General features: G+C 38.6%; 4 protein-coding genes across 6 annotated transcripts; 2 read left to right on the top strand and 2 right to left on the bottom strand.

The window, feature by feature from the left end:
- The first annotated feature begins 8,067 nt into the window (after window positions 1–8,067).
- Window positions 8,068–14,533, top strand: pofut1 (protein O-fucosyltransferase 1). The gene is made up of 7 exons (XM_084099740.1): window positions 8,068–8,230; window positions 8,350–8,471; window positions 8,836–9,018; window positions 10,763–10,875; window positions 10,978–11,170; window positions 13,355–13,597; window positions 13,681–14,533. The coding sequence occupies exons 1-7, from the start codon at window positions 8,092–8,094 to the stop codon at window positions 13,873–13,875; spliced, it is 1,188 nt and encodes a 395-aa protein (XP_083955866.1). The 5' UTR covers window positions 8,068–8,091; the 3' UTR covers window positions 13,876–14,533.
- Window positions 14,534–23,165: 8,632 nt separating this feature from the next.
- On the top strand, window positions 23,166–33,541 carry kif3b (kinesin family member 3B). The gene is made up of 9 exons (XM_084099355.1): window positions 23,166–23,330; window positions 24,773–26,291; window positions 26,922–27,023; window positions 27,439–27,561; window positions 28,941–29,059; window positions 30,241–30,357; window positions 30,469–30,574; window positions 30,732–30,949; window positions 31,820–33,541. The coding sequence occupies exons 2-9, from the start codon at window positions 24,867–24,869 to the stop codon at window positions 31,926–31,928; spliced, it is 2,319 nt and encodes a 772-aa protein (XP_083955481.1). The 5' UTR covers window positions 23,166–23,330; window positions 24,773–24,866; the 3' UTR covers window positions 31,929–33,541.
- Window positions 33,542–36,011: 2,470 nt separating this feature from the next.
- Window positions 36,012–44,356, bottom strand: pcmtd2b (protein-L-isoaspartate (D-aspartate) O-methyltransferase domain containing 2b). 2 transcript variants are annotated; one of them, XM_084099358.1, is made up of 6 exons: window positions 44,174–44,356; window positions 41,845–42,203; window positions 41,146–41,248; window positions 40,889–41,060; window positions 38,357–38,480; window positions 36,012–37,907 (listed from the first exon to the last, which is right to left on the bottom strand). In XM_084099358.1, the coding sequence occupies exons 2-6, from the start codon at window positions 42,149–42,151 to the stop codon at window positions 37,420–37,422; spliced, it is 1,194 nt and encodes a 397-aa protein (XP_083955484.1). In that variant the 5' UTR covers window positions 42,152–42,203; window positions 44,174–44,356; the 3' UTR covers window positions 36,012–37,419. The 2 variants fall into 2 exon arrangements, with proteins under 2 accessions (XP_083955484.1, XP_083955483.1); XM_084099357.1 differs by having other exon boundaries at window positions 44,181–44,356.
- Window positions 44,357–45,642: 1,286 nt separating this feature from the next.
- myt1b (myelin transcription factor 1b) lies at window positions 45,643–141,663 on the bottom strand. Of its 2 annotated transcripts, XM_084099130.1 has the most exons (23): window positions 141,563–141,663; window positions 77,922–78,022; window positions 72,152–72,206; window positions 70,936–70,966; window positions 69,354–69,416; window positions 68,386–68,675; window positions 66,643–67,572; window positions 63,746–63,880; window positions 63,422–63,512; window positions 62,600–62,719; window positions 60,724–60,938; window positions 59,635–59,825; window positions 56,742–57,005; window positions 56,496–56,650; window positions 56,340–56,402; window positions 56,052–56,120; window positions 55,160–55,222; window positions 54,355–54,438; window positions 53,237–53,458; window positions 51,853–51,944; window positions 51,657–51,760; window positions 50,668–50,811; window positions 45,643–50,557 (listed from the first exon to the last, which is right to left on the bottom strand). In XM_084099130.1, the coding sequence occupies exons 1-23, from the start codon at window positions 141,588–141,590 to the stop codon at window positions 50,414–50,416; spliced, it is 3,654 nt and encodes a 1,217-aa protein (XP_083955256.1). In that variant the 5' UTR covers window positions 141,591–141,663; the 3' UTR covers window positions 45,643–50,413. The 2 variants fall into 2 exon arrangements, with proteins under 2 accessions (XP_083955256.1, XP_083955257.1); XM_084099131.1 differs by lacking the exon at window positions 54,355–54,438.
- Window positions 141,664–144,179: the final 2,516 nt, after the last annotated feature.

Here is a 144,179-nt window from a genome sequence, read left to right as displayed (position 1 = left end):
GTGAAACCCCCCTTTTGGAACCTTTATTTTTAAAGTGTTGCTACTAGAAATTTTTAAAACTACACATTTTCCGAACACAGTTTATGTGTTCCATCTGTACTGTTGTGTTCCTTTCATCTTCAGTGAAATGTATCACTGTGTAATTTTTAGGAAATAAAACATAAATGTAAATGTTAAGGCATGACGTGTTACTTATCGATGATATTCATTGAATGATGAATGATATGAATCATATGAATGATATTCATTGCTTGCAGTAATTGTTATGGTTCTTGGTTCTACCAAAATATCCACATTTCAGTGAGATACACTGTGTTTTCAGGCACCAGTCGAGTATATCTGAACCTTCACTGCACTCAGTCCAGCGGTCAGAGGCGACAGAAGGATGTGAAGAGAAGGTCAGGTAAACTTCACACGCCGTAAAGTCAAGGTGAGAGGCTGCTGTTGAGTGAGCGAGCTGAGAGCGGCTGTACTTTATCCAAACTAAAGACTTCAAATCATCAGTTCATGAAGGAATAAATAAATAGAAAGTTAACTTTATTAACAGCAGGCTAGAAAAACCAAACAAATACATGAATAACCTTTATTTACAACATATTATAGAGATGTATCATGAACCTGTCATACAGTAGTAACAATGCATTATTAAACCTAACAAAATTGAAACATTAAAGCCGTGAGCCTCAGAATTGAGCAACAGAGAAAGTCCTGATTGCTTTGTATTATTCAGGGAGACTGAGGAAAGAACATGCAAACACATTCACATTTACAAGTGTACAAAGCTGCGATATTAAAATGACAAAGATATTCCAATATCTTTATATTGGATATATATCTAATATATGGAATGATATGCAGTGAGGAATATATCCTTACAGGTTATGGAGAGATGATTCAGAAACACTTTACATAAGGTTCATTTGTTAACATTAGTTAATGTATTAACTAACATGAACTAACAATGAGCAATTAATTTGTTACTGTATTTATTAATCTTTGTTAACGTTACTTAATACAAATACAGCTATTCATTGTTTGTTCATGTTAGTTCACAGTGCATTAACTACTGTTAACAAGATTTTAATAAAGTATTAGTAAATGTTGAAATTAACATTAACAAAGATTAATAAAAGCTGTACATGTGCAGTTCATTATTAGTTCATGCTAACTAATGTATTCAACTTATGTTAATGAACCTTATTGTAAAGTGTTACCGATTCAGAGTGTTTATCCAAGGACATATTCATATTCACCTCGGTACAGGGATTGATATTACCAGGAAATGAATAGTTGAGATATTAGTTTAGGAAATTATCTGATCATATTTTGCTGCATGGGAAAAAAAGAAACGTACCTAAGCTTTAATTGGAATACAATGTACGTTTCCTAAAATGTGGTGTGGTGAATGATTCAAAAGTGCAGCATATTTACAATGATGTGACCAAATATTTAGGTGAAACTGAAGCTTGCCTACCACTTTGAAAACACTAAATAAATATGCTGAAGCCAAATGTAGAACATGACCAGCTTGATTGAGTCCAGAAGGATGTCGTTCAGAAATCAAAGAGTTCGTTTAATTTGGGAAGTTGCTTTCTCTCTCTCTTTCTCTCTCTCTCTCTTTCACACACAAACAAGCCTACACACACAGCTTCTGTTAGACATCAGCATCCGCACACATTTTGGTCACAATGATCTTTGTCTTTTAGTTCTTAACCCAAACCCGTTTAAAAAGGAGAGCCAGCTGAGGACTCATGAAATGCTTGTATGTTTATTTATTTATGTTAGTTTTTTTCTGGACTTCAGGTTGATTACAGTGGAGTGGTGGTCTGTCATTTAGACGCTCCAGATCGATTTTAAAGTGCTCTGTGAAACGCCACACACCACACTGCCGGCCCAGTAAAACCTCTCCTCTCTCTCCACCTCAAAAGTGCTTGTAAAAAAACCCTATTATGAGGAACAAGGGGAGAGTGAGTTTCAAAGCAAAGTCAACCCTCCATTCCTGCAAGACCAGCTCCTAATTGCTCTCTGATTAACCATGGGACTCACAAAGCCAATATTTGGCTCTTTATACGAATGCCATGATGACAGGAAACAGAACGGGGGGAAACACGCACATGCACACTAAAAAAAAAAGCCTGAGAAGTGTTTGAAGGGTATTGGGAACATCTGTGGCTGTTTATGAGTAACTAGCCGGTAGTCAAACCTCTAACAGGTTTAGGTGTCATCCTAATTCCTCCCGTTTTCCTTCTGTTGATTTTTGCCTCTCGACACTACGCTTCTGTTAGTTGGTTTTATACAAAATCCAACACATTTACCCAGAGGATCCTTCCACCTTCGACACAAGTTATGCCAAAGCCCTGCACAAAACATCTATGACAACAATGGCAATTAAGTAAGGGGTGATTTGTACACATCTGGAGTGGATTTCCTCACCAGAACGGTCCCTGGCGCACAAAATCAGCTCTTTGGCTGCCTTCTCTCCCTCTATACTGTTGAATTGGGGACTGTAGCATGTTTTTTATGTGTTTGGTTAAAAGCAGATGGTTGGTTTATGTTAGCTCAGGAAGGCGATGCACAGCTTCGACGCACTGTCAAACCACCGATCACGGAAGCCTGCGCTTTGCGTTCAGAGACTGGGTTTGGGTGATGACAATGTTCCACACTTTAAATCAGACAATGTGACAAAAGGTGCATCTGAAATCACATGTCTGAGTCGATATACTACATGTGATGAGGAACAGACTTTGTGACCATTAAAAAAAGTTTGTTTTATGCCTATATGAATCTGTATGGTGTGAGAATATAATGTGTCTCTGTGCTGCCATGCAGTCACAATTTCTCTTCTGTGGCCTCACGGGATAGTAACGTGTCCATCAGATGCACACATTTCACCTACTTTTTTAGGAATACTATGAATTCGGACATACTATTTTAATTGTTTTTCACCTTCCAGGGAATTAGGCATGTTCAGATGTATAGGGAAATCTGTGTTTAATGCTTTTCTAAGGAAAAGGAATGTGAAAAATACTGTAAAGACATTGTCTGGTAAATCTACAATATGTTCTTCATGTGGTAATATCTAAATTAACTGGTTTTATTGAAGTAATAACAGTCTTTAATATGAACAAAAAAATGGTCGGTTTCAAACTAATTTCTCAAAAACTAACCAAATTAACACTGTTTTTTGAGACAATTGCTGTTGATGCCTCAACAAGAGTTAGTTTTTTTTTTTTTTTTTTTTTTTTTTGAGGTAAATCATTTTAGAAAGAGGTTACTTTGAGCTCTTTTTATATATTAAGATAAAAAAAAAAAAATTTTACATAAAAAAGATTACGTAGGTACTTCACCTTACATTGTAAATAAAGTTGCTGCCTTAAATTTTTAAATACAATTAACTTGGATGTTTAAGTCATTTCAACTTAAATTATGTTAAACTGACTTAAAATGAGATTAACTTACAAAAAAGTTGAAAATTGCTTAAAAGATTTTGATGAGTTTAAAGCAATGTAAAAACATATGTTGTCATAACTTATTGATCATATAATTTTTTTTGCAGTGTAGAAATAACAACTGCACATTTTCTTTTAAAGGGAAAGTTTGCCTATTAATGAAAATTCTGACGTAATATTTTTATATATTATTTATAGCCGAACTTTCATTTACTCATCATGTTGTTCCATATAGACTTTCTTCTGTAATAAGATATTTGATGAATGTTTTACCTGTTTTTGGACCCTATTTATTGTATGGATAAAATATAGAAATGCCTTCTTTTGTGTTGAGCAGAAGAAAGAAAATCATACAAATCTGGAATGACTTGAGGGTGAGTAAATGATAGATGCATTTTCACTTTGGGCTGCTGAATAAAAAAATTAAAAATTAAAAATTAAATAAATCAAGCTGACTACATTAGGTTGCACCAAAAAAAGTCATTTCAGGGTCAGATGAGACATGATACATGTTGAAATTTTTTTTAAATTAATCAATCTTTTGCTGTTCCCTTGTTGTGTCAGCATTTGCTGAGGGAGTTTTGTTTTTAATGGCTCTCAAATAAAGACCAGAAAGCCAGAGGGAAGTGTGTGGGAAAGTAGTTCAGACTAAACCCTAAGGTAACAGCAACAACCTGCAGTATCAGCCGTCAGCCAGTCACTGCACTGACTCTGTTCAGCACTGATAAGAGACTCGGGTGGACCCAGCAGATGCACACGCACATGCACACATAACCCATCACACACTCCTTCTTATTAATCTTTAGAAGGTGATCCTGATCCAGCATTTGATGTGCCATATGATTTATCCCTTGCGGTTTCAAAGCCATAAAGTCGTCACTAGCACGTCTTTGAGTGTGAAATGATGTACAGGAAGGGATGAGCGCTTGCATTCTCATAGAGGAAACATTTGTTCTCTCTGAGTTGCTGTTCCCCTCTCTCATCATAAGAACTAAGTGCAGGCTGTGCTCGAGCACACAATGAGAATGAGAAGCGATTGTTTTAACCTCTATCTCGTGGCCTTTGAAGATGTGATTCGCTTCCTCACCTGAAAGAAGTTTCAGAACTCTGCACAGTTAGTGAGCGAGAGCAACCCAGGCCTGCTCCGCTTTGTTATCATCACAGTCATCTCTAACAATGAAAAACAGTGTCTGCTGTGTGCACATGTGAACATTTCAATGGAGAGGGGGATGGGCCAGGTCATTAGAGAGCAGGAATAAAGAGAGGGCAGTAGACACAGGAAACAGAGAAACATGTTGACAGAGTGCAGGAGGAAATGTTGAGAGATATGACAAGAGAATGGAGGTATATATGGGCATACCTGTGGTCTTAACGGCTTGCCTACCAAACCCCTACTGGTCATTCAGTGATAGCGATCTACTGACCAGACCCTGTTCGGTTGGACATTATCATATTTCCTGCAGAAGTCGCTCCTGATATGCTTGACCATGTTGCATCAATGATAACCTGATTGGCAGTTCTAACTCAGTTAAGTTGTAGGTATCAGGTAGGGCCTACATCAAACAACAATGAACATTGTAAAAATGTTCAGGTGCTTCATGTGGTAATATCTTAATGAACTGGTTTTATTCAAGTTAAAATATTCTTTAATATGAAAAATAATGACTGATTTCAAACTTGTTTCTCAAAAACTCTGTAATTGGTTGGCCAAACTGATGGACCCACCCCTAAATTAACACTGTTGTTGGGCAGGTTGAGATGTTCAAACAATCAAGAGACAGTTAGTGCCACAGAGCAACAGATTTCACATTTTTCAGGTAATTCAAAAGGGTTTACTTTTAGTTCTTTTTACATACTAAGATAAAAAAGAAGAAAGTATCTTAACATAAAAAAGCGTACTAAAGTTAGAAATAACGACTGCGCATTTTCTTTTAAAGGGAAAGTTCACCTAAAAATGAAAAGTCTGTCATCATTTACTCACCCTCATGCAGAGGTGTACCTGAAAACCCTTGAGTAAAAGTACAGATATAGGTTACAGCGAAACAGACTGATTCTACGACTTGAGTAAAAGTGTTCGAGTATCTGATTTTAGCAGTACTTAAAAGGATAGTTCACCTAAAAAGTTTAATTTTGTCATCATTTACTCACCTTTATGTTGTTCCAAACCTGTATGAGTTTCTTTCTTCTGTTGAACACAAATGAAGATATTTTGAAAAATGTTGGTAACCAGACAGTTGACAGGCCTCATTGACTTCCATAGTATTTTTTTCCTACTATGGAAAACAATGGGTGGCGTCAACTGTCTGGTTACCAGCATTACCAACATACCAACAAACACCTGGGATTACACACAACTATACCTGCTCATGCACTCGAATTTGTGTAAAGTAGCCTTGTTGACAAGTCTGGGTGAACAAGGACAAACGCACAAGTTCTAGTACCTTTCATGCCCTGTAGATAGAGATATCACTTCTTTTGTAGCAGAAATAAACGGCTGTAGAAAAAATTAGGTGCCCTGCAAAATATTGGAGTAAAGAGAACATATACTTATTCTAAAATTTTGTTTAATAGAAAGTAAAAGTTGCTAAAGTCAAACTACAAAGTAGCCAAAAAGATACTTAAGTACAGTAACTAATTAGGCTACATTTACTCAAATACTTTACACCACTGCCTTCATGTCGTTCCAAACCTGTTTGATTTTCTTTCTTCTGTTTTTGTCTGACAGCATTTGACCCCGTTTATTGTATGAACAAAAACACTGAGACATATTTCAAAACTCTAATGGGGGTTATGTTTCCCATTAGCATTGTGAGCTAAGTTGATTGAACATTGGTGGCAATGGTCTCTTCATGATCAACTTGGGCTCAAATGCTTTTGGGAAATGCAGCCCTGGTCATTCAGCGATAGCCATCTACTAACCAGACCCAGTTCGGTTGGACATTATCATATTTCCTGCAGAAGTCGCTTCTGATATGCTTGACCATGTTGCATCAATGATAACCTGATTGGTAGCTTATAGGTACGAAATGCATCACTTTACTGTTATTTGACATGCACATTAGTGTGAGTGTCAGATTTACATGTTTTATATTGATCTGATGGGAGTACCACATGTACATACCCACTCAAATGAATCAGTACATGCCAGGGCCATTTTTAGCCATGTGGAGTGCGTGTGTGAATTCCCATGGAGGGGGGGATGGATTTTGACCATGTTGCACACACATGTTGCTTTTAATGACGGGTTTTGATAAAAGAGCTTTGGATTAGGCATAAACTCTTTTTCATTTATGTAATATCACATTATGATCATTGAAATCACAGCACTCACCAGCTGAGCTTCACTGGAAATATGCCTAGTTGTGTTTTCAGAGGAGATTGTTCAGAAAATCAAAGAGATAAATGAAGTCGCAGTTTAGTACATTTCAAATATACAAACTTTAAATGTAATATCAAATAACACACCACAGTTAAAATTATTATCAACTCATGCATGTGCTTTATATGTTGGTCAACACATCAAAAGAAGTATGTATTTAAAGCATGGCAAAGGATTATTAAAAAAATATGATTTAGAATGTACTTTAAAGTAAAACTGTTTTTGACATTATTAAAAAAGTGAACTTTTTAAAATTATACTTAAGTGTGTTATAAAGCATAGCCATGAAAGTGTATTCTATAGCCTTTTATTTCATTTGAAAACTTTTAAGATTTGAAGTACAAGTGTACATACAACATAATTAAGTATAGCCTACTTATTTTAAGTACATAAACATTACTAACATGTGCAAATTACAAAAATACTCTTTAAAAGTGATATTCGTACTCCAGAATGAGAAGATGAACTGAAAGGCCAACGTCTTTTGACATTATGTATATGTTACATGTGAAACTGTCCGTGGGAGAGACGTGTACACTTATTCTTTTATATTTGTTAGTTTATTCACTTTAAAGTTATATGTATTGAGATGCATAGTAGTAGAAAAGGCTTTTTAATTCAGACTACAACCCTCAGCATGTGACATCCATTTAGTGCAATCAATGGCTTACATATGAGTCACTTTTGAGTAAATAACAAATTCTTCTGACAGAAATTAATCAGTTTCTTCTGCAAAGCTAATAAGAGTTCAGTGCTCATCTAAGCTTTGAAAACAACAACAACAACAATACACATCGGACAAAGCAAAAGAAAAGAAGGGAGACAGACCAAATGATTGTCTTTTTCAAGAATTGTTTTTCTAGTTAAAAACCAGAAGAAGTGCAATAAAGAAAATGCTCACCATTCAACAAAACATAAGTGATATTGAAAAAAAGTTGGTCGTATTAAGTCAGGTCACACAAAGCATTTGTGTTATTAAACATGATCTATCTGACTCTTAAATATACTCTTTTTTTTAACACACAAATTATTTGAAAATTACATTTTATTTTATGCTTACATTGCATTTAAATGTCGCTAAATCTGTAATAGTGCCTTTAAAGTTCCCCAAATGTGTCATTTATACCACAATTCCATTCCAATAAACTAAATGTTTTTTGTTGTTGTTTTTTTTTACGTTTGGACTCTTGTGTCAAAACTCTCCGGGATGTGAAGAGTTAACCTTACCTTCGCAGTGCATTGTGGGATAGCAAACGATCAGCGATGGCGGCGAGACGAAAGCACTTGCAACTTTTCATTGTAACTTATTTGCATGTTACATTCCTTTCCCTGAACTGCTTTATCGACGCTGCAGACGTGGCGTGGGATGAAAACGGATACATTCTGTACTGCCCGTGCATGGGTAACGAGAGCATGATACATCTGAGACATTGAGAATCACACATACAGATATAAAGCGCCTGAATCCGTCTGTGTTGTGTTGGAATAATAAACACATTTCTGTGGTGTGTTCCTCTTTAGGTCGGTTTGGAAACCAAGTGGATCATTTTCTTGGATCACTGGCTTTCGCTAAAATGCTTAACAGAACACTCGCGGTTCCGCCGTGGATTGTTTACCGTCATCACTCTCCCCCTTTTAAAAACGTAAACACAACACCCGTCACTACTTTGACTGCACATTTCTTCTGTCCCTGTACTGTTTTGAGAAGTCTAGCTTCAGCTGGTAGGGTTTTGGGACACAGTTGCTGGTTTATAGCTGCTGCAAGTTGGTCATTATCTGGTTCAACCCAATGTTACCATTGTAGAATTTATTAATGCTTATTTGTTTCATTCACGAGTTGTTCCAAACTGTAGACCATCTTGGATAATCACTAACTAGTATACCAGCTGGTTTAGGGACATAGAGGATGATGAGCCACGTAATGACCAGCTGTCACACTAATAGTGTAGTACATGGGGAAAGTACAGTTCATTGATAATGTATGGTATGCTCCTGTGTCTCAAACAGGTGCACGTCCCTTACAGTGAGTATTTCCAGTTGGAGCCAGTGAAGCAGTACCACCGTGTGGTGAGTCTGGAGGACTTCATGGAGCACTTGGCTCCTAAGCACTGGCCCCGTGGTCAGAGAGTCGCCTACTGCTTCGAGTCCGCATCTCACAGGAGCCTGGACAAAAAGAGCTGTCCGATGAAGGTAATATGGATGTTCATTCTTCAAGGTGCTTGAAGTGCAATTGTTGGCGATTACAATGCAAAATACTGTAAGCTTATGCTCTGCTTTAGACTGCAGACATGTAACTGATGTGGAACTGTTGGATTTGTTGCTCTAGCTTTTACACTTCCTTAATTTCTATATTTTTGCTGGACTTTCACTATGAGAAAATATATAAAAGGGATGTTCACCCAAAAATGAAAATTCTGTCATTAATTACTTTATTATCATTATTATCATGTCGTTCCAAACTCTTAAGAGTTTTGTTCATCTTCGTAACACAAATGAAGATCTTTTTGATGAAATCTGAGAGCTATCTGTTCCTCCATTGACAGATATGTAACTACCTCTTTGACTATTCAAAAAGTTCATAAAGAGATTGTAAAACTAATCCATATGAATTGAGTGGTTTGGTCCAAATTTTCTGAAGGGACTTGATCGCTTTATATGATAAACAGATTGAATTTAGGCTTTTACTCACAAATAAACATTGATCAGCGAACATAAACAGAACAGCTCGACCGTGCTGCATAAAACATGAGAATGAACCTCACTGGTTCTTGCTGAAGCTCAAACTTGCTGCGTAACATGAGAATGAACCTCATTGGTTCTCACATGTCAAGCGAACATACTTGAGCTGTCATTTACCACAACTGATGTGTGAGTTGATGAATGTTTATATGTGATTAAAAGCCTAAATTCAATCTATTCATCATATAAAGCGATCATGTCTCTTCAGAGAATTTTGGACTAAACCGCTCAATTCATATGGATTATGAACTTTTTAAAGGTGACATATTATGCCACTTTTCACAAATGTATTATAAATCTATGGTGTCCCCAGAATGTGTCTGTGAAATTTCAGCTCAAAATACTCCCCAGATCATTTATTCTAGCTTGTCAAAGTTGCCCCTTTTTGGGTGTGACCAAAATCGCTCTGTTTTTGTGTGTGTCCCTTTAAATGCAAATGAGCTGCTGCTCCCCGCGTCTGTTCAGAAGAGACCCAATCCTTTACATGAGCTTCGGATACTCCAGCAATAACAAACGCAAATTTCAGTCAAATCTCCGAAAAAACCCGTAGCCTCACAGCCTGTGCAGCCTCACAGACTCAGGAAGAGGTTCAACTTTTCGACTGCACCTGGACGTTTCTGAATGGTTAGTGGATTCACGGATGTAGTTGTTGTGGAGTTACATTGATTACATTAATCTCATCGATTTTGCATGTACTGTCATGTTTAACTTTTACACAAAAGTTGACAATTCCCATGAGGTCTTTATAAGACAGCTGTGACATTTTTTGGTCAAATAGTGTTCTGTGCTCGTATGTGCAGCCAACGACAGAACAGTTTGCATGCTTTGCTCCAACTTTTGCCATTGCGTTAGAACTGGTTACACTGTTGTCGCTTGCGAAACCAAAGGGCGGTGCCGTGGGTGGAAACGTGCAGTTTATGGGGCGGTCTATGGAGGGACAGAAATCACTCAGATTTCATCAAAAAGATCTTAATTTGTGTTCTGAAGATGAACGAAAGTTTTACGGGGTTGGAACGAAATGAGGGTGAGTAATCACTGACAATTTTCATTTTTGGGGTGAACATCCCTTTCAATGATGGCACATACCATGGAAACACTGCCCTCTGTTGGATTTTTAGCAGATATGCATGTTGTTTCATACCATAAAAATGTCATGACAATGTACTTGTAATGCAGCCTGTTGATTCTGATGCAGGATGGAAATCCTTTTGGACCGTTCTGGGACCATATTGGAGTCGACTTTGACCGTTCCATTCTTTTCGGAGGTCTGTCATTTAGCTCCTACTACCAGCCGCACTGGATAAAGAGGTAAGATTAAGCTGAAACACTCACATTAATCAAAATGATTGCACTCAGGCTCCCTTCGCCTTATTTTTCTCACTCTCAAACTCTGTTTTTCTTTTTCTTCAGGTTTCCCCCAGCGGAGCATCCAGTTCTCGCTCTTCCAGGAGCCCCAGCGCAGTTCCCTGTACTGGAGGAGCACATTGGACTGCAGCAGTATGTGGTGTGGTCTGACAAACTGGTACAGGAAGGAGAAGGCCATATCAACACCCTGCTAAACAGACCCTATGTGGGCATCCATCTGAGGATTGGCTCTGATTGGGTAAGCTCTGTGTCTGTATGCGAGTAGAGCTTTTTCAGAAGTTCAGATCCAACTGGGAGCTTCTAGAATTTTTATCTCAAGTGCATCTTACATTAACAATGCCCAGATCAAATATGATCTGGGGGGTATTTTGATTTATAATACATCTTGTGAAAAGGGGCATAATATGTCACCTTTAAAAAGTTCATAATCCATATGAATTGAGCGGTTTAGTCCAAAATTCTCTGAAGAGACACGATCGCTTTATATGATGAACAGATTTTAGAATTTAGATTTTAGAACAGAATTTAGGCTTTTAATCACATATAAACATTCATCAACTCACACATCAGTTCATTGTCATCTTGAAAGAAATGAATACTTTTATACAGCAAGGATGCATTAAATTGATTCATTCATTGATTCAATTAAGTTCATGCTTTAAAGATATTTATAATATTACAAATGATTTCCTTTTCAAATAAATGCAGTTCTTTTGAACTTTCTATTTACCAAAGAATCCTGAAAAAATGTATCACAGTTTCCACAAAAATATGAAGCAGCACATTTGTTTTCTACATCAATAATAAGAAATGTTTCTTCAGCAGCAAATCAGCATATTATATTGATTTCTGAAGGATCATGTGACACTGAAGACTGGAGTAATGATGCTGACAATTCAGCTTTACCATCACAGTAATAAATTACATTTTAACATGTATTCAAATAGAAAACAGTTTGAAACAGTTAGAAAATGATTCTTGATAAATTGAGAATCACAATTCTTTGGTATAAATAGAGATCACGATTCTGAATAGACAACTAAACAAAATAACATATAGGCTAATTTACTAGAGGTTCTGTCAAAATGCTGCAGTCTGTTTAACCCTTTCACACTTAAGTTTAAAATATTCTAGCTGACCCCCCAGCATGAGTTTTTTTTAGAACGTATCACATTATTATTATTATTATTATTATAAACCTTTATAATCATCATGTTAGTTGATCTATAATGCATGATAGGCGCCATCATGTTAGTTTGCACCGTAATTTACAACACGTCAATTTATCCACTTCTCCCGAAATACATGAAAGTATGTGGCAGGTGAAGGATAGAGTACATTTTATATGTGTATCTGATATGAATAAAATGCGTCGTCAATTTAGATATACTGTATGACGTACTGAGCGTTCTAATTATACCGGTGTGATCGTACGTGTCAAAGGGTTAATTTTTTTTTTTTTCAATTGGTTTGAATGAATGATTCAATGATTCACTCATAAAGACTTCTTGTTTCATTACTGCATGAATCAGCATTTTTGAACAAATCTCTTGAATGAATGATTCAATGACAAATGCATTTTTTAAACAGTCACTTGTCGCCACCTACTGGTGTAACAATGCAATTGAAACAATCTTTATTTGAAGTATCTTTCAAAAGGTGATTTTCTCCATTTTGATTGCTACTGTAATCATCGGTGTTTATATCCTTCATATCCTTAAAGTTAAAACGATCAACTTTTTCGCACTACCTCTGCGATTATTTGAGTGATTGTAAGACCAAAATAATGATACTGTGTTGTTGAAGCTGTTTCTTATCTACACATGACAACTGCTGTCTCTGGATCAGCAGCAGCACCATCGCAGATTTGAATGTTCGCTGTGATCACGCTTGTCAAAAGTTTAATAAACATCATTGTCATATAGGAATAAGATCACATGGGCGTTAGAATCGAGTTTACGATCTTTTAACGATTAATCATGCAGCTCTAGATTTTACTGTATTTTTGATCAAATAAATGCAGCCTCGGTGAGCATAAGATACTTTCAAAAACATAAAAAATCTAACCAACCACCACAAACATTTGAACGGTGTATATAGTTTTATCTCTCTGTATGTAAAGTTAAATGTTGTTTTTAAAAAAATTTTTTTACTTTTTGTTATTGTCTTAAAAATAGTATTAGATGCTGACATGTCATAAAACAACCAAATATATAAATAAACAGGCTATGATTGATTATAGAAAAATAATGTGAATCTCATCATAACATTTGTGCTCCAACAGTATATCTGAATTAATGTGGCTGGTTTTATGAGATTCTTGAAGCACCAATACCGAGTGCAGAATTTTAGACCTAATGTGGCCTGAATCAGACGGTACACATCATATCCTCTTAACTATTCTTTTTACCGTTCCACACAGCAAAATGCCTGCAAGCTTTTGAAGTCGGATGATACTGGTCCTCACTTCATGGCGTCTCCACAGTGTGTGGGATACGACCGTCAAACTGCCCTGCCGCTGACCATGACCATGTGTTTACCGGACCTGTCCGAGATCCGCCGTGCTGTGAAACTCTGGGTGAAGAACACCAGTGCCCAGTCAGTATACATAGCCACCGACTCTGAATCGCACGCCGCAGAGATTCAGAAACTCTTCAAGGGCAAGGTGAGGTTTTACATTTCAACATTACAAATGTGTGAACATGATTTAGGAAACGGAATATAATAGTGTTGACACATTTTGTGCAGGTGAAGGTCGTGAGCTTGCAGCCGGACACTGCTCAGGTTGACCTGTATGTCCTCGGCCAGGCCGATCACTTCATCGGCAACTGTGTCTCGTCCTTCTCAGCCTTTGTTAAAAGGGAGAGAGATGTTCACGGGAAACCTTCATCCTTCTTTGGCATGGACTACCCAGGAAAAAGGAAAACAAAAGAGGAACTCTAATGAAATTAAGAGGTTACGTTTTTGTAACTGTGAAGACTGGTTGACGGTGTGCATGTTTCAGGTGTCTCATTCGTTTTTGAACAAGAAAATTTGGATTTACGTTAAGTACTTAAATGAAGGGAGAACAATGGAAGTTAGTTCCTTATTGATTTCTCTGGACACACCATATGTCCTGTTTTGCACTACTACCTTAACTGTGAGCAACCAAACCAGAACCAAATGCTCCACTACATCTTGCTCCCTGTTTCTTCTAGAAAGAAATGAGTATTTATCATGACATATCGATTATATGTTTGTACTGATGTTTGTATAGACTGGCTAATTTGAGGATGGAAACTGACCCCTGTTAGGGTCTAGGAATTACGTCCGAGAGCCTAGTCAGAATTAGTCAGGTGTAAGCGGTTAGAAATTGCACTTTTCAGTTGAAGCCTATTTAAGAGCACCAGTGATTTCTGAAAATGTATAAAAAATAACATTGAATGCATGTCATACAGACTTTCTGGTGTCTTACAGTAATGCAAATTATTTTGAAAGTCGGTGTGAAATCAAATGGCAGAAATGTTTTATAAGTGTTTTAAACTGTTTGTAATTGTTAGTCATTTTGTATCGGATGACATTCCTCAAATTAGTTTATCAATAAAAAATAAAACGAGCAGTATTCTGTGTGCATTTATGTCCTTATTATATGTAAATATTTTTACATCTATTTACAAAAATCCAAAAATACATTGATTTGTACAAAAATCAATCAATGCATCAAATACCATTGTTTCCACTCAAATGCAGTGGTGGTTACTATACTACTTTTCAAAAGTTAAAGCTGAATTTTCAGCATCATTATGCCAGTCTTCAGTGTCACATGATCCTTCAGAAATCATTCTAATATGCTGATTTTATGTTTAAGAAAAGTTTGTCAATTTGGATCAAGTTAATGTGTCCTTACCGAGTTTTAAATTAGTATTAATTTCTTTCATAATTTTTTTTTTTTTTAACAATAGTATATTTGTCATTGCAACAAAAAAGTTTTAAATAGGTCTATTTATTTGTCAATTTAAAAACTGTTATTTTTAATAATAAATTGATCATTCATTCCTTCATTTTATTAGCGCTTTATTGTTATTCCATTACTTTAATAACAAAACAAACAAATATACAAATCTATAGTGGACATTTGAAACAGTTTTGAAAATGTGTAACTAAAGGCTGGATATGGCAAGCTGTTTTGACTTTTATTCATTCCCAAGATATTAATTCTTGATATCAACAATTAAATTTTCACTAGTTAAAATTCTAATTCTTGAAATCAGGAATTAGATTTCTACTAGTAACAATAGCAATTTTTTATATCAGGAATTACATTTCCAGTAGTAAAAATGTTAAAATAGCTTGTTTGCACGACATCACTGCTGTGGCGTGAAATGCAGATGGAGGGCAGGAAGCGATTTTCTACATAGGAAGCACTATCACAAACTCAAAATGCCTATGTTTTGCGTCGTTTATGGTTGCTCAAATCTATCAAACCGAGATACCACAGGAGCTTTAATTGGTAACCAAAAGTTGTTGCCTTTAGTCGTATTTTGTGTCTGCTTTTACTGAAATTAATACGGATCCCATATTCACATTCTATATGGTATCGTTTGCAGTGAAGAGAAGCTATTTTATCCCATTGCATGATCATTACTCTTTTCACTGAAGTTTTGTAGAATTGCATTCACAATGTTGATCTGGTTACAGTGATTACAGCTGCTGCTTCAGCCATCATATGGTGGAAATGTCAAATAGAAAAAGTGTTCAACAAGCTGCCAGTAATCGATCCATTGATTTGATCCCAGACAGCCTCTGAAGTCCCATTTAGCCACTTGTTAGCAAACGCCTTTTTCAAGAAGAACAGCTCAAAAAAATCACAAATGGGGTAGACCTTATTTCAGCCAATTAACAAAAAACGATAAAAAAAACACCCACTGACTTCGGGGCGATGGAACCGGAGGTGCTAAAATGCTAACTCGCTTTTGCGTTTTGGTCTACAAAGTGATGTCATACCAGCACCACTCTATAGCTTGTTTGCAGTCACGTGATTCTGATGAAGTGCGGGATTCAGATGGAGGGCAGGAAGTGAAAAGCAGAATGGACGAGATGGAGGAAAGTCCGTTTTGTGCCCATTTGTAATTTTTTTGAGCTGTTATGTGTCTTGAAAAAGGTGGTTGCTAACAAGTTGCTGGTTGCTGTGGCTAAATGGCACAGAGGCTGTCAGGGAGATTAAACGTCATCACGCCAAAGAAGTAAACTCAGTCTGCTTTTACAGCCTCATCATATGCTCATAAACTATTCTTACTCAAACTTTCGGAAGAGTTGTCGAAAACTTAGTGATGGTGACACTGAAGTCCTGGGACCGTGGGGTAGGCTAGTTCATTTATAGCCTATCTTAAAGGATTAGTTCACTTTTAAAAAAACTTTTGCTGATAATTTACTCACCCCCATGTCATCCAAGATGTCCATGTCTTTCTTTCTTCAGTCGAAAAGAAATGAAGGTTTTTGATGAAAACATTTCTCCATATAATGGACTTCAATGGGCCCCAAACGGTTCAAGGTCCAAATGACAGTTTCAGTGCAGCTTCAAAGGGCTTTAAACGATACCAGACGATGAATAAGGGTCTTATCTAGCGAAACGATCGGTCAATCAAAATAAATAAAAAAGTTTAAGTTTTATAAGCACAAATGCTCGCCTTGCTCTGTTCTGTGATGCGCGTTTGTGACGTCATGTAATATAGACTAGACGGATTTCAGAAAAATGGCCTTCTATAAGAAGTGAGGAGCATTTATGGGTACAAGTCGGGAACCGGCCTACCTTACATATTTCAAGGGTGCTGAGTCCGAAATTTTGAGTTTTTTACCTTCTAATTTGCATATCAAAATGGCCGCCAAATTGCCTATCTTGCTCAGTAGTTGGACCATTTTCCCCTAGTTTTTTTGTAATTAGGCAATCAAGATGAGGAAATTAAGTTTCTAGATCGATAGTCAAGGGTCAGAGCAAAGATATAATGGAGGCTCACTGCCTTTTTTATGTATATATATATGCAAAATACCAACTTTTAAGGTGAAATTAAGCATTATTTTTTAAGGCCGACATACATATTCAATCAATATCACTCTTAAATGTTCCCAGTGTATATATGATATGTGATGTATTCCATATTACATAATAACTAAGAAAAACACCATTGCAAGTTGTCTGAGATTTCGTTTTTTTATGCAAATCAAGCATTTGTTCTCTAAATTCTAAGACTGGAAAAACCCAGGTGAATAGGGAAAATATTCAAAAAGAGACCACCATGAAACTTCCCAAGTTGAATATTTAGATCAGGACATAGCATGGTCAGTCCCATCTCTGAGGACCCTTTGCCTGAGGTGAATGTAACAGCAAAGAGGATCATAACAGTTTCACATGCTTTGGTAAATTTCCTGTTTAAAAAAAAAATAATTTAGACAAACAATGTCAATATTCCTTAGTTATTGATTGAACTTGTTACCCTATTTATCCAAAATGATACTTTTTCATAGCCTAGAAATCTAGACGCACCCTAGCGGCAGCAAAATGTATTTTGCAGCCAGGGCAGTCTAGCAATTCTCCATTGACTTTCGAGCTGCAAAAACCTAAATTGGGTCAGGCCAATCACGTCGTGTATAGAGTAGGCGGGGCGGGCTTAACATAATGACGACAGAGTTGCGACGGTTACCTGCCACTTGAAAACAAAGAATGACGGCTGCTGCTGGCGAACATCTTTCGAATCGGCTTTGTCCGCGACTCTGGAGGACTTGGAGTTAGGTTTTTCTTTGAGAAAAGAGCATAGAACAGCACTTAAGTCATTCTTAAAAAAAGGAAGATGTGTTCGTAGTTTTGCCGGCCAGATATGGCAAAAGTTGAATCTATCAACTAGCTCCGCTGTTGGGAAAACGCTCTGGTTGGGTGAAGCACTGTCCTATTGCGTGCAGAGGGAATTTGAAAGACAGCCGTTTATCCCGCCCCTCGGATTGAGCCGTGTCTATGGTGAGTTGCCAGACCCAACATCTTGATGTAGGTCTGGCTTGCCAGGCTAACTTTTTCAACCATAGTGGGTCAAAATTTAGGGCCATATGATTTCTGCGATCACGGAATCGCGGACGGAATTGCCGACGCGGAATCTAGTTTTAACGCGGAATTTCGCAGAATCGTACATATTTGGAATGGAGTACCGGTACTCACTAACGTTTATAGGCTCGGCTGCTTTCAGACGCTTCCGTGTCTCTGAATGGCGCATATGCGCGGCATTCAGTGAGAAAAATTTTCCTTAACTTTTCAGCCAAAAAATTATCCTTAATTTTGTATTTATTGTCAACACAGTGCGGCAGCCAGCAGACCATAGCAGGCTGTATAAGCGTGCTCATTGGCTGCCCTGCGGCAACTGCAGCAGCCTACCAGTGAGCCCTGCGTGACGTCGCGCCCTCCACGCGCCTCAGCCCGCCAGAATGGGTGTGGCTAGCGTGTATAAAAGAGGGGCTCACAGGCTGAAATTCTGGTTTTCATAGACTGAAGCGAATAAGCTTGTGGCGCAACACGGCAGGTTACGCAATACTCGTTCCCTCTTCTAGAGAGAACCGAGGCCACGTTAGGTAACCGAGTATGTTCTCTTACGAGAGGTTCTCTCGTATTGCGTAAGTTGCTTACGCTACGGGAACCCCTTGTCAACGCCGTGCGCACCGAGCATCCACTGCATGAGTCCCAGGGGAGCCCGGGGAACACAACATGCGGGAACAGGCGGCCAGCAACGCGGGCCAGCACATGTCATAAGCACTTCATAGGAATACAGAGCGGCTCTGCCGGTCTATGTATAAGCATGGAGAATGCGGCCAGCAGCGCGGGCCAGCACAGTACATAAGCACATCATAGGGAGAATATAGAGCGGCTTCGCCGGTCTATGTGTAGAGAGTATAACCCCTAGCGCAGCTGAGTGGAGAATAGGCGGCCAGCAACGTGGGCCAGAACCAGTGCACAAGCGCGTGATGGGGAAAATACAGAGCAGCTCCGCCGGCCTGTATATAGAGAATCTCATCCCTTAGTGCAGCTCACCAGAAAAGCTAGTAGTACACGAAAGTAGTCTGCACATGAACGACTGGGCAGAACATACATATCACTTAAACTGATAACAGTTTAGCCTGCAAGGCGGGAACTTCCAGGTTATAAAATCTCACGAATGTAGAGGGGGAGGCCCAGCCTGCCGCCATACAAATGTCGTGAATAGAAATCCCGCTGGACCAAGCCCACGATGAGGCCATGCCTCTAGTGGAATGGGCTCTGATGCCCAAAGGGCACTGCAGGTGTTTGGACGCATAAGCTGCTGCAATAGCGTCCACTATCCATCTGGACAGGCTCTGTTTCGAGGCGGCGAGACCCCTGGTGCGCCCACCAAACGAAACAAAGAGCTGCTCAGAATGCCTAAAGGCGGCGGAGTGTGTGATGTAAACTCTCAGCGCCCTGACGGGGCATAAGAGGTTATCACTGTCCTCACTATCGGATGCTGGCAGAGCCGACAGGGAGATGATCTGCGCCCTAAAGGGAGTGCCAATCGCAAAGTCATTTGGTCCGAACTCGAGACATGCGGGGCTAACAGACAGTGCATGTAGATCCCCCACGCGTTTTACTGACGACAGACCTGTCAGAAAACGGTTTTGAGCGAAAGGTATTTCAGATCCACAGATTCTAGCGGTTCAAAGGGAAACGCTTTCAGGGCCTCTAGGACCAGAGAAAGATCCCAAATAGGAACCGAGGGGGGCCGCGGGGGGTTCATCCTCCTGGCTCCTCTAAGGAAGCGGATGATAAGCTCGCTCCTTCCTATTGCACGGCTGTGCGTCGTCTCCGTGAACGCTGCAATAGCCGCAACGTACACTTTGAGCGTGGAGGGGGACCCGCCCTTGTCCAACAGCTCTTGTAGGAAGGAGAGCACCCGTGAAACCCCACATGTGTGTGGATCCAGACTCTTAGTAGCGCACCATTTAGAGAACACTGACCATTTAGACGCGTAGAGCCTTCTCGTGGAAGGAGCTCTAGACTGCGTGATCGTGTTTACGACCCCTTCTGGCAAATCAACGGGTATCCATTGATTATCCACGCATGCAGAGACAGCGCTCTGGATGGGGATGCCAGATTGATCCACCGGCTTGAGAGAGAAGATCTTTCCTCACCAGGATCGGCCATGGGGCTGAGTGCGACAGCCTCACTAGCTCTGGGTACCAGATTTGGTTCTCCCATCATGGGGCTATGAGGAGCACTGAGTGGCGCGTTTCCCTGATCCTCTTGATTACCTGTGGTAACAGCGAGATCGGAGGGAAAGCATACAGCGGGCGGCTGGGCCAGGTTTGGGCCAGCGCGTCCTCGCTCTTTGAGAAAACGTCGGGCAGTGAGCGTTGTCTTTTGACGCAAAAAGGTCGACTTCCGCCCTGCCGAACAGGCGCCACAGTAGCTGGACTGTCTGGGGGTGCAGAGACCATTCTCCTGGGGGAATGTTGTCTCTGGACAGTCTGTCTGGGCCGACATTCAGGTGGCCCGGCACGTGCGCGGCTCCCAGCGAGCGCAACGAGCGATGAGCCCACACGAGAAGGTGTTCTGTCAGTTTGCAGAGATTCCTGGATCTGACACCGCCCTGTCGGTTCAGGTGGGACACCACGGACATGTTGTCCGAGCGGACTAGCACATGGTGGTCCCGTATATGTGGGAGGAAGCGCTTGAGCGCGTTCTCGACCGCTATCATCTCCAAACAGTTTATGTGGAGGCATTTTTCCTGGTCTGACCACAGGCCAAAGACCGATTTGCCCTCGAAAAGAGCGCCCCAACCTAAGTTGGATGCGTCCGTCGAGATAACTTTTCAGTGCGAGACGGCTCCCATTATCACTCCCCGCTGGTACCAGTCGGCCGCTAACCAGGGTCTCAGTGCTGAAACGCAGCTCTGAGTCACTCTGATTCGTATGCCGCTGGACGCCCAGGCTCGGTGAGGCACTCGAGCGTTCAACCAGCGTTGTAGCGGGCGCATACGCAGCAGACCCAGCTGAAGCACTGCTGCAGCTGATGCCATACAACCCAGCATCCTCTGAAATGTTTTTTTTTCCCAACTGGAAAGACGCGGCCAGGCGTCGGATACGGCGCACGCGCTGTGTCGACAGCCGGGCCGTCATTGCCACAGAGTCCAGTTCCAAACCCAGAAAAGAGGTTGACTGACTGGGCAGTAATGAGCTCTTGGTCCAGTTGACCGTGAGACCCAGGCTTTCCAGGTGGCTGAGAAGCACTGTTCTGTGAGAGATAAGTTCTTCCTCTGACTGTGCTAGAATCAGCCAATCGTCCAAATAGTTCAAAATCCGCATGCCCTGACCTCTCAGGGGAGCGAGAGCCGTGTCCATGCACTTTGTGAATGTACGGGGTGCTAAAGACAGGCGAACGGCAGGACGGTGTACTGATATACCCGACCGTCGAAGGCGAATCTCAAGAATGGCCTGTGACGGGGTATTATCTGGATCTGAAAGTAAGCGTCTTTCAGATCGAGGGGAAATAAACCAGTCCCTCGGGCGAATCTGCGCGAGGATCTGTCTGGTTGTGAGCATTTTGAACGGTCTTTTCATAAGAGCTTTGTTCAAATATCTCACATCAAAAATCGGTCTGAGAGCTCCATCCTTCTTGGGCATGAGGAAGTAACAGCTGTAAAAGCCTGACTCGCTCAGAGAAGGGGGTACCGGTTCTATGGCCCCTTTGCACAGAAGTTTCGCTATTCCTACACGAAGTAGGTGTGCTACTTCCCCATTCACTCTCGTCTCGGTTCGTGCTCGAAAGCGCGGGGGACAGCGAGCGAACTGCAATGAATAGCCCTCTCTTACTGTGCTCAGCACCCATTCTGACGCACCTGGAATAGCTTCCCACAATTTCGCATGTCCGGCTAGGGGCAGAATGGCCTCCGGGCTCCGATTGCCGCATTCCGCGGGCTCGAGAACCTGATTCGGAGGCGCGGGCGCAGTGCGCGCGCTCTCGGTGCTTGAATACGGCGGCTCGCAGACAGCGATGGCTGGCCGTTTTACGCACAATGTCCCGGAGGAAGTTTCATGGTGTTTTTTCCCTATTCACCTGGGTTTTTCCCGTCTTAGAATTTAGAGAACAAATGCTTAATTTGCATAAAAAAATGAAATCTCAGACAACTTGCAATGGTGTTTTTCTTAGTTATTATGTAATATGGAATACATCACATATCATATATACACTGGGAACATTTAAGAGTGATATTGATTGAATATGTATGTCGGCCTTAAAAAATGACACAAATAATGCTTAACTTCACCTTAAAAGTTGGTATTTTGCATATATATACATAAAAAAGGCAGTGAGCCTCCATTATATCTTTGCTCTGACCCTTGACTATCGATCTAGAAACTTAATTTCCTCATCTTGATTGCCTACTTACAAAAAAACTAGGGGGAAATGGTCCAACGACTGAGCAAATTAGAAGGTCAAAAACTCACAATTTCGCTTGGGTACCAGTTTTTTTGGATTCAGCACCCTTGAAATATGTAAAGTAGGCCGGTTCCCGACTTGTACCCATAAATGCTCCTCACTTTCACTTTTTGGGTACATCCCATCTAGACTAATATGCAATTACGTTGAAAAGGTCACGCTTGACATAGGCGGAAGTATCGAGTCAGTGTTTACAAATGTGAGCGCATCACAGAACAGAGCAAGGCGAGCATTTGTGCTGATAAAACTTAAACTTTTTTATTTATTTTTGAAATGACCGATCGTTTCGCTAGATAAGACCCTTATTCATCGTCTGGTATCGTTTAAAGCCTTTTGAAGCTGCACTGAAACTGTCATTTGGACCTTGAACCGTTTGGGGCCCATTGAAGTCCATTATATGGAGAAAAATCCTGGAATGTTTTCATCAAAAACCTTAATTTCTTTTCGACTGAAGAAAGAAAGACATGGACATCTTGGATGACATGGGGGTGAGTAAATTATCAGCAAAAGTTTTTTTTAAAAGTTAACTAATCCTTTAAGCTTTTTACCTCTGGTGACTGCACTGTAAAAAAATTAAAATTGTATTTTCACTAGTTAAAAAAGAAACTGTATTTCTGCTAGTGATGGCGTCGTTGATATCAAGAATTCATATCCTCGGAATGAAAGTTAAACCGGCTTGCCATAGGCTGGATTGATCCAGCAGCAGTAACGTTAGATCCATCCCGGCCTGCAGGGGGATCACCTCTCCCGAGTCCCTTTCTCCCTCCCTCTCTCACACAGTCAGACATGGCTGACGGAGTTCGTGAGAGATACGGGTAATTTTGCATATTAAATCGCTTGGCAGATTTGAGAGGTGTATGCTTCTGACGGATATGAAGACGACGGCGATTTTTGGCGTAATTCACAGGTTAAATAGTTGGGGATGGGAGAGGTGAGTCACATCATGTATGTCTTTATGTGTGCTGCTGTATAAATGACACGGTTTGTTTGCCGTTGCCAGGCCGCTTGTTTTGAGTCACTGAGGAGCGCCGTCCTCAATGACCCGTTTATACACATTGACCGCTAATATTAACGAAATTATATTTTTTAACTATGATTAAAAAACATAATTTCAGTTGAAACAATGATGTTTTCAACAGAACAGACAATTCTTGTCTCTCGTATTTACTCTTTAGTCTGTTTGTCACCGTTATCTCTCGCTATTTCATGACAACCGAGACTGAGATTTAACGTTACAGATTCTAAACCAGATTTAGCTGCTACAGATATTTGAGATGAAATTATATCAGATGGGCTTATGTAAATTAGCACTGATGCTACAGCTAGTTAATGTATTGTGTTTCATCGTATAAATTATAATTGTGGGCAATGTAGGAAAAATGCCAATTTGGGAATAACGTTAATGTACTGAAGACTGCTGTAACGTCACTTGAACAAATGTATTGCGCCGTAATTATTTCTCGAAAGAAAACAAACAGATCGTTTTTATATACTCTTGGTTTGGCTACAGTGAAGTTGCTAAAATTGGCTGCTTTAAATATTGTTATATTAATGTTACTTGTAAATTTTAGTGCAAGTTTGGTAAGGAAAATATCATTAAGGAGTGACAAAAACGACTTTACAAGTCTGTTGAAATGTATGTTAGTATATTCTAGCAACCAATTCATCATGATCGAGCAGGTCACTTTCTAGCCTCAGCTCTATACTTTATTTGGCTAGTTGTGTACTTTATTTGGCTACAAAAACTTACAGCTAATAAACATTGTTATTCTAGGTCAACTTCAACTCAAACTATTCCACTCAACCTTTACAAATAACTATGGCTACAGTTATTGCTATTTTGATATACAGCCAACCATAATACTGAATGATTGTGATATTGAGGTAACGTTACCATGGCATTTATAGTAAGCTACTCAAAAGTTCTTGACCATTCTTAATTGCACAGCATTAATATATATATATATATATATATATATATATATATATATATATATATATATGGTACAAATCGTACATGTCCAAAAAACAACAATAAAACAAACAAAAAACATGAAATTGCAATGTCCTAGTCATTTTGTTTTTTGTTAATTTGAATTTGGAATTAGATATGAAGTCAAAATCATGAGATAAAAAGTCTAAATTGACATAAGACATTGACATGACGTCAGCTTGATTTAAAATTGCTGACTCAATTTTTGTTAGCTTACCAGATATGTTCTTAATCATTCTGCCTTTTTGTGAAAAATGGTTACTACAGATTTGCCTCCTAAGTTAACTAGAAAAATATGTGCTGTGTTTGTTTGCTGTAACCATAACAAGTTTATTTGTACATGTTTCTGTCATTTCACTGAGTTGCATCATGTTTTGCAGGCTCTGATGCTGGCAGCATCATCACTGTGAAATAAACTACAAACTCATTAAGAAAAGCCAGCAGATATACCAAAGCACTCCAGAAGGCAACAAAATGTCCAAAAGCAAGAGCTCTGAATCCGTTAAGGTAGTGGTGCGTTGTCGCCCCATGAATGAGAAAGAGCGAGTCGCCAACTTCGATAGAGTGGTCTCTGTGGATGTGAAGTTAGGGCAAGTAGGCGTGCGCAACCCCCGAGCTGCATCCTCCCATGAGCACCCCAAAGTGTTCACCTTCGATTCCGTTTACGACTGGAATTCAAAGCAGATGGAGCTCTACGATGAGACTTTCCGCCCATTGGTGGACTCTGTACTGTTCGGCTTCAATGGGACCATCTTTGCATACGGCCAGACGGGCACCGGAAAGACTTTCACGATGGAAGGGGTACGAAACGACCCCGAAAGGAGGGGTGTCATTCCGAATTCTTTTGAACACATTTTCACGCACATCTCCCGCTCTCAGAACCAGCAATACTTGGTCAGGGCTTCATACTTGGAGATTTATCAAGAAGAAATCAGGGACCTCTTATCGAAGGACCAGTTGCACCGATTGGAGCTCAAAGAGAGGCCTGATACGGGCGTCTACGTTAAAGACCTCTCTTCGTTCGTCACTAAAAGCGTTCGTGAGATTGAGCATGTGATGAATGTGGGGAACCAGAACCGCTCGGTTGGTGCAACTAACATGAACGAGCACAGCTCTCGCTCTCACGCCATCTTCGTCATCACCGTTGAGTGCAGTGAGTTGGGTCCTGATGGAGAGAACCACATTCGGGTTGGGAAACTCAACCTCGTTGACCTGGCAGGAAGTGAACGACAGACCAAAACTGGAGCGCAGGGTGAGCGTTTGAAAGAAGCCACCAAAATCAACCTCTCCTTGTCAGCTTTGGGCAACGTCATCTCAGCGCTGGTGGACGGGAGAAGCACCCACATCCCGTACCGTGACTCTAAGCTTACGAGACTGCTGCAGGATTCCTTGGGTGGAAATGCCAGAACGGTTATGGTGGCCAACATTGGACCTGCTTCCTACAATGTAGAGGAGACTCTGACCACGCTACGCTATGCAAACCGCGCCAAAAACATCAAGAACAAACCCCGCGTCAATGAAGACCCCAAGGATGCCCTGCTCCGGGAGTTTCAGGAGGAGATCGCCCGCTTGAAAGAACAGTTGGAGAAAAGGTCTGGCAAGAAGAGGAGAAAAAGGAGGAGGAGGAGGGTTGGAGAAGGAGGAGAGGAGTTAGAGGATGGGGAGGATGATGATGAGGAGGATGATGACGATGAAGAGGAAGAAATGGGTGCGGATAAGAACACCTCTGATTATTGGCGCGAGCAACAGGAGAAGCTGGAGAAGGAGAGGAGGGCCATCATGGAGGACCACAGCCTGGTGGCAGAGGACAAACAGCGGCTGCTGAAAGAGAAGGAGAGGAAGATGGACGATCTTCGCAGAGAGAAGGAAGCTTCCGAGATGCTGACGGCCAAAGTTAAGGTTAGACAGTCCAAACCTAAGTTGATCAACTTAATGTGTCCTTACTAAATAAAAAGATTAATTTATTTTTAAAAAATCTTAATGACCCCAAACTTTTGAATGATTATGTATTGTTTTTTAAAACCTTGTGAAATTATTGCAAATTTTCTTTGTGATAAATGTAACATTTGATGACCCCCCCCCCCCCCCCCCCCCCCCAAAAAGAATGTAATGTGTAAAAATATTATAATTATTAATTAATTATTATTATTAATAAAATTATTATAAAAAAAGAAAAAATTATAGGTGTCAAATTTTAAACTTGAAAAATTATACACACGTTTAAATCCATAATCTTAAATGGATTTTTTTTTTTTTTTTTTTCATTGGGGCAATTGAGATGTCATGGAAACGACTGGTCTGGTCAGTCAAACAGAAAAAGATCCTTTATTGAGCCCTTGCATGAGTCTTTTGACGGATTGATTAAAAGAACCAGCTCATAAGAGTCATGTGTTCTTATTACTATTTATTTTGTCTCCTCGCATTCAATTCCGGCTGCAAACTCGCAGCTTTAATGAAATATAGGAAAGATTCAATAGCATTTGTTTTAAATACATCTGGCTTATCTGATAACCAGTTGATTGTTCTCAGGCCATGGAGAGCAAGCTGCTGGTGGGAGGGAAGAACATTGTGGACCACACCAATGAGCAGCAGAGGATTCTGGAGCTGAAGAGACAGGAGATAGCTGAACAGGTACAGTTTCTAATAACACATCGTATAGGGATTGAGGAGGACTGTGTTTCAGTCCTCAAGTTATTTTAGTCTCCTTATCGTGTGTGATGTGGATATTCTGGGAAGGTGAATTTTAAATGGAGAAAAAAAAGCTGATTTAAGCATTAATGAGTTTTTTTCTACCTAACAGTCCTGTCTGTGTTTAGTTGGAACTGCATTTACAAACCTTACTTAGAAATTCTGATGCGATATGTAGCCTGTCGTTGTGTTCAACAACAATTTTCATCTAAAAGGTGATTGGCTAGATAATGTGTATGTGATGTGTATGGTAATTTTCTTGCCGTTGTGATGTTATTAACTTTATATGAGCACTTCTTCTTGGGCATGTGAAATGCAAAGATGTTTAAACATTTATAATGTGTGTGTGTGTGAGCAGAAAAGGCGGGAAAGGGAGATGAAGCAGGAAATAGAGTGTCGTGATGAAGATACACTGGAGTTGAAAGAAACGTACAGCTCACTGCAGCAGGAAGTTGACATCAAGACCAAGAAACTGAAAAAGGTATTGTAGCTTATATATATATCAGCTTTTATGCATTGGATTGGATCCAGTTAATGGATGAGAGAGTATTTTTACTCATAACAATCATTATGTTAATTGAACATTTCTTGTTTATTCTGCTCTGTTTAGCGCTGCTGCTAAAATAGTGGTGCAGGAAACACTATATGGCTTATACAGGAACTGTACAAATGACATGTCAAAGTTACAATAGCATTAGAAAAGCTGCTTCTGCATGTGATCAGATGTATTTTTAGAGTCTAGCTGTATTCTCTGCAGTCATTAGTAGTAGGACAGCTCTCATGGCAGATCTCCATCCTCCTGGTTGAGAATCATCCATACATGACTGAATGTGACCTCCTTTTGCCAGAGTGTTCAGAGCATATGAGTGATTCTATAATTGGAGATACATTTTGCATTTCAAACTGTTCACTAACAGAAATTATTTCCAGTATCTTATTGAAAACATATTCCATTTTAATAATTCAGTGCTTGCCAAACACAGGTTTCTTCCTTTTTGTATTTTTAACGAAAAAACAATTTCTTCATAGTAATGTTTGTCTACTCTGTTACTGTCAATTCTGTTACATACTGTCAACATTGTTACTCTACCATGGTAACCACATTGACAATTTTAAACTTTTTAGCTTGCTAGCATGCATGCTAAGAGCACATAGCACTAATGAAATCATGATTTTTAAACCTACTTTGGATCAGTGATAAATTCTGTTTTCCTTTTGATATTGTGGTTACAATTTTGAGGTTTTACAAAATAACTTTTAGATTTTAGATTAAACTCTTTTCTCAGAGAGAGCACACATACCTTTCAGTGCTTCAGATCTTATCAGTGAGGGAAAGTGACATCATTTCCTGTATCTTACATAGTTGTGGGAGATAATTCCACCAATTTAAAGGTAAAGTATGGTACGGTAACAGAATTGATGCAAGATTTAGACACATTTTTATAAGATAAGTTATTTTTAAACAATTTAATGTTGTAGAATTAGGAAAATTACTATTTAGGGCTTTTATAAATAAAATGAAATATTACCAATTGAAAAGTAGAATAATATATTTTGATCACACAATGATGGAAAAAATACACTAATTCGGACAACAAGAAATCATGATTTTCAGCTATATAAGATGCCTTTTACAGAAAATATTATATTATTATGGCCTGTAACATCTTGATCCATGACAATGAGTAACAAATTATTAAAATATTTAAAAATATAACCAATATAACAAGGAGAAAAATACAATGACTTTGGACACCAAATGTACCTGCACTTACAGAATCATCCATATATGCCTTACCTATACCTATAAAGAGACATTCTTTTTTGAATGTCTTGTCTGTTTCTGTCTCCTTCATGTAGCTCTTTTCCAAGCTCCAATCCGTGAAGGCGGAGATTCAGGACGCCCAGGATGAACACGTCAAATACAGGCAGGAGCTGGAGCAGACTCAGAACGAGCTGACCAGAGAACTCAAACTCAAGTATGTCAACCCAGAAACCCTCATCATCAGCATTACCCGAATTTAGGCATCACAACATTATGATGTACTAAAATATTCATTTTGAGGTTTGTTAAAGATTACATTTAACAGTGTTGATAAATTAAATTATTAGTGTTTTTAAAAAATCTTTTCAGATCTTATCAGAAACCAGAAAATGGTTTTGTTGCTATAGTGTGTAGAGTGTTCTGACCTAATGAAGTTGTTGTGTTGGACTGACTTCTTGGAAATCTGGACTCAGCATGACTACATTACAGATGTCAACAGTTTAATACACACTCTGACTCTAGTGTACGGAGCGATCTCTGAAGTAGAGTATCCATTAAGGGAAGATTTACCTGACAGGCTGCTTTTTGAGTGCAGTTGGCAGAATGAGTTCGGGGTTAATGGCAAATATCTTGAGTGTTCAAGATAAAGAAAAGGAGATAAAAGAAATCTACTCTATTATGGAAGTTCTTGATATGGCTTTGAAAAACCATTTTTAAGAAAAGTTTTAATTTTATGAATTTAAAAATATCATGTGATACTGTATAACCATCAAGTAAAAGTAATAACATTTTCCTTAACTCCACCACATGTGAATGTACACATCTAAATCATTATTTTAAATTTTCAAGGTGTAAAAGTATAATTTAAAAAAATATATAGTCACACAGTCATGAGTGCTTATAGGTGGGGTTTTTTTGTCATAAAACTTACTGTTTATTTTCTCTGCTTGATGGTCATGCACTTTATTTTTCAGTGTTCTTATTTAACATATAGTTACTGTAGTAATAACAGCAAATTATGCATAATTACATGAATTTAACCCTAAATCAATCCCTATTCCTGACCCTATTGTAAGTACATGTTGTTAATGTACATAGGACACCTTACAATTAAGTGTAACCTATACCTTTTGAAATATTAATATTTTAACAAATTCTCTTCACTGTTTTTAATAATATTATGCCAAATACTTCAAGGTTTAATACTTTAAGGTCTTTTTTCTTCATTATGAGGACAGTTGTATCAATCTGAAAAAATAAAATGAATCTCCAAATATATTCACAAATTAAAAGCATGTTGTTATGGAAGAGGTCATTATATAAGGCATTTTGAATAATGAAAAGATCCTTAACATCATGCCATTGACTTGTTAACATTTGTGTTGTACCCACCAGACATCTGATCATAGAGAACTTCATCCCACTGGAGGAGAAGAACAAGATTGTGACTAGAGCCACGTTTGACGAGGAAGATGATCTCTGGAAAATGACCCCCATCACCCGCATTCAAAAGTATGTAGGCTGATTTTGGAAATTTGAAACTTGGAAATGATTTGGAAAGTGTAATTTTATGGCCATCATCATCCCTTGCTTCTTCACTGTAACGTTTCTTGTTTTTCTCAGTGATCAGCAGATGATGAAAAGGCCTGTTTCTGCAGTCGGCTACAGACGGCCTCTGAGTCAGCATGCCCGTATGGCCATGTTGATGCAGCCTGATGTCAGATACAAGGTATGCTGACACTGTTCCCATAATCCTCCACATGGCACTACACAAAGCCTTTAGTTCCAACACTCCCTCGCACAGATGAGCTCAGGAGAATCAAACGCACGTCGTATCCTTGATCTTTTGTCCTCATCTTTTGATATTCTCCCCGCCCGTCTTCCAGGCTGAGAATATCTTGCTGCTGGAGTTGGATTTGCCCACACGGACCACAAAAGACTACGAAGGACCGGTGATAGCACCTAAAGTGGCTGCGGCTCTGGAGGACGCTCTGAGAGAGGAGGACGAGATCCAGGTGGACGCCTCTGGCCTCCGTGCCAGCCTTGGCTCCAGTCCAGGCCTCAGCGCCTCCGCTGCTGGGTTTTCCAAGAAACCAAAGTCAGGGTGAGAAATGATCTCTCCAACTAGGGCTGCACGATATATTGAAGAAAAAAATAAATACGATATCGCAATATGGCTTAGTGCAATTGTCAAATCACGCAGATTGCAGTTTAATTAAATAAATATATGCCACCGGCTCCAGAGTGGCACTGCTCATCCACACGTGTGCACCCATGATAAAGTGCTTCACCCGACAAGTGCAGAGTTTAACTTATTTTACAGTACAACAGTTACAATATATTTATTTTGTTTAATATATCATTTAATAATAACTATTAAAAAAATCACTATTATTATAATAATAATATTATTATTTTATACTGAATTGGTCAAGAACAGTGGGCATATACCTTATGCTTATTTCTTTCTTTCTTTTTATTTTTTAACCTCTGGCCACTTTATGGTTGCTGAAAGAGGTTTGTGTTAGTTCTGGTAAAGAGTAAACCCAAGTGTGAACACTCAAATTTTAACAGAATGAAATCAAATAACGAAATAACTAAATGAAATAAAATAATGAAATGACAAAATAAATTGATGAAAAAACTAAATGAAATAATGGAATAAAATAAAGATAAAATCATTCAGTTTTAAAGGATTAGAATTCTTTTTCTATCTTTTAAAATTATTTTTACTTTGCACTCCCCAACAGAATCACTTCACTCATTCTAGAATGATTACTTCTTACCTAATATAGCCATTTTAGTTGTCTGGTGAGCATTCCTGTATTTCTTCATATAAGTAAAAGTAAATCGCAATGTCAGTTTTTTTCCAATATGGTGCAGCCCTACCTTCAACCTCTTCCCTTTTATTTTTCACCTCTTTGTTTATCCTACCTTAATATACTTTTTGTTTTCCCCCATAATCCTCTCACAGCCGCCCAAAAACTGGCAAGAAGGCAAGCACTCCAACTTCAGCTCACAGCCCTTTGTCTGGCTCAGGGTCTCCTCTTTACCCACAATCTCGAGGCCTTGTGCCTAAGTGACCCTGGCCTTCGCTGCTCCGTATGAACTAGCCAGCTTTGGCATCAATGTTCTTAAATGTCAGGCAAAATCAGTCGCATTAAAGACGGTGGAAAGTCTCATCGAGCTCTTCCTGGTGTGGCATTTAAACCAATCTTTCATACCACCTTGTTTTTAGATGTCCTTTTGACATCATGTTTATAGTTACATTTGGCAACCTTCAAAGTCTTAAAGCTCACCACAAGATGAACTTCCAGATTTAGTTTGCACTCGAACAAAATGTTACATGTGTGTATGTGTGAGGTCATTGAGACAGCAGATGGTCTCGGCATTGTGACCATACGTGTTAGATTCGTCATTGTGGGGATGTTTTTGTGTGCGTGTCTACTTTTTCCAATTGTAGGAATAACAAATTTTCCACAAAAAAGTAGTCGAAGATGATATTTCGGCTGGTTTGGGCCACTGTATGAGGGAGCATAAGGACATTTCGTGATTGGCCGAGACCCAAAACAACCTCTAAGCCTTTCTCGAAGACTCTTTGAGTCTCTTTGGCTGGGGGAAGGGCCGGGCTGTCGTCGCTGTATCCAGTAAGGAAAGGAGTTGGGGAGTTTGAAGTTCATCCCACTAAGATTATCAGGGTTCCAAGGTGCCTTAGATTCTCATTGAGTACAGAAGGAGGTTTCCTGGTGGTCTGAGAGTCCCTTGACCTGAAGAACCTGTAATCCACACAAAAACCCAAGTGGATGTTTCCTGAATGCTTTGATTTACACTATAAGTCTGTTGTGTTGGGCAGGCTTGTATTTAATGGTTAAATGTTACACACGGAGATCTGTAAACATGAGTAAGTCTTATATCTGTCTGTTGAACTGTCAAACCTTGACTACCCCTCCTTGAACTAGTGAAGGTAATACCATTGCCTGCTGCTACTGTAGGGTTCTCATAGCATACGGTTTATGTATATTGAGAGATGTTAGTAAATAAATCTGCATTATCATTGCAGTTGTATTAAAATAATAATAAAAAAATAATAAATGCGTCTTGGAGTGACATTTAAAAGGCTAACTTGTTAGCATACTCGTTGGTTTTATATTCAAGCAATTGTAGATAGTTTTTAACGGTCTTATTTCCTTTGTTTAGATTTGTATGGTTTATTTTTGAATTTTTGTATTATTTAAAGTTCTGTACAAATTTATTTTTGCATATGAGATTTAAGTATAATTTTCATGTGATTCACTAAATTCCTCTGTGTTAAGCAGTTTTTGGATTATCAGAATGTGTACTGCAAATCCTGATGCTGGTATTCTCATTGAAATGTGTGTATTTCTTCATTTAAATATGCATAATCTAGGCTAATTCATATTACTGTCTGCTCCATCCTGGCTGTATTATTGCATACGTCTATATTATTTTTAAGGTTATAGTATGACATAAGAACATCTAAAGCATTATAAACTAAATGAAACTATGTCTGCATTCTAATACTCCACTTTCACCTTCTTCCATGTGATGCATGAGTTCAGTGCTGATAAACAAACACAGAAAAAATATTTTTAATGTTCACATTGTTTAGAATGCTGATGTCCTTAACTTCTTTACCATCTTTTAATTAAATGATGATTAATATGTTTGACTGTGATTTTTGGTGGAATAAGACATTTAAAATTAAATCTGAATAAAAGGGGATCAGCTCCTGCACAGTTTTACTTCCATAAGTAATAAATGATCAGAACTTTTCATTTCGCCCAAACGTCCTCCTGTTGTAGACCTCGTCCTCTTCCAGGTTATGGCATTTACATTTTTTGTTTTTGATCATTCAAGTTCCTTAGGTTGAAAATATATGAAGCATTTTTTTAATGATGAATTTTAGTTTAAAAAGATGGAGAATGTTTCCTTAGAACTCCTGAAATATTTAAATGGGACCTGCTGTGCTGCTTTTTTTCAATTTTTTTCAATTATCTTTAGTGTGAAATGTTGCTGTTTGAGCATGAAAAAGGTCTGCAGAGTTACAAAGCACAGTGTCACTCAAAAGAGAGTTATTCTCTATATCAGTAAGCACTATTTCTGAATTCCCTAAAACACTTAGATTGTAGACCCAAGTTTTCTTCAAGGAACAAACACGTCACAATATTCCTCATTTAAATAATTCCTGGCCAAGGCATACGCAAAATAAAGGGGAGAGGCCTGGTTGAGCTGTATTAATAGGCTGTCCCAACTCAAAGGCTACATCCTTCGAAGGACTCGAAGTTGGACTGAGCGTTGTCAAATGGGATGGTATAGCCTACGGAGGACTGTTCTTGTCGAGGCTGTAATGGCTGCCATTGATGAGTGACAGTACAACTTTTGAAAAAGTCCAGTACAAACATTATTCAACTTGCTAAAAACAAAACAGGGCTCATAGTCTGTCTAAATACGTTCACCTTGGTCCATTTATATACATAAAAGAGTATAAACTATATAAAATTGCATCTTGGTAAGATGTCAAAATTTGAACAGCTTTATTTTTTTACATTGTATTATTATATATTCGAGTAAGTTGAAGGCCAATACTTGCATTTAAAAGTGTAATCCGGCAATTTCTCTCAAAAAAAATCTTGTCGTCATTAGCCTGCAATAAATTCTGGGGTACACAAGGCTGCGAAGGATCCATCTGTTGTATCCTTCATTGCTCAAAAAACGAAGGACGCATTTCGAGGCCGCATTTGAAGGAGCCTTTAAATTGGGACAGCCTTTGTTGCGGCGTGGTGATGCAATCGGCCTTCGAAGGATGCAGCCTCTGAATTGGGACACATCGGTAGCGCTTGTTTATGGAAAGGGGCGTGACATTTCCCAAACACTCTCAAAGTGGTTGACCGATTACAACACACTGGTCCAGCCGACCAATCAGAGCACATTGCGCTTTCTGGGAGGAGGGGCTTCATAGAGACCAGAACTAAACTGGGATGCGTTTCCAGTACAACGATGTAACTGCTTAACTACCATAGTTCGATACATCTTTGAAGAAATCAACTAGCTAGTCACTACTGTTTGCCGAAACCATATTGTCGCAAATTGGTAGTTCAACCACGTTGATTAATGATGTCACGCATGTGGTGGAGTAATGCTACTTTCAATGAATCTGTTTGAGATCGGAATAATGCTAGATGCTTTGCTATAAATTACGGACATGGTATCTGAGGACTATTTTTTTCAGTTATTATGCTTTATTTCCAGATTCAATCATAGGCTTGTTCTTACATACTAGAGCACGTTCGCACATCCGCTCTCTTCAAAAACGGTCCTTTAAATCTCTTGACAAACTAAATGACGTAAATTACATTTGTATGTATTAAAATAAAAGACACAGATTGTAATGAATGTCAGCTTGCTTATTTTGCTCAAGATAATGATTTATTGAGTCCACATTAAAGCAAACAACAAACTAGGCTTCTAACCACAGGTCGAAAGCTGTCGTTCCAACCACACAACTTTGCGATGTTGTTTGCGAATGTTCGTTAGAACGATCATTAACGACTCGTTGAACTATTCTGATAACGACGGAACTTGCGACCATAGTTGGCTAACCATGCTTTCGGGAAACACACCCTGGAGCGTTACTGACAGACTGGGTAGAGAGGTGCTGCAACAATGAAATATGCGAAAAATAATGTTTTTTGAACATTAAAGCATGAAAACGTGTTCTAGTAGACTCCAAAAACAAAATCAAGACTTTGTAAAAGAGCATAATATGACTTCTTTAATTTTTTTTTCTTTTAATATCATTTTTACCCTTGCCCAAATAAACATGAACCTTGAGAGAAAATTCAAAAACAAGTCTTGATTTTTTTTATTGTTTAATATGCGCATACAAGTAATGTGGCATGTTACATCTTTCATGTATTATTAGAGCTGAAGAATAAGGATCACTGAAGGTGAAAGGGTTTGTGATTAGCTTTTTATCTAAACGTCCAAAATCTGGATTCTCAATCTTCAAAAATCTACAACATCTACAATAAACGCGAGTTCAAAATGATGTTATATTTACACTTAATAAAAACACTTAAAAGTTTTGGAATTTCAATTACATACTGCAAGTACAATACACCAATAAAATGAACAGAAATGTGTCATTCCAGTGTGCAAACTCAAACTTTATTGAAGTTTCTGTTTCCTACAAGCACACAATCATCAATGAGAACTAAAGAGAAAAGCTCCTGCGCTGATGAATTGTGTAGAAATCAGAACTGGGACCATAAAATCACCAGATCCAACCATGGTTTCACCACCACTGTGATATACAAAAAGCAAAGATCATTTTCAATACTTTTGGTCAAAAAATATAAAGGTCCTAACATTTTGGTCTTTTTGTTCTTTGAGTTAAAAAATATATCAAATAAAACGTTTTCCTAAGGTATTCCTGAGTAGGGCCAACGATTCTGAGCACTGAAAAATATCCAAATGCTTTATTTACCTGATGAAAACTAAATTTGGTAATTACCAATAAATAGAATTTCACTAAAAAAAAAATTCTCTTCATTTTCACACGATCTTTACAATATAATGGTAAAGCTTGCGGTATGACCCAATGAAAACGTAAATCACTGTGTGTATCATTCTGACGGATGATTATTCCTTGGTAACTGGGTACAGAAACGATGTTACGAGCATGGGTCAAGGTCAAATGTAATGCTTCCAGCGATGGAAATCAAATGCACATAACCACAAACTCCAATACTGACAAAATGTGGGTGCACTACGGCAGTACACATGCAGGCGTTATTCAATATTTTGGAGAACACAGTAAAGGCAAGGAAAAGAGTTCAACAGTGGAGGGCCAACTTGTGTAAAGGTGCGGTCACATTAGCGAAATTTCGCTGGCCAAAAAATGTCCAATGTCAATAGAGTAGAGATGCACAGCCACTTTCAAACCAAGCGGCCTTCTGTTAGTCATCCACGTGACCACCTTGAACACGAGCTAAATCTGCGTGAAGAACTCTTTCATGCTTGCACGAAATTCCCGATCATATGAAGCAGAAGTCACTTTTATACCAAGTAGCTTTCTTTTGGTCAACGCAACGTGACCGACTTGAACAAGCGAAATGACTGGACTTGGCCAAGCAACGGTAAATGTGACCGCACCTTAAAGCTATAGAAAAATATTCAATTCACCTTATCAAACTACACCACATCCCAAAGTGATGCTACTCTAAAAGAGCGCACAGCAACAAGCAATTCCCACAGGGACAATGTGTTGTAGGTCACGTACGTGTTCGATCGTCTCAACCGAGGGGAATACTGAATTAACAAAAGAGCTGCGTGAGCTCAGGCGACATTGATTATTCAGGAAATGAGCTCAGTCCTTCGGTTCCATCTCTGTACATCCCAAATAAAGGAGCTTTTCTTCACACAGGGATATGGATATTGTGATGTCATTAATTGAGGACTTAATTGTCATGCTAATCCAGTTTGAGAGGAGGAGGAAGAAGAAGAGAAAGGCTTTTCTTCACATCTAATCGTCTTAGCGCTACACCGCACGTCTCATTTCTCCCTGTAATACAGCAGATACATCTTCAGGGGTTCAGGTAACGGGAGTCTTAGGATCTTCTCCCTCAGAATATTAACGGGAGGCTCCACACGAGCACAGCCGCCTTTGCTTTTCTCCTCTTCTGTGCCGGAGGATTCCTCCTCGTCCTCCTCGGGTAGGTCTTCTCTCATTCGGCGGCAAGCCCTTTCCTCTTCCTCCTCCACTTCCTCTTCTTCCTCTTCAACTCCTCCGGGGTAGTTGCAGTCGTCCATGGCTGTGGGAATCATGGAGTCGTGGAGAACCATGGAGTTGACGCACTGGCGGTAGAAGCGGCGACAGAAGCGGCGCCTCTCGAAGCGGGGCCCGTAGCGGTGCATGGCTCGGGCCCCTGGGAAAGACACCCGTCTCTTTGTGCGTCCTTCACCCATAGCTATGGGCTGCCGGAGAGTGTGGCGGATAGCAATCCGGCACAGGTCCTGCAATGTCCGCACCTCAAAAATGGCTGGAAATTTGGAAAACATTGGAAGGAAGAGAAATTTTTATTTTTTCCCCCTATCAAATAATACTTTCTTATTTATCTTTTATATCAGTGTACTGCAGTGTATTTGGTTTAATATACTTTCTTATTTATATTTTATATCAGTCTACTGCAGTGTATCTGATATATATATATAAAATCAGAAAAAAAATTTTTTTTGCCAAACATTCTTGATGTGAACAGGCCTCCAGTCTCATCTATTAGTAATTGATTACTTAATTATAAATTTGATGAGTTACTATATATATATATACAGTACTGTGCAAAAGTCTTAGGCATATATATATATATATATATATACACACACACACCGTATACAAATACTTTCAGAGAACGATAAACATACTTATTGGAATCATTTGTGATTAGTGTCCTTGTTTATTTGTATTGGACTGATTCCTCAGTGTACTCACGTAAAGGAACACTCTTAGGTCTGCCATTGACATTCTGTTTGGGCTGGACGAGCGGGGCAAAGGTCACAGCGATGATCTTCTTGGTCTCCCAGGAGCTCTGACCTGTGCGAGTGATCTTGGTCAACTGCAAAAGAGTTTCTTAGATAATAAGCCCTCAAGTCAGTAATTACTACACTAATTACATCATCCCATGTGAATACTAATTACATGTGTGTGTACATCGATTTTGTGGGAGTAAAATGCAAATATATTTACGTAAAAAATGCCATTTTATCAATTTTATTTAGCTTTGCCCTCCCTCTTTAGGACCCCATGAAATTAAAGTATAAGTTTTGTGGCTTTTTAAAGTTTTTTTTTTAAATGTCTTTTAGCATTGAAGTCATGTATATGCCAGTTTTTATAAAATATACACGTAAAATTTACTCACAAGAAAATGGGACGATCCGATTCCAATTCTGGGAGTCACGATCCGATTCCAAAACGATTCTTGAGCTACATTTTTTTCTTATTAATTAGTTTACCGACTTTAAAATCTTACATTTATTTTTACATTCTTTATCTAATTACTTATGTAATTTGAAAGTACTTTTTAAAATAATTCAAATGCATTTACATAATTGTATGTTAAGATTTTTCAACTAACTAAACATGCAAGCAAATAGTAAATAAAGAGAAACAAAGAAACATATTACAAGCAATAAACAAAGAGTGCTTATAGTATCTGAACATTTTCCAGTCAAGATCCGTGAGTGATTTTTCTCTTCATACACAGCAGGAGATCTAATAGGCTGCATTCACACGAATGCACAGATTATTTTGACATATCAGATCAGATGTCCTGTCCAGTCAGTCTAATCCCTTAAGACATAATTGACTATGTTTACATTAATTCTGCATCATCATTAAAGTATTTTGAGATTAAAGTGGATTTAACCGCTTAAACAGCGCAGCACACAGCCGCGTGCGCGAGCACTCTTCACACAACATTTGTGAAAGAAACCGTGTGTCGGTAAGTGTGTTTCGTGTATTGAATATATAGGGCTACTTACTGCATTCCAAACGGCATAAATGATGCCTTAGTAGAGCATTTGGAAAGTAGAACATTGAAATGCCAGCGAGACTGAACGTTGTACGCGAATTCAAGCAAAGAAAGCGCGCGTTTCTCACAACGTCTAATCCTGTGCAATGAAGCCAGAGATTGCCCTGGTAATTTACTTCAACCTTTTCGAACTTTATGGAAGATCATTTTTTGGATGGTTCGAGTGTTTGTATTTTTTTTATGTGTGGAAGCAAACAGAATACGGGGTTTTCCCTAGAATCTAGAGAGCACAGCACACACTGACATCACGCAAAACTGATCCAGAGTCGTTGAAGAAAGAATCGCGATGCATCCGATAATCCATTTGTTTTCTTCCACCCCTTATATTAAACGCTCATCTTACACACATGGTTTTATCTTAATATTTCCCAATAGACCTTATTGAAAGCAGCACCATATATTAGATTTTTAAGGGGAATGAAAGCGACGCTGTGAGGGATAGACAAACATCTCTTCAGGGGCGATTCTAGAATTTCAACATTCATGATTAAAAAAATCATTTAATATATTGTTTGTATACTAGGGTAGGCATGAACAATACAGTAGGTTCTGCACTACCTGTCAAGTGAATCCAATATTGATTTAATGTCTATTTTCTAATCATTTTAAATATTCATTGAAAATTTAGACAAAGATATTTTCCTTCATGGAGATAACATGGAAAATGTGCAAAGCGTTAGTGGAGGATTTCTGTCACCTGGTGGAAAACAAAAACAGTTTTAACAGAAAAATGACATGTAATTACAACTATTTGACACATTTTTAGCAATTTTATTGTATTTTGAAGTATGAAGTATGGCAAGAGTAGAAGTCACAAAGTCTCATGCCATGAAAGGAACATTTAAAATAAATAAATAAGCCCAGATTTTACAGTGGATTGGAAACCATCTTGTAGTTTATTGCTCCTGCATCATATTATGTAAACTGCATTTATGAAAAAGAGCTACACAGATGTAGATGTCATAACAATCTATCAACGAATGCACACACACGTTGTCCTCTGCTTTTGACACTAAATAACCTGCTAAAATACAGGGAGGAGCCGAAGCATTTTTGGGTGGAAATTTAGGGCCTAGTGATGACCCTGGTGGGTTATACTGTTATTTAATGTTTTTGGATTGTTCTGCTCAAATATATCTTTCCAAGAAATTTCAGTAGACAAAAAAACTATAAGTGATCTATGAGCTTTTTAAAGTGGATGCCATTGAAAACACGGTGAGTCTATCTCTCACAGCCTCGCTGTCACGGCGCTGCTCTGAATAAGGTCTATAAAGTTGGAGTAAAGCCATTGTATGTCTTGCCCCTACTTCCTATTGCAACAGGAAGTGTGTCAACAGAAGAAAGAAAACTACACTCAAAGCATTTCTAGATGTTTCAAAGGGCCTTTAAAAACTGCTGTGGAACAAGAACAGCATGAATAAACATGTACTCACCTTCTCCTCCAGGGGGAGCACTAAGATCCCGCCAACCTTTAGCAGGTTCTTCATGTAGTTCTCGTACTCTTTCTGAACTCCTGCACCACAGTACACCCTGTCATACTGCCGACTCTCCGGAGGGATCTCCAGACAGTTCCCCACCACATAGGTCGGCTCACAGAACTCGAACCTGCGGTCATTGAACACAACCAATTCATGGACAATTTGGACAATTAAAAGACCAAGTCAAAGCTGTTACACAGGAAATGACTCACTTGTCAAAGCTGTCGCTGGTTTTGATAAAGTAGTCGAGTTTCTGATACGCATATTCAACCACATCCGCATGCAGTTCCACACCGTGATTCACACCGAACGGACCTGATGACAAGAACGACAGGTATTTGGTGAACTATTCCTTTTTACGTAAATCTAACAAAGTCTAATGCAGGTTTAGGCTAAGATTTCTATTTCAAATAAATGCTGTTCTTTTGAACTTTCTATTCATCAAAGAATCCTGAAAAAAGTGTATCACGGTCTCCACAAAAATATGAAGCTGCACAACTGTTTTCAACATTGATAATTATAAGAAATGTTTCTTGAGCAGCAAATCAGCATATTAATCATGTGACACTGAAGACTGGAGTAATGACGCTAAAAGATCAGCTTTGACATCAGAGGAATAAATTACATTTTGAAATATATTAAAATAAAAACAGTTATTTTAAATTGTAATAATATTACTGTTTTAACTATTTTTGATCAAATAAATGCAGCCTTGGTGAGCATAAGATACTTCTTTTAAAAACATTTAAATTCATACAGACGGTAGTTTATATTCTTATACAATCATTTATAATATGCTACACAATTTTGCTTCTCAACTAAATGCATTTTGTTTAGCATGTTTAGATCTTTTTACTGGAAAACAAGACACAAATCATATTCATGATTTATTTATTTATTTTTTTACTCACCCAGTATAAGGCCCACCATTGTGCTAAGATAACCCGTCCCACTGCCCAGGTTGAGAAAAGACAGGCCAGGCAGCAGGTCCAAGGCCTCCATCACCTCCGAGTAGATACATGGAGCAGACAGATGGAGGTTCCCATGCCTCCAGGCCAGGTCTTTATAAGCACTGTCACGATAGTCCTCCAGGTAATAGTCCGCTCTGTCAATGGCTCTAAAGGCCTTCTCGACCAGATCTGAGCGGATGTAGTGAGCCTCTTTAAGGTTGTCAATCAGCTCGTCGTTGTCCTCACCCGCACTCACAGCTCCACCCATGATGAAAACAGAAGAGCTTCTAAACACAGTCCCGAGGTGTGCCTATCACTGTCTGTAGAGAGAAGCAAAACAGCTCAACTTCTAGAGATTAAAACTAGAATAAAGGCCCGTTCACATCAAGGATTATCTAAACGATAGTTTAGTTGTTCCAAACCTGTATGAATTTGATATGTTGAAGAATGTTGGTAACCAGAGAGTTGACGGCACCCATTGACTCTCATAGTAGGCTATATTTTTTCCTACAATGGAGGTCAATGGGTGCCGTCAACTCTCTGGTTACCAACATTCTTCAACATATCTTCAGTTGTGTTCCAACAGAAGAAAGAAACTCATACAGGTTTGGAACAATTTTCATTTTTGGGTGAAATATCCCTTTAAGTTGAACTAAAATGGCAGAACATTCTTATTGAGCTTTATAATATATATAAACAAACAGATATAGATTGGTATATCAAATAACGAACATCAAGCACTCCTTATCGAACAACATACACATATTATGATATATGATAATGAAACTGTTGTAGTGGTTTTAAGAGCATGATTTATTTAGTCATAAATGACATCTCCAACAGACTACAGTCTAGCAGGTTAGAAGAGAGCAAAGAATTATAATTAAGACAACTAAATCTTTAATGAGCCACAGCATGTCAGATTTCTGAGCTAAGCTGACATGTCAACAAACTTGACAGTAAGACTCGCACTCGCCTTCAACTACTTCTCTTGCACTCTATTTTTAGAGGTCAGACAATGCCAAGTGAAAAGTGGCACAATGTTGTGTCCCGACTCGAACTATTGGCAGCGGCTCCATTTAGAGCAGAGAGTATTGTTTGTTTGTCGTTTTGGCAAGCAGACAAAAAGCACATGGGTAGCTGACACATCACATGTCTTTAAAATCCAGATTTAGTTCCTAATTTATATGAATGCATAAATGAAAGTGGAGCCTATATTTATGGTGTTGTTAGTCATCATTTCTATTACGTTTTGTAAAATTTCAATGGTCTAAAAGTCATTGATTAAATGTACACAGTTGTATGTAAAATCACACACACACACACACACACACACACACACACACACACACACACACACACACACACACGGTTGGGGTAATATTTTTGATAGAAGTCTCTTATGCTTATAAAGGCTGCATACATTGTATTAAATATAGGCTACAGTAGAATCAGTAATATTGTGAAATATTATTACAATTTAAATTAACTTTTCTATTTTAATATGTTTTAAAATACAATTTATTCCTGTGATGTCAAAGCTGAATTTTCAGCATCATTACTCCATTCTCCAGCAATAAAATATATATTTTTAAGAAGATCATGCTATTTGTTTCATTAGGCTACTCAAGGAGTAAAATATATGCTGGTCGTGTATGAGCTCAAAAGGTACTATGCATGCATAATAATTATAAAATAATCAGCACTGTTTTGTTTATGTAGATAGTAGATTTCAACAAGATTATAGTAGAACACGTCAACTACTAGACTTACTAGTACAGGTCAACAAAAGCACCGTAGACTGAGATATAAGGATCGTGAAAATGGTGGGCTGGTCACTTCTATTAACGTTAGGCAAATACATTTAAATGATGCTGTAAAATCGAACTCACAATAAATTGTACATTATGTCAAAGTCCACCATTTAATCTAACAGATGAAGTATTGAGGTCGTGATGGCAGCCGTCAACTATTTATAACTAACAGCCATGTGACACTTCGAACATCATATTAAGCAAAACAGTAACAAACAGATCGCGCTGTTACACGACGCTGGAAAATACATCTATAAAGCACAAAGCAGCGAGAAACTTGTACAAGGATTCGAGCAAAATCTACTGTTATAATTCAGTAACCGTCATATGTAGGTCACGTCTGTATTATGCTTTTTTAATATCAGTTAACTGCAGTCTGTCTGTGCACGATATGCACAAACACCGACATAAACAAAAGAGTCTCCGCGGCCACAACAACTGGCACTCAGTCATTCTCGACGCGCAGTCTAACTTACATCTTACCGTGTGATTACGGACCTCAGCGGTTGTCTCGTACAAACCAACAATGTCCATCGATTACATTAACGCGTTTGTCATATATTTGGATCCGGCCACAATAACGCCTAACTTGACTGCGAAAAAATTGATGCGATGTAAACAGAAACCAGCTGACGCGCTGACGTCACACGCACGACGACGTCATGCATTCGTGGAGATCTCAGTGACTCGAATCTTTTCGCCAAAAACGTTCAGATTAAATATTGTCTTGGGATTTTTTTTTAGTATGATAGAAATCTCTTGTGCCCAAAAGCTTTATTTATTTGATGAAAAAATATACAGTAAAAAGAAGACTCTTTTATTTAAAATAGAAATCTTTCGTAACATTAGAAATGTTTTTACTGTCACGTTTGATCAATAATTCCTTTTTTATAAATCAAAAACGAACCTTAACGTGCTGGAACCAAAAATTGTTAGCTGGTATAATTGACAAATGTTAGCCTATCAAAAGAAGGTTTCACCATTATCTCTATACACTGTTTTCCTGTCGATTGTCGTTTATATGGTCATTTCGTCACATTGACTCACCGCTCCGCTCCGAGTTCAGACTGCAAACAACACAGACATAGACCAGTGAAATGCTCCTTTACAGTAGGCTACTTCACTCTGTACTGAAGGTAGGACACAATAAAAGAAACGCGTTCAATGGATGCTACGAGAACGACTCATTCATCAAAAAGTGCATCGTGCAGTAGAACACGTGCCTTCAAAATCCTCCATCATTTGAAAAAAATATTGTAAGTAGCACTCAAAACACAATTCTCGCGATTTTTTCCTTCTCATTTTGATGAACAAAAATGGGTTTCTTTCATTTTTAGCGCAAATAAAGCGCTTCTAAGCACCTGTAGATTCATTCACGTCTAATGTGGCAAATTATCTTCACCTAAAAGCACTTTCCTTCATATCTGTCAGAGACTATCAATATAATTTCATCCCACTTCTAAAACGAGTGTCGTATTACGGTAGATACCGACGGAGGGTTTCGACTTCTCATTATGCTTAATGCTGAGAAAATATTGTAGTTTTCAGTGTGGTAGTGTCCCATGTCTCCAGCAGAGGTCAGAATGTGGAAAGCTTAGATTTGGAAATGGTAGCACACTTCCGCCTGTCTGTTGTGTTGTCAGTCATCCAGCTTTAAGTCTATAAAAAGACTTATTTATAAGCCTAGACTGTAAAACATCTCTCATCACAGCAGTAGCACTATCATGATGCTAACGAAGAAATATTTGGAATCAAATATGAAAGTCAAAAGTTTGCATAGCCTACACTTTTTTTAAACAATTGTTATTTGTTGCACATTTTAGTCATCAAATCGATGAATTAACAGATGCAATCATGCGGTGATACAAAAACCTTTGTATCAAAACTTTTGTCTTTAACAAGCAAAAAACAAGCACATCATGTAGGAAGTGTATACTCCGATAGATCACATTATTGACACTTTATTTATGTTTTCCATATATAACACTGAAATGAACGATACTTCCACAAAACAGACATTACTGTTCTCTTTTAACACTGATATCAATGAGCACAGATACAAGGATACACAAACACGGTCACAATCCAAAACCAACTACACACTTCATTTCCAAAGTTACCTCAAATCACGCTCAGCCATAGCTTGTCCTGCTCTACTGAAATGAAACCTCAGCAAGGAAACTACCACTGCTACAAATGTGACTAAAACATGTAGTCTATCACTGCGGAAGTGCTTATTATTATTACTATTTTTGGAAGTACCATTTTTTTTTTGTCATTTTCTTAAGGTGTATCATTTTGTGGCTACAAAATCACCAGTAAAAATAGCTGATCTCTATAAAAAGAATGAAAGAGGACAAGCCTTGGCCGTGGGTTAAAATACATGTTTTGTTTTTTTTCGTAGTGTACTTGGAAATATTCTTTAATACAACAACACTGTCCTTTATTACAAATGTACAGAATCCCATTGTTGTCAGAATAATGCCCGTGCGTAAATGCTTCATCTGTGATACGTCCCATGATTATTTCAGACTCGATGAAATGAACCACCACACAGTTTCATACCTGAATCAGAATCACAGTTTTGGGAAGAATAGTGGTACATATTGTGATTTATTTATAAGCTGAATATCAATTTCAATATGATCTGTTCTTTGCGTTCACCACTTTGCTGAATTCCTATTCCCTCCCCCCACCCCCCACCCAAACAAAAAGAAAAAAAAAAGGAGAAAAAGTTGGCGTCCTGAGTGGGATTTGAACCCAGTCCTTAAATGTAAACACACCCTTTTCTGCAGCGAACAGAAGCGAGAAAAGGCACACATGAGAAAACCACAGAGCTGTAAGCTACAGTACCTACAGAATGAGGGCCGTTTTGGTTATATCAGCTTAATGGGACAAACAGTGCCGTTTTAAGCCTTCTGACTTTTTAGCTGTTATCGTTTCTCATGAAATTACATAGGAACCCTTTTTAATTGACCTAGAATTGGCACAAGTCTCGGAAAGGTCGAACTCTCAAGTACAAGGTGCTAAATCAATCCGTCACCCTACAAATACAAACCCTTATTTGGTTCCACGGGGAGGGGTTACATATGCTAACTTGCATTTGCAGATGCTACACTGCTCCAGAGAACATGCTACATTATTAGGCAGATTCAACACACTCGACCTCGCCGCGCAACACTGATAGCTCTGCTCATCATCACCGACAGCAGGCGTTTAAGAAGCATGCACTGAGGAAGAATAATTCACGCATGCTTTAGGCTATCTCACGTCAGTAGTATTAAGCAGATAGAAATGTTTCTCTCATCGTAGTAAGAGGATATGACATCTGTAGTGAGTTTTCCCTCTACGCACTTTAATAGAAGGAGGAACTCTAATGAAAATCTGCCGTTACTGATAGACAAGGTCTTCAGATTCCTCTTAAAGCAAAGGAAAATGCTGCGGTATTGAAATGCAACGCACACATCTTTCCTGCGGAAAGGTTACAGAGAACGAGGCGAATGAGGCCGGCAGAGGATCTGACATTCTGTGGAAATGGACAAAGATTTATGCAACCAGCGTCTCCTTCGCTTTCTCCGTGTGCGAGGGCACGCCAATGACAATCTCCAAGCAAACGCTCATACCAGCACATTTCACATCTCTCTCTTTTTTTCATTTGAACAAAGGGCTTGTTGCTGAGGGCTAACAGATATGACATCGTACAGCCGAATTCGGATGGATAAGGGGCCTTCTTTCGGATTGGTGACTCGGCAAAAACAGAAAAACTTCGGTCAAAGGGCATTTGACATTTCAGACAAGATACAGATTCACATTAAACGACAACAAACAAGTCAAAAGACATTCGCGATATTTTATCTCAATTCTGTTGTTAGCCATCTGATAGCCATTTGTACCTTTTTTTTTCAAAATATAAAATAAAAAAAGAATCCGCTAACACGCTCTAGCGCACAAAGAAAATCCTTTTAGTTGAAAGGTCATTAGTTGGCATTCAAGATTTTTGAAAAGTGCACACATGTTCTGTCCATCACAATATTGCTGCCATAATAGCAAATGAACAACATGACCGCATGTGTACTATTTAACAAAACAACCAGCTGAATAGAGGCACAATGTTCATTTCAGACTCGCCATTATGAGTCATACAGTTGTCATTGCGATGATTGGCATTTTACACACGTATCTAGTGTGGCGTGTCCCACCAGAACTGCACAACACCATACAATACTAAAGACAGATCCACCGAGGAGAACTTTCAGCACACTACAATGCGTCTAAACGATTAAAAGCCTAAGACTAATCTGTTAACCATTGCCCCATTAATGCGGCTGACGTACATACAGAGGCCCAGTGAGTTTGGACCAGAAAATAGGAAACTCTACAAACATCCTCGTATTCTTCGCTTTACAAATGTACGTTTACATATTACAAAAAAAAACAAAAAAACACATCGTATCCTGCAACCACAGTAAACTGGGTCTGTCTTTTTTTATATATATATTATTTAGTCTTCTATGGATAGTAGTACTCACAGCTTTTGGAAAGATATTGTTTCTGTTTAGCTATTATAAGAGAAACAAACGAGTTAACAATTACACTGTAAAAATATATGTATGTTTATATACTATATATAGTTTTTTTTTGTCTTTTTTCTTTTAAATACAGAATGAATATATTGTGTAGGTATGGCCGTCACGGCAAAGGAATAAAGGCATCTGTAACAATCCCCACTTAGGCCACGATCACATGACCCGAGGGTAGTGTGGGTGCTGAATGGGCGGAGTTGGTAACGAAAGCACAGGTCAGTGGCACTTTGTGCATCGAAGAAATAAAAATCTAGTATAAGGCTACACGGGTGTATGCTTGTTTGATACTAGTCGAGTAAGGACATTGTGGTTCAAGAGTTTCTGTCAGGATGGTTGGTATTCGTCTTCTGTGCCCTCGCCACAAAAACGCCCGCCCGCCCGCTTCCCACGGTCCAATAAAGATAAGTTTAGCAAGAAAGCAAAAATAATCCATTTGCAATTCATTAGGATTGTTCAGGGGAAACAGTTTTTGGCCACTACTGAGAGCTTGAGGAGGTATAAAAAAAAAAAAAAAAAAAAAAAAAAGCACAAGAAGATCCAGAAGAACGTCTCCTTCCTGTTGAGACGGACGGGGAAAGAGTCAAAGCTGTAGGTTCCACAGTACTGGAATTGCTTTTTTTTTCTCTCTTTACATTCCTATAGGAAGTAATGCTGGTATAAGGAAAACCCTCGATAATCATCATGTTTTATTCTGTAGTCCAAAACATGTTTTTTGTCTTTATTTTTTATATCGCCAAAGGTTCTTCAAGACTACTAAGACTTCACAAACACACGAGGACGTTACAAAATAAATATACATTACAACCGTATCACAGTTCATAATTTCATCATAAATATTAAATAAATAATAAATAGAGATTTTACTTCTCCTTCAGCTGTGTTAGAAATTCGAAATCAAAATCAAAAAATCAAATGCAAATAGAGACAGCAAGAGATAGAGATAGATATACAGGTAGAGAGAAAGAGAAAAAGAAAATACAAAATTATCAAAACATCGTCGGTTAAAAATATTTGCACTTAAAAAATCTACTCTATGGATAAAACTCTATCATCAAATGAAACGAAGTTATAAAAATTAGTGGTACATTTTTTTTTTCTTCCTCTTCCCAAATATTGATGTGGCAAGTTCCTTGTCACATTTTCATGACCTTTTATAAACAGAAGGGCTGTGAATATTTAAATAGGTGAATTCAAATAAATAATACAGTTACAATTAAATTATAACAAAAATATAAATAAATTACAGTAGAGTCTGGACAAATTTCGTATAATTTATAGATCAGTGACGATCCAACATCTTGTCTGATGTTGAATGGACTGAAATGAAGTGCAACTCATTGTTCATATGTAATAGATATGACTACGCTGGGTAAATATTCCTACAGTGTAAGTACTACAAAGGAGAGCAAGCTAATGTGCCTGTGTGTAGCTCTAAAAACAAAACAACCCAATAAACAATAAAATGGATGCTGAGATAAGAAAGTAGTGTTTCAACAGGTGGGATTTACAGAGTCAACCGCATGCCACTGATAGGGTTGCACACGCATTTCGCTCACTTTGTATGTTAGCGCAACATCCTCTCATTTCCCATAACCCGAAACCACTTTCGTTTTCTTCGGGAAAAGAAGGAAAGATGAGCAAATACTGCATGTGTCTGTTCTGCCGGGGCTCACGTAGGGATCACTTGTATTTGGAGCGTCGCATTTGTTGTTTCGTAGGAGCAGCATCTTCACAAATGAGTAAAAAGACTCTCTTTCACCTAAAGCCTGGGCAGCACATCTTCTGGAGGTTCTACTCCCCTCTTCTTCTTCTTCCAAAACTTCTCACCGTTTCAATGTAAAAGCAAAAACTAAAGAAAACTAGGTTTGTGTCTCCTTTTCTTTGTAAATAAAGAATTTGGTTCCATCTTCGCCTTCCAATCCAGCAGCTTTTGTGGATTTTGGTCCTTATAGTAATATATATTATATACCTCTTTTTGAACTCACAGAATGCTCCCTGGGATGGAGGTTTAGATTGTTGTTCAAAAAAACCTGAATGCCCTTTTTTTGTGTGTCATTTGTACGCTCTTCCCATGGCTCTACGTTTCTATTTCTCTTCCACGCTTCTGTTCCTCATCCTCGTCTTTTGGCCTAGTCAGACCTTGATGCCTTTCACCGCCTTGTTGATGGTCTCCAGAAGGGCCTTGTTCTCTGGGTTCTGGTAGCAGTCCTTATTGGTGTACATGTCAGTTAGGGTGCTCACGTAGCTCTCAAAATTCTGCTCTGTGATTGGCTCCTGCTGCAATGCAAATCGTGAGAAAATTGTGAGTGGCAATTTTAAAATGGCGCATCTAAATCATGTAGGAGAGGAAAGTTATGGGAGCTGCTGTAGGAGTGTGTGTAACTCACCATGTGAGGCAGGCGGATGTTGGCCAGACTGCGTATAAGAGCTTGACTGAGTCCAGACAGTTCCATAAACAGCGCCTCATTCTGTTCTTCAATCACCTTATTCTCCTGCTCGATGTTCTTCAGGTTCTTCTCCATAGATGTGATCTAAGGCACCACAAAAACTGATGATGACAACTTTCCATCCCATAAGTGACATTTCCTTTTACAAATGCATGTTTGTCTCAACTTTCTACAGCTTAAATGTCTTTTCACATTGTAAACATAAAATTGTTTGCTAGTCAGCTAGTTGGATTCCACCAGTTGGAGCGTTTATACATTGCTTTTCAAGACTTTTTAAAAATGTTTTGAAAGAAATCTCCAATGCTCACCAAGGCTGCATTTATTTGATCAGAAACATAGTAAAAAAACAGTAATATTATGAGATATTATTAGAATGTAAAATAACTGTTTTCTATTTAAATATGTAATTTATTCCTGTGATGGTAAAGCTGAATTTTCAGCATCATTACTCCAGTCTTCAGTGTCACATGATCCTTCAGAAATCATTCTAAAATGCTGATTTGCTGCTCAAGAAACATTTATTATTATTATCAATGTTGAAACCAGTTGATTCATATTTTTGTGGAAACTGTGATACATTTTTTCAGGATTCTTTAATGATTAGAAAGTTCAAAAGAACAGCATTTATTTGAAATAGAAATCTTTTGTAACATTATAAATATTTACTGTCTCTTTTGTTCAAATTAATGCATCCTTGATGAGGATCAAATCTTTTTTTTTTTTTTTTTGGTACTGTATATAAATCCTGAAGTCAAATGACTTGCATATTCATAAGCAATGCTATTTGCATGATAATCCAAGGTATATTTCTAAAGAATACCATGGTTTTACTATAGTAATACCATGTTATAAATTATATCACAACGTAATATGTGATCTTTAATGTACAATCTATGTTCTTTTAAATTGTCAAGACTTTTATGGCTAACCTGTGTTTGAAGGTTGACCATATCTGCCTCCATCTCATTGTTGGATTCATTGAGCTCGTTGATTTCTTTATTAAGCTGCTTGATGTCTTCATCATTGTCTAAGACTGTAAAGAGAAAGAAAAAAATGTGTCATCTTGAGTGTCCACAAAATATGACATCAGAAGAGATGATATGGAGAAAATATGGGATGTCTCACCGTCACTTGCTCTGAACTTAGTGCTGAGATACTCTTCTCCAGGGAACTTGGCTTTCTTCTTGTTGAGGGAGGCTCTGGGACAGCCTGAGAGACTGGGGCCAAACACAATCGATTCATCATCAATCATCACAAAACATTTGCTTTATGAGTAATCCCATAATGACTCAGACTTGGCCGATACCCTTAAACCTAAATGTAGAGTGTGTCATGTCTGTGCTATTAAAGGAATAGTTTACCCAAAAATGAGCAGTTTAATCCAAATCGTGTGAAGAGATACAATTTCTTTCTACGATGAACATATTTAATTAATATTTATATATAAACACATAGAGCGCATAACATTTGGCAAATGTTTTTTTGTTGTTGTTGTTGTTGTTGCAGAAGTGCTTTATAGATTAAATGAACTAAATGAATAATTGATGATCTTTACAACTGAACTGAATCAACACTGAACTGACTTCAGTAAAACAACAGTCGAAATGCATCATTTTCTTATCACTGTAAAGCTGCTTTGAAACAATCTGTGTTGTATAAAGTGCTATATAAATAAAGGTGACTTGACTTGTGTGCATCAAGCGCTGAAACAAACCTCATTGGTTCTCTGCATATGTATTTACCATATGTGCTGTGCTCTACGCATGTGTCGATCATTGTTTAATCACTACTTAAATTGAATCTATTCATCATAGAATATGATTGTCTCTTGGCAAGACTTGGATTAAACTGCTTGATTCATGTTGATTCTTTTAACAATCTTTTTATAACCTTTTCGGATCTTCCAAATTTTTGTTACCTGGGCTTTCAATGGACGGACGGTAAAAATATCAAAGATTAACGAAAGTCTTGTGGGTTTGGAATGACATGAGGGTGAGTAAATGATGACAGAATTGAAATTTTTGGGTCAACTATCCCTTTTAAGGTGTGGCCACATTTAGCTTTGTACAAGCAATCAGGAATTTTGCACAAGGGAGGTGAAAATGTTCAAGTTTGTTTAACTTTGAACACAAAAACTCAATCCCCCAGTTTCGAAGACAAGGTTTAAGCCTAGTCCCAGACTAAAATGCATGTTTGAGCTCTTTTAACTATAAAAGCAACTTGCACTGACATATTTTGAAATACGTCAGATCCATTGTTTTGTCTCAAGATTACAGACGTTTAATTGAATTAAGGCCTAATCCTGGTTTAATCTAAGTGATCTCTGAATAAACAGTCTTGCATGCATTGCTGCACTATTGCCAACTTTGTCCATGACAAAGTTTTATTAATATGACAGCACCTTTAGTTTGAATTGCAAATATAATGGCAGGTTTCCCCACCCAAACTCACGCCACTGGTTGACACAAATTTCACGTGGCAGCCAAACCCATATTTTCTCCTTAATTACCTGCGGTGGGTGAGGAAGCTGCCGTTGGCGTGTCCCGATCCGTCACATCCCGGCGTGGGACAGGTGGGGCCTTCTGTCTTAAACGCCTTCCAGGAGAATGGAGACCCGTTCAACAAACCCTCCTTCTGCCGCCTGGCCGCCAGCGGGCATCCATACGCACTGCGGTGAGTGGCATACTTCCCGCTGATGTGACCTAGGCTGTCACAACCTGGCACTGGGCATCTGTGAGAGAAGGAAAAAGAGGGGTAGAGGGGATAAAACATGAGTTTGGTTAGAGCTCGTAAGAGCATTTATCCCATCAGAAATATCACCTTGCTATTGACTTCAGTTCCCATCTGTTTACTCTCTGTCTCACTCGAGTCTCTATTCAGTTTTGTAAAGAGGGCAATATTTAGCTACATACTTTGCCCAACAGTGACTGTGAATATTACAACATTGAAATAAACTAAAAAAAGAGAGATTTTTACACATCGGGGAGCTTGAGTGCCGCCATATGCCGGCTGCTCATTGACTGGAGTGGAATTATGTGGATAAAAAGCTCCTACGCTTGGCAGTCACAAAAAAACAAGAAGACAAAAACCCACACACTGCACTGCAGATGACTTACTAAGAAAAACATAGACCAATATTTTAATACCCGTGAGCCATCTGTGCTGTAATATATTGTTCACAGTTATTATTTCCTCAGCAGTATAACTGGGTGTCTTTGTCTCCTTGCTTTTGGAAGTTACACAATGGAATAAAACACACAAGGCCTTTTCCCAAAGAAATCTACTAGCACTAGCTGGCCATGCGGGGCTCCATGCACTGCCTCATAAGCTCATGTAGAGCGAGTTATTTGGAAGGTTGCCATGGTGATATTTAACAAAGTAGAACAGTATTTTGGGATCACAAGTGGTTCTAGCTGGAAATGCTTGATTAAATCAGATCTGTCTGAATGAAGAAGGGTATTCTAAACTGCTTTACACTGTTGTTAAATGACTGTGTGGTTGGACAAACCTATTATCCAATATCTGATCATTCCCTTGCAATATTCCCGCCTAAAATGTGTCCTTTTTTACCATACAGTAGCATAAAAGAAATGGGGAAAAGCCTTTGGCTTTCTATGCAGTACGAACTTTAAGAGCTCGGAGTCCTCCTTGTCGTCCTTGATGGGAGTTGTTTTTATTCCACCTTTCTTGGCCCGTGGACACCCAGACAAACTGAAAATAGAGAGTATGCAGCTCATGATCAGAGGAGCCAGAAACTCAGAACAACAAGGATCCAGCACTACTGACCCAAAGCAATGTAGAAGAAACCAAACTCAAATACTATTAACAAAGATGCAAGCACACACCAATCCTTACCAGGCGCAATGCAATGAGTTTCCAGCTATTTTATCTCACTGAAAGTGAAATGCTACAAAAATGCGACAAAATCACAGCCAATCTGAAAATATTTGATATCTAATGTGAGATGATTTTAGGTAAACTGGAACATTTTTCGTCATTGAGATGGCGAAAAGTGGCCCAATTTGCCTGAATCTCTCAACAGCTATGTAAAGCAGGACCAGTGCGAATTCAATGTGGGCGGGGCCACTGAGTGCACAACGTGACAAATATAAAGCACATGGCCTACAAAATGTCTTTTTGCACTAATTAACATGGAAGACGTGATTTACTGCTTGATGCCTCGCGCCTGGTTAGGAAACAGTGACCTCAGCAAGCTTTTAGATAAACAGAGAGGCTGCCATTGAGTGCATTAAGAAAACTGCACAAGATCTGGGGTCAGTTTCCTATCTAAAAAAAAATTCAATAATGGGGACGGGTAATAAATGAAGTGTGGCATACACGTGTGTGTCTAATATACAACTGTCACTAAACTTCTCTGTCCTGTGTATGTATTGATATGTATGATATGGAGAGCTTGTTCATCGGGCCATACCTTCTGTGAGAGGCGTAGTTGCCAGTGATGTGACCTGAACCATCACATCCCGCAGTTGGACATCTGGGAAAGTGAAGTCAAACTTAAAATGTGTTGGGGTTATAATACCTCTAATAAACTTGTCTGAAAACAGGTGCAGTGTGAGATTTCAGTGTTATTTCAATTTGATAAAAGTATTACAGGACAGAAGCAAGTCTCTTTTTTCCAATTAATTATTACATTTTTATTTAATCAGTTATTTATTTTTTTATTAATTATTAAGTAAACTAAATATTAATTTGATTGCAGCAATGTTTAAATTAAATTGTGTGTTATGATATATATTGGCTTTACAGCCTGCCAGAAACAACATTGCCCACCTTGCACAAAAGTTTGGGGTCAGTAAGATTTTATTAAGAAATTAATACTTTTATTCTGCAAGGACCTATTAAACTGATCAAAAGTGACATTAAAGACAATTATGACACTGAAGCCTGGAGTAATGATGCTGAAAATCTATGATGCATCACAGGAATAAATTACATTTTAAAATATATTCAAACAGAAAACAGTTATTTAAAATTGTAATAACATTTCATAATATTACTGTTTTTACTGTATTTTTGATCAAATAAATGCAGCCTTGCTGAGCGGAAGAGACTATAAAAAATATTTTTTTTTAAATCATACCGACTCCAAACTTTTGCTTGACTGACATACAAGGAAAGGGGTATTTAGGAAACACTGCACCTTTAATACTGTAATCGTACAGCAACCTTAAGTTAAACTGTACTGAACTGCCTTTTTTTTAAAAAAAGACAATGACAAAGAAAAGAGTAAAAGCAGCATTTAGCTGAGCAGACCCATGTGAACAAGAACAAGGAAAAAAAGAGCAGAAGTAGAGCAGACATACTTGAGTTCAGCTGTGTGTGCTGCCATGAGGGACCGAAGACTCTTATCAGCGAGAGGACACCCAGACAGGCTAAAAACGTTGAAAAGAGACAAGGAGGGAAAAAAGAGAGGGGAGAAGATAAAGCGAAAGAGCCCAGAACGTCCCAAGTCCCAAGTCAGTGTAAAAAGCAAAGAGCAGGCAAGAGTTAAGCGAGAGAAAGATAACATCAATGTGATGTCTTGTTTTATTTGATATTTCCCCTCTGAAGGCAAAAGAAGGACAGAGAGGTGAACCCCGAACACTATGTACCTGCGATGGGATGCATAGTTTCCGGTGATGTGTCCGCTGCCATCACAGCCCGGAGTGGGGCATCTGCAAGGGACAAATACAAAAAAGCCTGACTGAGTGAAACGATTCCAATATCAATATGTGCACAGAAACGCATGCAAACTAAAAGTGACTTACAGCAGGAGCTCTTTCTTGGTGTCCTTGGGCTGGAACCGGACCTTAAAACTGGGGGTTGTGACCTCGCCGGGGTACTTCCTGTCCTCCAGGGCGTCCTGCATCATGTCACAATCCTCAGGGTCGGAAGAAGCAAATGACTGAGCGCTGTGGTCCATCTGTGCAAAAATGCGAATGTATATTACACCAGTTTGCACAACTAATGATAGATCTGCTCTTCCGGCCTAATTTAAATGACAGGAAGTGTACCTCTTCTAGGTCCTCCTCTCTCTGCCGATTGGGTTTGGTGTAGTCCAGAGGCCCCTCCCACTCCTCTTGTTTGTAGGTGTGTAAAGAGTGGGGCGAGATGCTGCTGTTGCCATGGTGAAGAGATGTGGATGATGATGAAGATGATGAAGACAGATCAGGGGAACGCACTTCAGGGCTGGTGCAAGGCATGCCCAATTCTCTCTTTATGGGCTTCTTCATGCTTAAGTCCAAGGTGCCGTTCTCATCCACCTCAATTTCCATACTCTACAACAGAAAGAAATAATGTGTTGCATTTATAATTAATAACTGGGCTTGTGATAATGATGTGATAAAAATTACAGAATTATTTTTTTTTTTTACAAAACAAAAATATGAGTGGTACAAAACTCGCATTCACAATTCTGTTTTTTTAGCATAATACTATGTGCTTGCTAGTTTTTTTTTGGGATGGTTTCCAATGCATTGCTGCACGGTTGCTAGGGTGTTGTGGGTTAAGATGCTATAAAAATCCATGTGATTACAGAAAACTAAAACTTTTCTTACATTTTACAAAAAAGTGTGAGTAGTGCAAAAACTCGCTTTCACAATGCTGGGATGTTGTGGGTGGTTGCCAAGGCGTTGCTGTGGTGTTCTGTATTTTTTATTTTTTTTTCGCATTGTTATGTGGTTGCTAGGGTTTTGTTGATTATTGACATGGCTTTGCTATGGTGTTCTGTATTGTTTTTCTTTTTAGCACATCTCTATGTGGGTTTTGTGAGTGTTTGCCAAGGCGTTGCTATGTGGTTGCCAGGGTTTTGTGGGTGAAGATGTGATAAAAATGCATAATATAAAAAGATTTTTCTGTAATCATATTATGATGAGTATTGGGGAAGTTCAGGTATTGTGGGTGATTGTCATTACGTTGCAGGTACTAGGGTGTTCTGTATTTTTTAGCACTTTGCTATGTGGTTGCTAGGGTGTTTGCAAAAACATTGCTGTGCGGTTGATAAGGTGGTCTATATGTTTTTTTAGCACATTGATATGGCTGTTGCTATGCAGTTGCTAATGTGTTCCATGTGGTTTAGCACATTGCTATGTGGTTGATAGGGTGTTGCTATGCAGCTGCTCATGTGTTCTGTGCTGTTGCTAGGGTGTTGCTATGCAGTTGCTAATGTGTTTTATGTGATTTAGCACATTGCTATGTGGTTGCTAGGGTGTTGCTATGCAGCTGCTAATGCGTTATGTGCGGTTGCTAGGGTGTTGCTATGCAGTTGCTAATGTGTTTTATGTGGTTTAGCACATTGCTATTTGGTTGCTAGAGTGTTGTGGGTACTGCCAAGGCATTGCAATGCAATTTCTTAGAAAAGTAAAATTATGCAATATAATCTGTAGAATTAGTAAAATTAGAGTAAAATGAATAAAAAAGAATTAAGCTTAACAACAAAGTAACACAGCTATTCCATGCATTTCTATTATAACACACAATGTGTGCAGATGTAGATGGATGATGGATGGATTAGTATTAAAATGGGCATGTTTACATATTTGTGTGAGTGCATATGAAGTTGGATATGTGCACACACAGTAGGCACTGATCCCAGAGCAGTCCCAGTCTGATTAGCGTTGAGCCACTGGGCCTTTCTGCCCATTAATCTTCCCCTTTTATCCCCTTCTGCTAAAAACATGTCAGGAAATCGAAAAATGATGAAGTAGTCACTCCCTGGGATGAGGAGAAAGCTTTTTTTAAAAAAAAATCACAATATCGAGGACAGAGCTTCTCCAATTACAGTATAGATCCCAGAGTTCTCTGATGGAGGAGGGGGAGGAAAGAGGCTGATAGCTTATATCTTTGGGTGTGAAAAGGGACAAGGAAAGAAAAAAAGAAAAAAGGGAGAGGAAATTGAGGGAATGAGAGAGAGAGAGATGCCCTCATTAGCATTATCCATGGAAATATTAAATAAAAGAACATGGAGCACCTGGTCCTGCCCTATCTAGGGAGCTCACTATCAACTTAATGCAATAACAACATGAAGAGGAGACAAGGATGAAACGAACGGAGGGACAGATGAAAGGGAGGTGAGATGACGCAATAAGATCTCAACAGCAAGCAAACGCATTCAAGCTAACGCTACATTCATCTGATACAAACTCTGCTGAAGATCAATCACAAATGGAGAAAGACTTTATTCAATTAATAGATGCTTACCATTATAAACTACTCTTATAAACTACTAAACATCTGCACATGGTATGTGTAGTTAGCAATGTTGTGGAAACTAGTTTGAAACCGTAGCTTGCTAAGCTAAGTAGTTATGCTATTTAAAGTAGATCTGCCACAACAGAAACAATAAGGATCTTAATTGGGGTGACAGCATCACATTTGAACAAATACTAAACTAAATGCAGCTAATAAATGAGGAAATACCCTCATTCAAATAAATTAATCAAAAACAGCAGTATAAAACTACATTTTATTTCACTACAAAAATATGTAAAATTCTTTATAGGGACTTCTGAGAAAACGGCTGATCAAAGACTTAGATCAAAGATGAATTTGTGAATTGTTTTTTTGAGTCAGTTCACTGCAACAAAACACCCAAATGAACCAAATTGTTAAAATTAATTCCTAACACTACTTCAGAAAAAATGTCTGATTATTGCCTCAGTTAGCTTGTTTGCAAGGCACATGCGTTTTGTCAAGCTACTCATCACTAGTCAGAAAAATTAGCTTGTTACCTAACAGCTTTATTATCAAAACAGCTACTAAAAATGTTGTTTAGTTAGCATCACTACTTTTAGTTGGTTACTACCCAACTGTCTATATATATTGGCAATGTGCTGGCTAATGTTTGCCAACTGTTTTAGCATTTAAATGATTGGTTAAATGTCTGCGTTATTTGAGATTGTTCTGTACCTTATCTGGGTGTCTGATGCTGAGGTTCTCTGGTCTCTCCCAGCAGCGTGTGGACAGGTTGAGGATCGCAGTGGCAGCCATGTGGGCAGCTTCGGCATCATGGGAATAATCATATCCACTGGAGGAGCTTTTTCCATAACCTACGTGCAAGCTGGGACTTGGGGGGGAGGCCCTGGGGAATGGAGGTTTGGCTGAGGGCAAAAGAGAATATTACACTAGTTAATAGTAAAGAATTGATTCTTCCATTGAATAACACTCTAACTAAACTCACTTACCACGATAACACTTTAAAATAATGGTCCGTCATTAATAAGTACCTATGTAGGAAGTAATGCAGGACACATACTACATTTACACTATATGTACTACTATTAACTAATATGGAAACAAGATTAACTAATCAGTAAGTAATATCAAATTTAGGACTGAGATAGTTCCTTATTAGGTAATTAATGATTACTGAATGAGATTAGCCTTTTATTCTAGCTTCATGCATTTTTTTTTAATCAACACTTGAATGTGGGTACGTTTAATAAAAAAAAGCAACATTTTGAACAAAATGCTGAGAAAATCAAGTTTTTTCCCCCAAAAAAGTACAACGTGCATAAGCAATGCTTTTATCGCCTGTTTCTGTTCCTTTTTTCCTGTGTTTTGATCTGGAGATTCAATATTATTTCAGAAGATGCATAATAGCGCCCCCTGCCATATAACAGTGAAAGCACGAAAAGCTGGAAAATTCTGTCAATGGCAGGAAAAAGTTAATGCAGCTAATCTCATTCAGTAATTATTGATTACCTAATAAGGAACTATCTCAGTCCTAAATTTGATATTCTGATTAATTCATCTTGTTTCCGTATTAGGTAATAATAGTAGCTGAAATGTTAATGTAGTGCTACTCATTTGTCCTGCATTACTTCATGCATAGTTACCTATTAATGACGGACCATTATGTTTGACGACCATTCCTTGACAATAAAGAATCTTGAAGCTTAGCCATACTATTCACAAAGCACACAATTTACACACATCTCTGAACTGCAAGAAATGTATTTTACATAGCGTTCATAAAGCATGACTAATCCTGCTCACATTTGAAGGCTTTGGGTGAAGTTTCGCTGGTGTGCATCTTTGGGGCGAGCATGCGCTTGCCAAACACCTGCACGTCGAAGCTTGCATAATCGAAGGACACCTTGGAGTACTTCTCCAGTTCCTTGGCCAGATTAGCGCGTGGTGTGGCGGGGACGAGGCTGGGCCTGTAGCTGCCGTGCGGAGGAATCTCCAACTGCTTCACAAAACACATGGGCCTGAGTAGCGAGAGAGAGAGAGAGAGAGAGAGAGAGAGAGATTCTGTCATTTTCCTCCTCTACAAAAGAATCAATATCCCTGCAGTGAAGAAAAAAGAAGCATAAAAGGATAAGTGTAAGTGAGCATAAAAGATCAAGAGTGAAAGAGTGGGCTGGAATTAGACAGCAGAAGAGAAGCGGAATTGAAAGACTGACAATGAGCCAGAGATACAGCGAAAAAAGAAAAAGGAAGGAAAAGTTCCACAGATAAATAGCCTGTAAAAGAGTAAATGAGAGAGAGAGAGAGAGAGAGGTTTGAAAGCAGGGTGACTGAAGGAGAAGAGGATTAAATAGTGTCTTATCAGCACTGAGCACATTAGCATATCATATAGCATGGAATTGAAGCCCTAAAACCGACTTCTTTTCCTGAAGAACCATGAGCCCTTGCGGCCCTTTCTCTGTTCTGAAGAAAAACTCTGAAAAGACATGTTCCAGGACCTGGTAGGTTGCCTAGTGAGGCTGAATTTTAAGGCATCATAAATGCTCCAGATTCAAAGGCTATTAAAGGCAACTGCTACCTATGCAGTATATCATGTTTTAGTCAAATGCTAAGGCAGCATCTTATGTGTCCTTTACATTATAAATTATATTCAATATTTGTGCATGTAATATAGTTTGTTTATTAGAATATTCAAGCTATTAGCTAAGCAACATGCTAATGTCAAGTAGGTAGGAATTGGTCTCGCATACACAAATATGGCCGCTGAGCAAACTGACTTTCCTTGAAAAGGACTTTGGTCAAACTCCACTGAAGTCCAATATACAGTGCCGAGTGCTGCTTCCATGATGGTCAGGATGTTGTTTTAAAAGTAGGCAGTAGGCGGCTTGCTAGGTTATGGAAACGAGCAAAAGAATGCTAGCATATGGGTGTGCGTGTCATTGCGGTCTATGACACTGTGTTCTGTAGTTAACATCATTAACGAATTTCAGACACGGTTTGAAGGAAAAACACGCACGCAAACACCAACGCATGTTATGATCTGCGTGACAATGGCATGTAAAGTATATTAGCCTCTGCTTCCTGTCTCTTCATTAGTCAGTGCATCCCATTAGCAGGGGTGGCATGCGGAGCCGTCAGAGGTCTCTCCGGTGACTTTTCATTGTCGACATCTTCCCTTAATGGGCTTTCTCAGTGAACTGACGCTCATTTAAATCAGAATAACACTAATAAGAGAGGACTGCTTATTATTTTCATAATCCGCATTGCTTTGTCTGACCACAGACATGCTTCCTGAAGGAAAGTAATTATTTTTCCAATACTCCATGCCCTGTAAGTCCCATAATTAGCTTATCAGTGGCGTAATTAGACTAGCAGGTTTGAGGCCCGAACCCAGCATGAAATGGCAGGCTGTGCTCTATTAGAAGGGCAAAGGAAAGGGAGAACTGATTTTCCGAAACGCCTGACCAATCGTGCTGCGGTAAGTGAGTTCAGCTCTGCAGTGAATGACAGCTGTGCTAACCAACCACAGCAGGTGTGTTTGACGGACACATTCTGCTGACATAGAAGCTGAAGGACAGGACGAGACCGAACATGGGGTAAGTTTGCTGTTGCTGGGAAAAAATAGGAATAAATGCTGATGTTTCAAGCTCCTGGGTTTGTTTCATTGGGGTTTAGGGCTCACCTGAGTACACGGTCAGAGTTTGGGCTGCCCTTGATGTGCTCGCCCATGGGCTGGGGCAGGTGTTGCTTGTCATGACCCTTCGTGAGCTTTTCGGCAGCAGCGATGGGACATCCAGACAAACTGACAGAAGAGGAGATGTGAAACAGTGAGTGAGGAAAATACACTACAGTCTTAAAAATAAAGGTTCCTTATTGGCATCGATGGTTCCATGACACCCCTTTGGTTCCTCTTTATTTCGATAGTCCACTTTGGACATTCTACTATTTTGCAAATACATGTCAACTAACTCTCATTAGAGTATTAGTAGACTGTAGTAGACTGTCAGTAGACTGTTAGGTTATGGTTATGTGTTTGGGTTCGGGTTAGTAGAATAAGTTGACTTGTAGTTGCCATGTTACTTATAGTCTGTTGGGGGACCAACAAAATAAAGTGTTAGCAGATATTACGCAGAGTCTACTAATACTCTAATGACAGTTAATCAACATGTAGTTGCAAAGTTACTTATAATTAGTAGAATGTCTAATGTGGACTATCGAAATAAAGTGTTACCGAACCTTTAACATCCATGGAACATTTCCATTGTACAAAAGATTCTTTACAATGGGAAAGAGTTCTTCAGATTATTGAAATATGAAGAAAAAAAAGGTTCTTTTTAGAACTGTTGTTTGAAAGGTTCTTTGGGGAATCCAAAATGGTTCCTCTATTCCATTGGAACCTTTATTTTTAAGAGTGTATAAATGTCATTATGTGGATCAAATATAACCATAAAGATAGTAAAAGTACATTTGGGGATCTATGATTTTGAAATAGGAGACTCTGTACCTGCGGTGTGTGTTGCGGTTGCTGTTGACATGACCCTGACCAGTGCATCCCGGTGTTGGGCACTTTAAGACATTCTCATGCATGGCCAAAACTGAGAACAACCAATCAGATTGCAGAAAAATACAATTCAGACAATGAACCAAAAAAAAAAAAAAAAGTTCTACCAGCATCGATTTTGAACTATGAAATAAGTGACAGGTTTAGGAAAGGACATACACAATACTAGACGTCTAAAGTGCAGGTTAAAGTGATGCTTTGTCTCTTTTCCTGCAGCTTATCACACAATCAAAAGATGTTTCAACAGAGAGTTTGATGTTGACTCACTCTCTGGAGGGATCCGATCTTTGTGTGGGCAGCCTGACAAACTGCGGTGGTGGGGATAGAGTCCGGTCACGTGACCCGTTCCATCGCACCCGGGGGTTGGGCATTTGATCTCTCGCTTCTCTGATCTAGAACTCTCTGTGAGCAGCAAAACACCTGTCAGTCAAACCTTATCTGAAGTCATTATCACTTCTGTCAGGACAGAAACATACAAAAGACGTGCATATCACCGCACACATTAGGCACAAACACACTCTCCAGTTTCATGCTCTCTGGAAGTTGTAAAGTTGCCTTTGGGCCCATGAGAGGGCACATTTACAGTGATAATTACAGTCATTATGTGTGCAGGCAGGTGGATGTTTCCATTCAGGATTATTATCTTCGGTGAGGGTGCGCTGGGGTTTATTGGACTCTCTACTGAAAAAACGGAGCTCATTAAACAGACTTTACCATTGGCAAAGCACATCTCCATATTATACAGGAGGAGAGAGTGAGAAAGAGTGTGTGGGGTCCAAGGTAAATGAACGAAGGTGCAAGGACAAAGGCAAAACCGAAAACATGAAAAACAGACGAGGAGAGAGAGAGAGAGAGAGAGAGAGAGAGAGAGAAAAGGAAAGAGAGAAAGTGAGAGACGTCGAGAGAGAAAGAGCTTGCATGTGCGCTCCAGTGGCTCCTTAATTAAATGTTGAAATGTTAACGAGACATGCACCTCCTAATTAAAACTGGTCGGAGCGTGAGGAGGCCAGTTATAGAGGGGGTGTGGAGCCCTACCGAGCGCTCGGCTGAATCCAGCGCCACACGGACCGGGCACGGCGCCAACCGAGAGCAGAACAACACCACAAACAAAACCAATAAACAAATAAACACGTGCCAACCCAATCTAATTACACACACCCTCTCTCCCCTTCAACTCTCTCGCACTCTCTCTCTCTTTCTAAGTGCTTCAGTAATTATAGACTAAGGCTGGAGTTTATCTATGGAAACCAATTCATTTGACCCATTTATACTCTCCAGATTGCTTCCCCCCATTATTAATCTTGCAGTTCTTTGCCTGAGCGAGAGCTTGCCATTTTAATCTTCTTTCTGATTAATCATGTGTGGGTGTTTATTTATGAGAATTTGTTGATATTTGAGCGCTTGTGTAGGGTGTGTTGAAAAATGCATATGTGCAATGTTTAAATAGCACTCTGACTGCACTTCTGAAATAGTTTCTTGCAATAGAGTGTGTATATATATTCATTCCTCAAACACAAGCAGAAAGAATTTCTGTATGTATTTTACGTGAATCCATTTATTTTAGAATGAATTTCTGTGCAAATTGTTCATGGACATCAATTCAAATTCAAAGCACCATTGGTTGTGCAACATCTTGACATAGCTTTTACATAAAATCATTCTTATGTAAATGGTCGCATCACTGCAAAAATGTATGTAAGAATGGTTCTGCAAAGTGTTTACTTTGTTTTTATGAAAAAGCATATTTAAATAAATTTATGCAACAATTTATGTTTTACATAAAGACTGTAAACACTTCATATAACCATACTTTTGTAAATAGTCGCATTGATGCAACAATTTACATGGTTTTTCCATAAAAAACTATGAAGATACAATGTAAAGACTTTGCATAAGTATTATTACATAAATTGCATAAGATTATGTACAATTTACTCAATTCTTCACATAATTCCTATGAATCCATTTATGTACGAAAAATTTATTTCAATGCAGATTGTTTGTAAACTTCAATTCAATTGATGAGCACGTGGTTGTACAATCAATGTCTTTGCATTGTTGTTTTTTTATGTCAAACCATTTTTATATAACTTCATGCAACAATTTATGTAAAAATAGTTGTATGTAAAGATTGTTAAAGGTCCCGTATTATGCCCCTTTTCACAAGATGTAAAATAAGTCTCTGTTGTCCCCAGAGTGTGTATGTGAAGTTGCAGCTCAAAATACCCAACAGATCATTTTTTACAGCATGTTTAAATTGTCATTTTTTGGGGCACAGAAAAACGCGCTGTTTTAGTGTGTGCCCTTTAAATGCAAATAAGCTGCTGCTGGACGACCCAGGGGGCGGAGCTTCATGAGCTCACGCTCAGTCTCTCAGGACAATTTCATCTCACGGAATGATGATAATATAAGAAACTCTCAGTAACAGTGTTCATTTCGAGTCGGACAATAATGCCTACAGAGTCAGAGTGCTGTATAGAGATGAAACAGGTATAGTTTAGTAGTTTAATTACGGTTATTATAACGTATTTGTCATCTGCTTGTATGTATCCATTATTTATTAATAGCCTACAAGTCTGCTGTCTGAATGATGATCAAACATATACTGATGAGTTTAATAAAGTTTATTGTACATCACACAAAAGATGAAGCATCAGTTTTACTTCAGAAAATCACCGTAAGAGCTGAGTAAACACAGTAAGTTATAAGAAGTGCGCAAGTACATAAATGAATTTCGGTAGAGTTGAGGGAGCATTCCTGTGGGCGGAGGTTAGTCAAAAAACGGTTCTACTGACGTCATTAAAGAAGGAAGTAGAGGGATGTAGTCCAAACGGGCCGTTCGATGTAGGCGACTTCTGTTAAATAAAATATCTCGCTTGGCATTGAACTTTGAGCTTTATAATTTTACAGATATTATTTATAGTCTAACAACAACATTACACACTAACTAAAGTTTGAAACATGGGATCACGAAGAACGGGACCTTTAAGACTTCCTTCAACCATGCAAGCGTAAATAGTCGCATTGATCTGACAGTTCATGTAAGAATAGACTATGTAATGACATTATACATACATTATAACAAAAATTGTCGCATAAAATGAATTTACAAATTTAAATATCAATTTTACAGGGGTTGGAAGGTAAAATGATAAAGATCTGACCTTTTCCAAAGCAGCTCTTGCGGATATGTTCCATGTGTTTGCCGGTCCGGTCGTCGAGAGGAAAAAAACGGTGGTGTTCGGGAATGCGGCTGAGCTCCCGATGAGCTTTGACCTGTTGGGCTTTCAAAGCAATGGCCTGCTCCAGCAACCCCAGGTTCCCCCGCATTATGTCGAACATCTCGGACTCGTCCGCCACCGTTGAGCGTTGAGACAAGCTGTCGTCATCCCCATCATCATCATCATCATCATTCCCGTCAATGTCGGCATCCCTCTCCGACTCCTCAGACTGCACTTCGATAACCACAGGAGATGATGTGGCGGCCTTACTGGAGCTGTAACTTTCTGGCAAAGTGAGTTTGTGGGAAACATAGTTTTCCCTTACGTGGGATCCCTGAGTGGCAGTGATAACCGAAGGGGCTTCTCTCTCCCCTTCCTCTTCAGACCTAACATCATTGTACTCCTCCATGTATGCCTCTCCTTTTTGCATCTCAGACCTCAGCCCCTCATCATCATCATCATCATCCTCATCGTCATCATCTTCTTCGTCATCCTTTTGTGTTTGCATCTCCTCAGTAAAATACTGGTGGTCTGACTCTTTCTGGGTCTCAGTGCGCATGTCCTCTTCTTTATCTTCCATCTCACCTGTATTTCCCATCACCCCATCCTCCCTAGTCACAAGAACTCCTACTTCGCTCCTTGTTTCCTCTGTTTCATAATCTTCTTTCTCTTCTTCTTCTGGTTCCCTAAAAGGGCTTTTATCTTGTGTTTCCACTGTGACGGGCTGTTGTTGTTGCGGCGATACGGGACCATTGTTGTGGTTGTTGAGGTGGGTCATTGAGTTGGCCACTATGTGCTGATAGTTGGAGAGATCCTCAGAGGATGAGAGCGTGGGCTTGTCTGTGCTGGATGCCTCAATGATGATACACTCCTCTGTGTGAGACAGAAAGAAGGATTTAATGTTAAAATGTGTTATTTTTAAAGAATGCGTTTACAGTCGAGGTTTGCCTCTCAAATTGTCCAGTAGATACTATAGCAGCAGACGTGGATTGAGTTTAACCAAAAAAATAAGAATTCTGTCATCTTTTACTCACACCTCAAACCTGTATGACTTTATTTCTTTTGTGGAACATAAAATATTTATTGTTTGAGGCCACATAATGAAAGTCAGTGGGGTCCAATGTTGTCTTTCATTGTGTGGACAAAAAACACTGAGGCATTTGTGTTTCACAGAAATAAGAAAGTATTTCTTTGCAAGACTTTGTATTGAATCTTAAAGGATTTGGTTTTTATTCTAAACTGTTTTTGACAGCTCCTGCAGCTTTTTATGCTCTCCGGTAATAAGTAAAATCTCTCAGGGTTCTGTTTTTTTCCTTTTCTTCTAAATTTAACAGGAATACGGTCTCGCTTTCTTACTGCTCAACAGCTTATTTCCTGGCATTTACTGTCACCTTGAGAGAGTTTGGAGCTCCAACATTGACAGCAAAGAATAACCCAGAAAGTATGCGGCGCTTGTCATACATATGTCAATGATGTGACAGTCAACTAGTTGTTAAGTGCAATTCTGTTTAATACGGCACCAATCAATAGAGTTCGCTCTCAAAACACTGGTTGTGACTCATAAAAATGTATCGGAGACACTTCGGGTACAGAGTGCGTTTTTCATTCACTGTGTATGAACATAATTGTTTTTATTGTCCCAAACAAGACTGACAATCATATTCTGATTCAGTTTACATCCCTCACCTTCATCACCACCCTCTTCTTCTGTATTAATGCTCTCTGTGTTGTGTTTCGCTTGCTCCTCTTCTTCTTGCTCCTCTTCCTCACGCTCTTGATCACCAGACTGCGGTGCCTGTTCTTCATCCTCCTCGTCTTCCTCCCTCAACTCCGTCTCTTCTCCGCTCCCCTCACTCTCTGCATTGAAGCCTTCGTCCATTGCCAGCTTCAGCGGGTGGGACTTCCTCTTGGAGGCGGGTTGCTCTGACTCTGCTTCCTGTAGGCGCCTTTTTCTGGCCAACGGGCAGCTCAAAGCACTATGGGAGAAGACGAATTAGTGAGAACAAGTGACGAGAAATACAAGATGAAGGACTTTTACAGTACAAATGGAAAAACAATGAAAGCATGCAAACTACACACACGCAAGCCAAGCATGACATGCTATATGGTCAGAAAACTCAGATGAGGAATGGAAGGATGTTGGAAATTGATCTGTAGGGGGCAGTGTGCTGGATAAAAGCCTTTATAAATCAAAGCCAGCTGGCTGGAACACTTAATTATACTACAATAAAAATAAGAAACAGAGAGAGAGAGAGAGAGAGAGAGAGAGAGAGAGAGAGAGTAAGAGAGAATGGAGGGAGTTATGGAGGCTGGAATTCAATAAAGCCCTCACCTAGAAAACCTCGCTATCAGACGGGCAACGGAGATAGATCTATAAACATGAAGCATCTCAAATGGCTTCCTGAATGTATACATGTGTAAATAAACATAACTGTAATATCTTTCCAATAATCAATACCCTGCCTAAAGACCTCAGTCAGGGAAAGCGAGAGTAAGAGAGAGAGGGAGATTGTCATTATTAGAGGAAGAGATGAAGATCAAGATGATCTAATCTACGGGCTGAACAGTGTTTGTGATCAGGAAAGGCTACGTGGCCGCAGAGGGAGGTGAATCAGGGGCTACAGAGCACCACACGGGTATGTCATCTGTCGTACCTTCTGTGTCGGGCATATTTGCCACTGATATGGCCTGAGCCATTGCATCCTGGAGTGGGGCAGCTGAACAGATAGAGGGGGTCAAATTAGAGATGCTTTATAGCTTTTGTTTTTTCGTTGTGGTTGTGTGCTAAATAGTTCATCAGGAGCCGTATTTCCACGGACAGCAAGAAACAAACACACATAGATTTTCAAATTTAGCAAAACAATTGCTTCGTCAATAAGATGGAGCTGTGATTGATTTCCGTTTCCTGCGGCTACCCTTCTTTCGTTTCATGAAAGCCCTTCTGTCTTTTGCAGGAATCCCTAGTATTTTGTCAATTTGTTTCATTGGCATTTTCATTTATTACCAGCAAAACAGTGCTGAGATTTAAACTTGAATCATTTCTTCACGCTCACATGTGTTGATCAAATATGATCTCTGTCTGTGTGTGTAAAGTTTGGTGATATATGCATCATGACAGATGGCTGCTGTGGCAGTGCATAGGCATCGGAACACCCATCATTCACAAATTTAGCTTTAAGCTACCAGTAAGTGTGTAATATTTCTGTTTACCATCTCATCATGTTTAAAATCCGAAGATTTTTGCAGTTTTTTATGGCAGAAAATGCTAAAAAAAAGAAAGTAGGCAGATTCCATCTGGGTATTAGTAAAGTAGAGACACACAATATAGCTGTGGTCAAATTGGTATCGGCAGATAAATGTGACTTTTTAATATCATTATATATATTTACAACAGTTAGTTCTGGTTCTCGAATCTGATTGGCTGAGAGCCTTTTCCAGCCGTGCAATATTCTGCTCATATACACAGTGTATGAGATATATTTAAGCCAATACATTATATTAACCATTTAAGTTGTACCCGACTCTTGGTGATTCTATGGCATTGGCCATACGCGTGAGACTGGTCATTAAATTTTCTTGCCGATGATTTTTCTGGGGCAGGTCACCAGGTACTATATATATATATATATATATATATATATATAAACCCAGCTAGATACATGGCATATCATGTCTTGAAGCATTTATAATTCTGTTCTACTGCAGTATGAAAGAATCTTTCAGTCATCTTTTGAGCAGAGCTCTATTTAAGATCTGTGACAGAAATGGCCATGAACAGCTTCAGTGACCCTGGTGGCTAGCGAGTGTGTTTGATACCGTTATAAATTCCACTCTTGTAAACTTCATAGTGCACTTGACAGTGAAATGAGCTGAGAATATGAGGCTTTCATATCCCTTCCTCACACACAGATTTGGTATTGTTGGGTCTATAGGTACAAACTAGCAGACACTAGCCATTTGAAACAAATGCTTATCAGGCAAATAGGACCATGCATAAATAACCTTGGGACTCCTCGTGTTTATTAGATTTCTATTGCTGTCAGTCATTTTGTTGATGATAATTATTGTTGAAAATGAGTTTGTTACATTCAAATGGATTTTGTTTTTAAAGCGGCGTGCATTGTGAGTTAAATAATGTCAAAACATGATCAAACATGGATTTAAAAACAAAGAAAAAAATTGCTGCAGAAGAAAAAAAAAAGGCATATTTAACTTTACAGAACTAATCTGTCTTACCTCAGCTCCTGTCCAACAATCTCAGAGGGAACTGCGGAGGGAAAGACAAGGAACAGAAAAATAAGCTGAAAAATCTAAAGCTGCAAATAATTGCATAGAACTGCAATCAATAAATCACAAATATATACAGACCCCAGGAGGCCATATGCAGTAACATTCATGACTACATTACCAAGAAGAAACACACACACACAGTACATATACATATACACAAACACCTGAGTCAGCCAAAACATCGAGCCTTGATGAAGAAAAAAAAAAAAAAGTACAATATGCACGAATCAGCACGAAAATATGATTAATTGTCCCAGTTCAGTTTAGTGGCGAAATCAGAGCAAAACTGCCGACGTGTAAAAAAACACAAAAAAAGCCTCTCTCTAATCAATTTATTTGAAAACAATAAAAACAGTCAAAGTAGAATCATGCAAAGAAGAAATGATTGGAATAATTTTGGCTTTAAAGAAATGTTTGGGGTTTGACGTGTTTAGCATTTCAACTCGTGCCTTTACATGACCATGTGAAGTGGTAACATTCGCATTATTTGCAGCAGGATACAAGAAATGAATGTGACGCCACTATTTCGCAAAGTACAATAGTATGGAACTTTTGCATTTTGTATTGAAACTCCACTAACATAAATGAATAATTCATAACCAGAAGTTCATCTGACGGTCATTCTGCTAAAAGGATGACTTGCAGCTCTGAATTAATTTTCTTTACTGTTGCTGGATGCCTTAACTTGTAGACTTTCATTGCATGCATATTATTAAAGACTTTTTTTATTTAAGCTGAGAGATGAGTCAGAATTACTGATGGTGTTATTTGACAGTATTCACAGATGCTGTCCATAGAGCTGAACTTTTATTGAACCCAAATCATCCTTCTAGAAACAAACAGTCGGGTAATCTGGTCATGCATATGAAACTGTAATATTTCAAAGCATTTTTTTTTACTTTCGACATTCCATTTGGTTGAATGCTCTTTTCACTCACAAAGCTCTATTTAAACTTACTGAATGCTACATAGTAAATAGGATTTTCTTGCAAAAGAACCTCTAGAGACTTCAAGAGCAGGATTATTTGAGAGAAGATAATATTAGATATGCCTAGAGAGAACATATAAGACATGCTCAGCTGACCAGTGAAAGAAATGAGTTTTAGAGGTGAGAGAAAAAGAGAAAGACAGAGCGAGAGCAAGAGAGAGAGGGTTCACTGACCTCTTCCTGCTTTGGACCGTGTGCGAGTGCGCTTGTCGTCAGTATCCAAACTCATCTGTCAGGGAGAAAAGGAGAGAGTTAAGACTACAATGATAGATGGAGGAGAAACAGAGAGAGAGAGAGAGAGAGAGAGAAGCTAACACACACACAACACACACTCAGGGTCACACATACACACCATACATTGAGGTTAATGAAGTCATGAATAATGTATAAAAAACACATTTCCATAGTGTAAATACTCACTGGGAGAACTATTTCTCTTTTATACTGCAAACACTAAGATAGAAAGATAGATCAACAGAGAGATGGATAAACAGACAAAGAACACCAGAATGACAGATGGACAGACAGAAAGAAAAGACAGAAAAAAAATAAGACAGAGTGAGATATAGATAGATTGATAAATAGACAGATAAATAGATGAACGAAGGACAGATAGACAGACAGACAGACAGACAGACAGACAGATAGATAGATAGATAGATAGATAGATAGATAGACAGACAGACAGACAGACAGACAGACAGACAGACAGACACACAAACAGATAGACGGATAGATAGATAGATAGAGATAGATAGATAGATAGATAGATAGATAGATAGATATAGATAAATAGAAAAATGAACGACAGACAGACAGACAGACAGACAGACAGATAGATAGACACACAAACAGATAGACGGATAGATAGATAGATAGATAGATAGATAGATAGATAGATAGATAGATAGATAGATAGATAGATAGATAGATATAGATAAATAGAAAAATGAACGACAGACAGACAGACAGACAGATAAATGAACGACAGAGAGACAGAAACAGACAGACAGACAGACAGACAGATAAATGAACGACGGACAGACAGACAGATAAATGAACGATAAATAGATAGATAGATAGATAGATAGATAGATAGACAGACAGACAGACAGACAGACAGACAGATAAATGAACGATAATAGATAGATAGATAGATAGATAGATAGATAGATAGATAGATAGATAGATAGATAGATAGATAGATAGATAGATAGATAGATAGATACATAGATAGACAGACATACAGACAGACAGACAGATATATACAGTGAGGAAAATAAGTATTTGAACACCCTGCTATTTTGCAAGTTCTCCCACTTCACTTCAAATCATGGAGGGGTCTGAAATTGTCATCGTAGGTGCATGTCCACTGTGAGAGACATAATCTAAAAAAAAAAATCCAGAAATCACAATGTATGATTTTTTAACTATTTATTTGTATGATACAGCTGCAAATAAGTATTTGAACACCTGTGAAAATCAATGTTAATATTTGGTACAGTAGCCTTTGTTTGCAATTACAGAGGTCAAACGTTTCCTGTAGTTTTTCACCAGGTTTGCACACACTGCAGGAGGGATTTTGGCCCACTCCTCCACACAGATCTTCTCTAGATCAGTCAGGTTTCTGGGCTGTCGCTGAGAAACACGGAGTTTGAGCTCCCTCCTAAGATTCTCTATTGGGTTTAGGTCTGGAGACTGGCTAGGCCACACCAGAACCTTGATATGCTTCTTACAGAGCCACTCCTTGGTTATCCTGGCTGTGTGCTTCGGGTCATTGTCATGTTGGAAGACCCAGCCTCGACCCATCTTCAATGCTCTAACTGAGGGAAGGAGGTTGTTCCCCAAAATCTCGCAATACATGGCCCCGGTCATCCTCTCCTTAATACAGTGCAGTCGCCCTGTCCCATGTGCAGAAAAACACCCCCAAAGCATGATGCTACCACCCCCATGCTTCACAGTAGGGATGGTGTTCTTGGGATGGTACTCATCATTCTTCTTCCTCCAAACACGTTTAGTGGAATTATGACCAAAAAGTTCTATTTTGGTCTCATCTGACCACATGACTTTCTCCCATGACTCCTCTGGATCATCCAAATGGTCATTGGCAAACTTAAGACGGGTCTTGACATGTGCTGGTTTAAGCAGGGGAACCTTCCGTGCCATGCGTGATTTCAAACCATGACGTCTTAGTGTATTACCAACAGTAACCTTGGAAACGGTGGTCCCAGCTCTTTTCAGGTCATTGACCAGCTCCTCCCGTGTAGTTCTGGGCTGATTTCTCACCTTTCTTAGGATCATTGAGACCCCACGAGGTGAGATCTTGCATGGAGCCCCAGTCCGAGGGAGATTGACAGTCATGTTTAGCTTCTTCCATTTTCTAATGATTGCTCCAACAGTGGACCTTTTTTCACCAAGCTGCTTGGCAATTTCCCCGTAGCCCTTTCCAGCCTTGTGGAGGTGTACAATTTTGTCTCTAGTGTCTTTGGACAGCTCTTTGGTCTTGGCCATGTTAGTAGTTGGATTCTTACTGATTGTATGGGGTGGACAGGTGTCTTTATGCAGCTAACGACCTCAAACAGGTGCATCTAATTTAGGATAATAAATGGAGTGGAGGTGGACATTTTAAAGGCAGACTAACAGGTCTTTGAGGGTCAGAATTCTAGCTGATAGACAGGTGTTCAAATACTTATTTGCAGCTGTATCATACAAATAAATAGTTAAAAAATCATATATTGTGATATCTGGATTTTTTTTTTTAGATTATGTCTCATTTTAGATTATGTCACAGTGGACATGCACCTACGATGACAATTTCAGACCCCTCCATGATTTCCAAGTGGGAGAACTTGCAAAATAGCAGGGTGTTCAAATACTTATTTTCCTCACTGTATATAAATAGATAGATATATAGAAAAATGAACGACGGACGGACAAACAGATAGATAGACAGACAGACAGACTGAACAACAGACAGATGGATAGACAGAAAAAATGACAGACAGATTAAATAAAAATAACGGTTAAATTGCAGTACATTTTTCAGTTTTCTCCTTCCTAACCTTTATGTACTCATCATATGAGCGTATTAAGGACTGGCCCTGAACAATAAATGTGATTGGACGGACAGAGAGAGACAGCAGTGCATGGCATCTGCCAGAGGAGCGTTCACGGCCCCATGGCAAGCTCGAGTGCTAATTACAATAGCAATATTAACCGCAGCGATAGAAATAACACAAACACAGGCACTCCAAATCACTGTAATTCCTCCCGCACAGAGTCCCCGATCGTTACACTCGCTGCGCTTTCTGGCACAAAAGGAGCAGGTGTCAATCCCTCTCAGTCTCGCTCGCACACACACACACACAGACGCAGGGAAGTCTGCTCACTGTAAAGCCATCGGATCTTTTCTGCCGGCACAATGGCGCCATTAGCTTTGATTACTTTACTGCGATTTAAATGGAACGGAATCCTTGAAAATCCACGAAACTCTCTCCTTTTGACCCTCCGTGAGCGCTGCTCACCCTGCTCCCAGCTGCTGCCTTTAATACAGCGCTGGAGCTGGCAAGGGCACACTGCACTTTCACAGAGGAGTTTCTCTTTCACACGCTCCCTTTCTCTTTCTTTTTCATCCCTGCGCACTCTCTCTGGCAGTGCCACTTCCTGTTGATTGCCGACTTTTCAGCACGGGCGGATAATGAGTGTGTTGTGTTGCATTCGAGGGAGTTTGCGTATGGGGTGATGAAAGTTGGCTGTGTGTGTGTGTGTGTGTGTGTGTGTGTGTGTGTGTGTGTGTGAGAGAGTGTATCCGGGCAGACAGGTGCACAGAGTCTCTCTTCCTCTCTCAGGGGTGTTTTGATCACAAGCACGCATGTGCTTGAGCAACAAGCCGGCTTTTTGTGCGCCGATACTCTGAGCTCGACTTGTCAGCCTGGGAGGAAAGTTTTCTCACATAGACGATCAAGTAGAGACGGCGGACTCAAACACTGAGCGTTGTGTTTGTGCGAGCGTGTATGCGGTTCGCCCATCTGCGAGTCTTCTATGCCCTCTCTGTATCTCTCGAAACAAGCTTTGTAACTTTCTGACCCCAAGCACAAAAGCCAGGGGCAGATGCGTGTCGTTTTATTCTTTACCCACTGTAGCTTCCTCTAGTCTCTCACTGCCGTCTCCTCAGTGTCAACACATGAATCAAACAGGCCGTGAGGGAGCTCGCACGGCTTTCATGTTTGTGTAACCATAGCTACGCATCTCTTTCCAATAGGTGAGCGCATCAGAGTTTACATTCCTTTTTTATTTTTCAAATTCCACCTCATTAAATCTGCATGTTCGTGCAAAGGTGTTTGTGATGAGCTAGACAGTGTCATCTTTCTTTCGTAATATCATTCAAAGGCCTTTTAATGTTTTCAAACCTGTCCTTTGCGTTTTTAATTACGGCTGTTGGCATGAGAAATGAGAGTGATTGTGAGAAGGAGGGAGAACTGGTAAAAAGGAGCATGGGGACGGCGAAATGAGCGAAAGATTTTGGCAGAAAAATGCGAACGCTAAGATAAGCCAACATATTTTTTTACCACTTAGAGTGGGAGAACGTCCACGCATATCCCTTCTGGCCGTGTGCTACATTATTAATTGTGTCCCTCTCTTCTCCATACAAGCGGACGGAGTCGCTCCTTCGTGCTCTTCTGACAGCTCTATGTAAATTGCTGGCTGGGGGCAATGACTTCACAAAGAAGGTCACCCCTCCTCCTCCGGTGCGCATAAATGAGCCTTTTATTCATTTTCGCATTTACAAGAAGAGGACGCAACCAGGCCCGGCGTGGCAACCATCGCAAGAGTGACAGGACTACTGACATCTCCAAAATTACCTGCGGAAAGCATCGGCCAATTAAAGAAGGCCAATGCGGTCGCCAAGGAGATCTGAGCCATCCATCAGGGGAGCGGAGTTAACACGCACTCTCACGGCCTGATTGACAACCGAGAGAGGTTTATGTTTGTGTGTGTGTGTGTGTATAAAATGCACACTTGCATTGCTCGTCTCTCTCTTGTGTGTTTTCTTTTAACAGCTTGTGGTAGCTTGAGAATAAGCTCGGCTCTGATTCCTTTGCACACAGTTGGATGACGCTGATCAGTCGGAGTTTGGTATTATCTAATTGGATGCTCTTAAAAGCGCTGCCTGCAACTGCAACCCTTTAAACATTTCAAATTAGATCGATAAATCAATCGCTTCAGATGAACTCTTTCCATCAGAGTGGAGAAAAAAACACATTTATGGGCCCACGGGAGAGAGCGAAGACTCTCTTACTCTTGTTTTTTTTCGCTTTTTCCCATTAGAAATCTCTTCCAGTGAATTTCCCAATGCAGAAGTGAAAGAGATAGATGGTTGGAAATGTGGTCTGTTCCAAATAAAACGCATGTAGAAGAAAGAGTGAAAGAGGAGGAAAAGAGATGCATCCACTTAAAGCCGAAAACACACACCTAAGCAGAAAAAGGAGAGGGGGGGGCTTGGGGGTGAGAGAGAGAGAGAGAGAGAGAGAGAGAGAGACTTTCTTTTATGTTGATAAAAGATAGCAAACAAAAGCAGCTCAAGGACATCCCCGCTTTCAAACCTCTCCAGTTTTCCTAAATAATGCAAGAAAGCTCTAAAAACGAAATTAGGTTGAGTCGAACAGCCCAATTCTTCATAATTACGGGGCGCGGGACACTTTAAAATCTCAGCTCATTCAAAGGGGGGGGGGTTAGGTTGCTCTGCCAAAACCCATTCTAGGTCAAGCTGGCATGAACTGCGCACGTCGCCGTAATACAACGCTGACTTCCTTTCATAGTGTGCTGACAGACAGAACTTAGGAATGTCATAAATGTATAGCCCTCTTTCGCCTCTAATTGTGCCAACTTGGCAGGAAGCCCACGTTTCCGCGTGCCGATTGGCTGACGGGCTCGAGCAACTCACTTTGATTGGTCGGCTCTGCAGTCTGAGAGAGGGCCGGCAGCGGCTGATCTTGTCTCCTCGCGTCCAGCGCTGGTTCAGGAGTTTCCCCCGGTACTCATTTTCTGTTTGAGAAGAGAGGGAGAGAGAGAAAGAGAAAGCAATAAATGAAGATGAAAAAATGAAAATGAAGGGAAAAGACAGACACGTCAGCATCTGCGCTGGCAGTTGGAAGAGTTTTTGCGGAGCGAGGCCAAAGGAGTGTTCGGTTCGAAACGCTGTAACAGACTGATTCAGCAGTGAAACGGCCAGATCATCTCATCACCTGTCCACCTGCATCTGAAACCAGCAGCCTCAGCGCACGAAACACAACCCCCTCCATCCCAACAGCAAGACACACACTCACAACCATAGACTTCATGCCTCCCCAAAAAAATAAAAAAGAATTTTAATTCAGAAATTAAAAACTGTTATAAATTATACTATAAACAGTTGCCTTGTCACTGATTCACATTTTAGACTATAGAAAAAAAGTGATATTTGTCTTTGGGTGTAAATGCATTAACTAATATGATATATTGACAGCACTATGCATTTATGTGTTGACTGAAAGGTGCTTAATGTCATATGTGTGAAGTGCCAGTTTGACAGGTCCTGACGGGGGCTGGGCCTTTTACACATGTGACCTATGCACTTCTAATTAAAGAGAGGCGAGAACTCAAAAAAACCCCTCACACTCGCACATACGCGCATGCATATGCATGCTAAAGCACCCCAGCTGGAAGCTCTGTCAGTCTGCTATTAGAATCAATCACTTTTGTGCATTTTTATTGAGCTTTTAGCAGGCAGGAGTGTAAGAGAAGGGAGGGGTCGCAAAGACAGAACCGTGCTGGGGGAGGGAATTTGGTCAGTAAATAATGAATCAACCATAAATCAGATTTTTTTCCCCTCCTCCTTTCTTTTTTTTTCATCAGGGTAATAGTCCATCTCTCCATAAACCAGCAACCCAACCCCCCTCTGGCACACACATGATAGACAAGCATGATAAAAAGATAAAAGAATGTCCCAATAAAATCGGATCCCCTTGCTTGTGCTATCAAATGCAGGGCGTATTAAAATAATAATTATATTCATCAATGAGCACGAATCAGCCATTGTTCGTGAAATCTCACTGACACCCCGGTTCATAACTCGCTTTTGTTTAGCTGTCAACAATACCGCAGGCAACAAACTCTTTAAAGTTACGTGAGAAAATCTTCTGTGGATTTCAACGTTCGAAACACATAAAAACATATTCTAACCCTTCAAGCTTTGCCTTTGAGATGATCAGAGGACATCAGAGAACTTTGTGTTGTAGCATAAAGATCTTGAATATCTCTGTCAAGCCTAAAAGTCATATAACATTTTTTGGTGTGTTGAGTAAAAATGATTTATGTGAAAGTTCTTTCATTATATATAAAAAATATCTCTATATATATATATATATCTATCTATCTCTATATATATATACACTTTTTTTTTTATATACATTTAAAAAATTGATCTTTACTTTTTTTTAGTTGATATGGCAATTTGTTTATCAAAATACTTTTTGAAGCTATTGTTCCTTCCATTTGCAGTTTTAAAGAATTTGTGTTCTTTTATCCGAAGAATCATCGTCTCTATAATAACTTTTGTTTTCAGTTTTGGTATATTGTAGTAAGAGGTATGAAACATCTGCCATTCTCCTTTTGCCTCTTTTGCTCTCGCCTGTGTCCTTTCTTTTACTTCCTCTCTTTACCTTTATCTCAATCTGGTGTTTTCTTCCTTTAAAGGAGGCTTCCATCTGTTTCTTATTGGGCACTAAAACTCACCTCGCGCTCTCAGAGAGAGAGAGAGAGAGAGCCAAAGAGCAGGAGAGCGAAAGAGAAAGAGTTTGCTGTCAGTAAAAGAGGAGCCTTTAAACATGCCGAGCTTCTGACTCTGTCTCTCTCGCTTCCCCCTCTAACATCTGCCCTTCTCTCTTAGCAAGCACAAAATAAACAAAGCAGGCAGATCTGATTTGCCTCCTAAAACTCAGCGCAGCAGCAACAACAACCCAGAAAAAGACAGGCAGGATGCCAGTCATCAGAGTTAGAAAGCTGTAGGGCATTGTCAGTAAAAGCATTTCCAATGCCCCTTACACACACACTCCCACGCCGGCACGGAACAAAACGCTTATTTATCAACTTTCAGCCCTCTTCTAAAAAGTGACTACAACAGCACTACTGTGCATCCTTCCCCCCCAACGCTCTCTCGCTTTTTCTCGTTCTACAAATTTCAAGCCAAATAAACAGAACCGCGAGGCGCAAAGGGCTCTTTAAAATCTCACCGTAAACCTTGGCCGTATAGCCGACTCCACACTTTCCGGCCTCCTGAAATGGCACAGCCTCAATAATCCACCCCCTCTATAACCTTGATGGCTCAGGTGCCACTCATTCTAAAGGGAAAGGCAACCTTAATAAAGCGAAACAGTTCGTCATTTACAGATGGGCTAGAGAGACTATTATCTGATTGGCTCCTGTGAATGTTCACTTTAAAGTATTACACTACAAGAGGAACAAGAGATTAATAAATGATCTGTGATAGTTGTGCTACTGCGAGACAGTCAAAGGAGACAGAGATGAGTGTAAACAAATCAAGAAAATCATGTCATGCAGCTGAAATCCATCATAGTGATGCCGAGTCGTCTGAGACAGGGATAAATCCATAGTTTAGATTAAATAGGAATGGATGCCTTCACGGTAATCCACGGGCGACACATCTGCACTCTCTGCTCTAGTTAAGCAGGATTTAACTTCAACTTTGTGATTAGAGAACAAGCAGAAAGCTCTTAGCAAGAGCAAAGGTGAAAGAATAACGCTAGCTTGCAGACACACTCAAACTTAATTATATATATATATATATATATATAAAAAACAATACCACCTAAATACATTTAACATTTGTGGTGCATTCATTGTATTTTTCTTTTCAGAAGATTAAAAAAATCGACTTGTGCCTGAGAGTCAGCAGCAAGTAATAAAATTAGATTCTCCATGTCAAAACGAGTGCCTTTGAGAGCTACGGGCTCTCGTTTTTTTTCTTTATGACACACCACGGAAAACACCATGACAACCAGGAGCAGCAGAAAGAGGCCAACTCAGAGAGTGACTCTGCGTTAAAGGAGCAATGGCAGAATTCGCCTTTGTATGGGCTTCTTAAATACACAGACACCCTCTCAAGGATACGGACAAGTTAAGAGGTTAAATATCAATGTTCTTTAAAGCTTCTGTTTAGGTGTGTGGAAACTCAATAACTTGATTCTAAAATGATTCGTGTTCAGTGCCTCTGTTTGTATAGGGCTGCATCTGAAATCACATACTACACAAACTCATACTATAAAGAACGTACTTTTTCAGTAGTAAATATTTGTTCAAAATAAGTACCTAAGATACCTGTGATTTTGGACACAGCCTAGATATTTGTGCACGTCTTTTGGTGTCCAATGAGTGCGTCACTGAATCATTCACTCAACAGATTATTTAAAAACCCTGGGTCATTCACAATGATATAATAATTATTATTATAATAAAATATATATTACACTCTTATACAATCTGCATTCAAGTCTGCTAAAAGAAAAATCTCCAGAAATAAATGTTTTAACATAATATGCGTGACTTACATGATGAATAAAGTGAATGAACAAGATATCTTAGTTCATTCAGTGTCAGAGATGTCTCGTTCACAGGGACAGTTCACCCAAAAATGAAAATTATGTCATCATTTACTCACCCTCTAGTTGTTCCAAACCTGTATGAGTTTCTTTCTTCTGCTGAACACAAAAGAAGATATTCTGAAGAATGTTGGTAACCAGATCAACGGTAGCCATTGACTTCCATAGTAGGAAAAAAAAAAAAACTATAGAAAGTGAATGGGTGACGTCAACTGTCTGGTTACCAACATTCTTCTAAATATCTTATTTTGTGTTCAGCAGAAGAAAGAAACTCAAACAGGTTTATAACAACAGGAGAGTGCGTAAATGATGACAGAATTTTCATTTTTGGGTGAACTATCCCTTTAAAACTCGACTTGTTCATTCAAACGCGCGTGTTCGTTCAGGAGGTCCAACCAATGATTTTGCTTCTTCACATCCCGGGCTCGAATGACATTTGCTCGTGCCATAGTCAAATTTTAAAGGCAGGAAAGGCTTAAAAAAAAAACAAAAAAAAAAACCTAGATGTAAATAAGGACATGTGGGCGAACGAGAAGGATTCTTAAGAGATTAGCTCTAAACACCGACCTCTAAAAGCAGGAAACCACAGTTACCCAAAACTTAAGTGAATTACATGTAAATCAGCACACGTGAGTGAACGAGAACGATTCGTTCAAAACACCGAACGAAACAATGGCGCGGTTGTCGCGCAAGACTAAAACAGCACAAACATGCATTCTAAATCACCGATCAATTCAGCTGCACGCAATTCAGTGTTTCAAGGCTTAAAGGCTGCTCTAAATGGCACCTTTCTTCACTAATGATAGGGGCGACCCTGACCCTCGGCCCCAGTGGCGTGGCTTTCTGCTGTGCTCTGAATGAGAAGAGCGCAATTTGGCCCAGCTGCTCCATTCCACATGTTTATTACTCTCTCCTCTCCGGCAAATCCGTGGCACCTGCTGCAGCACTGTATGCATCTTTATTTTTCCCCACTTTTATATCACTAGTTTCCTGTCCTACGGACCGAGCGATAAACAAGCGCATATTTCGAGCGTTTAGCGCCTTTGGACAACCAAAATGAGCATTAGGGTTGGTATGTCGCAAACACCCCCTGTTTGAATATGATAGGAATTAATCCGCGGATAAGATTAAACGGCGATCTGTGAAGACAGATTTCATGACGCTTGTGAAAAGAGCGTCTGCGTGCACCAGATGATCCGCTATAGAACTATTTGTATATACGACTGAGCACATTGTTCGTTTATATATTAACTGACAGAAATAATTGAGAAAACTTGCAAGGATTCCCCCCACCGCACAGATAGCAGCATCCTATTTGATTAAACTCTGGAGGTTCCTGACGACTGCGCAATTCTGCGCAATTTCCGCAAACAGACAGATAGGATCTTGTGAAAGTTATTACAAAACCAGTTTCCAGGCGAGCGAGATAAAATAAACGACTCCATGAATCAATGTTGCGCTCAGGTGACCTTTATTGTTCACAGTGCTGAATATCGTGAAGTGGATGACGCTAAAATGCGGCTACCAACACAACATTAGCAGCAATATTTGTCAGTTGATAGGCTAGGCCTACATGTTAGTTGATGCAAATGTTGTAGTCCCTTTTCCCTATATTTCTCAAAGCTTTGATATATTTTCATACAAATTAGTTGAGGAATCTACAACTTATCTCAAATATCAGGGCAATAGGCCACTCTCGGTTTATAATAAACATGTTAATTCACAGTGGGAAACATTTTTATAAAAAAAGAAAAAAAAAGAAAAAGAGTAGCCTTAACAAACAGTGTTAATCACTCTCAAAATGTAGCATTTACATTGTCTCATCTTCTCTTTGCAGGTTCAGTTGAAGTATGATGGAAAGTGTTACAAGCCTCAAAGTTTGCTTTGCATGTTATTTTTATGAGCAGATCTATATCAAATTTATAAAGAGAACCTGTTGATTCAGATGACAGTATCAATCTGAAAGTTTTTTTCATTTAACATCCATTAACACAAATCAAATTATAAAACAGAGATGAAATTTCCCTTATTTTTTGATCCTGTACCTTTATATTGTGACTTACAACTACTATCTTCACCTCATGAGGGCAGTGCTTATGTATATGGTTATTTCACCTTTGTAGCTCATGTTTAATTAGTTAAACTGATGGTGTTACACATCAGCCTGTTGTACAACACTCCCTGTTCTCCTCTACACCACTGATAGTGGAATTACTGGCTGTCATTGAGCCAGAAGCCTCAGACGATGAGAAGTTAGAAACACTTAAAGCTCACTAACTCCAGTTACTTTTCACATAGCATTAGGCTTCTGGCTCTAGGACAGCCATATATAACATGTATAACAAAAACAATAATATTGAAATCCAATAAATTGTATATATAGCCAAAATATTGCGCACACACATTATAGGTTCACTGTTATTACATGATCACATCTGGCTCGCAGATAAAACACATTCACGTTCACTACGTCCACCATCTTGGTTGCAGGTGCTTTGATATTATACTTAATACAATAGTGAAAGACTAACACATCAGCCGGAATACTGAACAATATGAGGCACAGACGCATTAATCACTCATTAGAAATGAACAGGGGCGGGGATGGATGCAGAGAACGGGCGTTATTGCCTCAACTCTCATGACTTTTCTTCTGCGCATCTCACCAGGGGCGGTTGACATTTAAAGAGAGCATCTCTCCACTCTGTTTTCTGCAGCAGAAAATCAAATGGCCACCCCTCCTTCTTCTTCTTCTTCTTCCACGCCATTCGTGCACTCGGCCGGGAGTCCTGCGCTACGCCCATTGTTCGACCTTAATTACACAGAGCCATATGGAAGCAACTCCGTATGTGTGCCAAAAAGATGGAGATTTTATACAACTACATGACAGTGAGCACTTACAGTGCGATCACGCCGAACCCAGGCGAACAAATCAATCGGAAAAATTATAAACACAACGCGATAAAGTGGATTAAGAAATAAACAGTTTTGACTAACGCACGCCGCGCGCATTAATCAGTACGCTATTTAATTTATGCGCGAGAATAAGAAGTCAGATACGGAATATTGACACGGCATTCCCGATTGATCTCGAGGATCAAACCAAAGTGGGAAAACAAATAGGCATCGCTGCGTTTGTACAAGAGCGCCATATCTGACTGTTTCTCCATCACTTTTACCATGTCAACTCCACACACTCTCCGCTGGAGCCTCTTTTAGCAGGGAAGCATGGACACACTCACACTATCGTTTCCGAAACAGACCCGCTTGTACGAACTATAATCCAGCAAACATCTTACTTCAAAGATGATAAAAATCAATCGTCGATCAAACAAGTGCGATGGGGATAAAATATGAAAATAAAGCGGCACCCTTCAACGTAAAAGCCATTAACCTTGATCTGTAGGGCATCTCGGAATGGGATGATCTACTGTAGATATGTAGTCTACATCATTGGCTAGCAAATGATATTATAATACAGCGTGACACATTTATAATATCTTTTAACAACTCAACCCATGACTCTAAACCATGAGTTCAGATACATATCTCAAAGATCCCCCTGAGGGATTTTTTTTTTGGTAATCAACAAAAAGAACCCAAACTATTTATATTTCACATATAAAGCCAAATGACATGATCATGATTACCTGAGAGGGGAAAAATAATCCCGAAAGCTGCTCCGACAGACGCTTCTCTCGTCTTCGACGTGTATATTCAGTAATCTACGCTGTGAGACAGTTTGGGTTAAAATATCCCATTTATAGATTTTTCTAAAAGAAAACTAAACTCTACTTCAGTAGTATCCCGATAGATTCAGTGACAGCGGGGAAGAGATTCGGCTCTTCGCTGGTGCTGCTACGGACGAGCGAGGATCCAGAACGGGGCGGTATGAACGCTACTTGTTTGTAAGCAAAAACATGGCTTCATTTGCCTTTGTCAGCGAGAAAACGTAATATTGACTTACCTTTCCCTCATGAGCCATTGTCCCCCACCTCCTCCCTCCGCCCTTTGCCATGACATCACGAAAGCTGTAGTAAAACCTACAACATCGATGGGCTGGGCTTTGAATATCCCCCCGCAATAACTCAACGGGCATGTGTACAGCCATGCACACTCTATTTCATACTCTTGTCTTTCTCAGTGCACACACACACACACACACACACATGATCGCTCTCCCTCTCCCTCTCTCTAACACCCACACCCACGCTCCAACTACAAGGGATTTATACAAGTTCTCCTTTGTGCCAGAAACAAGATAATCATAAAGGTTCTTTAATGGTTCAGCAAAGAACCATCTTATTATCAAAGACCACGATAGCTCTCTATGGATATTGAGTCGGTTATGGTTCTTTCGAGATTAAAAACATTTTTGATATTACAATATAGGCTATTCAGATCAGTAGCCTATATTTGCTTCTCAATCCCTTGAAGCATCGGTATATATGGTTTTGAAAAGAACCAGAGAGTAAAAAGTTCTTATAAAAGGTTATTCTGTCGCATATGCAAGCTTTATTTTTAAGAGTGACTGAAAAACGCTGGCGGATAAGTAATAGAGCAAATGCGTGTTTAAAACATCAAATACCTCTTATAGTTCAGAGTGCGCGTCGGGTCGCTGTTACTTTAAATTCTAATAGCGTAAGCTGCTTATTTTACGCCCAGTGATTAATCTTTAATATTGCACAAAAGCATGCATATGTCGCTGGTGTTATCTGAACCCTCCCTCCTGACTCTTTCCGAATGGTACTGTCCAGTGCAGTGATTCACACAACACACATTTAATGGGCAATGCCCCACTGGTAAAGTTGTATTAGTAAAGACTATTACACTATACTGTCAGCACTGGTATATATATATATAACTGTGCTGCCAAAAGAGTTGGGAGACAACAAAAAATGGGAATTCAACACCGTACTGTCTTCTTCACTCAAAACAGACGAATGTAACTTGGAATGACTCCTAAATGTTGCACACACCGCTGTTGTGCTTTGTTGTTTTGTAACCATTAGTGAAAATGACAACCATTCATTACAAGCCATTTGAGAATATTCTCCACAAATGCCACTCTTTATCTTCTGTCTCCATGCTGCACACGGGGGGAATTTTCAAAAAGCCAACCTTCGCCTTTCAGAAATTCTATTAAGTTCTTATCTCTTTGCGGCAGGCTCTTTTTTGCTGTCCCATTGTTATGCATTGGAGCTGAAATCAATCACGAAGTGTCCACGCTGCATCAATATGATTTGAGTTGCCTCACTAACCGAGACACAATCCAATAAACAAAAGACAGAAGAGAAACCATACCTAAAAAATATGTTACACTCCCCTGCCATAAGTACTCAGAATGAGATTCACAGTAGCGAGAATGGGACATGTGCGATTGCTTCTTCAGCAGTCTCAATGAAAACTTTGAGAATAAATGGTAAGAGTAAACACATGGGAGCACACGTTCAACATTTGCGCTCGGCTAGGCTTCAGGACCCCAGACAGCGCTTTGGCCCAGTACCATGGACAGCGACCCGGAGGAAAAAGACACCCGCCGCTTCCTCTCTTTTGACAGAAACATTACGGTAGTGATGTGTTTTAACAGAAATGCTGAAAGGGTTAAACTAAATAATAAGATCGGAGACATTGTGTAATCATGCGGGAAATAAGATACACACGCACTGATCAGTGTTCAGTAATTCCAAAACTTCCACTATCGGTCGACATTCTAAGGGAATTATGTCAACAGTTTCTTAAAAAAAAAAATAAAAAAAAATATGAATGTGCTGACGTGATGCATAACGACAGTCCTTATGTGATGTCGATGTACGATGTTCGTTCCGTTCCTAACTAAACTGCCAGTGTAAAATGACATTTTTAAAATGAGAGAAATCACTGCTTATTCTGAATTTTTACAGAATGCAGATCTTTTTTTTCTTGTTTGCAGATCAAAATGAATAGCCTAATACAAAAGAAGTACATCAAAAAGAAGATGTGTTTGATCAAATTACAAGAATGATGTTTGACAGGGAACGCGTATTATTAAACATGTTTGATAAAATCTTTGTGAGGACGACTGGCAACAGCTGGTTCTTCAATTATAAGACTACAATCTTTAGACATCGCACACTACATGACTTTAAACACCGACTGAGTGCAACTGAACAAACTCGGTCCGTTTGAGCAAGATCAGTCGTAACAACCAAATTACATTCATAATCTGCCTGACAGTCGTTAAGTGTGTCCCCAGTTTAAACCAGGTCGCTATGTTACTTACAGGCGAACGGGCCTACTTTTACACTAGTCTAGTGTACTATGACTAAATTGTAATCTAACTTTTGTTATCTTATATCAAATAAGGGGTACGCTGTAAAATAGTTTCAGTATTATGCAGTACAACATCTGTTTGCATTCATTTAACTTGACAATCATTTCTGTCGTTTAATTTTCAGTTTTAAGAGCTTATTTTTTTCAATCAAATTCAAAGTGGTCAAAAAGCAGGTTTTTTTGCAGGTTATAACGTCGACACCACTTTTTCTTTACAAATTAAAAGCAGGAATTAAGCTTAACTTTTAACAATCACAGACGGAAAAACAACACTAAAAAAAACATACGATCAATAAGTTATGACGACATATGTTTTTTACATTGCTTTAACTCATCAAAATAAGTTAAGCAATTTTCAACTTTTTTTTAAAAAGTCAGTTTAATGTAATTTTGATTGATATTGAAATGTAAAAAGTGTCATAAACAAATTGGGTTTAATGTCCTCATATATCCAGAATTGTCCAATTGCGTTGCAACTCCACTGAAAACAATACACATTCTTTAACCCGGTGTGTCTCTGGAGCGCATTCAGGATGCCTGTATAAATATTGCATAAGGTAGTCAGCTGAGAGAATGGGCCGTAGGGGCCCCAAACTCCGCGAATGGCCTTGACAGATGGAACAAGCTGACAGACAACAACAGAAAGAAAGTTTGAATGCGCCTCTGGGCTGGTATTGTGTCCGCCACAGTCCCCCGGGAAACAAACCGCCCTTTGTCTAAACACTTCAACAGCTCTGAAGAAAAAAAAGAAAAAAAAAAAGGTCTAGACGAGGTTCCTGGAAGTTATGATTTTTATAGATGTTCTATATATAGACCTCAATACGACGAGCTTTCAACACATGCCTAAAGCGACAGGGAATGATAAACTATAAAGCCTCACAATAGCGAGTGAAGCCAGACGAAATCTGATATGTATTCCGATAAACACTATTGCATGCGTTAAATCATTAAAAATAAATAGATAATTAAACGAATATATTTTGTTAACGAGTATTAACATAAAAGCACGGTTCATATAAGATACAATAAATGCTTAGGCTATACACTGCCAAATCTCGTGTAGCCTACCAGCAAGTCTAGCCAACTTTTTAGACACCTGTTAATCAAACCATTTTCCTTGTGTACAGTTAAAACAGCCAAATAGGAGACAGCGAAGTCTAACTGACCTAAAAAAGTCCCACACAGCTTCATGGTTGCGGCTCCGAGTTTCCCATAAGCGTCTGGCAAGTCCTGAGAAAGTAAACTTGAGTGGAAAAGTTGAGGACAAAATTACTACAACTTCTCTTTGAAAGGAGCGAAGGAGGGGTGCCGGCTGACGTCAGAATCCTGCCCAGCCAATCAGAGACCAGCATGTGGGTATTTGTATCCTACCTCCGCAAAACTCACAGCCAATCAAAACAATTGTCTTCAGTTTCTCAACAACAAAGCCTTTAGAATGCCAACAGAAGGGACTACCGGCAGCTGTGCGCTTTCAGCTTATGAGAAGTTTCTCAACAGTGCTAACCAAGGGGGGAAATCATGCAGTCACAAACTATCACGCTGCAGAATAGTTTTGGTGAATTTGACTGTGAATCTCTGTTCATATTAAAACCGATATCTATTGTATTTTTTTTCTAATGTTTACTTGCATTTCCTATATCGAAATCTCCCTCTAAGAATCCAAGTTATCCTTAATTAAAAGTTCATTAAAAGGCTATTTAGGTTGATTTTCTGTCACAATCACACATAGATCCACTCACACTTGAACTCACACAGTCTATCAAATGGTTTCCTTATAATATTGATAGTTTTAAGCTTGAATGACATTTAATCTGGCCTTTAACAATTACTCAACAACCTCGTTTGGTTACATTTTGTAAAAGAACAGCATTTTTGCTGTAAACAAGTATTAAGACAAAGTGAGAGTACATGTGTGTCTCCTCAACTTTAAGCTTTGTAATTTATTTCTATTAAAACATTTTTTTTCTCTTTTTATAGGAAAGTCACGTTAAAACTTCAAAAGAGTACTTGTTTACTAAGGAGACAACAGTATCAGTGAAGAGTTTGAGAAGAAATATTAAACAAGCGATGAAGAAAACAATGAAAATATCAAGGCAAATAAGATAAATATATTTAAAAGATAAATATAAATAAAGAAAAAGGAGTCAAATTGATGTTTAAAATCAGTTTCCATTACAGAATGATATTAAACACAACAGGTCATTTGAGATGAGCGACTTACAAAAAACAACAAAAAAGACTATTCTCCTGTAATGCATGCATTACCACTGTTAGTAGACAGGTACAAAAAGAGTGTTAAAGATGTAATTTAAGTCCACAAGGCCAAAAGTGCACAGAAACACCCACATGCATGAGCCTAAATGTTCGTAAGTTAGAAAAAGCCAATTCTGTGTGGCCTTATTCTCTCTGAATTTCTCTCTGAGACTGAATTTCATCTTTAAGGGACATTTATGAGGAAACCTGTGTATTAGTTCTCAGTCATGATTTAAACCGCAACAAAACTGTGCGAAACAAAGCAGCCCGAGAGCGAGGATCATCTCTTTTTCAATGGAATTACGACTCCTCTTTTGGGCAAGAAATTCTCCCCTCCTAATTCGCTCACTCGTTTCTTGCACTCAGTTACATCATTAACACATACCTCTCCTTCAACCTCTTTAAAATGTGAAGCACCCGCTCACCCAAAACAAACAAAGTCCAGGAAATAAACGTCTGAATCGAGCGAGGGGGAAATGAGCAGCATAAGTGAAGGGTGTGGAAGTCCCCCAGTGGGTTTGGCAGGGTCTGGGCTCTCTTTTAGCAGATGGCTCCTCTGATAATCGTGTCCTCTCTAGGCCCATCTCCATGCCCCGACTCCGCGTTGCCATGGCGAGGGGGCCGGCAGAGAACATGTAATGCATTTGCTGCTTATTAAATTTGCCTTCTGACAAAGAGAGGCTCTCACTTAAAAACGAGAGCAGGCCCGGGCAGAGAAGAGCAGGCCCGATTCTCTTTATCACAGACTACCAGACGCCCTGCTGTATTCTTCCACTACGGCATACACTCATTGACCTATTAACTTCCCGGCTGCCTCCTCCCCCCTCACTTATGAAGGTCTACACAGGCCCCCCTTTCGGGCTTCTGTGGAGTGAGAGTCTGTGCACCCCTTTGCCTGTGACCCCCCCGACCTGTCGACATCATTGCTGCGCATGAGAGAGAGTTGGAGAGGCCGGCGCTGAACCGTGATGTGCCCTACAGCTGTCTGCGGCAGCACAAAAAGAAAAGAGAAAGACAAGAAGTGAACGTATGCACAAACTGCCTGGAAAGTGCATGAGTATGAGTGAGAGCAGGGCTGTGCAGTGGATTCAGAGTCGCTGAGGCTGAGAACGGGAAATAATGCTGATTAACTGCGGTCTAAGGAGCGTGACTCTGAATGTGTGGAAACACGCAGGGAAAGTGAGGGTACTGATCAATTACACTAGGCTAACATTTCTGATGGTTAGAATATTTCAAACCACCCATATAAATCCACACCAAATTTGATGCTACTAAATTTTTTTGTGTGATTTTAATCATTCACAGGGAAATCAAAAACATTGTGGACAGACAGACAGACAGACAGAGAGATAGATAGATAATAAAAGATAGACAGACAGACAGATATAGATAGATAGATAGATAGATAGATAGATAGATAGATAGATAGATAGATAGATAGATAGATAGATAGATAGATAGACAGATAGACATTTAGATAGATAGATAGATAGACAGACAGACAGAAAGACAGACAGACAGACAGATAGATAGATAGATAGATAGATAGATAGACAGACAGACAGACAGACAGACAGACAGACAGACAGACAGACAGACAGACAGATAGATAGATAGATAGATAGATAGATAGATAGATAGATAGATAGATAGATAGATAGATAGATAGACAGACAGACAGATAGACAGATAGATATACAGACAGATAGATAGATAGACAGACAGATAAATATATATATATATATATATATATATATATATACAGATAGATAGCCAGATAGATATATATACAGATAGATAGACAGACAGATAGATAAACATAATAAAAGACAGGCAGACAGACAGATAGATAGACAGAGACAAAGACAGACAGATAATACAGACAGACAGACAGACATATAGATAGATAGATAGATAGATAGATAGTCAGACAGACAGACAATATAAGATAGATAGACAGACAGACAGATAGATAAAAGACAGACAGACAGACAGACAGACAGATAGATAGATAGACAGACAGATAATACACATAGACAGATATATAGATAGACAGACAGACAGATAATACTGATAGACAGACAGACAGACAGTTAAAAAGATAGATAGACAGACAGACAAATAGATAGACAGACAGACATATAGATTATAAAAGCTAGATAGACAGACAGACAGACAGATAGATAGACCGATAGATAATAAAGATAGACAAATAGATAGATAGATAGATAGATAGATAGATAGATAGATAGACAGATAGACAGATATACAGATAAAAAGATAGACAGATAGACAGACATACATATAGATAATTAAAGATAGAGAGACAGACAGATATATAAATAAAAGATAGTCAGACACAGACAGATAGATAGATAGATAGATAGATAGATAGATAGATAGATAGATAGATAGATAGAATAGTTCTAATTTGTTACAATGTTTATTTAAATTTAAGTTATGTTATAATATAATATGTTTATGTTTTTATTATTATTCTATGTATTCCAAGCTTTGACTGTATTGTATGATTTACAGTCATGCCAATAAACCAATTTTTGAATTGAATCAATAAAAGAGACAGACAGACAGACAGACAGAGTATGAGTGAGAGCAGGGCTGTGCAGTGGATTCAGAGTCGCTGAGGCTGAGAACGGGAAATAATGCTGATTAACTGCGGTCTAAGGAGCGTGACTCTGAATGTGTGGAAACACGCAGGGAAAGTGAGGGTACTGATCAATTACACTAGGCTAACATTTCTGATGGTTAGAATATTTCAAACAACCCATATAAATCAATAAAGCAATTTCTGAATTGAATTAATAAAAGAGACAGACAGACAGACAGACAGATAGATAGATAGACAGACAGACAGGCAGACAGACAGACAGATAGACAGATAGATAGATAGATAGAGACAGATAGATAGATCCAAGTAATTAATTGTGACAAATCTAAAATAAAAACAAAACAAATAACAATAACACAAATCTTAACAACAACAATAAATAATAATAACTTAAAACTATAAATGGTATTAATGCAGTTATTTAAAGAAAATTTGTTATATTGTTGTTGCTCATTTTTATTAAAAGCAATAAAACAGGAGAGGCCTTGTGTCTCAGTGATTTTACCACAGTAAAGGGGGTTTAAAGAACACCTTTTACCGTGGTAAAACAACAGTGACCCCAGTGTTATTTTAGTATCATTGATATACTATAATAGTTTTTGTTAATATTTAAAATTTCATCTATTATATTTTCCATTTTCCATTTTAATTTTAGTTAAAGCTTTATTTTTTTTTTTTTTTTTTATATCTAAATAGTTTTTATTAAGTTTTAGTTTATTTAGTTTGAGTTATTTTAACACTTCAACTTAAAGTAAATAAAAATGAGAAATTTTCATTTTTAATTTTATATCAGTTTGTTTTATTGCAAGTAACGAAAATGTTGTTTTTAGTTTTAGTTAACGATAATAACCCTGGGTAACCCACAGACTCTCATGTGGTATTCCTAGAAGTTATAATTATTGACAAATTTTTCTGTTACATGCTACATTCTTCATCATCATCATCATCATCTTTTTTTTGTTTTTGTTTCATTTTAGTTTTAATTCCAAGACCATCATTACTGTTATTCATTTTTTAAATGAATTATTTACATTATATATTACATTAATTATGTATTTTTCTCAAGATGCTTACAGGGCAAAAAAAAAAGAGTCCTTCCCCCTTCGTACGCAAATCCATACATGCTCACAAAACAAGTTTGGTCTTTGTTTAAGTTCCATGTCCATCACTGTCTCTTCATTTCCCCCAAAATGCTCACAGACTAAAATGCCTCATTTTTTTCTTTTTTTTTTAGCCCCAACCTTTGCAGAATCCCTCCTCCTTCACAGGCGCATTCATTCACACTCCCACAACCCAGTGTGGTCTGGGTGCCAGCCTACATGATCGTCACCCCCGATCTCACAGCATTGGGTTTAGGAACCTCAGCGCCAGTCAGAGAAGGGTCAGAGATGCCAGAGGGCACAGAGCCACAGTCTGTCTGAGTCCCTCCTCCCTTTCCCCCCTCTCTCTCACTCTTTCGCTAGGACATGTCCTTCCCCACCACCCCCCGAAGCCACTTTTCCTCCTCACTCTCTCGCCCCTCCTTTCCCTCCCCTGTCCGAATGGCTGGGTGATGAGTAAACACAGACAGAGCTCCACAAGCACGGCCCGGCTTGCTGCCTCATTACAATCACAAAGAGCTGCCACACTTTTGGGTGGAGCCTGTGGCCGCGGGAGGCTCTGGGGCCTTTAAGTGAGTGGCATACTTAATAGGCTTTGTGTAGGAGAAGAAAAGAGAGTGAAAGGGGAGAGAAAGAGAGCAGGCCCAGCTGTCACGGCACACTAGATATCAGTCTGCCACAGAACCACTCTTCCACTTTTTACCCCTCCCTTTTCTTTTTTTCTTTTGCTGAGGTATGGTTTTAGACGCACAGGAAACCGAGCGTCTGAAGGGAAAAAGAGAAAACACATATGTGCTCTCACACGCACACACACACACACACAAAAGAGCTGTGTGGGCAGTATATATGGATCAAATAATGCCTTCCTGGCTGAATGTTCTACATTCTGTTACGTTACACATCAGAGACTGAACTTTCTGACAGAAAATGCTGAACAAAACATCTCCCTGAAGAAACACTTTTTCATTCAGTCATAACTATAAAGGGATAAAACAGCTTTAAGAAGCTCAAACATAAAGTTTTGTATTCAGAGAGATCAATCTTTTGGATATGAAACTGGATATCAAATCAAAGTTTCTGAAAGCGAGTATAGCTGACATGAAATCCTTTTGGGAAGTTGACGTTTTGCGATGCGACGACCGTCAAAAACTATTTTAAACAGCATTTTTCTTATTTGGTTTTGCTAATTATTTTCATGCAGTTTAATATGAAATAGAAAATTTGAAAATGTAGAAAATTATCGCACACATGCAGGGCCAATTGAAATTCATAATGAAAGCCAAAATTAAGTGATAAAAAAACTAGGTACAAAAAAGGGTCACCAGTTACAGGAAGACACACGATTTATATTATGCATTCATATAGATTTTAAATGTTGATTAAAAAATGCTATTGGAATTTTGTTTTAATTAAAGCAATTTAATTTGAAATTGTTTAATGTTATTTCACACTTATCTAATGATATAATAAATTTCTTTTGTTGATTTATTATTCGACTATTCTACAAAGTTTTGATTTTTTTTTGTTTAAAAAAATGTCTTTATCTAGAATTATTGTTCTTATAAAAAAAAATCCACTACCTATTCAAGTATTTAATAAATAAAGTTCATATAGCCTAAAAATGACAGCCAAACATCACAACAAAGATCGCTGTATATAAAGTTTGTTTTTAATACCCCAAACGACAGACAGTCAGACAGGGTAAACCCATATTTAGGTGTACATATGCTGGGACACAATAGTCTGTGCTTACGAGCTGCTGCTCAAAGCAGGTGGCGAAACCCAGAAATGTGTGCTGTTGTTTGTGTAATCTGTGTGATTGTGGTGGGCTGCTGTTAAGCCCTGCTAAATCAGCTTAGCACATGTCCTGCCGTGGAGGAGGCTTGTTTTAAAGACCCCCCCCCCCCCTCCCGAAGCACCCGTCCTTTAGGAGCGCAAGAGAGGAGTCCAGACACTGAATCAAAGATTATTCTCTGTGGATGACACTCCTCACATCTCAGAGGACTCCCGGGCCGCACATACGGCCAGACTGAGTCACACAATTAGGTGTTTGTGCGTGTTTTATGTGTACATACATGTAATTATCCAGACAAAGACAGATACATAACTATGTAGGCATATATAGACTGATTTAGTTGCATCTTTTTCTTTCTTATTTGTTTAAGTCAAGTTACTTCCATAATTTACATGAACATTTATTAATTATTTTCTTATTATTTTATAAAGTGGAGTTGATCTTTGAGATTAATAAAGAGCAAGAATGGCAATAAAGACACTGAACTTAAGATTTGGGATGACCTAATTTTGTTATAATTAAAGCAAATCAATTAAATTGTATATTATTTAATGTTATATTTTTAACACTTCTATTTAATGATTTCATATTTTTGTTATTTAACAAATCCAGTTTACTCTACAAAGATTATAAAGATTTAAAAACATTTTATTTAATTGCATATATATATATATATATATATATATATATATATATATATATATATATATATACACACACAATTTGTTTAATTGTATTTTACTTTGTGGATTATTTATATATTTTTTATAATTATTTATAATTTATACGTTTGTTTTACTTCTATAGTAATTATTTAATACTTTTGTTTTGTTTACTAATTTTTTTTTAGTTTAGTTAATTTTTTTTGTATATATATGAATACTAAAAATTTAACTAAACTAAAACTATTTACACTATATGTATTATAAATAATTATAAAAATATTATAAATAATCAACAAAGTCATTTTAGTAATATTTAGTAAATATACACTAAACAATTATTATTATTAATATAATTATTATTTTATTTAACTTATTTTAATGAAATAACTTATTTTAAGTTTCATGAAATGCAAAAATGTCACTAAACTTTGAATTATCTCATTTTGTTTAAATTAAAACAATTATTTTTTTTATTTATACTTTTCTTTTGTTGTTTTGTCATTCAAGTGTAGTTTACTTTGACTGTAGTTACTTTTATTAAAATATGATTTATTTAATTTTTATTTATGGTTTATTTTATTTTAAATGTATTTTACAGTTAGTATTTGTATTGTATTTTAATGCCTAGGCAATACAAATGTAAAAAAAAGAAAAAAAAAGAAAAGAAAAATGGTCATGGTCATAAAGCACAGCAAATTGAAATTGAGAGAGAGAGAGAGAGAGAGAGAGAGAGAGGTATGAGGGGTTATAAAAACCCTTCTAAAAGTTATAAATCCCCTGAAACACAACTCACTCCGCATCTCCAAGACCCCCTGAACACCCCGTCGCTCCACCGCCTCCTTCCGCCACACTACTCCAGACGGAACAGAGGAATAATTAAGACAACAGTGAGTGAAAGTGTGAATGAAAGGGGGACACCTGGAGCAGGACCCTGTAGTGCTCTACACTGAGGGGTATTGTAGACTAATAACAGGGCCGTAGTGTGCGTGTGTAAGTGTGCGGTTGCCTAGGGAACACACTCAGCTGATTGAAGGGTTATGGGGTGAGGAGGGGGTGAATGTTTAGAAAGCATCTGTATGCAAATGTCATTATGGTATAGAGATGTTTGGAGAGGCCACAGAGAGAAGAAAGGGGGATAGAGAGATGAATGGACGGAAGGACGGATAGTATCTGAAACTCTCCACTGACGGATGCTGCTGGTTGCAATCTAAATCCATCAAGAAAATAAGACACTTCACTTAATAGGGCTCATTCAGCATCATATTAGCAGACCTCTGAAAATATACTGTAACAACATCTGTCCATAATGAACTTGCATTTAAAAGCGCCATTTATCTGCCGTATAAAAAGAGATATTGAACGTTATATTAGATTAGGCATAAGATTGGAGTTGGAGTGGGAGTTTATTAATGTCTTGTTATCTTAATTGTATGTTGTTACTTATTTTTTATCTTTCATGTTACACATGACGTGGATTTGACTGTACTCTGAAAAATGTCAGAGTCCGTGTCAAATTCGAGTACAAGTCCACCCGAGTGCATTCGAGTTCATTCATAATTGTCAAAGTCCGAGTCCGGGTACACCAACTCTAATAAGTCCAAAGCACCTGAAATAAAATGTATTTCATGTGTTGTTTTGTGACACATTCGCTTGATTTGATTTCCTATGAATACTAAAACTGAATGGGCAGGAATCAAAAACAAATTCCAGTTTTTAAACCTGCATCACTTATTTTGTGATGACACAACACAGACTGTTCTTTTTAGTGATTCAAAACCATAAAGCATGATCAGTGCAGTCGAATCCTGAACAAATTAATCTAATGAATCAGTTATTTTTAGAGAATCAAAACATAAAGCATGATCAGTGTAGTCAAATCCTGAACAATTTAATTAATGAATCAGTTCTTTTTAGTGAATCAAAGACATAAAGCATGATCAGTGTAGTTGAATCCTGAACAAATTAATCTAATGAATCAGTTATTTTTAGAGAATCAAAACATAAAGCATGATCAGTGTAGTCGATTCCTAAACAAATGCATCTAATGAATCAGTTCTTTTTAGTGAATCAAAAGCATAAAGTAAGATTAGTTTATTCGAATCCTGAACAAATTAATCAAATTAATCAGTTCTTTTTAGTGAATCAGAATCATACAACGTGATCAGTGTAGTCAAATCCTGACCAAATTAATCTAATGAATCAGTTCTTTTTACGAAATCAAAAACATAAAACGTGATCAGTGTAGTCAAATCCTGAACAAATGAATGAATGAATCAGTTATTTTTAGTGCATCAAAAACATAAAGCATGATCAATGTAGCTGAATCCTGAACAAATGCATAATGAATCAGTTATTTTTAGTGAATTAGAATCATACAATTTGATCAGTGTAGTTGAATCCTGAACAAATGACTCTAATGAATCAGTTCTTTTAAGTGATTCAAAAACAAAGCATGATCACTGTAGTTGATCCCTGAACAAATGAATCTAATGAATCAGTTCTTTTAAGTGATTCAAAAACAAAGCATGATCACTGTAGTCGATCCCTGAACAAATTAATCTAATGAATCAGTTCTTTTTAGTGAGTCAAAAACATAAAACGTGATCAGTGGTCCACAAATGACATTAGTTTTGTGAGGATCTCATTATTTGTCAATGGAATTGCATTTCTTTTTTTGAAATTCATTATCCTGAACAAATGAATTAATTAATCAGTTCTTTTTAGTGATTCAAAAGCATAATGCATGATCAGTGCAATCGAATCCTGAACAAAATAATCTAATGAATCAGTTATTTTTAGAGAATCAAAACATAAAGCATGATCAGTGTAGTCGATTCCTAAACAAATGCATCTAATGAATCAGTTCTTTTTAGTGAATCAAAAGCATAAAGTAAGATTAGTTTATTCGAATCCTGAACAAATTAATCAAATTAATCAGTTCTTTTTAGTGAATCAGAATCATACAACGTGATCAGTGTAGTCAAATCCTGACCAAATTAATCTAATGAATCAGTTCTTTTTACGAAATCAAAAACATAAAACGTGATCAGTGTAGTCAAATCCTGAACAAATGAATGAATGAATCAGTTATTTTTAGTGCATCAAAAACATAAAGCATGATCAATGTAGCTGAATCCTGAACAAATGCATAATGAATCAGTTATTTTTAGTGAATTAGAATCATACAATTTGATCAGTGTAGTTGAATCCTGAACAAATGAATCTAATGAATCAGTTCTTTTAAGTGATTCAAAAACAAAGCATGATCACTGTAGTTGATCCCTGAACAAATGAATCTAATGAATCAGTTCTTTTTAGTGAATCAAAAACACAAAACGTGATCAGTGGTCCACAAATGACATTAGTTTTGTAAGAAATGGTTTGAATTTATTTATCGAAAGGATCTCATTATTTGTCAGTGGAATTGCATTTCTTTTTTGAAATTCATTAGAACTACTAAAATAATAATGAATGGAACTATTAAGGAACCAGAAGGAATTGTTACATTCAGAACTAGAACCTGAATTATTAGATTCATTACGATTCCTATCCCCGTTCATGAATCCAGAGCTGAACAGATCTGTCTAAATCAAACGTAAAAACATTTTTACCTTAACAATGGCTTTTAATTTAATCCAACAATTAATGTATCTATGAACGATTCACACAGAAATTCATTCTGCTTGTGTTTCATGAATGAGGCCTAATGAGGCCCGTTTTTGTTGGTAGTGTGTAATATTGTTTAATTTATCCCTCCTACGGAAGTAAAATCAAATCAAATCAAATCAAAAGTGTTCCTTTATGACTCCGCTAATCTCTGCCAAAGTAATTAGATTTTCCTACGCACAATAAAAACATGTGATGCAACCAATACCTTTTTGACTAATTCAAGCCATGATATTTGTTCCAGTGCAGCTATAAATGCTAATATGTAGCAGCTCTTAACTCTTTGAAAAAGGAAGATTTGTGTGGAGCGAGTCATTACCTAACAGCTTTTTTTTTTTTTTTAATCCGCGATAGCTATTTAATGACAGGTAGCCGAAAGAGGCTTTTTCGTTCCTTACGAGGAAAAGAAAGTAGCTGCATGCAATAAAAGCGCTGACGTAAATAGTTTTACACACACTTCTAATGAAATCCTTTAGTGAGATGCATCTCCACAGAGAATGAGGGAGAGAGAAAGAAAGATAGCAGTAGGGTTTTTTTATGTGCTGCTCTAACTTAATGTACTCAGTAACAGTGCCTGATGGGTAATTACAATAGTCACAACACAGATGAGGGGCAGTGTCACCATGGCCTTAAGCACGCCGGCCAGATGAATAAGCGATGACACACTCCTGAATGCCTATTTCCTCGTAACAAACGGGCAACATCATTAAAACCTACACTTGGAAAACACATCTCGTCCTGTTCCTGCCCTCCATTAACATAGTCTGACTCTTTATATTTGTATTTCTCCTCACATTTACCCTTTGTTTGGTTCTCGCTAAAAAAAAACACCTCTTGCTTCTTTTGACTCTCTATCGAACACCGGATGTAGGTATTGCACAGACGGATTTGCCCTCTCTCTTTTTGTATCCTTCTCATCAAAGCTTTTGTCCAGGTTAAGGTCTTAAGACAGACGTAAAAAGAGTCAGAAAGCGAGAGAGAGAGACTTTTGAATAATTCATAATGGCCTATAATGAAGCGCGGTCCACTCTTTAAAGTGTTTGGTGTGTAATGGAGTTTCAGACACACAGCTATCATTTTCTCTTAATGGCGCTTTCTGGGCTGCTTGCTGTGACCCTCTCCGCACACACACACACACACACACACACACACACACACACACACACCAGCAAAGGCGATTACCGACAGCTGCTGGAGTTTCGAAGTGGCCAAAGTGGGCAATTTTCTCAATGCCATTTAAACAACAAACACAGCAGCGTGTTTAACGAGAAGAGCGGATGGTGGGGGGTGAGAAACGAGGAGGAGTTTGAGAGAGAGAAGGTGATGGTGGCCATTGTAATTCAGGACGAGCGAGTAAGCGTGCATAGCGGGGGGTTCATTAGGAGAACTCCAGGTTGAGTGTGTACATGTTCACATCTGGCCTGAAGTTGACTGCATCCTGCGCACAAGCTGCTCGGTGTTCTCGGATTCATTCTCCACGTATGTGTGACAGCGACATGGAATAATTACACATCCCGCTGCTTTAAAGTCAACATGAAATGGTGTTTACAAACCATTTTACTCCTGTGATGTGACATTTCTGAATGCAAGAGGATATTCAAAAACATATGAAAAACAATTTCTGAATTAAAATGAATCTTGGTATTATTACTTTTTAAACAAAGCCAAAAATGTCAAGGTGATATTATGTTCTGGAGGGAATTCCTTTTTTTTTTTTTTTTTTTTTTTTTTTTTACACAGGTGGAAAAAAACAGAAACATAAAACTCTTCTGATTATTCTTTTCACTCCTCTATCAGAAATCTTGCGAGGAGCACTGGTCGAGGCAAATTTATGGTGAAATTATTGTCTTTCCACTTCCGTATTATGGCCCCAAAAGTGCTCACTGGACCATTCAGAAGCTTAGAATGGCGCCTATAACCAATGCCATCATTATGTTTTGCAACAATTAGGTTGCGAAGGTCTTGAGACAGCTCTTCGCTTTTACCCATCATGAGATGTGTCTTGTGTGACACCTTGGCAATGAGACCTTTTTGTAGGCCATCATTTGTGACTGAACCAGCTGTTATTAATTTCCACTGACAGGGGGCTGGATTGCTTTTTAATTACTGTAAGTTTTCAGCAGTTGTCTTGGCTTTCCATGCCTTTTCTTCATGTGTTCAATACTTTTTCCCTGTGTCATTTCACATTATTACACATAACTTAATTTCTGAACTTATTTTTGTTTGTTTCTTTGTATGTATGGCTTACTTGGGTTGTTACCAACATCTGGTGAAAATTTCATGTCAATAGCACCTTTGGAAATATATTTACTGAGAAAAATGATGACGTGTTCAATACTTATTTCCCCCGCTGTAATTCATGATTATTATCCATTAATGATACCAATCAGAACTAAGTGCCTAACCCGAACCCTTACCCTAAACCTACCCCTAACCTAATTATAACCTTATCCCTAAAACCAAGTCTTGACCCTCAAACAGGCCTTTAAAGGGGTCACAGAAAGTGAGGACCGGCCAAAATGTCCTCACTTTACTCTCTTTGTCCTCACTCCAATGGTCTAAAACTCAAACTGGTCCTCACAAAGATAGTTGTAAGTACACACACACACACACACACACACACACACACCGTTTTAGGCTACCTAAAAAAACACATTTTATTTATTTATTTATATTTTTAAATAATCATTAGGATGTGTACACTCGTTTTAAAGGTGTAAGGAAGATATGTTATTGCTTTTTACTTGATGACACTTTTACACTTGTTACACTTACATGACATTTTTAGAATTAAACAAACTTTTCTTGAAAAATGTATAAGAGTTTTTAAAAACTACCATGAATACAAATAATACTTTAATAATTTTTATTTTAATGTGTCCTTGTTACAGCAGTGTAACTCCACAAGTGCATACTGAGTAATATTAATTAACAACATGTACTTAATATAGGTTTAGGGTTTGGTTTTGTCTTTGTTAAGTTTAGTTTAATGCATGCAACGTGTAACAAAGACACATTAGAAATAAAGAATTACCAGATTTTTTAAAAGGAAAACTTTTTCTTGATCATGGACACTCTTTTATGTCACTGAGCCAGATGCAAACCTTTGGAATAACACGCACCGTTGAATAATGCACAAGAGGGAATGTGCATTATCAAAGTAAATAGGGTCAATTTTTATTTCATGTTGACTATAAACTACAGGTCTTTGGTATCTAAAAATAAGCATCAGGGAAATACAGGCGGTAAATCCCCTAGCATGACCCTCCCGGATGAAATAACAGCTTTGTTTGGTCAGTGAAGGGGCAGCAGATTGTGTGGAGACTTCCAAACTAAACTAATCCCTTCCTAGAACACCGAACAGCTGTTCTGGTGCTGTGGTCAACACCAAACCACACACACACACACACACCTCCGAAGGCTAATATTTGCTCTGTTGATGCTGCTGGTGTGACCACAGCAAAGTGCAAAAACAAAGGATCATTAAAATGCGCCACCGCTCTCATCTCTCTAAAAGGCCAGTTATAAATTTTAAATCAGCAATAAGGGAATTTATCTGTATTTTTTCATTTCTTTTAGGAATTCAAGACTTTCATTAGAGTACAGAAGAATGATCAAAGAATTTTCCCTTCATCTCTCTCACTTTTCTCTCTATTTTATTGACAAGTCAGGTTGTTTTTCATCTTTTGCTGCCTATTTGTTCCTCCTGTATAGTTCCACATGACTGCCTCTGATTGAACAGAGAGCATCAAACCATCATGGATCTCTCTCCCTGTCTTTTCGCACACATACACACAGTTTTGAAGCTATATTACTGAAGACCACTCACATAATGTTTTTCACACTAAGATAAAATTAAATAATCCCTATTATACCGATACCTCACAGAAACCACTGATATCAGTAGATTTAAAACTGAACATGATTTAAAGGCCTTTTTAAATAGTGAGGAACACTTTAAATGTCAACTTTCAACATGTCTAAACTACATTTGTGAGCACATTTTTTAAAATGGCCCTTACAGACAAAGGTAAACCTGCACGCACACACACACACAGTCACTTGTAACTTGTTTTGCTGTAGAGTTCATTATAAGAAAAAAAAAGTGAACTTTAACCCCCGATTCAATTTGCCAGGTGAGCGTGCAAGATTTTGAGTGCTGTGTGTGCGTGCGTATGTGTGTAAGCGTGGAGCACCTGTAATTTGAGGCTATAACTTCCTTTTGTGAGCAGGAAAGTTTGTGTTCTCTGTCTGGTCTTTTGTGCCGATGAGTTGAGTGTAAGTAAATAGCGCTCGCGTGGAGGAGACAAAGACTTCAACCTGCACCTGCCGCTTTGAGTTTACAGAAGAGAATTCAGTCCTCTTTTAAAAACCATTAACCCATGCTCACCTCTTTGTACCTCTTTTCTATTTTTCACTTTCCACACACTGCAGGACTCCAAGCTGAAAGGTAGTACAATTAAATGTGAGCTTTACATTCCCTTTTCATGAACTCTCAGTATTTTCAAATTCGCTTCAAAACCTAAAAAAGGTTACCCCTTAGGTCACCGTGATTTTGCCAAGAAATACATGTTTTTTTGTTGATCCTGGAATATAATTTCTGTCCCAAAATTTTGTCCTAACCCTACCCCTGCACATAAACCTAACCCTAATCATAACTTATCCCTAAAATCAGTAAATGACAGGTGAATAACACTGATGTAGAAGCACCTAAGCCTAAACTTGTCAAACTTCTCTCTCAAATCTGATTGGTTGATTGAAATGTTGATCCAGGAACATGTTGCACATGAAATCACGTTCTGCGTCTAAGTCCAAGATCATTGTTGCATGGAAACACGGCAGCTCATTTGTACCCGTTCTTGCGCGTCAAGCAAGTACATTTGAGGTTCTGATCGCCATATTTGATGTGTGTTGATCAATGTTTTCATGTGAATAAAAATCATATAAAGTGAACGTGTCTTCGTCTTTATGAACTTTTGAAGCTTTAAATTTTTGGTGAAATTGATTTTCAGTGGAGGGACCGACATCTCTCAGGATTCATCAAAACTATCTTAAATTTGTGTGTCGAAGATGAACAAGTCATATAGGTTTAGAACAACATTAGAATTTTCATAAGGGTAAATATACTTCTGACACTTCTAATTTACCCCTAGAAGCCACTGTAAAGACATATTATAAATGTGTTCTGGACAGCATGGTGTTGCATTGTGACCAAACATTTATATAATAAATATCTTTAAACAACCCATAACAGAAAAAAATAATAAAAAAAATAACCCATAACAGTACGGCTCCTTATCATGTGTGATTTCAAGGATGAAATTACCAAGTCAAAAGAAGTGCTGTCAAATGATTATGAATATTACTACACCGTAGGCTCATATAAATATTATAGGCTAATATAAATATTATAGGCATAATAACATGTTAGTGCGATTGCTCCTATTGATTTATATGACAACACATTATTTTGGTTTAGTCACTGGTGTTGCTGGCAATGCTTTTGCCCAAAGCACAACGATTCTCCAAAATGAAGAATTTTTGTTTAGAAAGAAATGTAACAATCAAAAGTGACACAAAAAGACATTTAATATTGTTACAAAACATTTCTATTTCAAATGAGTTTCCACAGAAATATTAAGCAGCACAACTGTTTTCAACACCGATAATAAGAAATGTGATTTCTGAAGGATCATGTGACTGAAGACTGGAGTAATGATGCTGAAAATTCAGCTTTGCATCATAGGAATAAATTACATTTTAAAAATATTTAAATAGAAAACACTCATTTTAAATTATAATACTATTTCACAATATCACTGTTTTTACTGTGTTTTTGATCAAATAAATGCAGCCTTTGCAATCTTACAGAAGCCAAACTTTTAAACGTTAGTTTAGCACTATGAAAACAGAATTATATAATTATATAATTGATTAATAAGTTGACCGTTTCACGTATTCATATAATCATTGAGAGTAAACAGTAAACAGAATTGACTAGCTGTCCGTAATTGAACATGAGACATGACTATGAGACATGCCATCATTCTTTTTAAATTAACTGTAAATTAATTGATAGGAGCGGCAACTCAATTGAAATGACCATTTTCAATGTGTGATCTGTGCCACAGCAATTTAGAATAACCCTTTTATACTGCAATATATATTTTTTGGAAGTTGCATTCAAAATATACAAATTTGAAGCAGGACGTGACTCTCCAGTTTCAATAGCATGACTGTTCCGGAGGACTTTAGTCATGTTTTCAGCCTCTGTATGAGAGCTGTAAATTGAAACTATGAAGGGAACTTCACTAGTCTCCCAACATTGGTTAGAGAGAGAGAGAAAGAGAGGGAGTCTGTGCAGGTTTCCATGTCAGATGTTACTGCATCCCTAGGTGACGTGTTTTACACACAAGAAAGAGGTGTGGCCATGAATAATGGAGTTTCAATTTAAAATCTTACTCCTAACCTCGGAGACGTCTATATAATTCATGAAACAGATACAGGAAGGTATGATTTACATGAGTGTGCGTGTGTATGTGAGCCTGCCCTATGTGTGCATGGATGAATCATTCATACAATATTTTTCCCATGGACCTCCAGCGAGTAGATTTTGAATGTGAATCAGATTTTGAATGCTAAATTGCTCTCTATAGCTGTTTATGTCAGTTTAGCCGTGGCTTGCCTCTACATGTGTTCATGAGTGTTTTTTTGTATTTGGTGTGATTATGTTCATAAGGACGTTTGAGAGCTGATTTGTTGTTGTTGGGTGTGTGCGTGATTATGCGTGTGCCGATGTGGGATTGAGGCGATGAATCTATATGAATGCTAATGTAAAACTATGGGAATGCTGGGATAGGAGAAAGGGTCCATGCATGTTTTAAAGGTCTATATGTGTAAGCTTGGGCTGAGTTATATTTATAAATGTTTAATATGTAAATTTGTGAGTGCCTGTTTGAGGGTGTGTAATGTAAAAATGCGTGTGTGTGGTCAGTGAGTGATTTGTGATGGTCAGGTACACACTCCAGGATCTGAATAGCAGAGGACGAAAGCTTGGAATGAAAATGCAGGAAGTGACATTATCTTTTCCATTATGTCCCTCTTTCTATAGCTTTTTCCATTTCACAGTAACATATGCGCATTGTCCACATTGTGCTGTAGTGCTTATTCAGTTGACAGAAGTCTAAATTTGCCTGCGTTGTATCTACTGTAAATCCGAATAAGTTGAGGTAGTAAAAAACTGAGGTAGTCAGGTACAACAACATTTTTAAGTTAAGAAATTCAAAGTTTAAGTAAGCAGAACTGGCTGATTTTGAACTTGTACAACTTGAAATATTTGAGTAAGCCAATTCATAAATTTAACTTGTCATGTAATCCCAACTTAATATTTTTAGTAGTGAAAACTTGGCTTGCTTTAACTAGCCAATTCATTACATGCTAACTTGCTAATTGGTACCACAATGCTTTGATATTATTAGCATAGCATAACACACTGAAATTTAATTTTCAATTTCAAATTAAATTGCCTTTAATTACTTTATTTTTATACCAGATTTACAAATGAGGACGTCCCTTAAAGGAAGGTTTTGGTCACTTCTGGGTACAAATATGTCCCTAAAAATATAGTTAAGTAGGACACACACGCACGCACACACACACACACACACACACACACACACACACACACACACACACACACACACACTCTCAAACAGGCGCACATATCTTTGTGGGGACTCTCCATAGACGTAATGGTTTTTATACAGTACAAACTGTATATTCTGTCCCCTTACACTAACCCTACCCCTAAACCTACCCATCACAGAAAACTTTCTGCATTTTTAGATTTTCAAAAAAATATCATTTAGTATGTTTATTTACCCATTTCCCTCATGGGGACCGCTGGCTGGTCCCCACAATGGAGGTGATCTCATGTTTTACTATCCTTGTGGGGACATTTGGTTCCCACAATGTAATATAAACAAAAACACACACACACACACACACACACACTTCACTTTGGAAGCACATAGTGTCTTAAAATGCTATCTATTTGGGTACCACTAGGTTTTATCACAAATATTATGTGTGTGTGTATGTGTGTAAGTGTTGAAGGAAAGCTAAATGAAACTGACAAAAATGGAAAAGGCGCTAATATGAAAAGCTAAATAAACCACATACCCATTTAGAGTCAAGACAGTCAATTTACATGAGCTCTTTAGACCCATTTTAAGCTGAAAGGAGATCTCTCAGGCTGTTTCTTTCCTTCAAAGAAAAACTGTCAGCAGAGGATGTAAAGCAAGAACCATACAAACAGAAAGATACATGAACACTGTTCAAACAAGCTAGAGCTATCAGCTTTGAACAAGAGAAAGATATTATTGACAAAGCAGCAGTGGGCAATGTGTCGATAGTGCACCAATGGAAAATCAATGTGTTGTAAATTTGTGCAAAGTTGTGTCAATTTAGCCCAATGAGAATCTTTTATTCTGCCCCACAATCCTCCCTCACGCTAGTCACATATCAAAACCACTGAGTCAGGCATGTGCACACACTAATATGACATCACACCCCTGCTGAGTGTGTAGGGCAAACATGCCCCTCCAGATGGAAAACAGACTCATCTCTGCACAAACGCTGTTCATCGACCACACAAGCACACTAGCTAACAAACAAACAAACAAACAAGCAGGGGCTTCCAGTATCTCCAAACGAAACAGGAACAGAGAAGAACTCTGCTGGGAATTCAGGGAAAATGTCACTAGCTGTATGCTCTCATCGGCTGCTCTCTTGTTACAGGTCTGCTGAGCGGAGTTACACAAGGGAGCAGGTTAAGAGGGAGTCATCCTCTGTTCTATCCGTCTGAGGTGAAACTGAGAGGGGAATTTGAGGAGAAATGAAAGGGGGTTCCCTCTATGAGTAGAGACTAGGGGCTTTAAAAGATTTTCCCTCTGGCGTCTCCAGAAGGCATTAAATAAGATAATACATGCACAAACACGCACACACATGCAGCGCAAAGAGTTAAGTAGATGTTTAAAATGGAGAATGCAGAAAGAGAAGTGTCCATCTGACAGGTCACAAATTGATGGGTAAAGAAGGGTCATACACATCATCCTGACCTCTGACCTCTAAAAGGTCACCAACCGTGACAACTCACCTTTATTTTACTTCAAATGAAAAAAGAGACATGGCAAGAGTGAACAGAACATAAGGGTTTGCTTTTCTGACTAAAACTAACAAATTTAAACTAGTTATTTTTGCCATAAGGTCACATTAAACCTGATTTTTTCCCATGGCATCCACATACTTTTTTTGTGCTACTTTTCAAATGCCTTTCATGTTTAGACTTGATAGTTTTACCTATGTCCCAGACTTTTAGTAATAATTATGAAAATCCATCATAAAAAATATGAAATATAAAATTTTGAAAACTGACTATGAAGTCAGGGGTTTACAATCTTTTAGATGCCACTGACCCCCAAATGATCATATATTTTAAAAAATGTTATATATAAATGTAATAAATTGTATAAATTAATAATAAATTATTACAAATAATACATTATATAAATTAATAATTACACTTTAATATACGAATGAAAATGGTTTATATCCATTTTCCAAAATGTCATTTCCACAACAATTTAATTTTACCCATAATAAAGTTTTTCCAAAAGTGCACAGTAAATAAAATATGAGATGCGAAGTGTGAAGAAAACAAAACAAAATCAAAGTACATATCATTTGTGAATTGAATACATTGAATTAATCTGTAAATTTTCAAATTATACAAAAAAATAAATAAATTCGGATACATGAAATGCTATCTATGAAATTAGCTTTGAAAAAGCCAAAGGAGACAGTCATTTTATAGCATCTTTAAAATATTATTAAATGCAATAAATAATTTGGGATGTGCTGGAAATGACAATGACAGAAAAAAATAAACAAAATAAACTAAGATTTTTTTTAATATATATATATATATAGTTTATTTTCTGAAAGCCCACAGGGTCAAAAGTGCCCACTTAAGAAACACCTGTAAATTAAAATAATAACAGAAAGAAGAACAAAATGAAAACATCAGAATAAAATGAATCCCATCTCCATTGTACACAGCTCAGTTGGAGTGGATGATTTCATAGCTGTGCTTTTATTATAACACAAACATAAACCACAGGCACACACTCTTCAACAAATAAATGTAAGGCATTAAATAACAGCCATCTCGCAGCGAATGGAGCGAAAAACATTCAAATTCCATGAATATCCCCCACTCGGATAAAAGTATGCATAAATAAAACACACACATACAAATCCCATGTACGCAATACAAACATCTGCATACTGATTTGTATGAATAAAACACACTGTCTTTATCTGTGTGAGTGGCAGGTTAGAGCTTGCCGGAGTAAGTGCAAGCCTTTGAGTCTTATCTTTACCATCTTCCACAACCCCGCATGGCACCGTGAGGGGAAGAGGCTGTCGCTCGTGTCTGTGCTCTATACTTAGTCGTCATGGAGACAACAAACACCCCGCAAAGAAAATTCCACACTGAATAATAACTGGGCAATTGCACATGTTTGCTCCCTAACAAACCTCAGGATTAGAAGCATTTTCTTGACAGAAGCATAAACTATTTCTATGTATAAGCGGAGAGAGAGAGAGAGAGAGAGAGAGAGAGAGAGAGAAGAGAGAGAGAGAGAGAGAGAGAGAGAGAGAGAGAGAGAGAGAGAGAGAGAGAGAGAGAGTGTGCATGAGGGGGGGCAACGATGAGGTCAGAATACTGATGAAGGGTCTCTGCGAGGAAGGACAAGAAGAAAGAAAAACAACAAAAACTCTAAATGGAGAGATTGTTCTATACTCAAAAAAGATCACAGCTTCAGACTGTATACTTTAACACACTTCCATACTGTCTGTTATTGCAAATAGTGGTGGGACATAAATACTCCTGCCTCCTTAAACACTGAAGTATGAGCTTCAGATGTACTTCAAAAAATGCTTGTCTGAATACTCAATTCTGATTGGTTGGAAGGTGTGCAATAAAACAGTTTAATGCACAGGTAGTTCCAAGTCAGTTTAATCACAGTCATATGTGCTGCTTGAAGCACACACACACACACACACACACACACACGCACACACACACACACACACACACACCACAACCGTGGTATAGGTAACAACTGTCTGCTTTGTATCCAGTGGTTCTTTGCCTCCATGTTGTGCATTAAAATCGTTTAATGCACAGCTAGCCGTGGATTATCCCTATGTCATTTGAAAAATCTAGAGTTTGTTTGATGCAGCCAGTTACAAGAAAACAAGATATCCTCGAGGACAACAGTGTTATATGCACAGAGATATGTCCTTGAAATATTGTACTTATTACTTTCAAATAAATGGAAACCTTTATGGTGACAAATCACTTATCTAATTTCTTCAATGGTGTTTGTACAACCTTTCATGGAAAAGTCTTTACCATTTTTTCATTTGTTTGAGGCTGTCAGTTGCAATTAAACAAGATATCCTCAAGGGCAACAGTGTATTCTGCTATATTAAGGCTATAACAGCATGCTAAGCTGTTTGCTTGCTAGCTGAAAAGACAGAAAATGGGTTTGATTGTCATGATATATTGTTCTAGCTAATCAAAATAACCTTTTAAAGTTGTTAGCACTAGCATGCTAGGCTAGTAGGGTAAACTGTTTGCTTGCTAACTGTTGGATAACTGAAAACACAAAGAAAGGGAACATGTTGTTTTTAGTGATATCTTGTTCTAGCTAACCGAAATAGCTTTTTTTAAGCTTTTAGCACTATGCTAAGCTAGTAGGCTAAGCTGTTCGCTTGGTAACAGTAGGCTAACTGAAAACACAGAGAGGGAAATGTTTAATATGATATCTTGTTCTAGTTAATCAAAAGACCCTTTCTTACCCAGTTAATGCTATGATAAGTTTGCTAACTAAGCTGTTTGCTTGTTAACCGAAGACTTTCAGCAAGCACAAAGAAAGGGAAATGTTTATTTGACCCTTTTAGCTTCGATAATGTAATGTGATATGTACTTTAAATTAACATATTTTCATGATTAAGCGTAAATTCACTGTAAAGCGTCTGTCTCAGTCAATGGAATGGTTTTGTTGTTCAGATCTTGTATGACACCAGTTTACTATTGTGGCAGCCTCAATTTCAGATTTCCCTGACCCAAAATGTCACGCCAAAACACAACTGTAGTTGATGTTCCCTTGCAGTCTAAAAACGTTCTGTTTCTTATAAGTTTGCGCTGCCGCTTGTGTCTGCCGCTTTAAATGCTTGAGCTCGTTAAAGTCAGGTTGATTCTTATTGGCTGTCAATGTTTTTATTGTTCATCAGCTGGGAAAAAATCGTTCTGAAAGTGATTCCAGCAATATTCCTCTTCTGTGTTGTTATCGTTATTGCAGTGATCTGGACTACCCCTATTCTAATAGAAATAAAATGATTATTAAAAATGTATTTTAATAGTTAGCATCTATGGTGTGAACCTTAATTGGGCAGTCCTTGACCAAAATAATCTACACCAGGGTTCACGGCAATAGTTAAAAGTTTGCCCCCTGCAAGACAAGACAAAAACCAAACACCGAGGATCTCTACAGAAATGTGTTGAGAGCTGCTCACTTGTGCACTAAAAGATTCTGTCCACACCCGAGATGCAGACATCCTCGTTACACTCTCAAAGCGCCATGTCACGTCCCATCAGCCTCTTTGTCAAAAAGACAGAGTAAATAAGACTTTAATATTACTGTTCCCTCCTTCCCTCCTCCACACACCCCCCAACCACACGAATTCTCTCTCATTCTCATTTCTCCCGTAACCACCGAATCAATCATTAAGCTGACCGGCCCGCCCGTCAGAGAGGCACGTAACTCTAAACAAGTCTAATACGTGCTGATTGGTGACTTATTTGGATTAGTATGAAAGAGAAGAAAGCACACAGAGGAAAAGGCTACTAGCTGTCACCTTGCATTAGCGGTGACGTGAATCTCGCACCGGCTCTATTCTTCTGTCCCTTCTTCCGTTACCACTTTAGTATTAAAAATCCATCCACCTCTCCATCAATAAAATGACAACCATGTCTAAAAGCCTACTCATTTTAAAGAAAACTATTAGGGCCTTAATCAATTCATGACTCTTCTCTTGTTGTCAGTTTTGGGTGATTTTAGCTCAGAGACTTTTACATATCAATGGCTGTTTAAAAGCATCTTTTATAACACATGAAATGTTAATAAAGCATGACGTGCTTTCAAATATAGATAGCGACTGATGATAAATCTGCCTTAAACCTTGGGTGTCTTACTAGCGTGTGACGCAAAAGCGTTCGATAGCAGTGAGTGGGCAGATCAGCATGCACCATATGCATTAGCAAGGCAGAATCAACCTTGCAAATTAATTTGGGGAGGCGTAATAGGAGCCAGTGCAGGGCGCGGGCCTGATTTCACAGAGTTATCATTACGTTAGCTCAACACTTGAGACAATGTTCACTCCCCTCCGGCCCTAATGCAGGGGGAGACGGCCCAAGGTCACTCGCTGCACACTCTAATGGGAGATGACAGGTGAAAAGAGCCACGGCGAACCACGCAGATTTAACTTTCATTTGTGTGTTGCCGTGTGTGTGAACGAGGTAGACAGCGATGACTTTCCTTCCACAAAGCACTCTTCTGACCTTCACATTTAAGAGGGAACTCTAAATTGGAAGAGCAAAGATATAATTAAGAACTCTTCACTGAAAATGCACTCAAAAGGAGAATTTTTAACAATAGCCGAGTAGGTTCTAGTGTTTTACAACAATTTTGAACCCAATTTTCGAACAATTGAGTCCCCATGCACTCTCTACAAAAAACATTAGACTAACAAGCCTTTCATTTGACAAGTTGCATGCTCAAAAATCAAACAAAACAAAACAAAAAACAGGTGCATGATGCCCATATACGACACCATACCACACATAATTGGGCAAACTTGGAATGCAAAGTCAAGCACTCACGGTATGTTTTTCGAAACCCAATTTTCCAAATGCAAATAAATTTCGGACCCCTTTAAATTGAGGGTGATCCATAAGTGATTTTAAAATTCGTCACTGACCCTTGGTCACTAAAATGTTTTGCAGAGATGTAAGGGCAAGCAGCTGTTCAGTAAACACTGCTGTCGTCTTTAAAGCCATTTATTGGTGAGTACCACATAGCTATGGATTAAAGCATAAGTCTCTGTGACATAAAAGATCCCCTGCTGCTCCACAGATGTGCAATTTCTTCTTTTTTCCCCTTTGCTCATTACTACGTCCTGTAGTGACAGGTGAAGCCAGTGAAATTTTTTATTTTTTTTTTGTGACAGACTCGACGCTAAGAGGAGGTGGCAGCGGTCAATAACGGCAACACTGACACCATTAAGATGTTGTTTGGGCTGTTTCCTGTGACATATATCTAGGAGAGCGAAGGGGAATGGAAAAAGAGAGAGTGAAGCATTTTGGCTTGAAATGACATCTCTTTTCATCATTCTTTTAAGCTGTCATTTTAGTTAACTTCTGGATGGGTGACAGAAAGCAACATGCCATCTATCGAACACTCCTCCTCCTCCTACTCCCCCTCCTCGATGGCCATGAATTATTTATGCACAGATATATTGAGTGCTTGGCTCTGTTACATGGTAATATTGTTCGAATCCAAAACACAAAATCATAGGGCCATAGGTTCAGCACAATAATTGGTTTCACATCAAAACAAACCCTGAAACAAAGCCAAGCATGAATAATATGAATGTCTTTTGAAGAGTAAAAAAAATAAGACAACTTTTATAGATGCACTTCTTTTACCAATACCTGCAAAAATATAGAATCCCAAGCTAAACAATGCTTAGAAAAAAATGGCATTTGAAACAAATTAATTATCAGAAAAACAACGGTTCACGGGAGACGCTATTATGCCGGCTGATTTATGCTTTCACATCCCTGAGTTAGTTTATGTTTAGGTGCAGCACCACTGAACAATTTCACTTTTCAGTTATTTGCTTACTTTGTTCATATTAATGTACGGAAAGCTTCTGAATTGAATTAAGCAAGTATACGAATGATAAAATGCATTCTGCATGGTTGCTCGCCGATCGGCTTTCCTGTATTAGCGTTCCTTTTGCTAGGCTTTATGACTTTACTTTCGCAGTGTACTACATTAATAACTTATTAAATCATATAATCATGTTATAGCGTGTTATGTGTATTGGTTTGTATATGCCCCGTCCCTTTTGATGGATTTGCTCTGCAAATCAACTTAATCACGCCATTGGAAAACATAATGAGTGTGGCATGCTTTTCGACAGACTAACAATCTTATTAGGGAGCCAATGTTCTCAAAAACCAAGCCATAAATTCATTAAGTGATAATTTAGAGCATAAAATGAGATTGAAATCCATGATGCAAAACAACCAACTCAGAAAGCAACATGACTAAAAAGAAAAGTAGGAGTACAGACTGGCATGTTTTATGCTGTTAATCATTTTGGAAGGTTTTATGCAGGAATAATAATAAAAAAAATAGTCATATTCAATTTGTCTAATAACAAGTGTATTTGTTATTATTTGTTAATAATATTTATTTTTTAATATTGTTATTATTTGTTAATAACATTTGTAAATTTTCCTGAAAGTCATGACCATTTACAGCACATTTAAAAAATATATATTATGTTTAATGATAGAAGCGACATTTTAACATTTTTGAATAAAATGTCAGACTCTTTTGTCTTTCTACGGCAATTTTATAGCTTGCATTATATGTTTCTTATAAATATACACAATTGAAATGTTGAATTAAACACTTTTTTATATAATTTGACAAAATGACAGCTCAGTTGGAAATGACAAACAATAACATTTTTCCATTCACAATTGATGTTTACCTTGATTCGTCTTTGATTTCTTCACACATAACATTTCTCATATTTTATCTCAGGTTAATCACTGACACTGTTGTCTCATTGTTAAACAAGTACACTAACTTTTGAAGGGGAAACAACTGTTATTAGGGACTAAATGAATTGTTGTGGTGAAAATTACAGCTCAACAATAGCAATTTAAAATACATTTATATAAATAATTTTAACACAACAAATATTGAAATGGTTTATGTTTATTTAGAGTGAACCTACATTTTTTTTGTTAGAGTTGTCATTGTTATTTTACATATCAGTTTAAAAATGTACACTTTTACATTTTTAAAATGTAAAACCTGTACATTTAAAAAAAATAAAATACAGTTTTAAAATGTACACATTTGTATAATGGATTTCAATCAAACGTCTGTGTACAAGGGTAAAACAAAAAAATCTAAACATAAAATCATGTGAAAAGTAGGAAAAATATGGCATGGCAAAAAAATTTCCATGTTTTAATGTGACCTTCATAATAAAAAAACAATGCTAATCAAACCCTGTGACAAAAGAGTTGTTGAAATACCCATAGATTTACTTTGTTTATTTATGTGTTCTTTTCACTTTGCTTACATTTAATAAATGACAATTGCATTTTGTATTTCAGTGTTTGCTGCTGTAAATCTGATCTTGTCTTTCGTGAGTAATTGAGGCTTGTCAGTCTTAGTCTACAGTTAACTTAAACCTCTGTTTACCCAGTAAATCATCCTTCTCCTCTCTTCTAATGGTGCTGTTCGATTTTCACATCCCATCAAGCTATAATGACTTTAATGACTCTCTGCTTATGGTAATTTTTTAATTAATCCAAATAAGTGGATCTGACACAGGGCTTGGGTAAGTGCACATACATGACATGGTCCATCATTAGACCATGCTTAACCAAGAATCTCATACCGTAGATCACGACCGTGATCACAGCCACCTTTATCATCTAGATCGAAGTTCCCCCAACAACTACACCCACTGCAGTATGGTACCTAATAGCACTGTCGTGACCACTTTATTTATTACAGACTGAACATCTACTTTCATCAGTACTCTTAAAGGAACAGTTCACCTAAAATTAGACTTACATTTAGTACCTTACACTACCATTCAATAGTTTGGGGTTAGTAAGGCTGTATTCAGCAAAGATACATTAAATTGATAAAAAGTGAGAATAATACAAATAAATGTTTATTGAGCAGCAAATCAGCATTTTAGAATGATTTCTAAAGGATCATGTGACGCTGAAGACTGGAGTAATGATGCTGACAATTCAGCTTTGCATCACAGGGAAAAATCTATTTTAAAATAGGCCTACATTAAAACAGAAAACAGCTGTTTCACAATATTTCATAATATTACTGTTTTTGCTGTATTTTTTTTTTTTACCAAATAAATGCAATGCACCAATGGCCTCTACGATCACCTTAGTTCACGATGCTTTTGAGAAATGCAGCCCTGGACGATGACATCTTTTTTTATTTTATTTTGCAGAACTGCTTTATAGATTAACTGAACTAATTAAATAGTAACACTAAAGGTCCCTTTTGAACATTCTGTTGACTATAAGTAACTTTACAACTACACTCTCATTAGAGTATCTGCTTAATATCTGCTAACTCTTTATTGTGATGGTCCTCCAACAAACATTCTACTGACTATAAGTAACTGCAACTACATGTCAACTTATTCTGACCCTAACCTTTACAGTCTTCTAATACTCTAACACTATAATGAGAGTTAACAGACGTGTAGGTGTAACATTACTTAAGAGTCAACAGAATGTGTTAAAGGGACCATCAAAATAAAGTGAAACCAATTTAGTAATTGATGATCTTTACAACGGAACTGAATCAACACTGAACTGACTTCAGCTGAACAACAGACAAAATGCATCATTTTCTTGTTATCACTGTAAAGCTTCTTTGAAACCATCTGTATTGTATAAAGCACAATCGTCTCGGTTACGTATGTAACCCTAGTTCCCTGAAGAGGGAACGAGACGCTGCGTCGAAACGCTGCGGGAACGCCCCTGAGTGAGTGCGTCATGAAGCACGTATGGAATCAATCCAATGGCGAGACGGAACGTCATAGGCGGGTGACGTCATCGACCAGGAAACTATAAAGCACCCCAGAGAACACAAACGCGCTAGCTTCTGATAGGCTGAAGCAAGTCGATCACGGGAATGCCGGGAGTATGGCAGGGCGACGCAGCGTCTCGTTCCCTCTTCAGGGAACTAGGGTTACATACGTAACCGAGACGTTCCCTTTCAAGGGAACTCGAGCTGCATCGAAACGCTGCGGGAACGCTAATACCCACGTCGCCATGCGAGCAAGTGACCGTCCGTGTGAAATCAGAGCGCACATGCAGACGAAAACACTGAGGAGTGGAGCTGAGGTCAAGATCATAAAACCTGATGAATGTGTGCGGTGAGGACCAGCCTGCCGCATCACAGACATCATGAAGTGAAACTCCTGACAGTAAAGCTTTAGAAGCGGCCATACTCCTAGTAGAGTGAGCTCGTACAGCCAAAGGTGAAGGCTGACCAGCCGACTCGTAAGCAAGTGAGATAGCCTCAACCACCCACTTGCTCATCCTCTGCTTAGATGCAGGACATCCCTTCCTGGGTGACCCAAAACACACGAACAACTGTTCAGACTTTCTCCACAGGGCAGCTCTGTGGACGTAAGCATCTAATGCCCTGACTGGGCAGAGCAGATTTAGTTTCTCTTGGTCCGACGTCTGGAAAGGAGGAGGACAGAAAGCCTGCAGTACGATAGGCCTAACAACACTAGTTGGAACCTTCGGAACATAACCTGGTCTGGGATGGAGAAAGGCCTTCACCATGCCAGGCGAAAATTCCAGGCACGAGGGAGAAACCGAGAGAGCTTGAATGTCTCCAATCCTCTTGAGAGACAAAATAGCAAGCAAAACGATAGTTTTAAGAGTGAGAAACTTCTCAGGAACCTCCTCAATAGGCTCAAACGGAGCTAGGGAAAGACCTTCCAAAACAATGGCCAGATCCCAAGTCGGTACCCTCGTGCGGACCGCTGGCCTCAACCTCAAAGTGCCACGAAGAAAGCGTGTTATAAGCGGGTGTCTCCCCAAAGAGACTCCACTCAAAGGGACGTGGTAAGCCGCTAGTGCCGCCACGTACACCTTCAGTGTGGAGGGGGATAACCCTGTGGAGAAGCGCTCCTGCAGGAACTCCAGCACTGCACCCACCGGGCAGTTAACCGGGTCCAACTGGTGTTCTCCACACCAAGAAGTAAATAATCTCCACTTCAAGGCATATAACTTCCTTGTGGACGGAGCTCTGGAGTGGAGAATGGTCTCAACAACCTCAGTTGAGAGACCAGAACTTATGAGCTGGGCCCCCTCAGAGGCCAAGCCCACAGTTTCCACAGTTCTGGGCGGGGGTGAAGGATTGACCCACTCGCCTGAGAGAGTAGGTCCCTCCTGATCGGAATCTCCAGAGGAGAGCCGTCGAGCGCAAAAAAACATACTCGGGCCGGCCAGAACGGGGCTAACAACAGAAGACTGACCCCGTCCCGACGGACCCTTTCCAGAACTCCTGGGAGCAGAGCAATTGGGGGAAATGCATACAGACGTGACCTCAGCCACGCCTGCACCATGGCATCCAACCCCAGAGGGGCTGGATAGCTCAGGGAGAACCACAGAGGACAGTGCGATGTCTCCTCGGAAGCGAACAGGTCTACCTCGGCACGACCGAATTCCTTCCAAAGGAGCTCCACCACCTCGGGATGGAGTCTCCATTCCCCGGGCCTCAGACCCTGCCTCGACAGGATGTCTGCCTCCTGATTTAAATACCCTGGGATATACAAAGCCCTCAATGAGAGAAGTTTCCCCTGGGCCCACAGAAGGATCTGGCGAGCCAGCTTGTACAAGGGGCGCGAACGCAGACCCCCCTGATGGTTTATATAAGAGACGATGTGTTGTCTGACCGGACGAGCACATGGTGACCCCTGAGGTCTGGGAGGAAGTGTTTCAGAGCCTGGAACACCGCCAACATTTCTAGACAATTTATGTGCCATGAGAGATGATGGTCCTGCCACAGACCTTGGGCTGAGCGACCACTCATGATCGCTCCCCAGCCCGTGAGGGAAGCATCCGTCGTTAGCGTGACGCGACGACAAAGAGCTCCCAGCACGGGCCCTTGGGAGAGAAACCAAGGTTCTTTCCACATAACCAGGGCACGAAGACATCGTCCTCGAGTCCCAAACCACACCGAGAAAAGTGGTCCTCTGTAATGGAGAAAGCACACTTTTCTTGGCGTTTAGCCTCAAACCCAATCTCTTGATGTGAGCAAGAACGACATCTCGATGCCGAACCGCCTGTTGTTCCGATTGAGCTAGAATCAACCAATCGTCGATATAATTTAGAATGAGAATGCCCTGGAGTCGCAGCGGAACCAGAGCTGCATCCATGCATTTCGTGAATGTGCGGGGAGACAAAGCTAGGCCGAACGGAAGAACCCGATACTGGTATGCTTCGCCCCCGAAAGCAAACCTCAGGAACTTCCTGTGTTGTGGAAGGATGGAGACATGGAAATAAGCGTCCTTTAGATCTATCGTGACAAACCAGTCCTCGGATCTGATTTGTGACACGATCTGCTTGAGAGTGAGCATCTTGAATTTGAGCTTCCCTACTGTGCGATTTAACAGGCGCAGATCTAAAATTGGACGCAACCCCCCGTCCTTCTTCGGAACTATGAAGTATCGGCTGTAATAACCTGACTCCCTGCTGGGAGGAGGAACCCGTTCTATAGCCTCCTTTCGCAACAGAGTCTCTACCTCCTGTTCCATTACCAGAGCCTGCTCGGGGCCCACCACTGTGGACAGGACCCCTCTGAATCGAGGTGGATGAGACCTGAACTGAATAGCGTAACCGTTTTCGATCGTTTGCAGGACCCAATGAGAAATATTTGGAAGGCTTTTCCACTCCGCCAAAAAATCTACTAAGGGTACCAGCCTCTCGAGACTGGCCTCTGGAATACTTTGAGCTGCAGACACAGTGCCCTGTAACGGCGCACCGGCAGGGAACAACTGGCCTGCCTGCTCTGGACCCCTCCTCGGAGGAGGCGAGCTCCCCTCGGGGAAAAACTCGCCGGGACCGTCCACGCCCTGGCATAAAGGCAGGGTTGGCGGAGCGATCCCCTGAGGGCACCGAGAGGGAACGGGCACCGTGTGATGCGGTGAACTCAGTTCTCTCACGGCGGGGACTACCCTCAGCATCCTGCATCCTGCATCCATTTTTCCACAGCTCTAGTGAGCACCTCCATTAATTCCTCACTTGCAGGAGACTGGGGTGACGAGTCCTCAGTATCTCCTGTACCAATACTAACAACATCCAGCTCCTCAGAACTGGATAGTTGCAGTACGGGGACCTCAGCCTGGGGGGAAGAAACCGCAGCGCGTGCTTCCGAACCCAGAACTGAGGCACTGGATCTGACAGGTGAAGGCTGAGATAAGGCAGAGCCCGTCTCAAACCCCTCTGTCAGATCCATTTGCGAACCCCACGACTGACGTCGCCGCTCTGCCTCGGCAGAAGCGGGACCCGAGCCGCGGGGAGCGCGAACCGAACCACCCTCCTCAAAGAGTGATCGGCGGGAACGCAGCGTTCTAAGAGGAAAACGCTCGCAATGCTTGCAATCAGCTCCCTCGAGAGCTGACTGGGCATGCTGCACTCCCAGACAAACAACACCCGTAATAAAGCGAGTGCAAGGATGAACACACTGCCTGAATTGTTGTTCACTCGCCATCTCTATATGTAGTTTTTTTTATATATATATATATATATATGTGAAAAACTCCTGCTTAGTGACACTAAAGACAGACAAAAACACTTTGACAATATAGAGACAATATGATTCACACACAGAGCGCTTGCTGAAGTCACAGAAGCTAGCGCGTTTGTGTTCTCTGGGGTGCTTTATAGTTTCCTGGTCGATGACGTCACCCGCCTATGACGTTCCGTCTCGCCATTGGATTGATTCCATACGTGCTTCATGACGCACTCACGCAGGGGCGTTCCCGCAGCGTTTCGACGCAGCTCGAGTTCCCTTGAAAGGGAAATAAATAAAGGTGACTTGACTTGACATGAACAAACAGGAAAACAGGTCTCATTGCATCTACTTGCGGATAAAGTGTTAACGGCAGTACGGACTGATGCCAATATCTATGGACTATTAAGGTAATCAGCTAACCTAATTTTTATTGTTGACATTTTATTCGATTTGAATATCTAAATGTTAGTGAGAAGAAGAAAAAATATAGTTGCAAGCAGAAATGATCAGGGCTAAACACAAACCTGATAAGTCATGCCAACATGGCTGGGAGCATCAGATCAATTGCAACAATGAGCAATTAAAGACATGTTAAGATCATTTTAGGCAAAATGGCTGAAAAATCATAAATCCAGTCACTAGTAATATGATTTAATGGTTTATCAATTTTGACCGATAGGTGGCGCAGTTATGAAATTGATGTGGTGTGGTCAGATTAAGGTGACAATGACACATGCAAAGTTTGGTGTCAATATGCCAAAGCATTGCAGAGATACAGCCTCAGGGTAATTTTGGCATCATGCCTCAACTTTGTCGAAGCGGAATACGAAAACGGTTTTGATGACGTCAAAACGACGTAGGTATGACATAGGGTGCAATCGAACAGTCTTGAGCCAAGATCAATCAGGGGAAAAACCTGTTTCTAGCCCTTACGGTTCAAAAGTTATTAGCATAAACATGAGTGCAACTTTGGACCGTTGGTGGCGCTAGAGGGATTGAGGTAGAGATACCAAATTTGCTATGGAGACTGTTCAGACTATCCTCTATCTGTGTGCCAAATTTTATAACTTTCCCGCAAGCTGTTATATGGGTTGCCATAGACATAGAAGATGAAGAAACGGAAGAATACAAATAATAAGAACTCCAACGATTACAATAGGTGCCTACAACCTTTGGTACTTGGCCCCTAATAAAAAAAAAAAACTTTTAGATATCAATCTACATATACATTATGCTTATCTTTGCTCACTCACTCTTACATACAAAAGACCTGAACTGGAAGCGATGCCACCTGTTTTACAGAATATGGAAGTTGTTATGCAGAACCCCCATTGAAAATTTTGGGTGAACTTCCTTTAAGGAAAAAGAGAGGAAAATGAAGAACACGTAGGGGAATTCTCTCATTCTCACACTCTACAGATGTCCATCACTCTTCCGTTTTGCCTGCATATTGACATTCAGGTAGCATAGCAACATGACAACATGCCTACCAGGCTGCGGAAAGATTCTGTTGCCGTTTGAAAAGGTTGACATGATAGGTGCGCGTGTGTGCGCATGGGAGCGCAGCACCAGTGCTTTTCACTCTTTCACTCGCCTTCAGAGTGTCTCATTTCAATTTTAAAAACGTCTTTCCAGGAATCTGTAAATACCTGTACAAGCGCATCATAAATAGAGCACAGATCAGAGGAGCAGAGGAAAGTGCGTGTGTGTGCGAGCGCCTCGTCTCCTTTAGTGATTTAATGAGGGTAGCGTGATACCTGAGGATCAATACAACGCCATTAAATTCAGCAGCAAAATGTAAATGACCTTGTTTAATATTATAACGACGGTTTTGATTGTCAAAGTGGAAGAGAAAGAGAAGGGGAAAATAAAGCCTGGTCTTTTTAAAAAAAACATGAGCTGGTCAGCGGGGTTATGTAAATTTCAGCGTTTTCGATCACAGAGCAAAATTCAAAATTCATGAAGATTAAAGTTGAATACTATATTAGGCAGCCCACGTTAAAAAGCTTGGCCTGGACTTATTTCATCTGTGATGAGGAAGGAGTTAGATACGTCTTCAACAACTAAATCAATATTAATACACATTCAGCCTTCAGCTGGTCTGCTTGCCATTTATTTACCGGATAAAACACACCTACAAGACCACGATACTCCCTGCAAGGAAGAGGGGAAATGAGACGGTTCAGATTATGTGGGGTTATGGAGATGAGAAACAAAGGATAGGATGTGCTCATATGTGTGGAGGCAGGTCATAGTTCAGTTGCTGTGGTGACCAGACCTGTATTGAACACACAAAGCCAGGAGAAGAATATAAATGTGAAGAAATGACAGAATGATATGGAGGGAAATCCTCTGCGAGACAACAGACTCAACAGATTGAGACAAAGATACAAACTTGTGCTTTTGTCTCTTTGTATGAGCATGGCGTTAAGCTCAAATGCAATTAATGCAGCATTGAAAGGACAATTGTCATTGCTTTTGTCAAAAAAAAGAAACACAGCTTGGCTTGGAGAAGTGTGGCCCCTCGGGTGAAGTGACTTTTGACATGTGCGCTCACATATCTTCCCCCGGGCTCAGAGTTTGAATCCAGAGGGGAAAGGAAGAGGACAGACTGCCGACACGACAACTGCTGCTTTTCTATTCCTTCCTCTGAGTGAAATCTGAGGAGTGGGCCATAATTATGAAAAAGAAAAAGAAATCATGTTTAATCTTGTTCTGTACACACACCATTTGCTTATTACAGGAGTGACAACTGCATTCTAAAACCAAATTCATTCCCGAAAAAAAATCAGGTACTTAACATTGTCAGACGGCATTATAAGGGGTTCAGAATTCAGAATTTAACTGAAAGGTAGCAAGCTGAATTAATATAAATTTACATTAAAAAAATCATATAATTGTAATTTTACATAGAAAAGTAAATTTTGTCAAGATAAACTATGAATATTGTGTTTATACTGCCTAAAAAGGTGCAAGCCTTGAAGCCACAAAGGTTTAAAAGCCTTACGGAGAGAGAGAATAATAGATGTGGACTAGGGTGGAAGAACACTTCATTTCCCAGAATGCATTACAATTGTTGAATTGCAATTCAGTAAATTCCTCTTCCTGTCATTCTAATTCCATGTTTCTGTTAGTTAGTCCAAGTCAAATTATAAAGGGAGGAGATGCTCTACTCTGAATTTTGCCTGAACAAACCTGTATAGTTTGTCTCTATAGTCACATCAACGTCAACCATCACATTTTTCAAATGTCACTTCTTTATTCTATTCCATCACACACAAGAATAATTTAACTGCAACTGTCACTCCCAAAACTTTGTATAGTAGCTACAGGATAATAGTACTGATTTTTTTTCAGGTAATTTATTCTGAATGGACGTAAGTGTCAATGGATGTGATTGAGGACTGTCTGAGGTGTGGATGGGGGTAGTACGGTAGAATTGATGAATGAAGTGGAGAGAGAGAGAGAGAGAGAGAGAGAGAGAGAGAGAGAGGTAAACCCCATTAAGAGCAATGAAAGACCTCCTGCTGCAGACAACAGAACCCACAGTCAGGCCGAACAGCAGTGTAAGACTAATACAATACAAGTCACTAATTAGCTCCGCTGTTCCCCTGACATATGCTCCAGAGAGAGAGAGAGAGAGAGAGAGAGAGAGAGAGAGAGAGAGAGAGAGAGAGAGGAATTTACAAAAGCAAATCGAGAAATATAAAGAATTTGGTCGTCATATTACATTCTTGGCCACCTTTACATTTTACACTAGTTAAAAATAAGTAGGCCCTCTAAAAAGTGCAGTCCTCTAATTTTACATGATTTCCCCCAAGTTTATATGAACTGTATATTTATGATTGATCATTTGTTCTTTGAAGAGGGTGTTTATTATTTAGTTAATTAGTCTAAAAAGTCAATAAAAATCAAAGGCAAACCCCCCATCTCTCTTCTAATCTAATCTAATTACAGAAGCCACTCTCTTGTCCAATCAGCAGGGAGAGAGATTACTTCCCACCATATGGTGAGTCAGTGAGATCATATCCCTTTATATATCATATACTGAGAAATGTAATCATGCACAGATTGGAAGTGTGGGAAGTGACCTTATCTAGTTTACATCCTGTTCAGAGATCAAATGCAAATAAACTCTTCTGAGAGTGTCCATTTATATATTTATACCCACTACAGGGAAGAAGACCAGTGAAAAACTCCTGAATTTCTTTTGTAAACTGATTATTTATATTATTAAATAACTCGCTTTGGCCTTTTAACCACCTCAATAATATCAGGGCTGCCAACTTTTGAGTTTAGCTTGGAGTGAGATTTTTCAGTGTGTGTGTGTGTGTGTGTGTGTGTGTGGGGGGGGGGGTATTGCATCACAATAAGTGTAATTGTGATTGTCAAAACATTTGGTAACTAAATACAATTTTATGCAGTTTAGTGACAACATGTTACAATGTTTACATTGTACAATGACAGGATACAGTTTTTATTATTGCTTGACAAAAATTTCAAGAATTCAATTCCATTCTTGTGATTTGATTCTGATTTTTATTCAATATTGACTAATTTCGATACATGTTTATTTTAAATTTTATTTAAAAAAAATAATCTCACCTAATGTTGTAAACATAGAGAGCCCAATCTGCTGGTATTATTAAAGGTTAAAAATAACAAATTAAATTAAATATAATGCAGTTTTTGTTATAATAACAATTATTTAATGACATAAGTAAAAATATAATAAATATGTAATATAGTGCTCAGCAAAATCTCCTCTCTAGCTATTTTTTCTATTCAATTAACATGCTATGGTCATTAAATGGCTTTCCTGAGCTAAATGTAACGTTATGTGACATAATTGTTCTCCTGCTGTTATATTGACCTCTTTCCGTGGTTGAAAAACACTAATTGGTCGATATTATCTATACTTTCGGTAAGTTGTACTGCATCTTTAAATAAAAAAGTAACAGATGATCGGTTCACGTGCACTTGAATTGAGGCGCTCAGCGATCTGTCACGTCACATTTACAAGCGCCAAACGTATTTTTGTCTGAATTTCGTAATAAAATTGACGGAATCTAAGAGCTGAGAATTAGTTTAATATTAAAAGTACCTCTTTGCTCCGCAATTTTTCTGTGCGTGAGAAAATGGATGTGTGGTGTGAGAGCGTGTGAAAAGTGTCAATTGCGTGAGTCTCACGCTCAATGCGTGAGAGTTGGCAGCCCTGATAATATATAGTTCAGGCAGGAAACTCTAGCAATCTGCAAACAATGACATCATCTAACATGGCTCGAGCTGATTGGACTCTGCAGATTGTGCAGCCAATGAGCTTGCTGCTTAAATTTTAAATTGATTGTGTCTTCGTTTGCTGTAAGCAGTTTTGCAGTGCGCTATCAGGAACCCTCCACCTCCCCCAGCTCCACCTGTCTACAACCCCAAATCAAAAAAAGTTGGGACACTGTACAAATTGTGAATAAAAACAAAATGCAATGATGTGGAAGTTTCAAATTTCAATATTTTATTCAAAATACAACATAGATGACATATCAAATGTTTAAACTGAGAAAATTTATCATTTTAAGGGAAAAATAAGTTGATTTTAAATTTCATGGCATCAACACGTCTCAAAAAAGTTGGGACAAGGCCATGTTTACCACTGTGTGGCATCCCCTGTTCTTTTTATAACAGTCTGCAAACGTCTGGGGACTGAGGAGACAAGTTGCTCAAGTTTAGGAATAGGAATGTTGTCCCATTCTTGTCTAATACAGGCTTCTAGTTGCTCAACTGTCTTAGGTCTTCTTTGTTGCATCTTCCTCTTTATGATGCACCAAATGTTTCTATGGGTGAAAGATCTGGACTGCAGGCTGGCCATTTCAGTACCCGGATCCTTCTACGCAGCCATGATATTGTAATTGATGCAGTATATGGTCTGGCATTGTCATGTTGGAAAATGCAAGGTCTTCCCTGAAAGAGACTACGTCTGGATGGGAGCACATGTTGTTCTAGAACTTGGATATACCTTTCAGCATTGATGGTGCCTTTCCAGATGTGTAAGCTGCCCATGCCACACGCACTCATGCAACCCCATACCATCAGAGATGCAGGCTTCTGAACTGAGCGCTGATAACAACTTGGGTTGTCCTTGTCCTCTTTAGTCTGGATGACATGGCGTCCCAGTTTTCCAAAAAGAACTTCAAATTTTGATTCGTCTGATCACAGAACAGTTTTCCACTTTGCCACAGTCCATTTTAAATGAGCCTTGGCCCAGAGAAAACGCCTGCGCTTCTGGATCCTGTTTAGATATGGCTTCTTTTTTGATCTATAGAGTTTTAGCCGGCAACGGCGAATGACACGGTGGATTGTGTTCACCGACAATGTTTTCTGGAAGTATTCCTGAGCCCATATCGTGATTTCCATTACAGTAGCATTCCTGTATGTGATGCAGTGCCGTCTAAGGGCCATCATGGGCATCCAGTATGGTTTTCCGGCCTTGATGATGATAACTTCAAACTCTTTGCAATTTTTCTCTGAGAAACTCCTTTCTGATATTGCTCCACTATTTTTCGCCGCAGCATTGGGGGAATTGGTGATCCTCTGCCCATCTTGACTTCTGAGAGACACTGCCACTCTGAGAGGCTCTTTTTATACCCAATCATGTTGCCAATTGACCTAATAAGTTGCAAATTGGTCCTCCAGCTGTTCCTTATATGTACATTTAACTTTTCCGGCCTCTTATTGCTACCTGTCCCAACTTTTTTGGAATGTGTAGCTCTCATGAAATCCAAAATGAGCCGATATTTGGCATGACATTTCAAAATGTCTCACTTTCAACATTTGATATGTTATCTATATTCTATTGTGAATAAAATATAATTTTATGAGATTTGTAAATTATTCCATTCCTTTTTTACTCACAATTTGTACAGTGTCCCAACTTTTTCTGATTTGGGTTTGTAGATCTGCTACAGGTATTTTCATGCATGTTATATTTGCAGCAGCATGTTTGTGAATGTTCTTTTGAAACATCTTTTATGTTCACAGCAGCATGTTCGTGAATGTTTTGGCAGTAGCAAAAACAGCAGCAGTAGCAGCATAGCAGATCTATTCCGCCAAGACCAAATATCCTTTCAAACCCTCCAAAGTTGTCAAGACTGAACAATAGTAGAAAGAAAACAGGAAAGATTGGCGTAACAAATCAGGAAATTACAAGTCTACAAACCAAATTGTCCAAATGAGCACCACAGCACACGTGTCAGAAATATGCATGCTTAACACAAGATCACGACTTCTACATCCTATGTCCGTTTTACTCTTTTGAGTTCTAAATCTTCAAATGTTATAAAGGCCTTTGGTCATGTCCATAAGCCCATCATTAACTATATTGTACATGTCGTAGTAACTCCACAAATGACATCCTCCTCAAGATAATGGTGGGTATAACACAAGGGTAAGGAGGTTGCACAGAGATTATTTTGCACTTCAAAAAAGTGAACCAGCGTTCGGTAACAGTATATTTGTAAATCTAAGCTTTTGGATCGTTCAGAGGAAGTATTAGTGTCACCAGGACAGAAGGGCCATATAGACTGTACAATGAAACAAGCAGGAAGCTTCAGAGAAAGAGAATACATTTTCCAGATCAATAATTATGAGGGCCAAGAGAAATAGGGCTGAAATCAAAGCAAGCAGCCATTCTGTGATGATGGTGAGGAGAATGCCTCTATACCAGTCTTCATCATTTTGAGGATCTGTTATTTTAGCTTATTAACAAACAGACATAAATACCAGAACCACCTTGAAATAGAAGGAAAAAACATTAATAAAATAATCAAAACAAAAAGTACAATACAACAATATAATGCAAAAAAAAAGAGGATCTGGTTTATTGATGAGGTCTAGTTGAGTGAAACTGGGAAGGAGATACGACCCCGATCAATACTGAGCAGGTCAGCATCTCAAAGTGACTCTTAGTCATAATGCCGAACAAGCCACAGAGGAGCAGGGGAGGGGAGGAAGAGAAGAAAAGAAAAAAAACAGAAGTAAAGATACTATCAGGGAAAATGAGGACCACCCGGACACCCGTCAGAAGAAAAGAACAGATCAGTGGCACTTTTTGATGCCGTAAAACAGACAAGCTTTGTTTCGACGAGGCACAAAAAAGGACTACCGTTCTCCTGAAATGTCCAAAAAACACACAGCTGGGGACGGAACAGAAGCAAAGGAAAAGCTTCATCACAGCGAGACCCTCAGGCAAAACACTCCAGTTATCTTTCCAGCGCAGCACTTTGCAGAAAGGTTTTGGCCCTCGTACAACACACACGCAGGTGCCACTGCGTGCCGAGAGAGCCATACGTTTCTAATCTCCCAGCCAATCCCTGCTCTGAGCGGCCCAGTTGATGTTCGGCCTCTGATGCTTTGTGCATTTTGATGTCGAATCTCTTTTCGTTCCGCAATAAAGTTCTGCCGTGGTGTGAAATTGCAAGAAAAACGCCCAAACGAAACAAAACGGGACACAAATTGCTCTCTTTGTGCTGCTTTATGTAGGTCTGCTTAGCATTCAAGGGCAGGGCTGTTAGTGCGCATTGTGTTTGAAGCCCTCTGCACTCTGGTTTTAGATGCTGTGTGATAATGTAAGCCAATTCCCATTCCACCCTCCCCGTTTCATTCGCCTTATTGTTCTGCTATCCTCTCCCCCATCATAGAGGCAAAGTGCCTCCCGCTAACGCGGAGCTCCGTATTTAAATTACACTAGCAGTTTAAGAGCACACTGGGGAAATCGACAAGAAGGAGAATGAGAGGGTGTGTGGATGAGAGAGATACTACTGTATATTAAAGCACGAGAGAGTAAAAGAAAAATAAATGAAGTGCGGGAGAGAGAGATCCATGATAGTTTGACAGTTTTCTTCCCTTCTGTTCAATCAGAGGCAGTGATGTGGAACTGTAGGGGGAACAAATAACGCCTCACAACAAAGATGAAAAACAACTTGACTCTTCAATGATATTCTATAATTCAGAGCGTGGGATCACGCAAAAAACCATCAAATCATAACCACAGGCCTGCGCAAGTTAAATAGCTATATAAATATGGCGACGGAGGTTAAATAGGAGAATTGGCCATTTTCTCCCCTCGGTTTGTTCACAGTGTGGACAGATGAGTAAAATCTCTTTGGGTCTTGCTGGGAGGAGAAAGAACTGAGAGCAATTTAATTTGTTTTAATGTGGCAAATAAGCACAATAACTTCTGCTTGACCCGCACGGGCCAGAGGAAACTGACAATCCCAGAATGCATCGCTGTGGTGGAAAGTGGATGTGTTTTGATTTGCATGTAAATTGCAGACAAGGGACTTTTTCATTCCAGAGCAGGTATACTTTCTAACACTCATGCACTTGTATGCACACTCACTCACACACACTCACATACATGCACAGTGGTGGTGTGACATGAAAAATGCCATAAACACAGCTGTTGTAGGCGAAAACCTTTCCTTGAGGAGTCTTGCATTCAGCTATAAAGGGTGCAGATGGGTTTTACGGTCTTTACCAGAATCACTTGGAACCTTGAAGTATAACATCATTTCCAGTGAATTGATGGGATAGGAACACATTATTTGAATGATGCGACAATTCAGTCTTCTTCACGCTATGGAAATATACACTATAGGGCCAAAAGTATGTGGACACCTGAATGCCACATCAATATGCATGCCTTCTGGGAAAGTTTTAATGCTTGCAAAAAAAAAAAAAAAAAAAAAACACACTTCTTATTTAATTGGAAAAAAGTATACATTTTATTAAAATGTTTTCTTTATTTAATTTGTTTTTAAATACGTATTATTTTGTAGAAAAAAAGATTTTTTTTAAATTACTATTCGATCAACTTTTGCCCCCCAAATTTATATGTTGTGACCGACACGTAAGAAGTATAAATAAATAAACACATATCATAGAGAGAGCCCCTGTAGTCTCTCAAGTCAATAGTTTTCCTTTTTTATTACATTTTATTACAATATTACATTTACCATTTTTAATAACTTTAATGAAAAACGTCATACCAATCAAGTAATATTCGCAACACTTTATTTTAGTGTCCTTTTCACACGTTACATGCAGTTACTATAGTAATATCTATACATTATGCATAATTACATGCAACTAACCCTAAACCAAACCCTAATGCTAACCCTATAGTGAGTACATGTAGTTAATTAATATTATTCAGTACTTAATTACAAGTGTATAACCTAAATATAAAACACTTGATTGTTACAGAACATGACAGAACATTTTTCTTTAATCAAAGTTATTAAAGTGAAAATATAATTTAAATATGTACTGTACATGTTTTCAGTTTTAAAATTTCACCAAACCTGTGATCCATACAGTAAATACTTGAAAATATTCCCTGAGTGCAAACAGATGAAGGTATATACGAGGAGTTTGATTATGTTTACCATGTAAAGTAACCCTGCACTCCATGCGGAGCCACGTAATGTGTACCATGTGAAGTGAAGGACTTTGTTCACCCTCAAGAGCCCATTTGAAGCAGCACGGTAGCACAAAACACGCTGTGCGGCCCACAAAATGACATGCTCATAACATAATGGACCAAGCTCCACATACACAGCACATGTGTGATCGCAAGGAGAAATGTCTGTGGAAGCAGGCGAGCTCTTAAATGGGTTGTTAGTGTCTGATCATCCAGAAGCTCCAAGGGGCTTTTAGCAGAGTGCTTCCAGGAGACTTGGGAAGGGAAAAATACTCACACAAGTGAGCTGCCATTAACGCGAACATACAAACATTACTCTCAAGCCTTCGTTGAAACACACAGGTTGGCATGTATATCGGTAGGCAGGCAAAACAGCGTGTTCTTTCCTTTCATCTTTGCAAGGTAATTATGGAGAGATAATCTGAATCCTGGACCCCTTAGCTGGGGCCAATCTGGCTTCTATCAGGAGCCAGGACTGAAAGGTCAAGAGTGAGTTTCAGTGCCGGTTCTGCAATGCACGGTTTGTCCTGTGGTGGTAATGATGAAACTAGTCATTTCTTGTACCCTAATCTTTTGAACATTCACATATTGCTTCTCATAAACTGAAATAGTACCAAAAACACACAATCATTTTTTGCCTAAATGCTATAAACAGCAGCAGGGTCATTCCTACAGTCTGGTGGATATGGAAGAAGGATTTGGTTGCAATGGTCTTCACAATCAACTTGGGCTCACGATTTGTGAGGGGAACACAGCCCTGGTTTGTTGAGAAAAAAAAATCAATTAAATATATATATATATATATATATATATATATATATATATATAATATATATATATATATATATATATATTTTTTTTTTTTGTCTTGTCAGAGACAGAAAATGTCTGTCTATCATAAATACACACTGGTCAAGCTCAGGCTAGCATAACCTAATAAATAGCATGACCAAATATTTCACATACACTCTTTAAAAAAAAAGGCGATGCCACAGAAGAACCATTTTTTAGTTCCCCAAAGAAGAATATCCTGTCAAGAATATTTTAATTATCCAAAGAACATTTTTCCACTATAAAGAACCTTTTAAGAAGTGGAAATGTCCCATGGAAGTTAAAGGTTCTTCATGGATTCATCAATGCTAATAAATAACCTTTATTTATTCACATTCTAGAAAATTTGTCCACCATGTTACATTATATTTTTACAATGCAAAGTGTAACAGGGTGGACATTTTAACGTAATGAAGCCCATTACTATGTGTATTGTGAAAAGCACAATACAAATAAACTTTGGATTGAATTTATCATTTAAATTTCATAAATTTAAAAAAAAAAAAATCTTTATTTAGATTTAGTGGGGTTCAAATGTTATCATGTTATCTTTGTTTTCAATAGTTAAGTTGTTCGAACTTGTCCACATACGTAATCTTTAATCATATTCCGAATTAGGGAAACTCTATAAGGCAGCCAGGAGGTCGCTGTGAAAGCAAAAGGCCTTGCAATGGGTTTATTTGATGTGGTCAACTTGACAAGATTACTTATTCAGTAGTTGTTAAATTGCGGACCACCGCATGTGTACTTACAGACAACTGGGATTTTTTTTTTTTTTGTCAGCAAAGTTGATTAGTATAATCTTTGCTTTCACTGTTGCAACACTCCAGAGCATATTTGAACTGCATGTTTTTTTTTTTTTTCGCCCACACATTAAATATTTCTTTTCAAAAACAGCTGAGGGAAAATGAATGAAATGGGAAAGGAAAGAAAGGAGAGTAGATGTTGAGTGGAATGGGCAGATACATGTAACACTTCAGCTATTTACTTTTCTCTTCAGCAAACCATTCTGATTTCAACCTTTCAGTCCATTACCCTTGTCCAAAGATGCAGGAAACGAAAACTCACACCTTCCAGCCTTCAATTTATCTTTTTATACCTTAAACATTCAACCATCAGTCCTTAGAGCTGTACGGTCCTATAATCAGCAGATAAGACAGAGGCTATAAAGACATGCTATGTTCCACACAGCAGAAAACAGTGCAATACTGCTTAGCTGCCAAGCCAAGAATGGGTGGAAAAACATAACAAGTGTGTTAGGAGAGATTTTAAAACAGCCAAGCTATTATTAGGAATTTCCTGAATTCAATACAGTAAATGCTTTTAAAATATAAATAGGCGAATTAAAATTGTAAAATTGAGTTTAGATAAATCTTCTAAAGTGTCTGAACTGAAGTGGAACTTCATGGACCATCAGCAGTTTTTATTCAGTTCTCGCTCACCGAAAGGGAGAGGCGAAATGGTTTATGGCCATATCTAGGCTTTGCCAAATTGGTTTTTCATAAAAGTTTTCACAGCTAGTTTAAGAAAGTGGAACTGGGCTCCTCAGTTCTATTGTAACAGACTAAGTCAATATGAAAAGAATAAAATAAAAATAATAATAGACATTCTTGGTATTGTTGTGAACAAAACATTGGTGTACATTACTCCAAAAATAAATAAATAAAAAGTTTTAATAATCCTTCATCCAAATAAAAAGAGACTTTCCTTTTCTGCTGACATCATCAAGTCCTCTTATTTTAACTCCTCCCCTCCAATATAAAGACCACGGCTGCATCCGAAATCACGTATATCCCTACTATACACTGATAAAAATGATTTTGTGATCAAGTAAATGCTACAGAAAAAAACAATGTAATTTACATGAAAAAGTTAGTTCAGGCAAGAATAAAAAAAATTCTATATTAGTACTCAATTCAAGCGTGTAGAAATGAAAGTGTAAATATCAGCGTTATAAAATTAAGTAAAATTACTCAACTTTTCTGATACTGGTGTTCCCATCACGCACTGGGCCTTGAATAATTAATGAGGTTGATTTTTCACTGTTTTCCAGCTGTATTTACACTGTTTTATCATTGCTTTTGATGTTAGGATTAGTAACTTGCCATTTTGTGACATTTGGAGTTCATTTTCTACTCAAAATGACACATTCAAACACAAAAACGATCAATCAAATGTTACTGTCATTGTGTATTGTCTACCAAGAATTGAGGTCTCTGCGTTCACATGGCTTAACTTCTGATATGTAAATATGGTGTCTCGCACAATATCTATTGTATTAATTACTTAAAGTATTAAGTAAAGCATATACTTCAACAGTGTGGTTTAATTTAACGTTATATCCTAGTGTTTGAGTGAAATATATTGCAAAGGAAATGTCAACTAAATAGATATTACTCAACCTTTTACTATAGCCAAGTTAAAATTACTTATTTTCTTTGTTACTTTCACTTAACTTAGTTGAGTAGAGTTTACTTAATTCCATATGTGAAATTTACTTTTACAAAGACAAATTAAGTAAATGTAAAGTTAAACAAAATGATACACACACATGTCATATACTTCATATACACACACACATTTTTATATATATATATATATATATATATATATATATATATATATATATATAATCGTGACTTTACATCTCACAATTACAACTTTACTACTCTGAATTTAAAATTTATATCTCACAGTGTGACTTAATTTCTTATTTTAAACTTTGTCTCACAATTATCTTTTTTACTGTGAAAAAAACTAATTTGTGTGTAAGGAAGCACAACGCAGAGAATGTAAAATATACATAGGACATGTACAATGCATGCATACCTGTGTACACACACACACACACATTTCTCATAAGTGTGGTTTTTAATAACAGTTGTCTCATTTGGCAATAAATATTGCATTTGAATCTCACAGATGGAGGTCCCTTTGGAACAGTCATAGAGAGTGCAGAAGTCTGCTTTAGGGCATGATTCTTATTTCACACTTGCAGTGTATGCGTGTGTGTATATGCATGCTTTCCAGGGCAAGGCCGTGCGACAGTGTGTGAATGATCCATACATGTGTGTTCATGCGGTCGCATATGTCTGTGTTACATGTGCGAGAGCGTGCGACTGTAACAGATGAATCACGCATCATTGGTCAGACTGAGAACTACAGCAGAGTATTCAAGCAATGTGTCTATGTGCAAACAGTATGTGTGTGAGTGTGTGTGTGAAAGAGAGGTGATAATCCCTGTCAGTAATGTCATTCATAGGAATAGGTTGATCAGTTTGGGCACAAGAGGCAATACAGCCAGTGTGCTGGAAGAATTGTGTCTATATGGGGGGAGAAGAAGGGGATTCTTGAAAATAGAAAGTAGACATTCAAAGACTTATGAGGGATTATACACTCACACTTCCCCTTTTGTTGCTAAGGCTTAACCCAAACTTCACATTAAACCAAAAGTGAAGGGGCACGGACTCATTGCATATGAGATACTGTGGCCCAGATCTTGCCTGTCTGTCAATTTTTTAATGAACCAATTAAAACTGTGCATTATAGAGCACCTGAAAGCTGCATGCAGGGCCAGATAACACAATATTCACTTCATTAAAATTTTTAACTGCTGGTAAGGGCAGCACTATCACTGGAACAATAAATGCATAAATAAAGCATTTTGAATGGGTCAAGCTAAGAAATAATAACCTCCTCTCAGTTTTGAGGCCCGCTCACATAACTGTTCTAATTCTCTGAGAAAAGTCCAAAACACAGCTAAAATGATAACCGAGGAACGATATCACTGGAATCACTTTCAGAACTATTTTTTCCAGCTGATGAACAATGCAAACACTGACAGCCAATCAGAATCCATCCTGCTTTCCAGCTCTTAAGCATTTAAAGTGGCTGATGACTTTATACCAGTGGCAACTGGAATATTAAATAAAGGGTAAGCAACTCCTTGTGAGAATAACTTTTATATTGACATAGTGTGTATTGTGTATGTATAAATTTTGTTTTTATGAGAAACCAAAGGAGAATTTCCACACTGGTGGACAAATAAAGCTAAACTAACTAAATAATTAACTGCAGCGCACACTTAAAATAAAATAAATGTTATTATCTGTTGGTGTATATGACATGCGTGACGTGGCTGACTATATCAGTTGTTTGCGTCAAATGACTTTACTAGCCACAAATCAATCGACAGAAAGCAGAGGCAGTCTACCATACTGTACATGCTTCTGATCCTTGTTAGATTGAGTGGCAGAAGAGGATCAACTGGGCAAAAGTAATATTGACAGTTCAGATTTTTTCATGACAATTGATATTTGATGCATACCAAAGCCACTGTTTCCAGTAAATGTGAGGAGAGATCACTTAATCCTATGCCTTAGTACCCTTAAGGTGATGATACACAGGACAACTTTTTGAGCAATGTTGCTTAGGCACTTTCCCTTTGAAAATGGGCAATACATTTCTATCTGGATCATTTAGATCGGTCATGGGCCCTGTGTCTCATCTGGTTGCCCGTTGATGGCAACATTGCTCAAAAAGTTGCCTTGTGTATCATCACCTTTAGTGCCTTAATACACTAAACTCCAGAAGGTCTACAGAAACAGATAAACTGGCATTCCCATTAGAGCACACATTACACTCCGATGACAACAATTAACACCAAGCAAACTGCTCGCTCAGGCGCATACATAACATGCACCCAATGAAAAAAAAAAGACCTCAGCGAAAGATGACATATGGCGTGAGCCATTTCCCTCTCAATTTCAGCTCCAACTCCAACTGATGTTTTCATGTGCCAGAAAATAGACGTTCCCCCTTTACTCCCCCCCTTCTGAAAGTCATCTGCTCCGTGAGCAGTAAGCACCATCGCGGCTTGCAGACCCAAATGAGAGCATACAAATGATTTGTGGCACCATCGTCCCGCAAAGGCACCGGAGAACGGAAATGGGGAAGGAGAGGAGGAGGAGGGGAAAGAGGAGAGAGGGAGGAGACGTGGAGGGGGAGATAATGTCACTTTCACCTTGTATTCCTCCGCCAGCCCATAATGCTCATTTTTCCCCATTTTCACAGCAAATTCGTTTCAGTAGCGGCGGCCAACCCCCCAACTAGAGCAAATGAGAGAGAAATGAGAGAGTGAATGCAAACGAGAGGGAGGGCAAGAGCGAGGGGTGCTGTTGGGGGGTGAGTGGGCCGAATTTGCACAGTGACCTTTTTCTGATCCAATCTCACTGATGAATCCTAATGAAGGATTTAATAAAATCACACTTTACAATCTGTCTCTGCATCAAAGCGTGGAATCACATTCATATCAGACCAACTGCGTACACAAGCTCGATGAAATAAATATCAGATCTAAACCTGTGTGTGTGCGCTGGCCTTGTCGGTGGGTGGGGGCGGGGGATGTGGGTTGGTACAGGCCTCCGAAATTGGCCAGACTGAACAGGCAACGCCTGGGCCATTTGTTCCAGATGCGGTCTAAAATCACATCTCATCACTTTCATTTAGGCCTTAATGAGTTAGCCGTCAACACGCCACACAATTCCACACTGACGTTCACACAGTTGAAAGTTTCTTCAAAGGTTACTTCAGTTGGTAATGGTGGTGAAACTATTTTTTCTCTGAAAAAGTTTTGAAATAAAATTGTCATCTCGTGGCAAAATAACATGGACTAAACAAGACTATTTGAATATTGTGAGCATTTTCTTCATTTTTCAATACTATACCGCAAAAACATTACCTCACGAATATGAGAAAGGCACGAATGTCATCAGGGTATTTTTCAACTACTTTCGTCTTGCGTTCAGGAATACTGCGTATTCAGACAGTTACACTTTATTTTAAGGTGTCCTGTTACAGTGTAATTATACAATTAAGTACTGTGTAATATTAATTAACAACATGTAATATGGAGATAGGGTTTGGTTAGGGGTTAGTTGCTATGCTTAAGTTACTATTACCACTATACACAAGGACACAATCTGTGACAAGGACACTGTCAAATAAAGTGTTACAGAAGGTTCACCCAAAAATGACAATACTCTCATCATTTACTCTCCAAACCTGCATGACTTTCATTCTTCTGTGGAACACAAATGAAGACATTTTGAAGAATGCTGGGAACCAAACAGTTGTGGTTACCATTGATTTCCATTGTATGGACAAAACACGTTTTCTCAAAATATCTTCTTTTACACTCCACAGAAGAAAGGAAGTCATGCAAGATCATTCAAGATCATTTGTAAATATAGAATCTTTATTTTACTGAAATGAACATTCACAACAGACTTGTCTGATGTCTCCTTTTGTGTGCCATGGAAGAAAGTAAGTCATAGAGGTTTGGAAAGACATGAGAGTCAAATGAGATTAAATGATTACAGATTTGTATGTGTGTGTGTGTGTGTGTGTGTGTGTGTGTGTGTGTGTGTGTGTGTGTGTGTGTATGTGTGTGTGTGTATACATTATTGTGCCTACTGGATTTAAGGCAAGTTAATATTCTTCATAATACTGGGAAAGGCAGCAGTGCTACATATCATCATAAATTATCCTTAGTGGGAGAGGAGAAAAATTACACAGAATGAGAACTTGCCAGAAACATGGCACTTCTAAGACATACAGCTAAAATTATTGCTCAATGAAGAAGTGGCAATGTATTCTTTGCAACGCTGACATCTGGTGGACAAAAAAAACAGAACCAGACAGTGAGCAGAGAGATTGTATGAGATGATCTGATAAGTATAAATCACAAAAGCATAAAAGTTGTTAAACTGATATTGTGTTTCTACTTCCACATGTATATGGGAGGAAAGAGGCGGTGAGGTCACTCCATAATGTCACTGTATATGTGTGCAGACTGTATGCTTTACATCTGTGTGACCAGTTCATCGAAATGCCAGGAATTGACTCCATATGAAATATCCAATACGCAACTTCTCACTGATTACAATTTAAATGACATTTACTCAAACATGACAGAATGACAGAGATATTGAGAAAGGGTTATCTATCCATCCATCCATCCATCCATCCATCCATCCATCCATTCAATAAGGTAGGGTGTGTGTAAACCACAAGGCTTTATTGATGTACAGAAGAGTGTAATGTCCATCATGAAGGTCTAATCTCTGTGGTAAACATGCTCTGAAATGGAGGTCTGTTCTGCATCTTTATCCTGAGAGCACTCATCACAGTAAGTACTACATGCCTTTACAAACTGCACCTCAGTAGCCACTTATATGCTCCTATTGAAAACAGAATACTTAAGAGTTTCCCCATACATGTCCAATAGGCTCTATTCTGCACACTTTCTTCTCAGCAAAGGCAGAAACATTTGCTAAAAGCTTCTCATCCAGCCCTTTTGTCCATCACTACAAATCCAACCTCAGGCTGCTCCTATAGTGACTAAAGCATAATGAATTATTCACCCCTCTTCTTTGTAATTAATGGTCTGTGCTTTCAAGTGCAGCTCTAAATTGGTATGTTTTATGGGGTCCTATGAAACTGTTTTGCAAATCAGTCCAGCATCTCACTGAAGGCCATATGCAGTGGTTTCTTCATGCGGAAAATCTAATTCATAAATGCCAAGTGGGAGCAGTTGCAAGGAAAATGTATTTTCTCATACAACACACATACTGTTATGGTGAGGCTTGACATTGTAAAAGTGGGAAACTGACTATATATATGTATATATATACACACATGATACATGACTTGATATGACTTGATATATGACTTGATACAATCGATACGGATGGAACAAGCAACAAAAGAAAAACTCAGCTCAACAAAAAACATCAGCTTTGAAAATAAGCATAGGAATAATTGCACTTATAATATGCACTTTATTAAGTAAATGCATGAATCTCATAAAACTGTCAAGAAATGTCTAATATAAAAATATAAATATAATCTAAAAATATACAATACTATTCATAAGTTTGGGGTTGGTAAGATTCTTTTATGTTTTTGAAGTAACATACAGTAAAAACAGTAATATTGTGAAATATTATTAGAATTTGAAATAACCTTTTTCTATTTTAATATATTTTAAAATGTAATTTATTACTGTGATGTGAAAGCTGAATTTTCAGCATCATTACTCCAGTCTTCAGTGTCACACGATCCTTCAGAAATCATTTTAAAATGCTGATTTGCTGCTCAAGAAACATTTCTTATTATTACCAATGTTGAAATATTTAATAGTTTTGTGGAAACCGTGGTACCTTTTTTATTGAAAAGAAATGCCATTTATTTGAAATAGAAATCTGTCACTTTTAATGCATCCTTGCAGAATAAAACCAATAATTGTATTTTTTTTTTTTTACAAAAATCTTACTGACCCCAAACTTTTAAACAGCAATGTATATTACTTAAAGTGTAAAATTGTAGTACTTTATTTCTAAAATCGGATGGAAAATGTGTTTATCATAAATAATTCATGAATAATTATTAGTGTTTTACTTTTTACCTTTCTCTGATACCTCAGTGTCTTCCATGACAGTGCTCGGCTCTTTGGATTGACCGTCTGCTCTTTGACTCTGATTGGCCTCTCATGCATCACTGGTCACTCTGCAGAAAGACAAGAGACATTAAGTCACTCATTTTTCAAAACAACCTGAAGGGGAGTGATGTGTGTGCATGTGTGTGTGTGTGTGTGTGTGTGTGTGTGTTTGATGTTAGGGGGATTAGAGAGAAGAAGGCATCTCAGTGCTATAAAGAAGATTGCTGGATCAAAGCCCACTCAATGTCTCTCATCTGACCACTACTGTTGTGCCTTCAGTTCAAGCAAATAAATTGACCTTTGTGAGCACTGCAAGCTTCCTATAGCTTGATGTCCTTTTTCCAACTCTCTTTCTACAGCACAGTGTTTTCAAGTAATACTTTTTCAGCACTCGCTGTGAATGAGAAAATTGCACCTGGTACCTATTGTTTGCATGGATCTTTCCTCTACAGCATGCATCAGCACACATTATCTCCTCCTCTGTTTGTTCTGTTTGTTCCCACCATCATGACTCACGCTGAACACATTCTTCCATTCACTTACCAGGACAAAAACCCATTTTTATAAAAATCTCTCCAAGTCAAGTTTTAATCCCGCCGTCGCCTTTACAATCTACCACATCGCCCAAATTAAAACTGGGCAAAAGGTTAAGCTCTATGGTGGCATTGCTTTTGTGATCTACTGCATCGATATTTAGTGTTAGTGTCTTTTTTTCCTGTTAAACATTAAAGAAAAGACATTAAATAATTACTGTCAATTCAACAAGACTATAGTTGTTTTGTTCTCTAAAACGTTTTTTTTTTTTTTTTTTTTTTTTTTTCTGGGATAAAAAAAAAAGAGGAAATCCAAACTTACCTTGACTGAAAGTTTTACGTATACGTGCACTTAAGAGATGGTCTGAAAATGACGCATTGAGCACAAGTTTTACTTTTATCATCAACTCTGAAAAGATTCAGACACTCTGAATAGTTTCTGAGGAACTAAGGCACCACGGCACACAGTGACAGCAGAAATAGAAAAAGTTCTGCTTTTGAAAAAATAATAACGCCGTCTGGGTGGTTTTGTTGGTACAGAAGCGAAGAGGAAGAATGGGGGGAAAAAGTCACAATGTATCCTTTTAGGAGTGTAAAAAAAAGAAAGAAAGAAAATACAGCCCAAAGCTCTGCCACTGTGCAGCGTACTTCCCCTAATAATGCATAGCATCCCAGTCCTCAAGCAGATTCCAAATAACTTAGTTAAGTGTGTGCAAACTGTGCTAAGCTAAGCAAAGAGGAACCACGGATCTCATATCTTGTCTAGTCTAATCTTCTGTAATGGTCTATTTTTCCAGTTGTATCAGATCTCAGAGTATGTTTAGCATCTACATTTGTATTTCAGTTCAGATTAAAGAGATATACAATTTAGTACCGCTCTTGAGCATGAAAGAACATGTTGAGCATGTTTCCAAAACCTTTTTCCAGATCAGGTCAAACTAAGTTTAAGTAAATAAACTCCACCAAACAAGCTCAACTGCTTTGTCCCAGACATAATTCAGGAGGAGTGTGATGTCCCATTAGGCAGTTGGAAGTGAAAAGTATGTAACTTCAGAGAGTTCAAAGTGACTTGAGCTGCAACAGCCCAGCGCCTCGGGCAATACTGACACACAGAGGCTCAGTTCAGCACTGCCGGCCGTTACAGATGCACGTCTTGTGACTTTCTTTAAACAGCTTCTTTCCTATTATCAAATACTTTGGATTTAACAGGAAAAATCAAACAAGTTCCAAACTGCAAAAAGCGCAGCTGTGTGGAAAACACAAGGCTAAAACCAGGTTAAAGATCAGTCCAAACTTTCTAACTCTCTCTTACATTTGAGAATCCAGCAAAAAATTGTATAGCCACATCTAAAAAGTAACTCGGACAGTAAAGATTTCAGACAAAAATCAAGTAAAACACAACAAATACAAACTCTTACCTTCACTTGTAGCATGGCATCTGTTGTTGTCTGTTAAAAACTGTGAGGTTCTGGGACAAAGTAAAAGCCTTGCTGTGATTTCCATATGCAAACACTAAGGGGAGTTCACCTGAAATTCAAATCGAAAGCATACAAGAACCAATGTTTATTTATGTTGTGTCCAATCTAATTTGAATGTATTTGCATATCTTTGGCACATGTTTCCAGAGAAACTATGGACTCTGCTTTCTCTTACCTTTCTATACTTACTACCTATAGATAGGTACACTGTTCTGTAATTATTGCAGGGGGAAAAAACATCCAAATTATTTTGAATGACAACACAAAGAATGTTAAAGAGGACTTTCTTGTCACAAAATAACTTTTTCTGTTTATTTTACACTCATTTTTTGGCAGTTGTCTTGGACTAACACTTAGAAGGGTGAATACAGCAAAGATTTCCATTTAATGGACTGTGGAATATTCAAAGTCAATCATGTTTAATTTATTCTGTGAAAAAAAGTGTCTGTAAGTGATAATTACCAATATAATGTAAGTCATATTCAGCTTGTTATGTGATCTCAACATGTCCATATAAAATAAAACTTTTTTACTGTATGGCTACTGATATGGTGTATGACCAAAAAAAAAGAG

Source organism: Abramis brama, assembly GCF_963993115.1.
Source record: "Abramis brama genome assembly, chromosome: 22".
In the NCBI taxonomy this organism is placed as follows: domain Eukaryota; kingdom Metazoa; phylum Chordata; class Actinopteri; order Cypriniformes; family Leuciscidae; genus Abramis; species Abramis brama.
This window is presented reverse-complemented; position numbering and strand designations above follow the sequence as displayed.

Bases quoted from the DNA above. Each gene is read 5' to 3' on its own strand.
- pofut1 (XM_084099740.1), top strand. From the start codon at position 8,092: ATGGCGGCGAGACGAAAGCACTTGCAACTTTTCATTGTAACTTATTTG. The intron at 11,171-13,354 runs GTAAGCTCTGTG...CGTTCCACACAG, and splicing joins TGAGGATTGGCTCTGATTGG to CAAAATGCCTGCAAGCTTTT. The intron at 13,598-13,680 runs GTGAGGTTTTAC...CATTTTGTGCAG, and splicing joins AGAAACTCTTCAAGGGCAAG to GTGAAGGTCGTGAGCTTGCA.
- kif3b (XM_084099355.1), top strand. From the start codon at position 24,867: ATGTCCAAAAGCAAGAGCTCTGAATCCGTTAAGGTAGTGGTGCGTTGT. The intron at 27,562-28,940 runs GTATTGTAGCTT...TCCTTCATGTAG, and splicing joins AGACCAAGAAACTGAAAAAG to CTCTTTTCCAAGCTCCAATC. The intron at 30,358-30,468 runs GTATGTAGGCTG...TGTTTTTCTCAG, and splicing joins CCCATCACCCGCATTCAAAA to TGATCAGCAGATGATGAAAA.
- pcmtd2b (XM_084099358.1), bottom strand. From the start codon at position 42,151: ATGGGTGGAGCTGTGAGTGCGGGTGAGGACAACGACGAGCTGATTGAC. The intron at 41,249-41,844 runs GTGAGTAAAAAA...TCTTGTCATCAG, and splicing joins AATGGTGGGCCTTATACTGG to GTCCGTTCGGTGTGAATCAC. The intron at 37,908-38,356 runs GTGAGTACACTG...CCAAATTTCCAG, and splicing joins ACCTAAGAGTGTTCCTTTAC to CCATTTTTGAGGTGCGGACA.
- myt1b (XM_084099130.1), bottom strand. From the start codon at position 141,590: ATGGAAGACACTGAGGTATCAGAGAAAG. The intron at 63,513-63,745 runs GTGAGTCAACAT...GGTTGTTCTCAG, and splicing joins AGATCGGATCCCTCCAGAGA to TTTTGGCCATGCATGAGAAT. The intron at 54,439-55,159 runs GTATGGCCCGAT...CTCTATTTTCAG, and splicing joins AACTACGCCTCTCACAGAAG to TTTGTCTGGGTGTCCACGGG.